This window comes from Natator depressus, chromosome 2, assembly GCF_965152275.1.
Source record: "Natator depressus isolate rNatDep1 chromosome 2, rNatDep2.hap1, whole genome shotgun sequence".
NCBI lineage: Eukaryota > Metazoa > Chordata > Testudines > Cheloniidae > Natator > Natator depressus.
This window is the reverse complement of record NC_134235.1, coordinates 232,522,048-232,666,226: the sequence shown is the minus strand read 5'-3', so window position 1 is coordinate 232,666,226 and position 144,179 is coordinate 232,522,048. Positions and strand designations below refer to the sequence as shown.

At 42.5% G+C, this 144,179-nt stretch overlaps 1 protein-coding gene and 2 long non-coding RNA genes across 4 annotated transcripts in view; 1 reads left to right on the top strand and 2 right to left on the bottom strand.

Annotated features, from left to right (window-relative positions):
- Positions 1-24,673: 24,673 nt before the first annotated feature.
- On the bottom strand, positions 24,674-89,043 carry LOC141981771 (uncharacterized). Its single transcript, XR_012637908.1, has 5 exons — positions 88,937-89,043; positions 60,075-60,203; positions 27,110-27,145; positions 26,606-26,743; positions 24,674-25,108 (listed from the first exon to the last, which is right to left on the bottom strand). It is a non-coding gene; the product is annotated as an uncharacterized LOC141981771 (long non-coding RNA).
- LOC141981772 (uncharacterized) lies at positions 46,486-93,701 on the top strand. Its single transcript, XR_012637909.1, has 3 exons — positions 46,486-46,595; positions 92,131-92,210; positions 93,488-93,701. It is a non-coding gene; the product is annotated as an uncharacterized LOC141981772 (long non-coding RNA).
- Positions 93,702-141,789: 48,088 nt separating this feature from the next.
- The window catches only part of BAMBI (BMP and activin membrane bound inhibitor), a 5,060-nt gene continuing 2,670 nt past the window's right edge, over positions 141,790-144,179 (bottom strand). Inside the window, exons 2-3 of one of the 2 annotated variants that reach the window (XM_074943416.1) lie at positions 143,031-143,306; positions 141,790-142,546 (exon numbers count right to left, since the gene is read on the bottom strand). In XM_074943416.1, the coding sequence (XP_074799517.1) occupies positions 142,128-142,546; positions 143,031-143,306 (695 nt within the window). In that variant the 3' untranslated portion in view covers positions 141,790-142,127. Of the gene's footprint in view, positions 142,547-143,018; positions 143,307-144,179 lie in introns of both variants that reach the window. The other variant, XM_074943415.1, reaches the window with a different exon arrangement.

The following is a 144,179-nucleotide window of genomic DNA, read 5'->3' as shown; positions in this document are numbered from 1 at the left end:
GGAAGGGGCTCGGTTCCTACTTCTTGACCACAAAAACCTAGACTATCTCTGCACAGCCAGACACCTCAATCAGCACCAGATCTGTAGCTCCCTCTTTTTTGCCCGATTCAACTTTGTGGTGGCCTTCAGCCTGGGGGCAAGAAATGGAAAAGTAAATGTGCTGTCCCTTAAGAATGAATGGCTGAACCTGGCACTGAACCTTTTTTCACAGTTCCCAAATCATCCAAATTTGTTAGTGTAACAGTAGATAGTTGTCTGATGCTTTCCATTCGGTCCCTGTTGCCTCAAGATCCATTTGCCACCAGATCTGTCAGACATTGGGTAATGCAGATACCCAGGTAAGCTTAGCATTCCAGCTGCAGGATAGGATCCTCTATCACAAGGAGTGCATTACATCCCAGAAGGGCAGCCTAGACTTAAGATTCTAAAACTGTGTCATGACACACCACTTGTGGGTCAGTGAATCTAAAATGCTGGGCTTGGTTTCATGGAATTTCTGACAGCCAAACCTATGCTCTGATGTCAAGAAATATGTAAATTCTTGTGACCTTTGTTCTTGATCCAAGACCCCATGTTCAAAGCTGCTCAGTCTCCTCCAGCCCTTGCCCATTACTCCCCAACCCCAGTCCATCACGTCTCTAGACTTCATTGTGAAGCTGCCCTGTTCTCATAGGTGCACAGTGCTGCTGCTCACAGTCGACCTCCTGAGCAAGATGGAGCATTTTGTTCCTAGCAGCATAATCTCTACTGCCCAGCAAACTAGGCCATCTTTTTTTTTGAAAATCTCTTCCAGTTGCACGGATTGCCAACTGCTATCGTGTCCAGCTGAGGTCCATGGTTAATTTGCCACTTTTGGCATAAGTGTTTCAAGCTCCTGGATGTGGAGCTCCTTACCTCATTGGTGTACCACTGAGAGACCAACAGGCAGATAGAATGTGTCAATCAGATCCTTGAACAGTATCTCTGTTGTTTCCTGACTTACCATCACGACAACTAGGTCCCAAGGCTACCATATGCAGAGTTTGCCTACAATAATTAAACCCATGCCTCCACCCAACAAAGCCCATTCTACACCAATTATGGCTTCCATCCATGCTTTCACCCAGCCCCGGGGTTCCCCAGTACCTGCAGCCACAGATCTGGTTACCCAACTGCACCAAGTACAACACGAACTCAAAGAACATTTGAGGCCTGCTAAAGGAGCTTATAAGTGCCAGGCCAACCAGGATCACCAGGCTGTACCCAACCTTTTAGTAGGGGACAAGTCTGGTTATCAACACGGAACCTCAAATCAATCCACCCATCAGCCAAGTAGGATCACCAATGCTTAGACCCATTCACAATCCTGGAACAAACTAACCCAGTGACATTTAAGTGCAGCTACCTGAGTCACTGAAGATTCATCCAGTATTCCATGCTTCCCTCTTTAAATTATACACAGAGAACCCACCCCCTATAACCATCTAAGGGCAAAAAGAATACCTTGTCCTGCAAATTCTCTAATCCAGCTGAGTTTGGGGTAAACTCCAGTACCTGGTGAAATGGGAAGGCAATAGTCCAGAAGCCCAAGCCTGGGAATCAGTGGAGAATATCCATGAGTTGGACCTGCAAAGGAAATTCCACCAAACTCATCCCAAGAAGCCAGGTCTGGGGGGCACTAGAAGGCACCCTTGAAGAGGGGGTATTGTCGGGAATGCTGGCCTGCAGCTGAGCCTGGGACTAACTAGTTCAGTCTCCCAGCAAAGCTCAGGTGTGCTATAGCAGAACAGCCTGATTGGCCGACCTACCTGATTGGTTGAAGGGAAGAAGTAGGCATGCTCTCAAGCCCAACAGTACCAGCAGGTCACCAGATGCTCAGTGCTTATGCCTGCAACTGCAGTTGCTCCTGTGTCTGCCTTGTTCCCAGCTTTGCTCCTGTCCACTCCATCCTTGCTCCCCAGTTTGGTTCCTGACTTTGACTCTGACCCTCAGCCCTGTTCCTGGCCTCTGATTCCAGCTCCAACCACTAGGCATGACAGCCCACCGTTCCAACCACTTTGCAAGACGGCCCATGCCTTGGTCCTAACAGTAGTGATTTATAGGCATCATGTCAAATATTGGTTTTAAGGAAAGGAGAGATTTAAAAGAAAATAAAGTGGTGGCTTTTCCAGTTTTGCCAGGAAGTTCTCCTCAATGGTAAGGTAAGCCTGGAGAAAGCATAAAAGAGCTTGTGGGGAACAGAAGGCAAGTTAAACCTGTATCAGTGCAGAGTGAACGTGGAAGCTGATGTCATGATAAGAAATGGGATTTGAAAGTTAGGGTGGAGCGAAATGATCCATGTTCTTAAAGATGAGGATAAGAATTTTGTGTAGGGTGCAATGGAGAAAAGGAAGGCAGTGGAGAGACACAAAGAGGATGGAAGTGGTCAAAACAACAGGCCAGAAAGAAAGCTCATGAGTAGCATTTTGAATGTGCATGAGGGAGCCACAGTTGGAGTCAGCAAAGCCAGAGACGGGGAGATTACAGTAATCAAGATAGCAGATAAAGGCCTGGGTAAGAGTTAAGCAAATAACATGTTGCAAGGAATTTATTCAATACATTTAATCTCCTTTTCTGTTTGTTAATTGTCTGAACAGCTTATAGTTTTCACATAGTTAATTCCTTATTCAAAGTTCATTGTGGAATTAATTCCATGAGTAATTCTTGGCCCGATAATCATTCACAAGCAGGTCATTGCAAGCAATTGATATTTGAAATTCAAGATGAGATGATTCATTTTGCTTTTACAGGTAGGTCACCCACAGTAACTGTGTCACACACAAAAAAGTGATCTTTATTGCCTGACACAAGTCATGTGACACAGACCTTGGTTACAAAAGGCTGTGCTTTATCACATGGTAGGGGTTGTACCCACTGACTCTAGTGGCTACTGTTACAGTATGGTGTCACTTCCCTGATTACATGAGTGTAACCCTTAGCATCAAGCAGCAGGTTGTGTGCATACTTGCATTTACGAATTCAAAATTAGATTTCAATGGGTATTCTTCCTTACAGGTCACTTATGTGAACATTCCTGCCAGTAAATTTGTTTGCTAGATTATCTATGGAACATGAACACAAAAAATGGCCATGAACAGAGCAAAATGACTTCAATTTTTTAGTTGAGTGAAGGCTCAGGGAACAAGTGTGCTGGCAGAAACACTTAGGGAATTACTGAAGGATTTTTAAAGTATTTGCTCAGCTCTACTCAAGAGGTGCGGACAGTTCACAACTGATTCAGATAAGGATCTACATTTTAGGTGCTAGTGCAAACTGCATTGAAAAGTTAACTATCCTTTCATTAAGTGAAACTCTGCCTATTACAGTACATACGCAAATCATAGTCAATGGACCCAATCTCATAGAAATGGGGGTATTAACATTAATCAAAGATAACACAACTTTAATGTATGGTAAAGTACAAAGAAAATCAAGCACCATACTCTGTTAGTGCGCGCTGTTTGCAGCTCCTGTCACCAATGCCGTGCTTTATTTTGAAGTGCCTCACACATGCCTCAACTATGAAATGCATCCTGCTTTCTGCACATGGAAACAAATCAAAAGAGCAGAGTTTCAAAGCCAGGGCATCAAGATGAACAATAAACTGACTGAACGAAGAACAATCTCCAGCATAAACAATAGGTTTTGTTTTAGAGGCAACTTTTATGATTGCTATTCTTTGAAGAAGTGCCTCATTTCAAGTCTCAAGAGCACCCTGAAATCCGGAAAGCAGCCCAAAAGCTGTTCCATTTCAGTGAACTACACGTCTTAACGTGACAACTTTATTGCATTTCCTATCCTGGTGGGGATCACTGGAGACTGGAAAATGCATGCTGTCTATGAGGGATCATTAGGAAAGCATTTGGAAGTTGCACAATATCCTCAGAGTTGTATCATTAATAGTTTCCTTTGTGGTCATTCTGAGGAAAAACAGGTTTTCTTAAGCAAATATAAAACTGTTTGAACAAATATCCCCTCCAGCAGTGGACAGGCAGACCCTTGGGAATTCTGAAAGCTCCTTTCTCCCTCCTCCCTCCCAAGAGGAGTTTTTCTAGATTTTTATAGGCAGCAGCATGACGTCTGGTGGTGGCAGAGCCCAGGGGTGGTTGCATGAAAACAAATAGAAACTAACTGGCACCACTGAAACAGATTTCCAGTCTTCCCAGTTACTGTCCTGTTATTAAGTCTGCTACCTCTGGGCTTATTCCGTATCTGCTAGCTAGTGTCCAGTCCTATCTACTCACACCTCTATGCTCCTCCAAGGGTGGTGAGCGAAAAACTTTTCATTGCTTTGTGGTGGTTGGTTGGTTGTTTTAGTCATCTCCTGTTATGCTCTGCATGCAAGGAGCCTGTCTACACTCTGGTTGAAGCCCAGCTAGAAATAACCGTAGGTTTAGCAAGATTTCCATAAGCAGTGTGGGAAAGGATTTTGTTTTCTCGAGATCCTTCTGTGCCAAACCATGCTATTCACACTCCCTTGGTAACCTGCTATATGATTTCCGAGAAGGGAGCGATCTGTATCCACATGGATCAGGGGAACCATCCTAGACCCATGCTATAAGCACAAAATAATAATAAAGAAATCCTCCATTGCTTCTCTTTCCCCTTGTGTTTCCATGTTGTCCACATAGACTGTAAGCTCCGAGAGACAGAGACCTGTCTTATTTTCTGTCTGAAAAGCTTAGTGCACTTTGGGGCATTGTATAAAAAAATACATAAATAACAATATATACTAATATTATTATTGGTAATAATGAGAATTGGTTTGCTCATATGGTTTCAGACACAGTATGGACAAAGCTTAACCAGCATGACTGCACAGTTTAGCAGTTATTAAAATAAAGTACTATTAATAGATTTTTAAGGCCAGAAAGGACCATTATAATGTCTAATCTGACCTCCTGCATAGCATGGGCCAGGGAATTTCATCCAGTATTCAACAGTGATGTTCCAGTGCATGTCAGAAGCAGTAAATATATATTTTAAACAAAAGGTGCACCAAAAGGAGCTCTGTAATCTGAAAGCTCCTATCCAAAGCTCATTAAAACCAATTGGAATCTGTCCATTGACTTCCATGGGCTTTGGAGCAGGCCACTGGGGAGACACATTTCTCACTATTTACCAGAGATCTTCTTAATTTGAAAGAGTTTTTAAAATTAAATCTCCATTGACTCTTTTGGGTGGTCCCTGCGCTGTCGAATTGGGACCTCATCGAAGCCACAGGGCCAGCTCAGAAACTCTGTGCCAGGTGCCTCCCTGCAACTAGAAGACTAACTTTACACTTACACCTGAAACCAAAACAGGCCTTTGCCTTTGACAGTTTATTCATGGTCAGAAACGCTTCCCGCCACAATGCTGCCTGGGTTTAGGGAGCTGAGTGAAGCTTTCTCCTGCCACAATATGTGAAAAATCTACCAGTGTAAAAGCTCCATAAATCCTTTGACACCATCACCCCCTGCCATAGTGTGAAAGGCACAAAAATATCCCCCTAACACTTACTAGTACAATCAACACAGGCAGCAAAACACACTTTGCTAGAGAATCCCAATACACTATAAAACCCACAATCAGTGGCATGGTCTGAATCTATCCCTGTGAGGAATCGCAGTCTTTCTTCAGGATGGAGGTACAGGCTTTACAGTCCACATTTACCTATGGGCAGTGGAAAAAATACCACTGACCAACAAATTACCTAAAGCATGAGGTAACAAAACCCCGACTTAAATATGTGCAGGTGGCAGACTGAAAGGTGCCAGCCTGTAAGCTTGTCATGACTTTTATTTCTGGCAAACTTCAAATATAGTTCTAATAATAACTATTGGCACGTAGTATGAGTCAAAAAGGGGAGGGAGGGATACTGATTAGTTAAAAATTGGATCAACCTGGCTACAGCATTCAGGGCTGTGAAAAATTTCGCTCCCTGAGCACCGTAGTTAGGTTGACCTGACTCCCGGGATAGACAAGGCTAATTCAGGAGAAGAATTCTCCACTTCTCGGGAGGATGGATTAACTACCTCAACGGGAAAACCCTTACGTACAGGAAGCATCTACACTACTGCGCTACAGCTGTGCTACCGTAGCAGCTGTAGTGTAGACGTGCGCTTCTTTCCAACAGCGGGTGAGCCAAAGGAGGCAGGGAACATTCTAAGGAGTGTGCATCCAGGTGCAAAGAAAAGGCTGCAATAATGGGGCACTGGAAATACATGGCAACATTGCTGAAAGGGATGGACAAAGTCCTGGCTGCTACATCCAGTAGTTCAGCCAGATTAAAAAGGCTATATTGATAACATGATTTCTGGAAGAAAGGGACCTTGCTGAACATTTTCCATGTAGAACTGCAGGGCTCCAGATATGGGATAAGACCCAGTATATTCCTCCCAGCACCCAGAGGCATTATGGGCCTGGCTTTGAGCCATTGCAATGCTCACTGACTTCAGTGTTCAGCACCTTTGAAACTCAGACCGTATGCTCCACTCAGGCACTGAACCTTTCTCTCCCCTCCACTGGTGATTTGAGCTGTACCTTGGCCATAAATGGATTGCAGCAAGGCTTTCCAAGCTTTCACCATGAATGAGAAAGTGGTTAAACTGTATTCGTACGACACACCAGGAACCACAAATCGTACAACAATTTCAGAAGAGCTTTTCCAGAAATGTTAGCAAGCAGCCACAGAATCCTTTGGGTTGGAGGAAACCCCGCTCTGCCCCTACACTCCATAATGTAGTGTGCACAAAGCAATGGCGTAGGAGTGATCTCACTATTCCTAAACCCTGGAGTTGAAAGCCAAGGAGAGCCAGTGTTCGGGGGCGGGGATAGCTCTGCCTCCTCTTCTAAAATCACAGGGATAACTCACCCTCCTTTCTCTGTCCTGGGACAGCAGCATCCCCCGACAGCTCCTCCTACTTAGCATTTGAAGTGAGAGCTCCACCACTTTTAGGATCTCCTTTAACCACCACCGAAACTGCCCTCATTAGATAGCTGTCTCGGTTGGCGTTGCCTAGCCAATGCTTAATTTGTAATGAAAGAGGTGCCGGGTTTCAAGCAATTAGGTGCTGGAGCTTAAGCAATTTTTTTACTTTCATAACTGACACAGCAAGCCCAGAGGTGCTGGGGCTATGAACTGCCAAGCCTAGAAGTGCTGGTGCTCAGCCCTGGCAAGCCCTGGTACAAATTAAACACTGTGCCTATCCCCATTAATGTCTGTACATACACACCCTCCTTAGCAGCTCAGTCCATTGTTTGCCTATTTCCCTAGTTATAGAATTCCTCTTAATATTTCACATACATTTCCCCAGCGACGACACTCCTGTCAGATTTTTATCGTTAATTACACAGACAGCACGCTGCAGTCCAGTAATTTCTATATGCTCTTTATGCTCATGTCCCAGAGACCTCTTTGGGGTTAATTTCTTTTATTACCTGAAAAAATATATATATAGTATATGACATAGCACAAATAAAGTGGCTGTGAATATGCCAGTACACGCCATTTACAATACAGCTTACCAGTAAACTCACTATCACCAGATTCCTGTTTGGACATTTGTGCAAAGTTTATCTGAACTTGCCCGCATTTCTCTCATCTAGGAATGTGGCTAGAACTATATGAGGAAGTATTTCTTGAAATGTCTGATCTCTTCTGCTTCTGAGCTGGAAATCCCATGCAGGGCACCTTTCCCACAGTATGTCGCTATTTGCCTTCCAGGCCTAGCAATACAAAAGGTTGTACAGAAATGGGAGGGTATCGAAGGGTGCGGGAACTGACTCATTTCTTAAAGGTTCGTTTACATTGTTTAACTGAAAATCAAACCCAAATCCAGATTTTAAGCAAAATTTCAGGTTAAACTTTATTTCCTGCCAACGTTGCATTGTCCTCACGTGGGGCCAGGCACAGTCGAGTCTGTGGTGGTCAGCCTAACATCCCCTGCAAGTGAAAGATAAAATATCATAATAATTATTGCAATGATTTGCTACACTGGAAGGAAGTGGTTTCAGCTGAAATGCATGGATGCTGCATAGTACTGCTCTGTCTGGGTCTTTACGTGCCCTCTTTCCCACATCATCCTTTATTTAAGCTACTTACAAATATGAATGCAATTTATTCTCGCAACACACTGGTGGGGTAGGGAACTGTGATCCTCATGTGGCTGGTGGGTGGCACAGAGCTAGTCAAAAAGGGAAAATGAAACCCAGGCAAAATTTTATATGAAATGTCCATATTTCATCAAAATTTCAAATTATTTCACCAGCCATGGGGGAGCTGAGGCACAGAGGGGGAAAATTTCAAAAGCAACTAAGCGACAAACCCAAATCCCATCTTCAAAAGTGACTTATATGTCTTGGGCGCCATTGAAAATTTTACGCCCAGAGATTGAGTAATTTGCACGAAGTCACAGAGGATATTTGTGGCAAGAATCAAAGCCAGGTCTTCTCAGTCCCAGTCTCCTTTCTTCACCAGAAGAGTCTACTTCCACAGGATGCATGCCTGTATAGTTTGCATGCAGCTTTGCCATTCAAAATATTCTGTATCTAATGAGATTGTTTTAAACCAGTGGTTGGTTAAAGCAGCAAAACAAGATACACAGTATTAATTCTAATTGTCATAAGATTGGATGCATATAACTCTCTATATGAACCAGAGGAAGCACTGTTTGAACTTTATGGTCCTTATATTCAGTAGTTTAACCTTCAAGTCACTCATTTACATCACTATGAATACAGACTAGATCTCCCCACCTATCTACAGCAAAACGAAGCTATATCTAATCCCAAATATTCCAGATGTAGACAAATATGAACTGGAACAAGAACAGTTCAGCATGGTGCAATATCAGTGGTACAAAAACAATAACATAAGAAGTGTTTTCCATTTTTACTGCTCAGGTTAAACAGGACACAGGGCTAATGTGGTGCCTTCTCATTTCAGCATTCCCAGGTGTGAGTTTATGAACTTGGAATGGAGACAAAATCAGTTCTACCTGGGTTTTGTTCAATTTAGCTATTTAAGGGTGAGCGTGTCAAAGGAACCTAGGGGAGTTAGGTACGCAAATGCCACTGAATTTCATTGGATTTGGGCACCGCACTTCTTTAAGCTACTTCAAAAATCCCAGTTTAAGCAGATAATTTTTTTCTAGTTGCTGTTATACCCATCCCATCTTTGAACATCTCTTACCTGGTATCTTTACATGGGAAATGTTTGGGACTTGAATGTTATAAACACACACTGATTAATGACCTACAATTATTTTTGTAACATCCATTTATCTACACTTGTATGCACTCCATGGATACGTCTACATTACAGGGGCTGTACCTCTGTATTGCTGTAGTGCAGATGCTTCCTACATTGACAGAAGAGGCTTTTCTGTTGATGTAGTTAATCCACCTCTCCAAGAGGCAGTAGCTAGGCAGATGGAAGAATTCTTCTGTCCAGCTAGCCACATCTACATTGGGAGTTAGGTTGACCTAACCATGGCTCTCAGAGCTCAACATTTTTCACAATCCTGAGGGTCGTAGTTAGACTGATCTAATTTTTAAGGTTAGACCAGCTCTATATATTAGTTAACAAACTTATCAGCACGAATTTAAGATACTGGGGGGGAGGGGGAACGCAATGTGCTAATGGAACAACAGATATTTTTTCAGCCTGCTTTCAGAGCGAAGTCTCTGAAATCTAAAATGTTAATGAACTCATTTGATTGTATCCATGCCAACAAAGAGATATAAACAGCTTTAATCATTGTTTCATATCGCTTTTGACCCCCTGCTTGCCTTCATTATTCTCCTTTTAGCCACATCAAGGCATAACACTCCAACTAAATCATTCAGCCAGTTTGTGAAGACCTGTCCATGTAACAAGATTATTTTTTTTAATCACCCCATGTTTTCTTTGCACTGCTGTTTAATAAACAGCAGGCAAGCTGGGTGTTAGTTTGAATGAAGCATCTAGGTAAGGAATTAGTGCACAATAGCTCTTACTTGGTACCATTGTTTCCAGCTGAATTTCTAAACCTGTTGCCTTAAACTAACTGATCCCCACAGTGATAATGAATAGGTTGCTAAGCGTTTGGTGATCTGCTATATTGTCAGTAACGTTACTGAAGAGTGAACAAAACACTAAAGTAAAGGAAAAAGGACGTGTTAACAGTTTGATTTGCACAGTAAGTGCCAGCTTGCTTAAGCTAATAATATCAGACAACAATTCTCTATAATCTAAAATGTCCCACTGTTCTCCTACAGAGTTCCAAGTACTTCATGATCAGTCAACCGTGCTGTAATGACACATACTCTTGTAGAGTTTAAATGTTTGAAATATTAAAGCTTTTCTCTAACGCATGCTAACAGTGGACTAGTCTGCTACCCATCCACTAATGAATTTGGCTGTCTCTTGATCAATATAACAAGGGCATAAGCCAACAACACTTAAAAAAATCAAAAATAAGAGTGTATGGAGTGTACCAAATGTGACACAAAACTACTTGTGCAAAAGGTCATTGAGGACTGAGGTAGGATTGCATGAAGAAAATATTGTATCCTCATCAAAAGTAGGTCATTTCTTTCCTCTCTTAATAGACTCAGGAAATTCCTTATACACACTAATCATTTCTGCTCTTGAATGAAAATTGCCAAAAGTTTATAAGAAACATATTCATTCCTCTTGTTACTGGTGTGGAAAAGACAACATCACTCACAGGACCCTGCGGAAATACCACTAGATCCAAATGAGTCTAATCTCTCTTTCATACCAACTTTTATCTCCCATTAGGAGTTAGAAGAGCACATCAAGTGAAGAATAAATGCCAGTGACCTCTGATTTTTATTACAATGGGTTCATATTTCCCCTCAGAAATTTACCTCATTAATCTTTTGAGCTGTTTTAGTGGATCCTTTAATTTATTTTCTAGCAGAGTCATAGTTTAGGATTCAGTTGTGACTTTTCCACCCCCATGGAGGAGGTTGTATGGAGCAGAACCAGCCCAGTGAGAGCTACAAGAGGCAATGATTCCGAATGTGCCATAGTGTCTCTCCGAGCTCAGGTGAGCATTGCTACTGAGCAAGCCTTTCAAAGAACAACTTAGTCCCTAAAGCCTAGAACCAGCTCTGCTGGCCGCCTGGTGTGCGTACTAGCCTCTCTGTCTGCCCCTTTTAAGATCCATGGGATGAAAAGTGTTGTATACAGTTAACATTACCAAGGAGATGTATTTCACACTCCTTGGGTATGTCTACATTACAAGCCTTACGGAAGCGCAGTTACCTCTACACGGTTGTAGCACTGTGGGTAAACAACTGCTACAGCGACAGAAGGGGCGTTTCTATTGCTGTAGTAAATCTACCCCCTCAAGATGTGGTAACTAGGTTGACAGAAGAATTCTGCGGTCGTCTTAATGGCGTCTACACCACGGTTTAGGTCAGCTTAACTCCATCTCGTAAGGGTGAGAATGTTTCATCTAAATTTGACCTTGTAAATTTTAGATGTAGATCAGGTCTTACTCAGGCAAAACCTCATTGAGGTCATTAGTAATAACAGCCATTACTACCAATAATTACTTGTACTGTGGTAGCACTTAGGAATCCCGGCCACAGACCAGGGCCACAGTGTGCTAGGTGTTCAGTAAACACAAAACAAAAAAATATTATAATTCATCATCATCATGAGACAGTTGGAGAGTGAATGGAACGTTTAGAGCCTTTTGCTATTTAGACTTTAAGCATTTTATTAAATCCTTTATTGGTTTGCTGTTAGAAAATTTCCCATTGAGGGTTCATTGAAAAAATGTTTTCCCTGCATATATAATTTGCAGTTGCAGCTGAACCAGAAATGTAGGCGCTAAAGCTCCATTGTTAAGATTTAATCTATTGCTGGAAAAATGCTTAATCGGGAGGTTGTTACATTTCTGATCAAGTATTTTAGCTAAAGAGTAAAATGCAACATGGGACTTTGTTGACTGGCTTTGCTGACTGGAAATGAAAGCCACAAGAACACTGAATACCTAACCAGAGTATAATGTGATTAGCAGAACCTAACATGCGTGCACAGACATTACTATCCTGCATTCCCCTTGGATGCTCTTAATGAAAAGTTCATCTTTTATGTATTTTGCATCGGAGCAGCAGAGAACATACACAGTCATCTCACAGGGCACAGTAATGCAGAATCTATGGGGATTTTTCATATTAAGGATCTGATGCTGAGAGGTGCTGAGCATCCACCATGGACTTCAGTAGAAATTATGGATGCTTAACATTACTCAGGATCAGATATGAATGGGAGATTTTCCTAACAAACAATTTTTGATCTGGACTACACTTTTTGAGGGGGAGGAGGGAAAATAGAGGAGGTATCGTTCCCTTTCCATTTTTGTGGAGGAAGCAGACCACTGATTAATCTTCCTTTTCTCCCCTTCACATGGCAGTGGGAAAGGAACTGGATCTCAGCCGTTCAGAATAGTTAAGGTCTCCAAGAACTGAAGAGGCTGCTATCTCCTAGTATCTTCCATTTAAAAAGAAGAAATGGAGCCTTCCCGGAGAAAGTCTCCCTCTGAAATGATACAGTTGTAACTAAGGATTTCAGTCCACAGGTCTCACAGAAACTCAGTTTCATCACGTACCAGCCAGCACAATACACCCAAGTTGTATAAATAGGAAACCCAAAGGCAGTGGGCATTTTTGGGACTTCTATTGGCTAATGGAACAGCCAGAGCCCTACCTTTTCAGCCTTTAAAAATAGCCTATTGCACAGTTTGGTGTAGCATGACCCTGTAATGGCCTGGCAACCATATTTAGAGCATGACTTAAAGTCTGTGGTGGCCAAAATGGGACTCTAATATGGTTTGATCATTCAGTATGTATGAGGCTAAACTATGTTAGAACAGTATTCAAGAAAACATGGTCTAGACTAAAGCCAACACTTTCAAACATGGGTGCCTAAAATCAAGTACCTAGGGGACCTAATTTTTAGAGGTTCCGAGCATTTGCAGCTCTCACTGACTTCTTTGAAAGTTGCAAGTGCTCAGCAACTCTGAAAATCAGGCCATTTTATTTAGGTCCCTCTGTATGGACCTTTTGCTTAAATTAGGGCATCCAAGTTTGGAAATTTTAGCCCACATTCCTTCAAATTCAAGCTAGAGCACAGTTGTTTTAATATATTTTGGCCCCATTGCACTGGACAGCAAACCAAATTAGAACTCCTTTTGTCCCCAACTTATTTAAGCTGTTCTTAATTGTGATTTTTAAACTGTTGTAAAGTCAGTATAGATTGGGCCAAACTGCTTATGACTGTTATTTCCTGGAACGGCTGTTGAGGCAGTGCACAGCCACCCCACCCTCAGTTCAAGGCATAAGCAAAGTTCATATGTATTGCAATATGGGTTTGAACTTGCATCCAGATCCAAGCTTTCTTACATTTTGTGTGGTTTGGATCTAGAGTTTTGGTTCAGGACTATCTCTACTGTAATGTTCATTCAAGAAAGCCTCATATTTCTTCAACAGAAATATTCATAACCATATGAGAAATTTCCTAGCCCAGTATGTTCATAACTTCATAGTTATAAACACCACAACAGTATTTCTGAGAACATTATTACAGGCATACAAGTCCCGATTAGAAGACACCATTCCAGAACAACGTGCTTAATGCTATTGATGTTTAAAAGCTGTGCCACTTTGAAATAATGTTGAGCTTTGATTTTACAACAGGGAAACTACCAGCTTTTGTCTAATCTCCATGCTGCCATCCCTCAGGGAGTGACCATATTTCAAACATGTCTGGCTTAATGAAATTCTTTTTATTTCCCTGTTTTGGTGTCAGATTTATTTTTATCCATCACACAAAAAACATTTCAGATTCATGGCAAGCTTCAGTTCTACCCCAGGCAAAGCAAGTGGAGTAGAACTGAGCCAAGGCAATCTGTAATACTACTGGAGTATTAGCTAGATTAAACATTAATAATGACTTCTTTCTGCTTTTGATCAGTGAAGTAGCAATGAAGGAAAGTCTAAGATGTTGACGTATGTTTTTATTATCTTGTGGTCAACTCATTTTTGAAGTCTTGGGAACTAACTCCACAAATACTTCCCAGGTCAAAGGCAGCAAGAGGGAAAGAGAGAGAGAGAGAGAGAGAGAGAGAATTATGTTATTTAATTTCAGCAGTTAGGAGGTTGTGTAGTTTATAAATAAAGATATAGTCAAAAGTTAAGCTTTCAAATTTTATCAAGAAACCAGTCAAATAAAAATTGCAATAATCATTCTTTAAAAAAAAAATTAAGCCCAATTTAAGTTTTGCTGATTTAGGGTTACAGACATTTAAAGGAGTTCAAATATCATTACCCCAACCAACTTTTCAGCACCAAAACTGAACAGAACCTTTCAGCTATATTTTATTTGAACCTCACTTTTCTTTTCCATTTTTAAGCATCTCTTCAGATTCTGGTTTTGCCAGGACTGGAAGCAAAGTCTCCTTAATAAAAAGTTGTGATAAAAAGTTCCTCTCCTTTCAATTCAAGAGACCACATGAAAGTATCAAAGAAATCTCACAAGAAAGCCATATCCTCACAAGATTACCAGTTCAGTTTTGCAGGACTTGAGGTATAGATAAACTTCAGAAAAGCATCTGAACTTTGTAGTGCTTATCTGGAACAAACCTGATATCTAAACCTTTTGAGATTTCTCAGTCATTAGTAATGGCTGCAATAGACATGTTTCTGGCCGCAAACTTATTTTTGACAGGTTTTTTTGTTTGTTTGTTTAGGGGTGGGGGTGGGGGTTGTTTTTTGCTAAACAGAAATTTTTTCAGTTTTAGTCAAAATTTTCCAATTTGCTGATAAAAATCTGAAAAAATTCCAGGTTCATGTGTTTGTTTGTTTGTTGTTTTGGTTCCCCTGAGAAATCTTTCATTTTGTTTTTTTAAAAAATGAAAAATTCCATGACGGTTTTTTGGGGGGGAAATTTCATGGAAACATATAGCAGTTTTAGAACAGTTCTAGTTAGAACTATGAAATGCAGAGGTTTAAATAAATGATAAATGGGAGGGGGGAAGAGGGGAAATGTATCCATTTTTTTTCCAAATCTCAAAGCAGACGAGACATAGAGGCAATACTAAATCCTTTCCTCTTTTGCACTGAAAAACAGAGTGATGTCTGAGAACGATCTGCTCCTAAGTGGTGTCTAGTAATGTGTCTGTAGACTGCAGGAACCACTGAACTACTCAAGTAGCACTAAACTACTACTGAACTGCTCTATTCGTACTTATATGGCAATTCAGTATTTCCTGTCAACCATAAACGTATTCCTAGAGACCAGTTAATAGCAGCTCTTTATACTGAGAAGCATGTCAGTTTCTGGGGGGAGGGAGGGGGGTTTCTTTCTTCAAAGTACAAAAAAATAAACTGAAAGAAAGAAAGAACAAACATTTATCAAAGAGTGTCATACTGCTTCAACATCTCCCCTGGTCAATAACATCCTTGGAACAAATCCTTGCAGAACAAAATCCCAGACATGGCCTATGACACAGATTGTTGACCGTGGATAATGAATGATCAGCATGTGAACAACTCAGAGTCGCTCTGGATAGACTTGACCCATGCATGGAGTTTCCACAAACTTTAATTTTTCCCCTTCCTATTTTTCACATTTATATAGTGTATAAAGACTACTTTATAACTATGTTTTATTTTCTATACCCTCAGGGCAGCACTTTATCCTGGTAGAGTTATGGGACAGCAAAATGTGAATAATTCATAAAAATATAAAGACCCTATTTAAAAAGAAACACAAGGCGGCTTTAATATCCTGGGACCCACAGGCTCAGGATTTTACAAAACAGTAATGAAAATTACAATACAATTGTGATACAGAGGCTTCCTGTTAGCATCAGTGACTTCCAGCTCATGCTTTTTAGATTACTGTGCAACCAGCCTTGAGTGCTGATAACACAACCGTTAGAGAGCACGCTCGCACTTGCACCACCACCAGTGGATGTAGAGCCTCTCTGGTGCCAGGGATTACTGAGCAAAGTAGCTATCATCATCATAACTCAAGGCTCCAAAACCACAGCCAAGACTTGGTGTTGTCACTTATCTCAAACAGTTCCTGAGGAGTGAAAGATGTTGACAGGGGCACTGCACCAGGCAATATTCAAGTGTTTGCCTAAGCTCGCCACTTTCATATTTGGGCTCATTCCTCAGCTTCCACTTGGTCATATTGTCACTGGTCTTTGCCACCCCAGCTCTCACGCAATTTACAGTACTCCAATATTTTGGTTCGAGGCTAGTGCCTGGAGAGAATTGTTCTGAAGGAACCAAGTCTTCAAGATCATCAGCATTTCCGACCATTTAGTTACTCTGTAGCCTTCCCCAGTGGTATTTGGGGCTAAGAGATTTTCATAGGTAAGGCTCTTTCTGGACTTCAGCTGTTTGGGTGGTACAATGTGTTCATGCAGTGGATGGCTTGGACCAGGCACCTGTTGTTGTCTTTCCCTGTTACTGAAGGCTCCCAGCCTCAATGACGGTGGTGTAATCCCAGCGAGGCAGTATTGAGACAGTGTGGTATCCGTTTCACAGTCCCTCTGAGGATCCTACAGGACTGACTGAGTTCAGTATCAAAAGTGTGTGCGTGGCTCGAGCATGACCATACCGGGGCACAGTACTCCGCAGATGAGTACCTCAGGGTAAGCCAGGTTCCTCGCAGTGTCTTGGAGCCAGAATCGCTAGTATGGATACCAGTGAGGGGAGTTCATTCTTCATTATTATTCTTTAATTTATATTCCAATAGTGCATGCAGGCTCCTGTCCATTCTGCTAGGTGCTCATCCCTGCCCTGAATATTTCACAATCTAAATCAGTGGTGCTGGAACTAGGGGTGCTGTCACACCCTTTGGCTGGAAGTAGGACTAACACACGCCAAATAAATGGTTCTACAAAGATTGTTCCAGCACCCCTGGTCTAAATAGATGAAAAGTGGGGAAAGAAAGGAGCTATATCTCCATTTTAACAGATGGGGAACTGAAGCACAAAGATGAGGTGGCTTGCCCAGGATTGCACAGAATATACCCGGTAGAGCCAGGAACTGAAGACAGATCTCCCAAATCGTAGTCTAAAGCCTGAACCTTGACACCACCCTTTCTCGATTCTTCACATGCTCTAAAACTATAATATTCTAACTTTCTCTCCATCGCCTCTCATGTAGCAGCAATTTCTGGAAGGGGCTTGTGGTGCGGAGGTTATCTCCCAGCTCTGCTTCCCCCTTTCCTCATTGGCAGGAGCTGATTCAGCATTTGAGAAGTGGCCTTTCCCTATGAATGGGAGTTGGTTCACATGGTAGGAATTAACCTCTCTGTGCACAGGAGCTTGGTTGAGGGAGGGGAAGAGAACTGTTCGGGGATGAGGGGAGGTTGGTCACCTGCCATTGAAACCACAGAAGCGCCCACTCTTCCAAAGTCACTTAGGGACTGACATGTTTTCTAATCTCAGTGTTAATGGTGCTCAGGGTTGGTGGCAGAGCAGTCAAAGGAATATGGGAAGTAGGACTGTGATGCCACTGGAAGCTAGCATCAAATTCTGGGTCACTTTCTACCGAAAGGCGTCAGGATCAGGTGGATTTGGGTTTGCATCTTCACTTTGTCTTCATTGGGTTTGAGGCCACGTCCTCCACTTTCTCCAAAGAGCTTCAAACCTCTCCCCCTTGAAGGAGAAAGCAACCTGAACTCAGGGTTAAGCTTGTGGAATTTTATTACCTTTCTGTGGCTTGCTCCACAGAAGAGGAAAATATAGCCCATACCAATTACGTTCCACAGGAACATGGGATTCATCCTTCTTGTCCATTCTGCCACCAATGGCACACAACCCTTTATCTAATGCCTTTTTATGATCCATTTTAGTGTTGGTAACTTTAACACCATCAATTTAAAAGCAGCCTAGATCTAAGTAGCAAAAGGACTTTAATCACTTTCCTTAAAATAAAGTGAAGAGTGCTGACAATTTATGCTGTCAATGAAATTAGAAGGATAGCCCACTCCTCCTCCAAGCAAAATGATGAACACAAACAGCCTTGTGAAAAGAGAATATGTGAGTCTACATTATTAAAAGAGAGCTACTGTGTGACCTTTATCTGAGCACAGTCCATTTACAGCAAGGGGAGACAGGAAGCTCTTCTTATACATCTGTCGTTCCACAGGTGCCAGCTCCAGTATTGTCATCACTCTGTTGTCTGCTGAATTACTGATAATTTCATGTAATTGCTGTGACCAAGTTCCCTATTTGCTTTTGATGTAAAGTGTTTTTGGCACACAGCCCTGTTATAAAATAGAAGAGGGAGGCAGAAGAGAGGCTCATGTGCAGGTACTGGATACCCCAAAGTCCTATATATGCAGTTCACAATCCATTCATGCTCTCACACTTTCACAAACAACAATACCAATTATATTCTGCATTTTATTTATGGTAAAAAAGATCTTTGCTACTGTAGGAAAATGGCAAAATTTATATTGACAAGCTGGCCATTCAATGTACCCATAGAAGGCATTGGTATAATAAAACAAACCGAATGCAGGCACTCATTACCTGGAATTGCATGGCTCATTATCACTGTGAAAAATTAATTTCATTTGCTTTTATCACATATCATCATGAGATTTGGGGACAGTGAGGACAGTTCCTTTAAGCAGTGCATACAGCATGCAGAAAAAGGCAATGGAATAAGGCCAGCACATTGTTAGTTGCATCCTAAGTAAACAAGGTTGATTTCAGTTGGTACCAAGTGTCTATGACAAGATAAGAGGCCAGGCTTTTAAGAAGAATTAAAAACTTTTGAGTGCGCAAGAAAGCAAGGGACCAGGCATAGCAGTGAAGATTCTATGCAAGGTTCCACCCGCAGCTGATTCACCTCATAATAATCACTGTTATTTCAGCAGCTGGCTTCTGTGGAATGGAGACAGGCAATCATGTGGAGATGATTTTGTCATGAGAACTAGGATAAAACCTTATTTTTCACTCGTGCCCAACACTAGGATTTTAATTCCAGTGCCCATCCCAGTTACTCATGCAGGAATACATTATAGTTATTCTTTCATAAAGGAAAAAGGAATAGCAAATATTCCATAGGTGGCATTTTCAAAAGCACTCAGCACAGGCCTAACATTGCTCCCATCCTGACTTCAATGGGAATAGATTTAGGATAGCACTGAATGCTTTTGAAAAATCCCACACCAACCATACAATGTAGCTAAGTAAATGTTGCTGGACAAACCTTAACAATTAGTATTTCCTCACACTTTCCACACACAGAGGATTAATTGTGGCTTACAGTTGCCAGCCAAGCACTATAAACCCTGATTCAGGAAAGTATCTCTGTTCAGGATAGCATTTACACAAATGTTTAACTATAGGCATGTGCTTAAGTGATGTTCTGAATAGGGATGAACTTAAGCATGTGCTTAAGTGATTTCCTCTACGGAGGCCATAATTTTGTATTAATGCTAGTTTTTGTATTTACATTTTCTCTTTTATTTAATCTGTGCAGTTTGGCCTGTAAATTCCTTGCACCATACTTTGGTTATTCAGCTCACACACTTTACAAACTTAAGATTTAAGTTCCTTTTGCCATGGTTCTTCATCCTGCACTGGCAAAGCAGTAAGCTTCTTTGAACCAACAACTACACATGTACATTTATTTAGCTGCCCCCTCAGGAGTCCACCTTTAGGAATCTATTTTTATTTAAAACTTGGCCTAGGAGCTGAAACTGGGGAATCCAAAAACTAATACACCCAAAATTAGAGGCCAGTAATGAAACTCTGGGCTTTGACATCTCTCCCTCATTTCCCCTATCTGTAACATGCAGATCGTAATAATTATTTACCACACATGGGTGCAGTGAACATGAATTAGTTAATGATTCCAATGCCTCCCAGTTGTAACTTCATTGCTTTCAGTAATGAAACTGGTCCAAAATCACTGAAGTACTTTGAAGTTGGAAAGTGCAATACCAATGTATAGCATTAAAGTACGACAGCTTGGGTCAGCCTTCCATGAACCCAAGGAAAAATAATTTACTTTTGAGACAGTACATGATTAGATTAGTGCTGTTCATAAAATTCTGATGGAATCATAGCATAAACAAACGTGTGAAACTTCCCAGCAGTGACCAAAGCACAACTCAGATTAATTATAGTCTCATATTTGTAGCAAACAGAAATAATAAAACTTTCAACACAACATGCTCATTTTATTCCTATTCACTTTTATGTTGGATAAAAATTAATTACATGGGGGAAAAAAGCTCAGGAACAACACAGCAATTTGCTCATAAGAGCAAGAGTCTATGGCTATGTCTACCCTTGCATCCATTACTGAGTACTGGATCATGTTCATGCTCCCCATATTCACACCCCAGGGTCCAGGCATAACGCTGTGTACATGCCTACCTGAATCCAGATTGTCGCTCTAGGTACATGTTATTAGTGGGACTGTTTCAGGGGTGTTACCCAGGTTTCTGTGCATCACAGGGAGACATGCTATGAATCACTTTGTTGTGTGTTCTTCGTAGCATTCCCTGCGTTTACACTTTGCCAATGGCACTTCCTGATCATGTTGCCCCTCACTTCTATTCCCTACAGAACTGGATCAAAGTAAGAGATCAATTGGATGATCAGTTCTTGCTCCTTTTTGTGGGAGAAATATTTATGCAGTGGATGAGTCGCTCGGTGAGAGAATGGATGGAATTTGGGCAGAGTTTGCTGTCATGTCTGAGATGACTGACCTTGACAGATGTGTAGAATGCCGGCATTGGCACAGTATGCTTTTTGGTTAACTGTCAATTCTGGAGAACCAGCACAGTGTGGCACAACCACATTGTCTTGGAAACCTGGGATAGTATCACGTTCCAGGGTGCAATCCACATCAGTGAGGGGTTGTGTCAACACCTGTCCTGTAACCTTGAGTAACTCACAGTGCTTTGTTATAGCTCCCAACATGGGCCACTTACAAATAGCCAAACAGCATGCAAATCACACCCTGAGCATATGTGTATGGCTGTAGCCCTGGTCCAGAAGTTCAGACCTCAGCAGCCCACAGCAACACACCAGTCACACTCTGGCTTCCACTAGCCTTCCACTAGGCTACTTACAGGTTGATCCCCAACAAACTTCCGGTCCCAAATTTTCCAAAAATGTGTGTTCTGCACTGTCCAGCCCTCTCCTGGACTTTTCAGATATTCAAGGTCCATTGCCCCTGTGAGGGGTCAATATCCAACAGTTTGCTACTTTAACTGGAGTTACCAAACAGTGGTAAACACAACACTGGGTTGGTTTAGATTAAAATTAAAACAAATGTGTTTAACTACAAAGAGACAGGTTTTAAATGACTACAAGTAAAAGGCATTAAAGTCAGAAATGGTTACAAGAAAAATAAAGATTAAATGCTTCCTAGTAGCTAAAACTTAACAAGCTAGATTTGGTTCAAGGTAAAATCCTTACCACAAGTTCCCAGCAACAGGACTGACCAAATTCAAATGGCTAGTTCCTTTGTCTTCTTAGGTAAAAGAGAGACACCGAGAGAGAGAGACTACCTGGGGTGTTTTAACCCCTTACTTTTATAGTTCAGCCACGCTTTGGAATGCATTTTCTTAAGGGTTACCCCTGGATAAAGTTCATTGCAGTTGTGAGGATGGAGACATGGAGTCTCGTGATACAAGATGTTCCATGTTTGCTAAAATGCAGATTGATCTGTTCCTGCCCCCCCTTAATTCCCAAAGAATGGCCACTTGACAGGCGATTGCCAATCAACTTTGATGGCCCCTGCCTAGAGGCATCAGTGTGTCCTTTGTCTTTGAGAAACCAGTTTACCCACTCCCCAGACTTGTCCGGTAAACACACTGTAGTCAATTTCATCATATGTTCATAAGTCTTAATTCACATTTTGTACATACATTACACAAGAATATAGATCATCAGTGTGCTATTAGTTTTTAAATTATACCTCAAGGCATATTTTGCACAAAGATTATTATAATAATGTGTAGGGTGTGAATATAGGGGTGCTTTCAGTCACACATGGAGAGCGGCAGTTCTGAAGCCGCTCTCCATGTGACTGAAAGCACCCCTGCATGGAGTTGTGTGAGGAACTGGCACCAACTCTTCAGGACAAGAACACCCAATTAAGGAACCAGTTCAGACATGGGTTGCTATTGCCTTGTGGAACCTGGCTATCCCAGACATCTATAGGTCCATTCCAAACAGTTTGGGGATGAAAGTCCTCCGTTGGGGTCATGGTTGCGAAGCGATTAACTTTGTGGTTTACCCACAGGTGGTTGGCATAAGAAAGTTCAAGAACGTATAGCTGATTTTCAAAGGATGACATTTCCAAACTGTGCAAGAGCCACTGATGGCACCTGCATACTTATCCACAAGGGGCAACTGAGTAAGTGACCTGAAGAGGTTAGTATTCCATCATTCTGCAAGACTTAGTGGACCACAGAGGCAGATTCATGAATACTAACATGGGGAACACTAGAAAGATTCATGATGCCCAGGTGCTAAGGAGACTGAGATTGTACTAGAAGGTGGGAGAAGGAGCTTTATTTCCCAGAAACAATGTAGCTCTGTACCATGTACCTGTGCCAACTGTTATTTTAGGGAACTCCATTTATCTGCTCCTGCCTTGGCTCATGAACCTGTATCCTGACATCAACCATGTTGCTGAAGACGGGCAAAATGGTCATGGAATGGTGCATTCGGTTTACCGAAGGCTCCTTAACGCTGCCTATGCACACCTCTGGATGCCAGTGTGGCAAACGCCATTCATATGATCATTGCCTGTTGCACCCTGCGCATTTGTGAGGGTAGAGGTGAGAGTTTTGAGTGGGCTCAGGACAAGACTAGTTCGCAAACTCTGTACAGGCAGATGGATCCCATGCACGTGTATGCTGGTCCTGGGTCCCAGCAGGCAAGGGAAATTAGAGATGCCATATACCAGGGATTTTCAAACTGGGGGTTGTGAGGTTATTATGTGGGGGTTGCAAGCTGTCAGCCTCTAGCTCCAAATCCTGCTTCGCCTCCAGCATTTATAATAGTATTTAATATAAATTCAAAACACAATTTTTATAAGGCGGGGGGTCGCATTCAGATGCTTGCTGTGTGAAAGGGATCATCAGTACAAAAGTTTGAGAATCATTGCCACATACGCACACACTCTGGTACAGCACGGAGGCAAAGAATGACCTCTGCCTTGCGTTTTTGCCAAGGGACATATTCACATCCCTTCTGTGAGACTGTTTGGCGTGTACATGAGGTAACATGCCCACATACTTAAGAGACTTCATAGCTTTTTAAGGGTTTTGTTCCTCTTTGATGTGCTGTAGCTGAAGTGCATTACCCCTTCCTGCATGTCACATTGTACATATTAAAGCCTATTCCAGGGCACCTATGCTGTGTTAAGAGTTTGGGGTTGAGTTTCTACTATGGAAGGTGGGGGCCATGTTATGCATTCAGTGTTTTTGTCCTTTTCACTAATCACACCTGAATGTAAGCCAGTTCATCAGTTGAGACTCGGTTTTGAAAAGTAATGGGGTGGGTCTAATGATAGCAACAGTTTCAGGCATTGTTACACATGAGTTGGTTTTTATTTTGCATCTCCTTACTCCCCTTTACAACTGTATGGGGAACCCAATTTGACACAACGGTTTCCGGTTTCGCTTTGGGTGGGTGAAGAACCCGTTTGTACTTTTCTGAATACTGGGTTGCAAAGTATTGTACTGAACAGCACAATTCACTGCTGGACTGAACCCATAACGTCAACCTTTTGAGACATGTTTAAGGTGTGGGATTTTCCCAGTGATGGAGAGAAATGACATCACCATGTGCCTGAATAACTATTTAATGCCTCAACAGCCTGGCACAGTTAACTCATCTTTAGAAACCCGTTACCACATGCAGTTAAATGTTTTTAAAATGTTTATGAGGGTTTCCTGTGTGGGTGGGTGTGTTGCAGCCACTGTGTTCAGTAACTTAAAATGGTCACTAGTGCCAAGTACATTTCACAGTTGTTAGAAACCACTAATTCCCCGGTCTGCTTGAAAATGCTAAAGGTTTTGGGGATGGATAGGGGGCAGGTTGTACAGGGTACTGGCAGATGCTGTGTGATTGCTGGTATGTTCCCTTTTTTGTTGTTGGCTTTGGTTTTTCATTTTCAACACATTCAACAAAGGCATTAAGACAGACATTGATCAACCCTATGCAAGGCACCTGCTATGTTGAAAAGCATCTATAACATACACTTCACTTTCCCCAACCCTGCTCTGTATCCCTGGGACTTCAGATATTTTTTAATTTTGTGGGAGACTCAGAAATATTTCCATAGTCATAGCACCAGAATTTTATACATCATTTGTTTACACAAGGTAGGAAGCTTGAGGTCCATTCCCAAATCAAAAAACACCCTCAGTTCATCATACTCATGAAGGAGGTGCCAGATACAACTGAACATTTAATACGTAACATTTAATAAAGATTTTAAGGAAGTATTCTCAAAACAGAACATATTTTTTTAAAATTAACGGCTCACAACCAAGAATAGCACCCACAGTTTAATCTTTGCACCTGTCTCCCATCAGAAGGGGTGAATGATAAGAGATAATGACTCACAGTGAAAATAAGGGACATCTCTTCTGAGGGGCTTTAGGGGCCAGTACATGGTGGCATTCGGGAATTCCTGCAGGCCCAGCATTGTTCTCCTGGGTGGTCATTGGAACAGGACCTACAGGCTCAGCAGCACCCTGGGTGGCAACCAGAGAAGGCACCAGCAATGGCAGCTGATGGGCTGGTTCTGGGGCCTCAGCAGCAGACAGATGCTGCAGTCTGTCAGCCACCAGTCCTCGAAGCCTCTCCATTAGGGAACGTTCCTGTTCCCTAGGGCGTGGCTCACCTCCATCTCCAGAGGTCTCTTCTCCTGCTGAAGACACTGCTCCTCCCTTGCTTTAAGGAACTCAAATTGCTCCTGGCTTCTCCTGTCCATCCCTATCCCCTTCTCTGTCTACCCCTGCACTCTCTGGGGTGCTGCTCCTGCCCTCTTGGGGGCATGGTTTCCCTCTCAGGAGTGCAAGGCCCTGCAAATTCAAAGACAAAAAGACAATTATATTTTTGGCCTTTGGAGCAAGCTGAGAAATTCCCCCCCACCACCCCCATAACTTTGCTGCTGAAGGCCACGATTTTGATACTTCTGAGCATTCCAGGAAAGTAACTGTCTCAACATCCTTGCTTCACATAAATATGCTGCCACCCCATGAGGCACGAGCAGAGTCACTTATTGGGGAGAAACATTTAGTAGTGTTTGTAACCATTGGAAATGTTCATTCTGTCTGAAGAGGTAGCAGAGAAGTGGGGAAATTCCTTTCCAGAGCTATATTACATGTGTACAATTTCTTCCTTTAAGGCTGGCCAACATCTGGAGAAAACAGCAATTTTCAAAGTACCAGAATGGAAAAGAGAAGTGGCTTTCCTGTCCTCCCAAGGAGATCCAGCAATCTACACCAGAGAGATGTTTTTGCTAATAGTCACACCTCCGCTGAGTGGAGGGTTTTGGTCAGCTATGCAGGTGGACCAAGCAGATTTCCACTGCTGGTGAACCTCAGGAACCAGCAGGAGTTTTTGCTTCAACAGAAGTCTGCTGAAATTATGCTTGCAGGATTGGGAGGAAATTTGAACGGAAATTGACAACATTCTCAGCTAGGATGCGGAGATTTCATGCAACAGGAGATGTGAACCACGAACCACACACACATACCCCAGCTGTAGCTGAAAATCCTGGCCCTGTGCCTGCCTAATGATGGTGAAATGGGCAGGGAAAGAAAGAGACACACTGCAACTTCATTAAGTTTCCTGAAGATCAAACTCAGCACCACAACCCCTCACCTCAGACAACTGGGAAGGGACATAGCACTGTTCTTCTACGACCATGGGCGTGGAACATCCCCTTTCTCCCCTCCCCCCCATCCCACTTTATGCAGCATGGCTCTCTGTAGGGAGAGGGCAGAGACCAGGAACAGAGACTTGGAGTCTGCAAACTTCCAAGGAAGAAAAGAGTGTTTTCACTAACTTTTCCTTGCACAACCAACCATACATTTTCTACAACTGTGTTCCTTCCCCCTAGGGAGACCTCAATACACACACACACCCCTCAGCCCTCGCTGCCTGACAGGTGGCTGAGAACTGCAGGCACAGGGGCATACTGATTATTACTTTTTAAAAGTATTTGAAAAATTAGCTTTAGAAGTCAAGGCACAGGCACTAATTGTGGTTCTTCAAAATCAATAAAATCACTGATTTATAACTCTGCCTTGCTTGAGGCCAATTTTGGGGTGGAGCAGGGCAGGAGCTGAATGGAGGGAAAAAGCTTGAGAAGTTTGGTAAGGAGATGGAGCATGATAATGGCATGGCTACAGCACTGCAGTTCACACACAGACACAGAGCAATGCATGACATGTTTTCCAGAGAGGAACAATAAGTGCACATTACTTCAAATGCCCTTGAAATTAAAATTGGGAATTTAGTACCAGTGCAAGAGAGATATTGGTGGGAAGCTAGGGGGAGCCACTCTAACTTACCAGCCGGGGGTTTTGGTTCCTGCACCATATCAAAGTCTTCCTCAGGTTCATTATCAAAGTCTTCTTCAACTTGTACTTCTGGGTAGACACACAATCACCTCTTCCTTGTTTCAAGCAATTAGAATACCCAGGACAGACCTGACATTAGAATAATGGTCTTGTGTCATTTTAGTGTAGATGTGGGATGCATAAATGTCCCACATTGGCGATCAAGTGGTATTATGGCGTCATGGCATTAACAGATACACTATTATATATGTTGTCCCTGGCAAAACTCAGAACTTTAGAAAGTAGGAAACCCTCCCTGCCCAAATTTCTTGTAGTGGGGAGGGACACCAAAGGAGTTTCACCCTATCCTGTTGACCTATTCCCTTCCCTCAAGACCAAGTGATGACAATTAAAGTCCCACTCACCATCATGTCATCAAATTGGATGGTACTTTATTCTCCCAGATAGTTCACCCACCACTAAGATGGAGAAGCGCTAACCCTTTTCCGTGTTTACCTTGTGACTGAAGATCCACTGAAATTTGCACCAAACCTAGTGAAGACAAAGACGGTGCTTAGAGGCTACCCTGAAATGACACCATGTTCTGTGTTCATTCATACATATCAGCAGTATAGTATTGTCTCTAACAGATTTATGGCTATTACCATTTTATATTCAAGCTCTAAACAACATGTCTATGAGTAAATTAAAAACAAACAAACAAGGCCACCGATTCAGCAAGGTACTTTAACACATGCCTAACTAAGCATATAAGTAGTTCAATTAATTTTAGTGGGACTTCTTACATGCTTAGGATGAGCTGCTCAGCCCTGCTCCAGCCCCTGTAAACCATGTAAAAAGGCCGTCACAGCATAAGGTGGATCAAAAACCCTAGTTCCACCGTGAGCAGATTCTTGTGGTGCAAGCACTGCAGAAGACAGCTGCAGGCTGGCCTTCCGAGGACTCCTTCACAAGCTCCTTAATAGGGGACATGCTGGGAGTGGGTGTTTTGGGGGCAAGGCAGCCTAAGGTTTTTAATAGATTTATGGGAAGAGATCAATAATATAAGACATTTCCAGATTTTTCTTGATGATTTGTCCTATTTCTTTGTAGCATTACTATTTGTTTATGTCTTAGGTATGTGAAATACAGAAGACAGGCCTCTTTTGTTTCCTTTGCTTTTTTATTGACAGCATCCACTGTATCTCGGGTGTTTTTAAGAACACAGTAAGACAACATATGTTACATGATACGACAATCTCTTTGGGGGGAAGGGGATTAGTTAACTGAAGTCAAGCAATATTTTTGAGGTAACAATTATGATATTATAAATAAACAAAAAAAAGACATGACTGGTCCCACATCAACTTTTAGTAACTCTTTACACATCTGCTGCTTTTCACTTTTATTATTCAGCAGTCCTTGATTTAAAGGATTGTTTTGTTCTTTTAACAAAAAAAAACAAAAAAGGGGGGGGGGCAGGGGGGTTTCAGGTTGTGGCTGCTAATGTATTATTCTAGACAGAATATATAGGCCCAAAGAGTCAAAGGTGTTAACATGGTCCTGTCACTATCCAACATTAAACAGTGTTAAACAAGGTTTGTGATATAGTATACAGAGAGCTCTCAGCCTGCTTAGCACCGTGACAAACATTAAACATCATTTTAACCTTTTATTAGAGATACAAAAAAGAAGGGGGAACAGTTAAAGCACTCTAAATGTAAAGTATGAAGTAAGGCTTTCATTTTAACAACATCTCTTGTTCCCTTTCCCTTTAGGCAGAAAGAGTCTTTAGAAAGGGGAAAAAAACCCACCCCTTGTCTGGCAGTCTTTTAGAAGGTATCAATGATGGTAACAGCTGTTCTTTTGGGGGAAAAGAGATGAAGTTAATTGAGATGGGCTGGAGCTGTTGTTAAAGTCTGATCCTGTTTCCTAAAAGACAAAACAACACACACAAGAGAGGAGAGAAAAGAACAGCAAAGACAGAAAATGCAGCTTCTGTCTCTGGTGTTGACTTTCACTTGCACTCTCGCTGCTGGAAAAACACAGGCACAGCACGTGATCTTATCAGCCACTCCGAGATCTGGCAAACTTATACCAGTGTTAGCCTGTTTAGGGTATTGCATTTAGCTGCCTCTTCTGGTCACAGAATTACAGCGGCGTTGTAAAATATGCAGTCTTGGCTGGCTAAGACAGATTCTTATTAGGCAGAAAGGAAAAGGAGCAAGATAAGAAATAACGTGGGGAAGGAAAAGGACACATCTGTGGAGGAGAGGGGAGAAAATCTCATCACTTTACATGTGACGTTTGGGATTTACCCAGAGCCAACGGAGGTGGCAGAGTCTTCTGGGCCCTCTCTCTGGCCCAGTTTGGCTAGGACTTCTCTCAGGATTAGGACAATGAAGACACACTGGTGTCACACTGAACCCCAGGCTCCCAGGAAGTGGTGGGGGTGTCAACCCTGATATGAAGCTCACTCTATTCCCTTCTTTCAGGCAGCAATTGTGCTCGCTTTCATCTGTCTGTATTTTTTTCCCCAAGTCTCTCTGGGTTTTTTTAGGGACCCCCAAAAGGGAGTGATCAGTGGAATAGCCCATTCCCTCATTATTTTGTTCTTTCATTAAGACTAATTTCCAAAACACCAATATTGGTCCATTGATTTCCAGTCCCAAACTTCTCTTGTTTACCAGGCACAGTCTTGACACAGGCCTTGAGATTTAGCAGTAGGCCTTCTATTTTAGACTAATTGAGTCTGTCTCCCTTTTGCACCTTTTCCCATCAACATTTGTTATGCAAGGCTATTGTGATGTTTTATGAACTTTCACTCACTTTTCACACTTGAGCTCACAATTAAGGTAAATTTGTAGGCCCAATTATCACAACTATCAAGTCACTAAAAATCGGAGATAGAAAATAATAAGTTCAGAAAAAATCTTGGAAAAGCCAGCTCACACAACAGAGACTTTGCAATTATTTAACCAAATAAATGTCATTTATCCAGAATTTACCAAGTTCTCAGCCAATCCATCCCCAAAATTGTTTGTGTTTATTAAAAGGAGAATGCACAAGAGTAGGAAAGGAAGACAAGGAATCTTTTCTATATAATAAATCTAATCCCACAGTATATTTATACCAGGTGATCTGTATGCCATGAGGGCATTGTTTTATAGGTAGTGGAGGTGTTTCCTGAGTTAAGGACTACAGGATTTAGCCCTGTAGGTGATGCTATATATAAAAACATGCACATCATATAAAATATTCATATTTGTAAAGATATAAACCAGTTAATACATGTATAACAGATCATCAAGTGTCCTCTTTCCAGTATATTAATTACTACTGGCTACTTTTAGCCAATAGGAGGACAGGATTTTCATAGCCCATGTTATAATGGGGGACAATCTTCTACATTTGGTTCTGGATCATTTATAGAGAATGAAAAGATGTGACAGGGATTTGGATAAAAACTGATCTGGATGTGTGGGTCTTTAAACGGGAAAGGGGATATACATCCTCAATTTGTGCAGTTCATAAAGAAAATTTTTATAAATTACCATACAGATGGCTCCAGTTAAGATCCACCATATTTTTGCTACTAGGGCGGCACTCTGCTGGAGGGGTTGTGAGGAAAGGGGAACATACTTGCACATATGGTAGTTGTGTCCAGGAATTAGATGGTTTTGGAAGGGAATTATTAAAGAACTTCATTTTATGACAAAATTTAGCTTCGTAGAGGTCCCTGACCTACTTTCTGAATGCTCCAAAACAGGATCTACATTTTTAACAGGATGACAAATTAATTTCTTTTGTATTTTATCTTTTTTAAGGTCTTTCTTTTTAGCAGCAACTTTGTATTGCACATTACTGAAAAAATGTGACTTCTCTTCCTATGGAATCTTGGTATAGTAAAATATGGACCATCCTTATAATGGAAAAACTTTCACACCAAGTATGTACACAAGAGAAGGGCCAAAAATAGGTATTTAGAAATGTGATCACTCTTTCTAGCATACTCAGAGGAGGAGGACTCCCCAGCCATCAAGCCAGGGTCTTTAGCCAGGTTCTTTGAATGTTAATCTGATCCTGAATAAGTAATAAGTAAAGTATGATGTAGTATTGTAACATTTTATTGCTACATTACCTTAATAAAAAAAGTTTCAAAGAATAAGTTAATTAAATAGTTCCAAAGGGCAGCCACAAAGGAAACAGCCAAAAATCCTGTGCAGCGTCACAGACCTGTCGCGATAAAAACCTGAGACGAACTGGGGAAAATAACTCCCTCAATTTCAGTACACTAAGGGACAATGACCAATCCGTACAGTAAAGTGTGTGAGTCACAGTATACATTAGTCTTACACCAATAAAATGGAAGTAGAATAATGCGTTTATATTTAAAAAACAGGAATTTTTGCATCTGTAATTAAGTTAGACTTATCTTCAATTTAATTTTCCTGTTCAACCTCCAGCAGCATTTTAACTGTAAACTGTCCTGAATAAATACACTGTCACAGGAAAATATGGTACTACTTTATGAATTAAGGGGTTATTTTTAAGAATGGGTATAAATGCTTCCATGTGTTGACATGTTCCTGCTAGTAGTTTACTATGTCCCACTGCTAACTCCAGTAGCTGAAGGGACTAGAAACAATTGGAAAAGAGAGCTCCATCTTTAACAAGGTATAGCACCAATTGAGTATCATACTGTTCTTTGTTTGCCTAGCCTGAGCAGGTGTTCTTTAGCAATTAACTTCAAGCATTTATAGCTGTGAAATGCAGGAATGACAGTATCAGACCAAAGCTGTCATCTTTCCAAAGAGCTCTAAAAGTTCAGACCACAAAATATTGGAACGGATCGGGTGCTGCTCATTGAAAATTTTCCAGTGATATTTGATAAAGCCAAGAAGCAGCTGGTGGAAAGAGGGAGGGAGGAAAAAGAAGAGGAGAAAATAGGAAGGTTAAAGGAGAATTTTGGGGGTGCAAGGCAGCGCTTCTTGCACCACAAAGATAGGTGAACTATCTCATCACAATGCAGCAATGGAATAAGGCAACCAATTATATTTAATGTATCCACGCTGCAATCACACTGATCAGAGACAAGAGTCCCATTGACTAAAATGAGAGCTCCCTGCCTGGTGCAAATGTACAGCATTTCTCCATATCACTGAGGCTGCAGCTTCAAGAACAAGGAATCCAGAGACAGCAAGAAGTCCAGGACTGTGCTTAACCCTTGCATGGGAGTATTACCACTCATCCCAAAAGTATTCTGAGCTTCAAACCTATGGGAGCTGCACAGCTGCACCCAAGAGACGATCTGATCCTAAGGAGATTACATCTTTTGTACCTGTAATTACACTCTCTAATCCCAATTGTCCGTAAAATCATGGTTGCCTTAAAAATCTTGAGGGTTTTTTAAAAAACAACATGAGACTTAATAAATTTGAGAGTGCTTTTTATTTGCCTTCTGGGTTTTGAGCTGTTAGGGTTCATGTAATCAAGTTTTTCTGTGAAGTCCTGAGGGCTATAAAGCTTACTTTTTAAAAAAAATGAAAGCTGAAATTTTGACACAATCACATGACTCCAGGAGCTGGGGCTTTAAGAAAAAACAGTAAATATCACAAGACTCATAAAAACAGAAAGTTGGAAACTGTAATCAGCACGTACAAAGCTCCATTTTTTAGAGCTGTTAAATTTCAGACAGAGGCTAAGATAAGTTGCTGTGGTTTACACTGATGTAGCAGGTCTACACCAGGGGTTTTCACCAGGGCAGCTTTATGGCTGCAGCTACACCGATGGCAACCCTTCCCACCACCACCCAGTATAGACAGGTCTCGCAGGATAGCTTTCAGAGTGAAAACCTGCACATAATCCCACTGATTTCTCACTACCCTTATAGCTCCTTTTCAAATACCTTGCAAAGCCTAGGAGCAAGCCTTGAGGCGTTTCTGAAACAGAAGAACCACCCCATCTCTGTAATGGGGAGGGAAGTCTTACAGAGGAGATGCAGAGTCCCAGCTGCAGATTGTACCATGGATCTAGACCTACATTAGAGAAGAAACCTGCCAGGAGATTTCCCCCCGCCACTTGCCTTTTAACACAGAAAGGGAACTAACAGTATATACTATAGAATTGAATTTGACCAGTGGAAACAAAAAGCAGCAACAGCAGTACGGCAAGAAATTTTAGAATTAACCTAATTGAGTCTTTGAATCTACCCCATTTCCTTTGACACACAGAGAGAAAGAAACTAACACCTAAGAAGCAGCATGACAGTTTTTAAGGCCATGAGGCCTCACACTTATACTACCAAATCCTCACCAGTGGCTGCCTTGTCCCCCTCCTCAATTACGATGCTCTGCTGCACTAAAACATCCCTATCAAAAATATGGAGGACCACCACTTCTCCTCTACCCTGTTCTCCCTCATTTCTTTTCCTTCCTCCCTGCTTCCCTCCCCAACTCATGTTTTTCATCATTATTCCCCTCTTCCTTTCTTAGTGTCCCCTTTTTATTTTGTTCCCTTGTTTCTGAATTTCTCTATGGTCTGGAAAAACTGAAGGCACACAGCCAGTTTTGCCTCCAGTATATATTGGTGGAGCCAAAAGCATGAAATATAAATTTGCTTTAAAAGAAAAGAAGATTTCATTTAGTATCATGACTGTCTGGCATTTGAAAATACTCTCTTGAGACATATCCTGGAGATTCTGCAGAAGGGTTATATTTTATTCATTTGAAACTGCTATATGGTATATTTAATAATACCTTTTAAATACTGTGCAAAAGTAACACACATTAGCTCCTTTTCTGTAACTTGGAACTGGCATACAAAAATAACCTTTGCTCCAAAACAACTGACAGTAAAGTTTAGAGCCAAAGCTAGCATATTTTCTAAGCTCCATGTTAATTTCCTTTTGCTCATGTCAGCTTCTGTTTCAATATAAAATGAGTTTCTAGGACTTGAGGGTTTTTTTTTAAAAAGTCATATATCCAAAATCTTATATAATTTTGCATCTGAAACAAGGGGACTACAAGAAAAAGAAAAGGAACGTGTTTTAGGACTAGTAGGCTGCAATACATTTAGAGGTTAGTGAGCTGTTTCCTTGAGTAACAGCATAACAGGTAATATTCATACAATGGAATCATGTTTGTCTCAAAAAGGCACAAATTCCAGAATACACCATAACCAAGTCGTCAGGGTGATGCAGCTGGGCACTAGTTTTAGGCTAGTTACAAATGGTAGCCACATATAAGCTGGTGGAGTAGGGTGACCAGACAGCAAATGTGAAAAATCAGGATGGGGGTGGATGGTAATAGGAGCCTATATAAGAAAAAGACCCAAAAATTGGGACTGTCCCTATAAAATCAGGACATCTGGTCACCCTGTGGTGGAGCACAACGTCCCCACCCCTGCCCGACCAAGTCTCTTCCCCTACTCAAGGTTTGACTCCTGAAGATTAGAGCGGTCCTGTACAACAACAAAATACTTTCACATACCAGAAAAGCTTCATAGCTTGACGTACAACACACATGTGATCACTGGAGCGTTACCTCTTCAAAGGGCAGGATTCATCCTGCAAGGGCAGGTTCAGCTGGGGGAAGTGGGGGCAGGTCAGGGCAGTCCTGAGGGCTGCCTTGTCTTGCACTCAGCTGCCCATAGGTCTTGAGGCAGCCAGAATGCAGGACTGCTCTGGCCACATACCCTCAGACTCCCCCTGCGGCAGGACTGGTGCAAGGGCTTCAGAAAGTATTTTGTGACATGAGCATTCTGGGAGGCACAGTGTGGGGCTGGGAAGATGTATTAGCCAAAATGAGTCACAGGACAACCATGAACCAGGCCAACATACATTGCCCATTCTGACGACCACAGAGCTGCTTTTGTCTAGTTCCCGATATTCCCTCTGAGAGCCTGACTGGGCCTTCAGGCCTGCCTCATTATTCCACCCTGTACGCCTCCGTAGGCAAGGATAAAATAAGCAGGGTCATTTCACACAACAGTATATTGGAGATGGAACAATCTGGGCCTAAGTAACTTGCCTAAGACGACCTAGGATATCTGTAGTAGAGCAGGAGCTGAAGCCAGGCCTTCCACCATCTAGGCTAACAGTTCTATCCCTTGGCCTATTCTTCCTTTCAAAATCTCACCCTTTCCCTGACAAACTACTGAGCCATTATATATTGTTTGGAATTAGAAGTGTTTCCCCCTCTACTGATTCCTTTTGTTCCCAAATGTTCTGTTTGCTTCACACTTCCAGCATCTTTATTTGTGATCCTCCAAGCTGATTTTCTATCTATGGCAATCATCTAAGTGTGGATTTAAAAGACTAAGCTATAAATCCCATCATGGAAATATAAACAAAATTATATTGTCGGCTTAGACAGACCACTTGGAGAGACCATTTCTTGCATTTAATAGTTAAAGTTAATAATCTGACAAGTTTAGTTCTTTTTCCTCTTCAAGAACAAAAGAATTCGCAAGTCATAACTCAAGCAGAGCCTGATCTAGGGCTCACAGAAGTTAATGAAAAGATTCCCATTGACTTCAGTGGGTGCTGGATCAAGCCCTAACTGCCATCCTATGAGTAATATGCTAACTGTTCACTTAACTATTTACCATTCACGGTATGTAATTGCTCATCTAAGACACATGACATTGTCAGTGAAGTCCTGCCAACAGTTTAACAGGGCGCTTTTACCAAGGAGTGTGTGTTCTTGCAGAATGGGAGAGATAAGGAAAAACGAGGGAATTCATTAAGTTGTTTTCTCATGTAAACAAAAAATGCTTTTTATAAACATAACCAAGGAAGCAGGCTGCACCATTAGAAAAACAAGCAGATTAAAATGCACTTGGCTGGAAATGTTTATCCTTCGCCCCTTTCCCCCCAGCCCCCCCCGAACAATGATGTACTGATAGTATCACACTGTATTCAATGTGTGCAATCTGAACAGTATGGGAGGGGGTTTGAAGATTTCTTTAGGGATATCTGGAAATATTCTCATCTAGGACTTTTCCAGAAAACAGCTGGCATTTGCTGCTTTCTTTTTTATTCCAAAGGGGAAAACATTGCTCTTTACAAGTATTTTGCTGAGCTGCAGGGTTAAAAGAACTCCAGAGAGCATGTGCCTCCATCACCGACAGGGAAATCATTCCTTTAAATCCAGTGGCTCCTTGGGAGCTGTTTGCTTTGTTTCCAAGCCAAATTAAATTAGAGAAAATTCCACATTTGGGGGAAAAAGGAGGAAACATTTCTCTGGCAAGTTTTTAGAAAGTGTCCGAAACTGTTCAGACATGGTGTTGCACACTGATCTTCAGATCAATTATCTGACTCACGGCAGTCTGTGAAAATATAAGAACATTATTGTTAGTAGCAAATATATTAGTCAGATAGGGTGACCAGACATCCCAATATTATTGGGACCATCCTAATATTAGGGGCTTTGTCTTATAGACACAACTATACCCCTCCCCCCTCAAAAAAAAAGTGTTCCGATTTTTCACACTTGCTATCTGGTCACCCTATGGCCAGAGTCCCCAGTCAAGCTCAGTATCCCTTTGTGCTACGGTATCTTTAAAATAACTATATTTCCTTAATCATATATATTTAGATTATGGAAATATCGATATTTAAGGTAAGTATACCTTTGTTACTATCTCATGTTTACAGATTTACATCACTATATTTTATTATAGTATTCTTGTGAGCAGGGCCGGCTCCAGGCACCAGCGTTCCAAGCAGGTGCTTAGGGCGTCAGTTCGAAAGGGGCGGCAGTTCCTCCGGCCGCGGCAGCAATTCGGCGGCAGCTTCTTCCAATTGCCGTCCACGGCGGCAGTTTTTTCCACTGGTTGGGGCAGCCAAAACTGTAAAGCCGGCCCTGCTTGTGAATATATTTCTCTTGTATAAGCTTCCTTGTTTATACAAAAATATTCTAGCAGCACAATTGGGCTCTGATCCTGATAGAGGGCCCTGGACCCTACAATAATGCACACATCCACAACCATATATACGCACGACTCTCTCTATCCATACATATATGCGCACACACACGCACACACTTTAGAAAGGTACCATCTCAGTTAATCTGAGCAGTTGCTTTTCCTTTGAAGCACTGATTTTAAAGGGATGTGGTATCAGTAATCTTGACAAACATTTCAGTTTACCCACTGACATCCAGCGACTGTGCATACAAGTTTGCTTTTACTAACCTCAGAAATACAAGCAGAACAGAATTACAGTAGGTATACAAACAATGAGGTCACAAGGTTAATGTCTGACTAATACTAATGACTTTTTTTCAACCACTCACAAAACACGGTATCAGAAAGAATTCACTAACAACAAAGTAAAGATAAACAATGAAATGATCACAACCAACTCCTTTATACACCAGTCTCTGAAGCTGTATAAAAGATTTAAATTACAAAATAAAAATATCCTAGTTTTATAATAGATGTAACTTTATTCCTTTCCTCTCCAATATATTTGCAATAAGCTGTTCCCAGGTGCCAATAAATATGTCAGAGAAACTTATTGGTTCATATATATTTGGAAGGAATAGAAACTGTTGCTTAAATAATAACTGTACGGAGAAAAAAATAATCTCCCGAAGAATCTATAAAACTGGGTTATTGAACTAATCAGGAAAAAAACCTCACACTCCCCACCCCAATTTGTATTACTTCTCTTGAGTTTAAAACAAAAACAAAACTTTCCTATAAGATCATGAATGCAGTTTCATTTGGACAAAAGTTAAGTTGCTTGCGTACAGTAATATTTCCAAACTGTAACAAAGCTAGTTTGGACCCTTTGGTTAACTTTCCAAGTGATATGAAATATAACAACTTTATTACTGCTAATAAAAATCTCCTGTCCAAAAAAAAAAAAACAACGTACTGAAAGGAGCCCTAGAGCTCAGTAAGCAAGTCCAAAATGTAGTGCGTGTGGTTTACAAAAGATACAAGTGCTGGCAGTAAATAGCTTCACATTTCTTCTCACAGATAAATGCAAACCCTTATCAGAAAGTTGTTATATGCCCAGAATTTTTTTTTTTTCAGTTTCAGAACAGTTTACTTTGGCAGCTCATTTAGTTTTGCATCTGTAATTAAATGATGATGTTGAGACAATGTGACTCTGGAGAGATCATAGGAAACCCAATCTTATCTATTTGCCTTTTATTTACATAGCTCTTCATATTTTGGCCTCCCTCATGCATTTTTCATTAAAGCAGGAAGGCAAGTTTAACCCACACCCTTATCCTTCAGTCCACTCAGGAAGTAGTACACAAATCCCAAATTCAGCACTTTCTATTGCTCCAACTCACCACCAGCTTTTTAATTATTCACCCCTACTGTGAAGAATGATAGCTACTTCTCCTAGCAGCACTACAGGCTGGGAATAGCAGTCAAACCTGGCAATAAGCAGGCAGACTTGGTTTCCACCCTCCCAGCTCTGCAGAATTGGATTTTAATAAGCGTCCAAATGGTCGTTGAAAGTAGTCTCTAATTCAGAGTTACATCAATGACTGTGTAATATGAATGTAGCTTCAAACATCATAATACTATGCACTTCTATAGCACCTCCCAGCTGAGGTACCCACAGTGTTTGTACACAATATCTAAGTCTCACACTCCTGTGAGATGCTGTTAACCCCCTTTTGCAGACCATGGAGACTGAGTGACTTGCCCAAGGTCCCATAATGAGCCAAGAAGCCGCGCTAGGAATAACATTGCTGCAGTGTGCTGAGGAGTGGAGGGGCACTTATTTCCCATCTTCCACTAAAGATTATCTGAGCTAGAGGGGAGGGGAGTGCTGGCTAGGTAGTAGCTGGCCCTGAGTCTTGCTCTCCCTAGGAAGACATCACCAGGTTGGGATGGTGGCAGTTGTAAGTGCCTATATACTGTGATGCTGGGCACAGTACAAACACTTAGCCAGAGAGATAACTTTTAGGCGATAGTCAGTCTCAGGGCCTGTTGGGGGAGAGAATTATGAGAAGAGACAGGACCCGGCTGGCTCCACAGCCTTGAACATTCCAGATTTAGCACCCAGTACTCTTGGCTGCTCATATGAGCCAAACGCCAAACCTTTTTGAGTTTTCCCATCACTAGGTGTAACATTTGGTTTTGCTATTTTGAAGACTTTTGCATGGCAAGGGTGGTCTGTAATTCATAGATTCTGAGGCCAGAAGGAACCAATTTTGATCATCTAGTCTGCCTTGTGTAACACAGGCCATAGAATTTCTCCAAAACTATTCCTACAGCAGATCTTTTAGAAAAACATCCAGTCTTATTTAAAAATTGCTATTGATGGAGAAACCCCCATGACCCTTGATAAATTGTTCGCATAGCTAATTACTCTCAATGTTAAAAAGTGGCAGAAAATCTTCAAAACTGTAAGTGTGAGTATTGAAGAGGAATTGACAATGAGCAGCTACAAAAGCAATGGGAAACAGATTCTACTATGCCCTAAATCGCTGCCGCAGAATCAACAAGATCCTTTGTAATATCATAAGTGGGCGGGGGGATGGGGAGAGGAAATGTCTGCCAATAAGACATTGATTTTTTTCTAAGTAAGCAAAGACATGTTTTTAAAAGAACCAAGGTTTGGTTTCCTACCGTTCTCAAGCCAACCAGAAGTGCATGTGAATGTTTGTTATATTCACAGTATAGCCGCCCTTTAAACTGTGTTTCTTGGCCAAAGTGATGTTTTCTCCTAGATTTCTCCTCCTGTGTTCCCGCTGCCTTAAAGTTATCATGGGGATTTGGAAATGTTTGTATTTTGTGGCCCAGAAGCATCTCAGGCACCACAAAATCCAAATCTAATGAGGAGAAACTGCTTCATAAAGAGAGAGAGAGAGAGAGAGAGAGAGAGAGAGTGTATGTGAGAGAGAGACTCAGTTAGCATTAACCATTGAATAAATAGGCCATCAGTCATAAAATACATTTAGTTTACACAACACAGAGATTAATCAAAACCCAAAAAGCCATAAAATGATAGAAACAGGCTTCAAACGATGGAGGTGAACTACTACAATTTACACTGATCATCTAGTGTAGTCTGCCTGCAGATCACCACTGGCGACAAGCCCAACTGGGGGCTAAGGGGAATTACAGCAGCACAGTCTCCTCACAACCATCTGCTACACCAGGAGATGGCACTGGCTAGAACACAAGGATGGCCTATGTGCTGAAATGTGCATCTCCCAATCAGCTCCTCCAGCAAGGCTCCCATGCTTCTCTTCCCTGGCAGAACCCAGGAGAAAGGCATGGGTAAAAATCCCTGGGAATAAATCTTTCCTGGAGTGCAGCTGCTCCGCAGAGCCAGCAGGCTGCACTAACCAAAATTTATCTCACGCCTAATATGAAAAATAATTGCAGAAAAGAAGCAAATTTCTGTGGTTTGTTCTTATCCAGTAAGTAGCTCCATACCCCATATGAGCAATGTGGCTTACCTTTGCTCTGGGATAGGCCACTATACATCTGAAACTTAGCTAGCAAGCATGTGTAAACTGGGGAATAGTCCCATTTTTGTGGCTTCTACACTACCCCGGTGAAGTGGGCTAGCGAAAGGATCTGAGTCCTCCCTCCCACTTCCTTTACCCAGTGGCCTCCCTGTCCTTGAGGACACCCCCCCTTCCACTCTCCTGTCCGGCAGAGCCCTCGTAACCCCAACAAGGCTGGGCCCAAGATTCCTGGGGGCTTGACCCCCAATCCTGCTATGGTCACCTAGGACAGGGGCTAGGGTGTCCCCACTCTGGGGTAATCTCTCTGCCCTGGGCACTTCTCTGACCCACTGATCGTTACATATAATTTGAAGCAAATGCAAGTTATTTAATCAACAATTAATTTTAAAAAGAATAAGGGAAAATGGGAAAGATTAAAGGAAACACATCAGCCCACTCTGTGGCAGGGAACATCACAAACAGTGTCTCTGGAATGTCAGGGCAGTTCACAGTCTGTTCCTTGTAAGTCCCAGGCCTTCTTCTCAGGCCCTGGCTGTGCTGCAGGGATGCTGTGGGTTGGACACTCGCTCTGGTGGTGACCACATGCTCTCAGGCTCTAGGTGGCAGGGCCCTTCTTCCCAGTGTTGCCCCCGCCCTGTCAGGGTTACATCCCCCTCCGAGTCTGGCCTGCAGAGCCTCCTGGCTGAGGCGTCTCCCTGTGCTGCCCAAGGTCCCCCCTCTCTCCCCCCAGGGCTCACCGCACCCAGCTCCAGACTGCTCCAGCCCCAGCTCCACCACTCTGTCTCAGCACTGCTGCTGCTGCTGCTCTGCCTCCAGCTCCCTGGGCTGCTTCTCTGGCCCCTCTGCCTCTGGTTGCTACAGCTCTGCTCCCAGCACAGGTCTGCTCTGCAGGCTGCTTCTGTGACTCTGCTCCCAGCACTGACCGGCTTCCTGGGCTGCTTTTCTGGCCCCTCTGGCTCTGGGCAAGTCTGCTCTCTCTGGGCTGTGCCTCTGGCTTTGGGGCTGCAGCTCTGCTCCCAGGACAGGGTCTGCTCTCTGGATCTGGCAAAGCTCTGCTCCCCAGCTCAGCTTCGGCCCCTGCTTTCTCCTTAGCTCGGCCCCACTCTGTCTGACCCAGGCAAATCCAGCTCACAAGGAGGACGGGACCTCCCTGGCCTCCTGACTCCCTGATTAGCCTGCCCACCCCATCATTCAGGCTGACCTGAAGCATTGGCCTCTCCCCATTGCTCCTAGGGACTGTCAGTCTCAGAGTCCTGATTCCCCATCGACCCTTCCCCCTTTTAGTACTGGGAGCTAGCAACTAAAACACCCCCACTGAATGTTAGTAAGGGGGCAACAGTCCACATGCACAGGATTAGGTTTTCTAAAAAAACCAAAGGGCATGTCTGCATTTTGCCATTGTTATCTAAGATGTGTCCGGTTTATTAATTTTGCTACAATAGTGAAGCCAATTGACTGAAATAAATTCAAACCAAAAAAGAATTAAATTAATTTTTAAATGTACATTAAACTAATAAGACTGAGAAACAGACACTGTCATATTGTCTCTGATTTAGAGCTGAGCCAATCCCCCGAAGAGCTGAGTGAAGCCAGGGGCTAGAGGTAATATAAGGGGAGCACCATCTCCCCCTTGGGTTGGCATTTCCAACTTTCCTTTGCTTTTAATTTTAAAAAAGTAGTTAAAATTGCCTCCAGTCAAAACAATTTTTTGTTTCCAGCAAGAAAACCAAAAAAAATTAATTTTGCATCAATCCAAAATGAATCTTTTTTGCTTTACTCAGTGAACCAAAAAACCCAAACAAGCAAATATACACACAGCATTTACCACAAGTATGCAAGAAAGTTTCAAAGTGAATTTGGTTCAGCCATGTTCATGGCCCTTTTACATCCTCTTCACTCATCCCACATGCTTGTGGAAATCAGCCGTTTAGCTCACACACTCAAGTATTCCCAACAGGAGTGGTATATGTTGCATGGGTTGGGATGCTCCTTGATGCAGCAAGAAGACTGCATTCCCACCATTCCTTGCCAGAGGCAATCAAATGAGACAGAGAAGGGTCTGACCACATCCTTCACAGCCCTACCCACGCAGAGCTCTCGTTTGATTGTGATGACAAGACAAAACTTCACATCCAGGCAGTAAGTCTCACAATAGTCTAATTTTTTAAAGAACAAGGCCTTGGGCCAAGCATATGTGGCCCAGAAAGACAAACAGTTAATATTTTCTAAAACTCTCTAGTTGCTACTGCACCTCTCTCTAAATTGATACCTCTCCCTGACAGTTTGAAAGACTGGTCTATTCTCTCAGCCCTCCTCCTGCCCCGTACAACTCCAGCAGTAGGGCTAAATTTGGCTCAGCTGGTCCGTCCCTTGGGTGAGGGAATCCATGAACTCACTCCACTCAACTGATACGCCACCAGCTGACAGACACAGAAGTGCACAAGCCAAGCTAAACTAACTTTCCATTGTTTGCCTGTACTTACATTGTATACTGTATACCTTAGAATAACATGAATTGCCTTTAAAATTCAAGACACGGTTCTGTTGCGTAGCAACGAACTAAAGCGCCTGATGTTGGTGGATATGTCCCATTAAAGCATATTTGTAAATATTCATAAGACATAGATTGTGTCTAGCCCTACCCAGATGGGCAAGATAGACCATAACAGCTCCTACCTCTTCCTAGGCTCTGACCTCCTCCTAGATAGGCTGTGGTGGGGAGGCAAAGCCTAGGGGCCCTCTGGTAATCCCCAACTGCTGGAATGGTTGCTTAGACAGTCCTGAGGTCACAATAAATTTCACCAGGTGACCGGATCCATCTGCATGGTGATCCACCTCTGTACCCCTGGTTGAGCTGTGATGTGTAAAGCTCTGGTGTGACCGACAACCTGGCCCACTCTGTATCTCTAGGTGTCTGTACCTACCTCACTACATTCCAGGCCATTTTCAAGTGACAGTGTCCAATGATTCTCAGGTGTGCTGAGAGCTTGCAAAAAACAAAACTTCCACCGATAAGTGTGTTTTGATGAGTATTCAAGGCAATGTGAGCTGCTGAAGAAGGTATAAGTTATTTGTTGCAAAGATTTAAACATTGCTGGTCGTGCAGCACTTTGAAAATGTGCTGACTGTGTTTTAATGAGCCTCTGAAGTTTTATAGTTAAAGATCATTAACATGTTGTACAACTGTGTGATAAAACTTTAAGTTTCCAACACTGACTAAGTCGATAGGAATGGATATTACAAGACATCAGAAACAAGAAGACCTCTCACTTACACAGTACCTTCCAAAAGAGGATCTCAAGGCTTTTTGCACACACTAATTAAGTCTCAAAGTTCCTCTGTGACACAGGCATTATCCCCATTTTACAGATGGTGAAATGGAAGCACAAAGAGGATAAAGGCCCAGAGCCTCAAAGTTATTTAGGTGCCTAACACCCATTGAAATCTACTGAAGTCTAAGTGACTTGCCCAAAGTCTGTGGTGGAGCATGGTACAGAGTTCTGATCTGACTCCTCAGACCTACATATTAACCACTCTGCTATCTTTCCTCTCTCTCCAGCATTCCTCACCCCTTTCTCCAAGCTGTTTACTGACTGTAGCGGGGTTGTATTGGAAAAACCCAGGAAGTGGGCGGGCACAAGCCCACCCACTGCTAAAGGCCCCTCCCCCAGCCTAGCGGGAGGGACCACCGGACCCAGAGACCAACTGATTGCGGGGGACAACTAATGAAAAACAGGGATCAGAGTGAAGGTCAAAGGTTCAAAATGAGGATACTGGATGGGGACACCGAGCAGAGAACCCTGGACAGCGCACACTGCTCCTCAAAGCTTTCGAGGGAGCCAGCGGACGCTGCCCAGTGGAACTCTGCCCAGATGCGTGAAACTAGGGAGGAACAGAAATAGGTCCCGCAGTCGCAGAGCACCCCCTCGTCCAACATCCTCCTCCTGGTATTGTAGATGGAGACGTTGGCCAGAGCCAGGAGGAGGTTGACGAGGAGGTCTCGCGACTTCGCGGGGCCACGGACAGGGTGTGCAAAAAAGAACAAGTGCGGGGAAAAGTGCCGCCAGAACCTCAACAAGAGATTCTGGAGGAGCCGGAATAGGGGCTGCAACCTGGCGCATTCGAGGTAGGCATGTGCCAGGTTCTCCCTCACGCCGCAAAAGGGGCAGGCCTCAGGTGTAGGGGTGAACCGCGCCAGGTGCACGCCCATGCTCACGGCTCCATGAAGGAGCCACCAACTAATGTCCCCAGCGGGCCGTGGGACCAAGGTGGAATAAAGGCTGGCCCACTGGGGCTCCTCACCCTCTTTAGGTAGAAGATAGTCCATTTGGTGTCGGGGCGGGACACGAGGGGGAGGAAATGCAATGTATGGAGCACGAGCGTGTACAGATGGTTTCTGGGCACGGTTTGAAACCGGACCGGCTGCAGGGAATGCAGCCGGCTCGAAGCGCGGGAGCGGGGAGGCTGGGGGGGCTCGCGGAACAGGGGCCCAAGAAAAATGTCCGGAGGGCCAGGGGTGAGGGGTGGGCGGGGAACGCCCTCTCGAAGGGCTCGCCGCAGGAAAGCGAGAGAATCGGGTGACAAGGCGGCCTTCACCTCCTGTGCCTAGGGGTCGGAAGGGTGGAAACTGTAGCGGGCTTGTCACCCACTCCAGCCTTAAAGGGCTTAAAACAACCCAGGAGAGGGCTGTGGCTGGGAGCAAGCAGTTCCCAGGCTGAGTGGGGGAAGTAGGCTCAGCTGTGACCATGCCCCAATCAGGGCTCAGCTGGCCCTTATAAGAGGGCAGTGGGCCAGGAATAGACAGTTTCCTCTAGCTGTGGAGGGAGATGGGCCTGGCTGCTGGGGAGTGTACCAGAGTACCTGAGGTGGAACAGGGCTGGGAGACAGCCAAGGGAGCTGGGGAGCTCCGGCCTGGAAAACCCCCAGGCTGCAGGCCTAGTGTAAGGGGGCAGCCCAAAGCTAGGCCAAGGGAGCAGGTCCAAACCCCCTTGCCTGGGATGATTGGCTTATACGCTGCAGTCCGCCCCAGTGTGCGGGGGCTCAATGGTGATGGGCAGTAGCCAAAAACTGAGGCAAGGTGGGGATAGGGGGTGAGGGTTCCCCAGGGAGGGGAGACCCAGAGACTGTAGGGGTACTGCCAGGGGCAGCATCCTGGGTAAAAGGGGTACCGGGGTCCGGGAGGGTCACAGGGGCCAGCGGCAAGCAGGCCACCGGCCTGCAGAGGGCACTCCAGAGTCTGGAAGAGCTAATTCCTTGGGAGACCAGGTGGAGGTGCTGCAGGGCTGAGTCTTGCACCATGACACTGACAAATGACAGATTTTTCTCCTTTTTAATTAACTCAGATTTTAGTAGCTCCGGAGCGTTCAAAGAATGTCTCATATTTTTATAATTGTTTTTACAAGATGCTTAAGCATACTACATAATTTACTTCATAAACATCACAGTATCACGATACAAACTTAGTTAAGCTTCAGTGATAAGTAACTACATTGTCAAGTAAATGCATTATTAAGAAAATGGCAACCATCTTGGTTCTTGGCTCCTGTACCTTAGAATTAGATTACTATAAATATATATGATCATACGCACTGCCAATACTGTACTTCAATGTTTGTTCATAAAATGTAATTTGAAATGCATGTAGGATGGTACAGGCTTTTGTAAAAGGAAGTTATTATCTGTGATAAAAGCAGTTGTTGACATTAGAAATACAGAGTTGAAGATCCAGACGGGAAATTTAATAAAAAGAAAACAAATGTAGAAGGGATAAGGGAGGTTAACAATATTGCAAAGCAAAGCCAGATGTAGCAGTAAATATCTGCCCACAGGCAAAACCTGGGCGACTACCTTTCAGACTGGCGATGCAGCTGGTTTGCTTATTACATTGGACATGGAAGATTGTCAGACAAAGGGGGAGCATACATTTCAGCTGAAGAACTGCAAGGTTCATTACATGTTTTGTTCTGATTGTATCATGTCAACTCAAAAGAGGGAAGGGCCATTCAAAGATGTAGCAGGCATGTTTTTCAGCTTGTGTGGCAGGATTCGTGTAATCCCTCCCCACAATTTACATGGCTTCCCCTACTCTCCCTTTTCAAAGGGCCTTTGAACCCAAGGTTTGTAAAGGCAGACTCCTACCACGCAGTAGTTTGTTGAAATGGTTTTAATTATATATCCTCCAATCCAGAATAAAATATACCTCTCCAGCACAAGAATAGCATTTAAGTGTATTTTATTTGGCTAAAATAAACACAGTTAGACGTAAAATGTTCTAAATAATAACAAAATATATACTAGAATGTTTTAATACTGGCAATAATATTGAATGGGCATAGAAAATGAATTACCCTCTCGTTCCTAGAGGGGACCTGCAGCAGGGACTCTGCAGCACCAGAGCAGCCAGCTGGCTGCAATCTGAGCCTTCCCCCAGCAGCGGTATCCGCTGTGCAGTTTGCCCAGCATTGGAGGCATGCAGGGGCCCTGCTTGGGGAGAAGGGCCGGAGCTGCTGAGAAGCAAGAGGCCCCTGGAGCTGAAGCTGCCTGATGCCCAGGTAAAGCCATTCACTTCCAGACCAGACGAGTGCCCTACCCACTAGATTATTGGCTATTACAGGGTGCGCGCTCACTCTCTCTGGTTTTGTTGCAAATAATTTTGAAAGGTCTTGTTTTCATTTTTCATTGGAACAAAAACAAATGTCAAACCCTCCAAATTTTTCGCAAAACAGAATTCTTGTTTTCTGGCCAGACTTAGTTCTAATCGAACACTTTTGGCTTCCTTAGGCATTTATTTTATTATAGGATCAGGATATACTAAAGTTAAGCCTATTAAGGTCTAAAATAATTATGCACAAAAGGAGAAGTCTACAGCGGTACTTCAGACATCCACTTTTTAGGATGATGGCATGTGAACCAGTAAACTGTGGGAATTGCTGCTCTAGAGCACAGTCCAGAGAGGGGTTGGCAGCTACCAGAAGTCCGGCTACTAAAATACCTGTGAAAATTACTGTACCACACCCAGGAGGAACAGGGTGTTGCACTGCAGGCACCACAGTGGCTAGGTGGGAAAGGCAGAGCATGGGCTGAGGTTGAAATGGCAGAGCACTCATTTTTCCAGTCCAGATTCTGTCGGCAAAATATAACCAAATGCTAGTAGGCTCCATGCACTAGGTGACTTAGGCTATATCTGTACTTCACACTGTATTAACAGCTTCTTCACTAAGCAAGGTTACATCTAATGCACAAAGGGCCTGATCCAGAGTTCACAGATTTTCAGTGGGAACCTTCCCTTTGATTCCAGAGGGTTTTGATAAGGCCCTAAATTCACTTTGTATGCTACGGTTTTTTTAATACTCTATGGGACAAATTCTGCTTTCAGATGAGATTTCTAAAGGGAGTTGCACATGTGTATCAGAGGTCAGAATTTGCCTTGCCTCTTTAACTCAGCCTTAAGCTTCGGTGCAGTTCTGCTCAGTGGCTAGAATATTATCCCTGCATTATGTTAGTGGCAAACCTGCACCTTTTCAAAGAACTTGTGCCTACATTTTTTTCCATTTGAAAAATCATAGCTTTGCACTGGTTTTGAGTTGCACCTCTAGGGACTGTCTCTTGCGCTGTGTTTCTACAAATCCTAGCAGAATGGTGAACTTAGTGTGGGCCTCTTGGTGTGCCATAATACAATATTTAATTATAATACTACTTGCATTGAAAATAGCGCACCTTTGAGAGTTAATGCATTATGGGTTTTTTCATGAAGACCTTAGCTTTGTCCTTTCTTGTTTTGTTGTTCTCCAAATAGAATGATCATTCTAACAGCAAATACATTGCCGCTCTTTGTCGGTAGACAGACAAAACAAGGAGAAACATTTTTGTATTTCAAGTCCTGTTCATTACAATAGAGCTTTTCACCAAAATCCATGGCTGAGGCCTTGACTACTCTAGAAAGTGTTTATTGATATAGCTATGCCAGCAAACCCTCCTAATAGAGATGCAGTTTATACCAGCACAAGAGTCTCTTGCTTAGATAGCTTATACCAGTTCTTTCAACAAAATAAGTTATACCAACGAAAGGGCTTTTTTGCAGGTATAACTGCAGCTACCATGGGATGTTTGCCACTATCACTATGTCACTTGGAGTGTGTTTTTTCACACTTCTAACTGACATAGCTATGTCAATAAACATTTTAAGTGTAGACCAGCCCTGACTAGGTCAATGGTGTTATACCACTGAACACTTGTTAGTCCTGACCAGACTCCCATTCAGTGAATAAAAAGCTTTATATATTCAAAGTAATTTACTAATTATATAATTACTCCTCTCACCATCTTTCTGAGATAGGTAAGAAAGAAACTGAACACAATACAATTCCTATTGAAGTCAACTGAAGTCTCCCACTGGGAGTTGCATTGAACCCTAAGTGATTTGCCAGTGCCACAGAAGTTGGTTTTTAGATTCCAGGAGTTCATTATTCCCATAACTGAATTCAGACGACACCCCACTTAATAAAGTTAGTATCCCACATATGCACACCCCAGGCTATAGCGTCGCTCACCATCGGATCATCCTTTTTTCCATTTTCCCTATTGCTCTGTGAGCATAGAGCATCAGACAGCATGTACGCAATCAGGAACTGCTTTGGAATCCTTCAGGACAAAAACCATTATATACATTCAATACAACCTCACCACATACCATGGGGGACATTAAAAGATTCAGATAACTATGATTTCAGATAATCAAGGACATTTTCAATGAAATTAAAGTTGGGGAATATAACCCTGTTTTGCATAATAGGAAGTTTTGGATAATCTAGGTTGTATTGTAGGATTTTTCAGCATTAAAAAAACACCAAGAGGATGTTACCAGCAACAGACAAGTTGATACACAGCACAATCTGATTTGCATTACTCTCCCCTAACTTTGTACATATTTGCATATAGTATTGCACAGTTATATCAGTACGTAGCAACAACGTGCTGAGCAACAAGGTTTTATGGTACTTTATTGTGGTTCTTGGAGTGTTTTTGTTAGTTAGCTGCCATTGCAGAGTTGGTAAACTTTTCATTCCAGCTTTTAGAGTAAACATTTTCTGCTTTATTTTTTAGTTTTCCAGTGACAAGTGTGTTAAAAGTGCAAAGTGCAGGGGGAGGGAAGTGGTATTTGGAATCCAAAGCTTCCATCTGCACTATATTATAACACTTCTTAGGTAAGCCTGCTTTATTCCAGCAAACTACTTACCATGTTCCTTTAATTATTGGAAAAGCAATAATAATGTGTGTTTGTCAATCAAAAGCCTGAAGCAGAAACAGCCTCAGCAGAAAGCTAAACTTCAACCTTTAAGAACAAAGATGTATAGAATGAATCCGGACCGTAGATGCAATATTGCCTAGAGGACAGAGCATAGGACTGGGACTTAGACCTAGATTCCATTTCCAGCTTGACCAATGGCCTGTTGGGTGATCTTCGGCAAGTCCCTTCCCTCCCCGTACCTCAGTTACCCCATCTGCAAAATGGGAATAATGACTTCTTTTGTAAAGTGCTTAGAGATCTGCTGATGAAAAGTGCTAGGTATCATTACTCACAGGTAACCAGTTCATCTCTGAAAGCTATGTAGCTTTTTAAAAAAAATTGTAAGGCAAAGTTACAATAAAGTATTGACACACTACATCATACATTACTTGTTCAGGATCAGGGTAATATTCAAAGAATCTAGCTAAAAATTCTGGCTTGCCAGGTGGGAAGCTCTCTTCTGCCAAGTACGCTAGAAAGAGTAACCACATTTGTAAATACCTAACCTCTTTTTGGTGCTTCTCTTGTGTACATACTTGGTGTGAAAGCTTCTCCATTACAAGAGCTGTCCATAGTTTAATATACTGCAACTCCATAGGATGAGGGGGGTCACTTATTCCAATAATATGCAATACAGAGTCTAGATGCTCACAATAAAAAAGAAATTAATTTGTCATTCTGTTTAAAATGTAGGTCCTTATTATAAGTAGGTAACTGAAACATCTTTGAAACCTATTTAATTGCTAAGGTTTTGTTGTTGTTTGTTTCTTTAATTAACCAATTTTTTTTTAAAAAGCCCACAAAAAAATCCATAGAAAGACATATGTCCCTGTCTACATGACAATATCCTGCCTCTGGTCGTTCATCTGTGAGCTGAGTTGAAGTGTACAGTGTTTAGGATAATTTCTCAGCAGATAAGTGTGGAGATTCATATCCAAGTGGCAATGGTAAAACTAACTAGTTGAATAAAATGTAATTTTCATGTATATTTTGAGAGGAACCTATGTGTTAGGAAGCACAGCAAGAAAGTAGGCTACACTGAACAGAGGCATTGGACCAACTTCAGGAGGGGAAGTCTTGTATAGCAATTATGTTGGTTAGTTTAGTATTTATTTGTCAGATAAGGTACTAATAGGAATAGAGGTTGGGGGGAAGAGAGAGCTAATATGAACTAAAAGGGGATATGCAGCGTGTTCACTTTTGGTATTATGTACAAATGCTAAATAAAGAGGATCAGAAAAGGGAAAGAGCAGAAGTGAAATGAAAATGCACGTGGAAGTGGCATTAACGCCAGTGAATCGGCATTCCTAGTGCAGGTATTTCCAGGGAATGGCTGGGAGAGATGTAGGTTACACAATCTAGCACTAAGCAGTTGCAATAAATGGTTTCCATCCTGCTTATTACCCAGATTTTTGAAGTGTGCGCGAGGAAGGTCAGGTGACTTGTCCAAGGTCACCCAGTGAGTTCTAATCTCTCAACACGATTAGACCCTTTCTAGCTCCCAGTCCTTTCAGCTGACAGTGATACTGTGCTTCAGAAGCAATATTCAAAATGTCTGAGCACCCTGAATGATGAGAGAGGCTGGAAAGTAAAGTGTGAAGAAGTTTGGGGTTCTGTTCCTTATTACAGGGGGTTGAGAAGTCTGACTTGCCTCTAAATCTTAAGGTTTTATTTATTTGTTTTGTTTAGAGACTAGATTTATCCACACCAAGCAAAAATGAGAGAGAAAAAGATGTTATATCTATAGAAAGTAATGAGGAGCAGCGGAACGGAGCAATGAGGCCTCCAGAAGACCATATGCCTCAATGGCTTTGGGGTATTTAGGTGGGCCTTGGCCTTTTCTTTATTATTGTTTGTATGTAGCTAGCACTGTGCAATGGCTTTCTAAATTTAGTCTGAGGTCCCAGAGTCTTTCTAGCTGCTAGAAACACTTTTGAATTCATGAGGATTTACCAGACAGAGAAAAATTAGTTGTTTTACAGTTGTACATTGCAGTGCCAACTGCGATTGGGAACCGTATAGACCTAGTGAGAGAGAGTGCCAGCTCTAACAAGCTTGCAGTCTAAATAGGCAGGACAGACAAAAGTGGGAACAGAAGCACAGAGAGGTGAAGTAACTTGCCTATGGTCACAACAGGTCAGTGGCCGTGCTGAAGAGAAGTCATGTCTCATGCATCCCGATTCAGTGCCCTATTCAAAAGACTACACTACTTAAAATGTACACAGTGGACAGTTGAGGCTATAATAAAAGAGGAGGGTTCCTCAGATAATGGCAGTCCACCAGGCTTACAAATATGCCTCCTTTGGCTGTGAAAACTAGCTCTTCCTCTCTGGATTTGTCAAACCCAGATCTATGCTCTTCATCACCAGCAATCTTACATCAGGACCTATTTTTTAACTTGTGGAGCTTCAGCTCAATCAGAATTCTGAGGTTTTCTCTTGTCTCTCAATCCAAAATATATTTAGCAAGGGAAATAAGAAATGGAGAAAACATGAAATAGTGACTCAGGTTCTAATCATTCCCCTTTATCTGCATATGAAGGGGACTCTGTGCATGAGTCTCCCCTCCTGCATAGAAAGTGTGGGATGGGGAACGTCAGCTGGCCCTGTAGTAGTGTTCCCATTCTTTCCCTGAAAACCTTGTGCTGGGTTCTCCCTGTGTGGAGTTGCACTGGGGTCAGTGGAGAAGTGGGCTGGGTGGGGGGCACACAGACACGTGCACACACTTTCTTTCCACTGGGCCAGCAGACATTCCCCTAGAAATATAGGGTTATCCCTTTAAAGGAGAGTCCTGGAAGCATCGGGCTCCCATTGGCCAGGAGGTGGAAGAGGGTATGGCTGCTAGCTGGTGAGAGTACACAGGGCTTCTGACAGATGGATCTGGTCTCCTGTGGATCCCTTGGGATTCATGCACTTTGAGTTGTGGCCTGTTTCACAGGGTGGCAAACACCACTAAGAGAGCCTTGTAGGTGACTGGCTGCATCTCAGGAGGGTTGATCAGCTTCTCAGAGATATCTGGAGTCTTCATCATGGTAGTGACAAAGCTCACATTTCAGGGCTGAATTTTTTTGGCCCAAAGGAAGTTACCAGCCACATCTAAGCCAAACAAACTAGGGGATTTATATTGTGGATACAGCCAGGGACACCAAATAAAGAAAAACAGATTTGTTTTGATTTGTGAAGGAACATGTAAAAAGTTTTGAATTATCCAGCACAAATTGCCTTACCTAATTCCATCAAAGCGCTGCCTAGTTTTGCTTTGGACTCCAAACACATATTATGAGAGCTGCTACTTCAGGAAGTGCCATCTCTACTTTGAGTGGAGGTATCAGTCATGTCAATGGTATCAGTGGGAGTAGGCTCAAGACCCCGTAGCTTGTGCATTTGGTGTATGTTTTAGGTAAATCTGCCCCAGTCTAAAGTATCCACGTTGGCTGCTGTAAATATTTACTTATAAAAGAAAGTCCTTGTTTGTTTCTGGTGCATTTTCTTAACATTCTGAAGGTTCACGAAGCAGGGGAAACAACCTACTAAAACAACTTAAGTTGCAGAAAATAAACTTGTTCCATTTTGTAGACAAGTGTTTACTGTACAAACTTTCAATGACTCAGACGTGAAATATGGTTCAGGTTTATTATGTTTTTGTTTCATTTTTTAACTCTGCTTTAGAGATCATAGGCCACATTTCAGGCTGACTTACATCCTGTCAAAGGGATTCATGGGGTGCACAATAAGATCTTGATCCTGTGAATGTTTAATTCATGCATGAGTGGGCCTGCATTAGATGGGCCCACTTGTGTGTGTTATCATTTTCAGGATCATGCCTTAAGGCACAGCATGGAATTTGGGTCCACAGGTTTATTTGGGATTGGAATTGTCACCATGACTTTGACACAAAATTGTATGATTTAAAGAATCACTGTCCAACTCATGCAGCATTTTTCAGTGTACAATAATGTAATTTAAGAAATCCCTAGGAAACTGTCACTCTCCCATCATTTCCTTTCCTGTCATTGCCAATCACCAGTAAACAGAAGCTGTCCCCTTTCTTGTTAGCCGGCTTCTCCAACACAACTTTTTTCTATTAAGTCACATTTCAATTTGTGCCAACAAAATCGCTTCTATGATAATGGCTTGTGTTGTCAAGACACTAGATCTTGGCATTAGTGACTGAATCAAGCAGAAGATGCCTATGTACTTACGGGTATCTGCAAACTACGTAATAAAAAATTAGCTTCATGCTAGTTTTGCTTCTTTACAGTGCATAAAGAGATGGAATTTGTTTTATAAAGTTTGTTCAGTTTGTTTGTTTCTTGCCTAGAAATATAAGGTATGAATTCTGGTCTTCCTTACTTTTGCTGGAGCACCTATGAGAAATCTCAAGGAAGTTTAATATGAGCTCTAACTCCTTAAATTAAGGTGTGCGGGTCTTAAACCTTTAACAAAGACTTCCCTTATTCTCAAGCATTGATTCGTCATTGAGGGTAAATAGCATGTTATTAAAAAACACCAAAACCAAAGAGTTTTCAATGGTCTGAAAGAAACCCCCCCTTTCCTTCTCAGTTGCTCAGCTTTCTTAGGGCTTGTCTACACTTGAAACACTACAGCGGCCCTGCTGAAGTGCTGCAGCTGTGCCACGGTAACATTTCAGCATAGACAGTACCTATGCCAGAAGGAGGGGTTCTCCCATCAGCATAGGTTATCTGCGTCCCTGAGAGACAGTACATAGCTGGGCAGAAGAATTGTTCCATCAACCTAGCACTGTCTACAGTGGGGACTAGGTCGGCTTAACTACATCACACAGGGGTGTGGATTCTTCATACCTCTCAGCAGAGTTTAAATTCTCAGAGATTATTTCCCAGAGACCCCCACATACAAACACCCATCTGGGGCTCCAATCTTCAGCTGCGGTGCAGGGGGTCTCAGGGCTTTAGCCTTGCAGGGGAGGGGCGTGGGGGCTTGGTGCTTCAGCCCCGTGGCGCTCGCTGGGGTTACCATGGTTTTGAAAAAATTTACTAGAGCTCCACTCCAGTGCGCTCCTGCTGAATTTAAGCCTTGTCCCTAAGTGATGTAGCTGAGTCAAACTAACTTTCTAGTGAGACCAGGCCTCAGACTATGTCTCCACTGGACAGGCTATGCCAGCATAACTATGCTGACATAGTGCCCTAGCTTAGACACAGCAGACACTGACAGGGGTGGTTCTGATGCTGTAGGAACACCACCTCCTCAAACAATCTTAATTATGCTGACAGAAGCACTCTTTTAATAACATAGTTGTATCTATACTGGGGTTTTTATCAGTATAGCTATGTCATTCAGGGGTGTGAAAGTCACCCCCAACTGACACAGGTATGCCAGTATAAATTTTAAATATAGGTCACGCCTTAGATTTGGTGGGGTCATTGTTTCACTAGTTCCTTAGTCACCATAGAGTCTTCCAACCTAGACAGGACCTGAATTTCTAATGTAAAAATAAACAAATAAAAGAAAACTTAGAAAACAAAAACAAAGAAAGGAAGAGAAGGGAAAGAAAAGAGAGAGAGAGAAAGCACAAGTTCAACATTTTTCCCCCTTTGCAGGTCACCTTTCAATAAGAAAGCTTGTATTACACACAAGTATGTTGGTGACTTATACTGTTGGGAATAGAAATACATGAGAACTACAAACCAGTTTCATAGGATCTTGGTAAAATGTTGTTTAATGTTTGCCTGTGTAGCAGTGGCTCTTGAAAGCAGATAGTATCTGATTTACAGTATGAATGATACAAGGGTCTGTCTTTTAAAAAACTGCAGGTGTACCCACTGTGCATATAAACCCTATTTTAACGCACAGGAAAAGGTATTCGTGAACACAAAATTGGCAGTTATGCTTATACTGGTGCACAGCAGTTTCAAGCCAATTTTGCAGATGCAGCTTTGGCATGATCTTGGCAAACATTATTGGATTATTGCATTACTCTTTCCTATATAGGTGTGTTAACATAATGTGTTAACAGAGTAGATATATAGGAAAGAGTAACACCTGTTGTGAATGACTCAGCACTAGCATATGTAAAAGTCACAATCCAAAAATATGTCCTGGGATAAATTTAAAAGCCATTTTCATAAATGAGAAAACATAAGATCTAATAGGTACTGTACTGTTGCAAACAAGACCTCTATGTCACCACTGTATAGACTCAAAGATTAAAGTCAGAAGGGACAATTATATCACCTAAAATGACCTCATGTATATCACAGGCCATTACATTTCACTGAGTTACCCCTGTAGTAAGCCCAATATATAATATAAATCAATTTCATACTATACTACTGTATACGTTTATATTATATAACTTCACTTTAAGGGCTACTGGCCTTTTTGTTTTGTTAACCTACACAGAGACATGTATTAGATTCATAGTTAATCATCTCATACTTCTAACACCAGAAAAAAATTGACTAATTTGCTGATGTACTAGGTAGTCTGATAATAACAAATACCGTTTGTTCTGTTTACATATTAACTTTGTAACCATGGGTGCAGGGGAATTTTCCAGCATATAACAAAGCTAATTTTGCATATAACTTAAATTTTGCAATCAGAAAGGAATATTTTAAAGAAACCTGCAAAATCCCAATACCGTATGGTAAGACTTTACAATATTTGGTATTACAACTTGGTATTATTTTAAAATCCAGGCAAATATTGAGATGCACTATCTACTACAAATCAAAGTCTGACAAAAGGAAAGTACCAAAAATACTACAAGAGACATATCATCTGGGGAAAATTTTCATCTGCCCAAATTAGTCCATGCTGAGTCTACATTTGTGATGGCTGCCATCTTGGCTGGCATACGGAGGACTGAACTGGGAACCTCCTCATCTAACAACATGAACATCTATAGGCTATCTAACTAGGGACTGTAATAACACAGACCCTCTATTGATCAGTACAGAGGAAGACCTCTAACACACTCACCAGTGGGTTACATATCTTCAAACCTCAAATTGCACACGCTCGGGCTTGTGTGAGCAACTTGGACATTCGAAAAATCTATCCCATAGATCTAATATGTACATTCTAATCCCACAACAATTCAGAGCATAAAAGATCAAATACATTTAATTAATGCTTTATTTTAATGGAATTCCAGCAGGAAGGAATGTTTTTTCCACAGGAACATGGCATGGAAATGTTTCAGGGGAGATGTCATTATCAAGAATACCAAATCAGTTATTTAAGTACATGTCTTTTTCTAACTAATGTTGAAAATCAACATAAAGTGGGATGGGGATTAATGCTGCCATTTTCATACATGGGTCTATGTTATACACAAATTTTGGATTTGGTGGAGGGATTGCGTTTTTTAAATATTTCAGCACCTTTCCAAAAACAGGTCGATCATCCAAAAATGCAGCTAAGCTTTCCACTTTACAGTCATGCACGATGAATAGTCTAATGCAATGATTCTTAACTGTGAAACTGGGATCCCAGGTGAGACAACAACTTCAAATGGGATGGCTGTATCTAGTGGTCCCCCACAGGACTCAGTCCTGGGTCCAGTACTATTCAATATTTTCTTTATTTGGAAAATGGAGAGGAGAATGTACTTTAAAATTGTGCAAATGACACCAAATTGCGAGGGGTTGCAAGTACTCTGGAGCACACGATTAAAATTCAAAATAACCTTGACAAATTAGAGAATTGGCCTGAAATCAACATGATGAAATTCAATAAAAGATAAGTGCAAAGTATTACACTCAGGAAGGAAAAAATCAAATGCACAACTACAAAGTGGGGAATAACTGGCTACGTGGTAGTACTGCTGAAAAGGAACTGTGGGGTATAATGGATCACAAACTGAAGATGAGTTAACAATGTGGTCCAGTTGTGAGAAAAAGTTAATATCATTGTGGGATGTATTAACAGGAGTGCTGTATGTAAGACGCAGGAGGTAATTGTCCCTTTCTACTTGGCACTGATGAGGCCTCAGCTGGAATTCTGTGGCCAGTTCTGGGCACCACGTTTTAGAAAAGATGAGTTTAAATTAGACAGTCTTGAGGAGACCAACAAAAACCATGAAACATGACCTATGAGGAAAAGTTTTTTAAAAATTGGCATGTTTAGTCTTGAGAAAAGATGTGGGGGGTTGGGATTTGATAACACTCTTCAAATATGTTAATGGCTGTTATAGAGTGGAGTGTGATCAATTGTTCCCCATAACAACTGGCAGTAGGAGAGAAGTAATTGGCTTAATCTGCAGCAAGGGAGATTTAGGTTAGATATAAGGGAAAACTTTTTAACTATAAGCAGAGGTGATGCATAACTGTTGATAGTGGGGGGCACAATTTAAAGGTTCTAGTGGTATGCAATGGGGTTCAGAGAAGGGCATAACAACCCTGCCAGAAATCGGGGAGGGGGGGTGTCACGTGACCCCATGTGCCAGTCCCTGCATTACCTCAGGGTAGGTAAGCTCTGCCATAGGCTTCCAAGGGAGGTTGTGGAATCCAGTGGTGGTTTTTAAGAACAGATTGGACAAACATCTGACAGGGATGGTCTAGGTCCTGTCACAACGCAGGGGGCTGGGCTTGATGACTCTGAGGTCCCTCAAGCCCTATATTTCTATGATTCTTCCAGAGGAGACCCAAAAAAGCCCAAGGAAGAAGGGTGTGGAAGGAATAAGACTTGTTTTCATTGTTACTAGGACTAAACCAGAACCTGGTAGTGTTCATTGATTAGTCCAAACTGAACTGTAAGAATCCAGTCCTATGATGAGTACTGCACAAGCTAATATCTATAGCAAAATGGAAGTCAATAGGGCTCTGTACAGATACAGGGGTCTGCTCCCATGTAGCTCAATGCATCACCAAATCTTAAATATTATACACACAAACTCACCAAGAATACACAATTCCCTATTCGCTGAGCCCCATGTGAAAATGCCTCAGCCAAAAAAGAAAAATTAACAGGCTGCCTTGTGCATTACTTTAAAATATACTTCCACCATTTTAAATATAATTTTTCAAGGAAGAGCCTCTGCCTGCTCTCTTCTTCTCATCCCAAGCTTGCATCTCATTTTTAAAAAACATTCTTCGATTGGAAGGCCAACATACTGTCTCTTCTTGGGGCTATGACAAAGTAAGAGATCTGAACAAAGTCTAACAGACAAAGGTTGAGAGGAGCTAAAAAAAATCTTTGAGCTGAGTCATGGTAGACTGGGTCAGTTATAAACATGTATAACCCGGAAGAAAGAAAAATGTCATTGGTTTACTAATTTAGCTGGATTAAATGGACTCATGCCTGATGATGATGGTTAATAACTATGGCTAAAATTTTTAAAAGCAATTTGTGATTTTGGGTGCCTCCTTAATTTTCCAGCATGAGACATTTTAGAGAGTCCTACTTTCAGAAAACAGGTGCTCCATCCTTCTGAAAAATCAGATCCTGTTTTGGTCTTTCAAGATGCGCACCAAATTCGTGCTACCCAAAATCACTGATCAGTTTTGAAAATCTTGGCTTAGCAGTCTTTTGGGGAATGAAGGATAAAGCAGCAGAAAGACATCAGATCAGATACACCCTTTGACCATTCACAGAATAGTCCACAAATGAACTTCTATCTGTGTCAGCTGGAGGTACCGGTAATTGAAGATTTTCACAAAATGCCTACAGCAAGCATTTGGCTGACTTTCCACAGAAAGTTCACCTCTTACACAAACATTTTGGACATCTCATTTACAGAAGTACAAATTCCACAAAGAGCACAGAAATAAATGTTACATCTTAAAGAACCAAGATTAAAAAAAACGGAACTCGTTAGCCAGAGTGGTGATTTCTCATCTGCTCACAAGTTGCTAAGAATATTTTAATCAAAAAGAAAAGAACCATCTCCCTGAGATTGCTGTCTCCTTGATAATCTTGAATGGGCGTTAAAAACTGTCTCTCAAATGCTCCCATGCTTTCAATCCAAGCAATAGTTTTGGCAGCTGTAAGCCCAGAGTGGGTCCATTTAAGATGATCAGAGGAAACAGGCTGACAGTGAGCTGATTAGAAAGCTCTTAGAGCCCCCGCCGCTGAAGAGGGAAAGGAGTATAACTTGCTTCATGTGCTGTCAGAGTGAGACCCCGGAGCGCTGTTAGTTTGACTTGATATCCTTGGTGAGCTCGTGTGTGTATATATATATATTAAAAAAGGCCATTTAAAAAGCACAAACAAAAACCACACGGCAGCCAGCCCCTTGCCAGCCTTCCTGTTCCTGTCAGCTTTTGCTTTGAAGGAATGTTTGAAGATAACAAGGGAGGAAATAATGAAACAACATGGCAAAGGCTAGCTGAATTTGAAGGGACAACTGCAAGCTGTTTCCTGACCTCAGCCTTATCTAAGGACGCCCAGAAAATAACCCTTGCTCAGTGTTCTATAAATAACTCATTATGATCAGGGTGAAGAATTTAATTTTATTTTCTCAGTCAAGTGCTGGGAAATGGGACAAACTCTCCACATGGATGAAGGCTAGTTTTATTTCTAGTTGCATGCATGGGATGATGGAGAGGAGTTCGGTACAGAGTCCTTTGAAATATTTTCACAGAGAAGCAGCATTTAAGCACATTTTAAAGTACTGAAGTATGAAAATACAGGTTTGAGGTGGGAAGGGAGCGTTAGAAGGCAAGAGTCCGAAAGCCTGGTAGAGAATTTTGAATGTACAAAGCAACAGGCATTAAAACAAATTCAGCTGCAAAATAAAAATAAATAGAGAGGGAAGTTACCTTGCTATAGCCTGAGCAGCTCTTACCAGCAGAAAAGCTTTGGGCCCAGGATTTTCTTTCCAAAATGGCAGAAGACAGCTGACCTTCACTCACAGGGAAAGTGAGAGGACAGAGGGGGACGGCTCAGATCTGGTGAGAAACAAAAAGATACTTCATAGATTTTAAGGCCAGAAGGCACCATTATAGTCATCTGGCTTGACTTCCTGCATAACACAGGCCAAAGATTTCTGCATCAACTTCTGTTTGAGCTAGAGCATCTCTTTTCTGGGCTGCTGCCCAGCGGTCCCTTTACATACAGTAGTTTAGATTCAGACCCTGAAGCTGACAAGAAACTTCATACATCACCATAGTTTGAACAAATATTGCTCTACAGGCTACAACCAAGAGTGACTGTAGAGCTGCTAAGGACATGAGTACAAGTCAGCCACTATAGAGGTTTTCCTTTCATTCAAAGGTCTGCTGAATGGCTGATTTCAGAATTACAATTCCCCACTATTTTTGTTGGTTCTGTGTTTTTATTAAACTTTTTTAACAACTTTCCATAAGTATGACCATAGATGGCAGTGAAACTTGGGCAAGAGTCCACTCTTAATAGGCATCTGCCTGCCTTAAAAGACCACCCCATGGTATCCTCAAATGTTCTGGGTACAATTCTGTTCCCCTTCATTTAGAAAACCACTCTGTGCAACAGTGGATTTTTTCTGGTCTCTTGAGTGGTCACTTAAGGCAGTTTCCACTCCAATTCATTGTTGCTATTTTTATAAAGCAAAATAATAAATAATAAAAATAATAATTAATAATACTACCAGTTCAGAAGCCTTTCACAAGCACAAAAAATCCAGTTAGGCACAACCCAGCTCAGCCTTACAATGGTATCTATAAAATCTGCCACATTAGATAAGATTTTTCTGTAGAGTGAAATAAGTGGGAGTAATACTCATAAAATCTTTGGTTGAGTTTTCTGGGGTCTGAGAGGCATCTGGGAGAATTATGGGTGGGATAGTGTATATGATAGCCAGGCTAAGAGCAGTCCTAATTTATAGCCCCATTCTTAACTATTAAACTTAGCCCGAAGCAGATACTGAAACAGAATTACATAAACAAGTAGAGAGCATTCCAGTTCCAGTTTAGCCATCTCAAAGCATGTGGCTAGGACAAATAAATGATTGTACATTAGCTGCTGTTCTTGAGGATTCATGATTTGGATATTGTATTTCTTTTTCTATAGTCTTTTTTTAAACAGGGGCAGTATGAGCAAGAATACCACTTACGAAGGTTGCCTTGGGGACATTCACTTTTTTGAAAGTCATTCTGTCTTCAGTTGTATGTACAATTTTAAATAGGATACTGCAGCTGTGCCATGAAGAGGCCACATTAGATAAGGCTTAACCATTTATATATCCAGGATAAACAAGACAAATGGAGAAGAAAGGAAGGCCTTGTGGTTGAGCTACTGGGACTTGGGAGATAAGGGTTCAGCTCTTCTACACACTTCCTGTGTGACCTTGCGAAAGTCACGTTTACAAAATGGAGATAATAATACTTCTGTACATCACAGCAGTGACTGAAGTTCTCTGATTCTACAATGAAGTGGGACATTTAATAGAAGAAGAGAGAGAGGGGGCCGAACAGGCCCTTCTCCCCAATTCAAAGCATCACAACTATGCCTTATATCAAAGGCTTACTTTTTTCTAGTTTGGCTGGTTTTACAAATATCACAGCTTTGTGGGTGAACTGTCCTTTGCTTGCTTTCTCATATATGTGAAATATTGTGTATCATATAGTCAGCCCAGTAGTCAGAGGTGACACTCCAACTGTTTTATTTTCCAGTCTGTCTGAAAATCATGTCCATAGTTATAGTCACTTTCTCCAACATGTGAGGAACAATGTTTTGTCAAGGAACTGTGTAGATTTAGGGTATGTCTGCACAGCACAAGCTGTGCATGGGCTAGCCTTTGTGTGACTCCAGCTAGTGCAAGAAACAATAGTAGTAAAGACAATGTAATGCAGGCTTCAGCATGAGTGGCATGAGGATGTACTCGTAGAAGTTACTCTGAAGATGTTGTTTTCCATTAGTTGCCACATATGATTAGTAAACAGGTTTTAATGCTACCATAACAGAGTTCTGTTGAAAGATCTTCCAGGTTTTAAACACAGATCCTGGAAGAAGTCAGGAAGAAGGAGAATGCTTCATCAATATAGATGGACACGTTTTTGTGGAGGGACCTGACCAGTTTCTCATAAACCATCTGGAATTTTCTCAGTATTTCCAATGAATTTATATGCCCTGTATTGACTTCCCATAAAATGCTGTGGGGTGTCTGATCTCAGGGTAAATTTCCTTATAAAAAGAGGATCCAATAACAGAAGTCAGGCGGAATGCTTCAGAATACAACACGTAGCTAGTCAGAGATTGGCCAAGCTTTGAGGTTCTGTGCCAGAGATTGTAGACTTGGTTTGATCAGTCATGTGGTTAAAACATAGAGCAGAGCTTCTCCATTTGGGTAGGTCAAATCAGATATGTAACACCGATTGTTTTATGTGACCGGTGAAAAAGTTCTGTAAAAATGACTAAGACAAAAAGGATGCATCCAATGAAGTGAGCTGTAGCTCACAAAAGCTTATGCTCAAATAAATTGGTTAGTCTCTAAGGTGCCACCAGTACTCCTTTTCTTTTTGCGAATACAGACTAACACAGCTGCTACTCTGAAATAAGACAAAAAGGAAGGATGCCATCTTAAGAGCCATTACATAACTAAAGCACCAGACTCCTTTGTTATATGCAACCAAAGTTCTTAAACCAGAAACCCATTTAATCTTGGTTTCTTGAGCCAGTTTAACTAGGGGAGTGCCACAGGGTTCTCTAATCACCACCAGGCACCTCCTTAGGGCTGCATCTCGGGAATAGCTCCACCCAAACTGACACCCCCTCCTGTCTCTTGTTTATGCGTGGCCTCTTTCACACTCCAGGAGTTGCAGTGCTTCCTCTTTGTGGCTTGGTCCTCTGGCCAGGTCATTGTACAGTCTTCCCCTTCTGGGGTAACAGAGTCTCACTGAACCAGCTGTCTGGGTGCCATTCCAGGCAGTCTTCCAACTCAGGAATGTGCCACTTTCCCAATGGCTGGTAAGGGAACCTGGGCCTGCCCACTATTCTGGATTCCAGCCCAGGGACCCTACAATCAGCAGCCAATGTCTGCATCATCTCAACCCTTGCTGCTGCTTCCCTGGGCTTCTTCCTAATCCACCCTCTGCAGGCTTTCTCCACCACCCCTCAGAGTAAACTCTCTCCCTCAAGATCAGGATCCCAGAGCTTGGGCTCCTCAGGGGTTTCCTCCCTCTCTCCTCACTAGGCCCAGAGATTGATTGCAGACCTCAACACTACAGCACCTTCTGTTCTCAGTTCCTGGCTTTATACAAGCCCCTGCCTACTGCCTCGTTGGGCTCTATCTTCAATTAGTGCTTGTCAGTCAAGCCTAAATCTTCCCCCTTGTGCAACCTCCCAGGTTAATTAGCCCTTTCTGAGCCATATTAACCCCTTCAGGGGTGATTTGGGGTGAACACCCCATCACAGGCAGTCTTAACAAATTCTGTAAAAGTGGAAAGGAATTTAAATATTTGATACTTCATTGGATCTTACCAGAGTCCCAACTTCCCAGTCAGCACATATGTCCAGACTTTCATACTTTAAAATATATGAGTGTAGCTGAAGGTATACCAGAGTTCTGGCCATGATGAGGTTGAAGCTAGCCCAAGTGATAACCACATGAGAGAGATGTGAGTGACACTAAATATAAATAAACGTCCAGGTATTTTTAACTCATGTCTATTGCCGTAATTCCTCCAAATGGAGGAATGATGGGCCCAGTTATACAAACTCTTACTTATTCAGTCCTATAAACTTAAATGAGAAATAGGCAGTACTTGCTTAAAGGTTTTCCCAGGTGGGGCCCAAAGATATTAAACCTTAAATCAGCCTGAAAAAGCCATGTAATCAAAGGGCCTGATTCTCTTCCCTCTTACAGACTGATGTCAATGGATCTCTTACAGATTCACACCAGTGTACGTGAGAAGAATTTCAGGCCACAGTTGTATAACTGTGCTACATGCTTCCCTGAATTATCCCAACAGGCAGAGAAAGAGAACCAACTATGTATCAGGCCTTGCTATTGTCTGAAATGTTGCTGTTTATTCATGAAATGTAAATAAAAACACTATAAAAATCTCCCCTGATGTCTGAATAAATGATTCAGCAATAATATTGAAGCAAGACACTGTACATTTTCAATCTACAGCTGAAAAAGGGTTGGATTTTTTTTCCTAAATGGCCCACAAGGCTACCCAGCTCTTAGAAACAAGAGGATAATACTGCAAAGTGAAACTTGTAGGAAGTAGGTGGAATATTGTTTGCTAAATGTTACTGGTTTGTGGAAATCAGAAGGCAAAATCTATTACAGGAAGCACTAAACTGGTGATGAGCAAAGCTCAAAAGGTTTGGTTTGAATACTTTACCCAACGTTATCTGAACAAGCCTCCCAGGTCCTGAGCCAGCAGTCTCTCAAATGCAGACACTTATGAGATTCACAGGACTTCCTGCTTCTGGCTGGGTTGGAAACACTGAAAGGGAACTTCTCTCATCATTTTTGGTACATCTACCTCTGCTCCTAGTAGAAACTAGGAAGCGCAATGGTCATCAACAACCCATAGGACCCACACTGTGGAGGAACTACACATCGTGTAATCGTCTGAAAGTCCCAATTATTTTTATATTAGTATATATTTTATTAATAATAATTTATTTGTATGATGGCAGCACCTAAGAGCCCTAGTCATGCACCAGGGTCTCAATGTGCTAGGTGCTGTACAAACAGAACAAAAAGACAGTCCCTGCCAAGAGAGCTTACAATTAATATAAAAGATGAGGGAATGGCTACCACCAATCTCTGAAGACTCGTCAGGTAGCAGAAGCTCGTAGGTGGCTATTAATGGCCTTCCCTGCAAAGAAGGAAACAATAAGTTGGGTTGGTCCTGGTGGTTAGTGGAAGGGGTGGGTGATGGAGCCCCTGTTCTGCATGGCAAGAGATGCCCATGGAGGTTTGGCTTAGCAGTGTCAAAGCTAGGCATGAATCTGAAGGGGCTGGTTTGCAAACCCAACCATAACAAGTGCCAGTGAGAAATGGACATGCAGAATTCACATAGGATTCTAAATACAGAACCAGGTCTCATCATCATTGATAAGAGACTTAGGGTATGTTTACACTCAAAATGCTAGAGTGGCACAGCTGCACCGGTGCTGCTGTGCCACTGTAGCACTTCAGTATAGACACAACCTACATCAAGGGCAGGGGTTCTCCCATTGGCATAGGTAATCAACTTCCCTGATAGGCGGTAGATAGGTTGATGGAAGAATATTTCCATCAACGTAGCACTGTCTACACTGAGGGTTAGGTTGGTTTAGCTACATCTTTCAGGGATGGATGTTTTTCACACTCCTGAGAGACGTAGCTATACCGATTAAGTTTCTACGTAGACCAGCCCTTAATTAGAAAAGTAGGAAATGTGTGTTCAATGGCACCCGCAACTTTCTTGTTTGCCTGATGTTACGACACCACCAGACAAAAAGTGGCTTGTGTTTTATGAGCCACTCTCATTTAAAACATCCAGAAACCTGAGAAACGGGCTGCTTCCAGGATGGTAAAAAAAGGAGAGGCAGAGTGGTAGACAGGAGACACTGTCTCGGACATGGAGTCTAAAGATTTTTTTTTAAAGAGGCATTGAATATACGTTTAGTAACAAGCAAAAGAAAATCATTCATTCACCAACTTTTTATGGTGAAAATTACTTCAAGATTTATTCCATGTCAGTGTGCAGAGCGTACTCCTGATATAAACTTTTACAGCAACACACACACACACACACACACACACACACACACAGAGGATCGAGAGGACATGCAGCTGGATGCATTCCAACAGTGGCACTAAATAACTTATGAAAATGATTAGCTATGTTTTAGCTGGAACTAAAACTAAATCTGGAGGTGAAAAGACAATCAACAAAGCCACAATGTTGAGACTCCTGAAATAGAAAACATCTGTCTCTAGAGGAAGCATTGGTTGGCCTTATACTTTGAGGTAGTGTGAAGAAGCAAATACTCCAGCTCAAATTCTCAGTAGAAGTTCAGAATTAATGAGCATAGGGAGAGATACTCATCTAAATAGGCAGGTTAGCAGTGGTGCATGCAGGAGGACTTCCCCATATCTTGTTTGAAACAATAATCGCCCCTTCTTCGGTGCTGGTCTTAAGTCCTCATCAAGTCAATATAGGATGCACTTTGTCCCACATGTCAACAATTATCATGCAAAGCATCATACACTGTGGCACAAATGTATGATTTTTATATTGTGCAGCACAAGCATAATATTGTGGGGTGCTCTGCTATACAAGTAAATGTTGGCTTGTATTTTTCGTACTGTTGTTCTTTATTTCTGTGTAGCATAGCTAATAACCATAAGTGCAGGAGAGTGGGAGAGAGGATGACCCAAGATGTGACAAGAATCATGCTTGCACTGTTGGAATGATGTAAACAAAGTCCTAGTATGCAGTATGGGAAAGTGTTTTTGGTATTTGGTTGCGGTGACTCTTAAGGGCTTGGGAGGAATCAATATGGTTCCAGCTAGACTGGCAAAGAAATCTGGTCAGCAATGAATGACTCTTTAGTACTGTATATTGTGACCAGCTGGAGAAACTGTTCAGCTGAAATTCACAAGGTTTGGATGGCTCTCAGTTAAGATTTAAACATTTCCAAGTCTAGTTAAAGTTCAAAAAATATAAAATACAGAAAAATCATAAAACATAGACAAAGCGACCAGGGGAATATGCTATAGAACACACAAACACAAAGCCTGAGCAGAAGGAATGAAGAAATTTGTGAGTGTTACTTTTGACTGTATATTTTATTGTCGAGACAGAATACCACTCAGGCACGCTACAAAAATCAAAGCTGAATGATACTACTAGCAAAGTCCTCTAAATTTTAAGAGAGTTTTGCAAGATACACAAACACAAGAATGACAAGCCTTGTACACACTGCAATCCTGGCCTAACTTAAGACTAAAAAGACAATTACCATATAAAGATACATGTCGCAAAAGAACTTCAAGATAACGAAGTGAAGTAGAGTATTGTAGGATCCCATGACTTCATTCATTTCTGAATTCAAGAACCAAATTCTGTCCATATAGTCATATAACTCAATGGGAGCTGTACATAATTATCTGAGGGCAGAAACTGTCCCATAATGCACAAGAAAATTGTGCTTTTTAAAGCCAGTAATTGTTTCCTATGGTTTCATAGAGCTGTGCCGATTAAGAAAAGCTTCTTATGTTATAATAGAGGGTCACGGAAACCATAGTAAAGGAGAAAAATGCAGGAAGATTACATGTTGTGAGAAGACTCAGAGGCAGTAAAGACGAACATTAAAAGAAAAACTGAATACAGATCTAGAATTTCTAAATTACCGTTGGCCCAAATGTCTGGCTTACCACTGAAATAGTGTAATTATAAAGCTGGCATAAAACAGGCCATGGATCTAGTTACTAATTTCTTAGTAGCAATAGCAGCAAAACAGTTTCTGCCAGTAGCGGGTCTCTTGACAAAAACCTTGTGTCTTACACATGATGTGACCTATAGGGAAAACTGTTTTTAATCAGGCAAATCTATAAATGGCATGCAGTTGTGGTTTCTCGTCTCAGATGTCAAAAGGAACTGAGAAGAAAGTGGGGGATGAAATCTTCAGTGTAATTTTTGTTTTAAAAACTTAACTTTGTCTTTAAAAACCCCTTGTATTTCGAATGCAATTTTTGAGTTACCTTTGTTAACTAGTTTAATTACAACCGTAGTATCTCAGAAATATGCATGGAAAGCTTCCCAGTAGACTTATGTTAGCCCCAATTATGTTTTAAGTCCAAATGAAGTTTTTTTTTTCATGGTGGTAAGCCAGTCACTAAGGACTTCATACTCCAAAATACTTAACACTCCAATTCACACCAGCAAAGTACATAAACACACATTTACCTTTAAGCACATGAATATGATCCCACTGAAGTCACAGGACAATTCTCCAAGTTAAGCGTATGCTTAAGTGCTTTGCTGGATCTGCCCACAGTGCTCACAACCATGGAGCATCAAGCCCTAAATAATCCTAAACTGAAGGTGTTTGTTCATGACTATCGCAGTGAATGCGCTAGCATCACTGAATTATCATCTAGGAATCCGGTAGCATGTGCCTATTGAGTAGAGCTGGTCAAAAAGTTTCGGTGCAAACCATTTTGGGATGTAAAACTGGATTTTTGACAAAACTAACTTTTTTGCCAGCTGTTCTGGCTTTCAACAGGGAAATTTGCATTTTTGATGAAAAACTGAAAACCCCAACATTGAAAAATTTTTGCTAAAACCCAAACATTTTTTGGCCAAAAATTTTCAATTTTTGGATGAAAAGTTGACATTTTCCACAGAATAAAACCCAATTCTCCAAGCAGCCCTGCTTCTGAACAATGTTCACTCCCTGAGGCAGCACATGATATTCTGATTTGAATGACCAGAACATATTCCTACTGATATGAAACTGGCCTTAACTTTATAGCACTTTCAAATCTTCAACCTCTGCTTAAGATTTTAAATGCAGAAAACATGTGCTTTGTTTCTTCATAAATATTCCATCTGTCTATCCTAGGTATATCTAAAGCACCTATCACCATGATATCTAAGGGCTGCTACAGTATTTAAATGTATGTTACATGTGGTTCATAGCCTGTCTGAAAGTCATCAAAAGTTGGGTGCAGAAGCAGGTCCCAGGGTAGCCAGTTTAGAGCCTTCAGGATGACTGTTGCAGTATAAAAATATTGTGAAATCTCACTTTTAAGTTCTTTTCAATATACAGCGACTATATATAGTAATGAAGTCCATTGTAAATAGGCATTTTAAAGCACACACCTCGCAGTACTGAGAGTATTTATGGGCTCCCAGATTTCCTGCTAATGGTTTCCTGAGTAAAATTGCTACTTGTCATTGCAAGGGGGGGAAAATGGTTGAGAGGGGACACACAAAGCTAGTAGCTAATTATTTTAAAAAACAAACAGAAACCTGCAAACTGAAGGAATACGTGGGTCTGTAAAAAAATTTATTAGCCACAAAGAGGTCAGAGTGACTTGTGCTTATAAAAACAGTTAAAAATACCATTCTGCTAGTCAGTGGAAAATGATGACCATTCCCTCCACTCAAGAGTGATCAAAGTGGAGAACGTTCTCTCCATAAGTGTAGGTGTAACAGTTGCACAGATTATCTTGCAACGTGGTGTGATTTTCACGAGCAAGTGCAGCATGAAAACATAGCTAGGTTGGGACCAAGTATGGTGTGTATGGAACCTCACAATAACCCTTCAACTAGACACAAAAAGGTTATACCTAATAGTTAGTTGATTGCTGGGTTGTTATTTTGATTCTCTTTTGTATCATTGATCCCTTCTGAATGGCTACAATCCCTTAGGGACACATTCTGCCATATTTGTTTGTGTTGAGTGGAAATTTACCGTTCACCTAGTCCCACTGGGTAAATTACTACTCACCATGAGTTTGGGTGCCAGTGGACTCATTAGGACTAGTTTGCCGAGTAAGGCATAATCTGGCACTGAATGGGTTTCTCCTGCATGACAATTTCCTCCCTCTTTTCTCCTTATGAGCTATTTTCTCAAGGCTGCAGTTTGTATAGGGCAGATATGTTTTCACCTCAGTTCCCTTCCTATTTTCCAGCCAAGTGTTTAATTCATGTGGTCAGAAAGACCAGAGCTGGTCAAAATATTTCAAACTAACAACTTTTTCAACAAAAAATTACATTTTTTCTAAAAAAAAAAAAAATGTTCATGCAAAACTGTTGAACTTTTTTCTGTTAAAAATTGTGTACCTTTTTAAAAAATATTTTATCAAAATTATTAAAAACATTTTCAATAAAAAAGTCCCAAAATGGATCCACTTTAGCAACTTCAATTTTATTTTTAAACATAAACAGATTTTCTAAAGCGTGGCATAATAGTGCTTATCGATTTATTTGCTGTTATCTTTGAAATACACCAGTAAAAATAATCAGGCTCTAGAAATATTCTCTGTCAGGGCTGGAGAGAGGAGGGAGTTAAGTCCACCAAAAATAATGTTTGTTTCCACAGGCCTCAGCCTTTTATAACTTACACTCAATCTTCCTACTCCAATTATTATGTACATAAATTATAAGGTGAGCTAAAATATTCAGCTTTTTTTTTTTTTAAGAACAAGATGCTGGAGTTAGCTTACACTGAAAAATAAATTGTATCAATTATAGCTTTCTACTGGGTCTTGTTATTTTGACTTTTTTGACTCACTTTGCACTCAGATATATAAATTAGCAGCAGTCTATACAATGCACAACTGTATTTGTTCATGAGGAATGCCTTGGTTCTTTTGACTTTTTCCTTTCCACTTCCTAATGGTTTACAAGTAGAAGTATAACTTGAAAAATTACCTAACTTATACTGTGTTTAATGAGTATATTAAACATACTTTAGCTACAAATCTTATCAGTTGATTACTTAACCTTTGTGGATAGGTTAAATATTTTCTGTGGTGTTCAAATAAATATGATATTTGGTTTCAGGAGAAAAAATAATGAAAAGGAAGTTGTTTTAAAACTGAAATCACTGCTTTTCTTTTCACTTATTTTATCTGCATTTTTTTTAAAATGATCAAAGAAAAAATTTGCATAGCACATCTAAAATGTTAAAAGACAAATTAAGTACGAAAATATTCATTCTGCTGTAAATTTTTCTGGGGTGGAGGTTGCATACCTTCTGAAATCGAATTTGAGAATTTACCATCTGATGCAACCACAGAAAGTAACCTACAGTAGGCAATGATGAAGACAAAGTTCCATCCTCCCTTATAACAAATTTAAAAAATGGAAAACAAGATTCATTATTTATCTAGATTTAAATAATAAGACACCTATACAAATACTCTAGTCACTCATTGCAACATAATATACCCAGCAGCAGGGAGGGTCTTTCTAGGCGGTGCCTCTGTGGCAGTCCCCACTGTAGAAAAGAGGCAGGGCATGGATGAAATGTAGTTGTGAATGAATATAGATGAAGTGACCATGTCCAGCCCCACCCTCCAATCTGGCTAGCACAAATGCTGCCCTCTGCAGTGGTTGCTGGCTGGCAGAATGGACCCACACATTCTTGTTCAGGGAATGATGCAGCAAAGCAAGCCTCACAGTGTACGATCTCCAGTCTGCCCTGTGGAATCCTGCCCTGGCCAGCAGGATCTCTGTTGCATCTCGCACACAGAGTCATATCTCTGCACCCCATCATCCCAATGGCCAGGGCAGATTTGGCCTTTTACTGTGTACTTCTTTTTTCCCCTCTAATAAAGAGTTTCTTATTTGACAGAAGGGCTCCCTGCCCCTGCCTCTAGATACACAATGCAAACTTCCAGCATTGCCAACTCTTGTGATTTTTATTAAGACTATTGATTTTTGGGGTGGTTTTTGACTAGGGTTGCCAAGTTTCTATTCACACAAAACCGAACACCCTTGCCCTGCCCCCACCCGCTCACTCCATCTCCTCCCCCACCCCGTCACTCACTCTCCACCGTCCTCACTCACTCGCTCATTTTCACCAGGCTGGCTCAGAGGGTTGAGGTGTGAGATGGTGAGGGCTCTGGCTGGGGGTGTGGGCTCTGGTGTGGAGCCGGGGATGAGGGATTTGGGGTTCAGGAGGGAGCTCTGGGCTGGGGGGTTTGGAGGGTGGGAGGGGGATCAGGGCTGGGGCAGGGGGTTGGGGCAGAGGAGAGGGTCAGGAGTACAGGCTTTGGGCAGCGCTTACCTCAGGCAGCTCCCAGAAGCAGCAGCATGTCCCCCCGATCCCAGGCACCACCCCTGCAGCTCCCATTGGCCTTGGTTCCTGGCCAATGGGAGCTGTGGAGCTGGAGCTTGGGGCGGGGGCAGTGCACGGAGCCCCCTGGCTGCCCCTAAGGCTAGGAGCTGGAAGGGGGATATGACGCTGCTTCGGGGAGCCACACAGAGCCATGGCAGGCAGGGAGCCTGCCTTAGCCCTGCTGTGCCACCAACCAGACTTTTAATGGCCTGGTCAGCAGAGCTGACCGGAGCTGCCAGGGTCCCTTTTTGACTGGGCGTTCCAGTCACAAACCAGATACCTGGCAACCCTATTTTTGACCCTTCTCATAGAAACATGATGAAAGGCTACCATCTAACAAATTTTCCCTTATTCAAAATGGTCAACATCTCCCATTACTGTCAATAGGCTGCCATTTCCCTACAGTCTATTGTCATGTGGAAGTGAGGATGCCCTTAATAAAGTTGGCTGCCATCCCCCACTGTTTTCAATTTGATTTAAGCCAGCCTATAGGCAAAATGGCTGCCACTGTATGGTTCAGGGAGCTGGACAGGACATAGGGAGTGTGAGGAGCAGAAGAGACAATGTGAAGGTGGATGGGGAGAGTGACGGGAACAGGAGGCATATTTAGAGTGACAGGGGATTGGGGTGCTGGGGAGGTGGGGGGGACAAGGAGGAGTGGGGGTCCAGAGCAGCAGGAGGGGAGTGCTGCCCAGTCTCGGTCAGAGAGAGTGGGTAGGGTGAGGTAGAGCAAGGTTCAAGGAAATGTTGCTTCTTGCAAAAGTTTAAACCAATTCCATATTGTGTTTGCTGTGACACCGCTGCTTCTATGGATGATTGCTATATGTTTAAAAGTTCTTTAGTATGTATAGTCATAACTCATCACCCTAAAAAGGAATATAAATTCTATGTGCGAGTGTGAAGCATGATGCATTAATTAGGTCAGTGGTTCTCAAACAATTTACCATCCAGCCCTTCTTTTAAAAAGAAATAAACTAGGAGGGGAGAGAGTCAAGCCGGTAACAGGAAATGGATGGCAGTTATCCTCACCTTATCATAGCAGTGAGGAAAGTGAAGTCTCCATCTCAGCAGTCAGGCAACGGGACATATTTTTGTATGCATCAAAGGCTGACTTTTCAACCTACAATTATCTCATACATACTTGCAGAGGAGTATAAGAGAGTTAAACAGTCAAAAAACTAAAAGCCACATGATCTTATGGTTTTAAAATCTCATTATTTCGTGATTTTAGGGGTGGGAGGAAGAGGACTGACTTATGATTTTTGGTTGATATCTGAGATTAACAATACTGAACTCCCTTTGACCACAGACAGAGGGTGAGAGTCCTCCATTTGCTGAGGGTCAGCATAGAGTCTTCAGTGACTTTTGAGTGGTGACTAGGACCTAAGCATGGGAGATGGGGGACTGTTTCACCCAGAAAGTGCTACTCATTTTGGCATGCTATACCTATTCATTTTGATATGAGATTATTCCTGAGAATACTTAAAGGGTCAGATCTTTACCCCTGCTCCACCCACTCCTTTATGCCAGGTAAAAGGGCTGGAGTGGTGCAAAGAGACTAAAAGCCCCAATTTCAGCTGGGGAGGATTGTCCCAGTGCAAACACCACAGAAGACAGCCAGGAGCCCCAAATGTAGGGTGCATACAGAGGCAGGGCTGGAGGGGCATGTCAGGGACAGGGCCACAAAAGGCCTCGCTACAAAGATCTTGGGCAGCACTGGACCCAAAGGAGGCCAGGGAGGCTGCTGTAACTGAGACTACATCTCATTATAAGTGCTACAGTGGCATAGCTGCAGCCAAACTGCTGTAGCATTTCTATTGTAGGTGTGACGGGCTGGATCACAAAAACCCCCTTGGGACTGCCACCTGATGTGTCAAGACTACTTCGGCCCCTGCTTTCCCTGCCAGCTTAGGACTCCAGCACCCTGTCTTGCTGAGCCGGACATGCCAGTCTACTCCAACTCAGACCCAGGGTCTGAACCAAGTCCCACAAACTGCAAGCTTACCTGAGAGCAGCTTACAGAAGTGTGCCTGTCTTTAACACTCAGATGCCCAACTCCCAATGGGGTCCAAACCCTAAATAAATCCGTTTTACCCTGCATAAAGCTTATACAGGGTAAACACATAAATTGTTCACCCTCTATAACACTGATAGAGAGGTATGCACAGCTGTTTGCCCCTTCTCCCCCAGGTATTAATACATACTCTGGCTTAATTAATAAGTGAAAAGTGATTTTATAAAATACAGAAAGTAGGATTTAAGTGGTTCCAAGTAGTAACCGACAGAACAAAGTGAATTACCAAGCAAAATAAAATAAAATACGCAACTCTAAGCCTAATACAGTAATAAAACTGAATACAGATAAAAACATCACCAGTTCCAGTAATCTTTCTTTTACAGACTAGTCTCCTTCTAGTCTGGGTCCAGCAATCACTCACACGCCCTGTAGTTACTGTTCTTTGTTCCAGTTTCTTTCAGGTATCTTTGGGGGTGGAGAGGCTCTCTCTTTAGCCAGCTGAAGACAAAATGGAGGGGCCTCTCAGGGGTTTAAATAGACTTTCTCTTGTGGGTGGAGACCCCCTCTCTCCTTTGCAAAGTCCAGCTACAAAGGGAGTTTTGGAGTCACCTGGGCAAGTGACATGTGCATGCATGACTGAGTTCCTTACCAGCCAAGCCACATTCCTGGGAAAACCCAGATGTTGATTGGCATCTCCATGTTCATTGTTGGCTTAAGGACTTCTTGATTGGGCACTTACTGAGAATAATCTTTTCTCAGGAAGCTGACCAACTGCTTCACTAAAACCTACTCAGAATCAAACAAGTATGCAGCCAATATTCATAACTTCAAATACAAAAATGATACATGCACACAAATAGGATGAATAGATTCAGTAGATCATAACCTTTACAGAGATATGTTACATGGCATATGTAGCATAAAACACATTCTAGTTATGTCAGGTATACATTCATAAGTATATTTCCATAAAGCCTTATGGGGGGCACCATCACAGTAGGCACTTCTGACATCAGCAGAAAGGGGTTTTCTAACACTATAGTTAATCCAGCTCTCCAAGAGGTGGTAGCTAGGTTGACAGAAAAATTCTTCCATTGGCCTACCTGCATCCACACTGGGTGTTAGTTCAACCTAACCACAGCACTCAGGGCTTGAAATTTTTTACAGGCTTGAACACCACAGCTAGGTCAATCTAATTTTTGAGTGTAGACCAGGCCTGAGAATAGACCAGAGGACTATTATATAGAGAGCTCTCCAGTCCTTAGCTCCCTCTGGGCTGTGAATTCTGTACCGTGTCTCAGAGGCACCACACAGAATCTCACTCAAAAGTGTCCAAGACATTAAGGGACAAATTTTCATCTCAACTCCCATTTAGGCACCAAAATAAGTGATCGGGTTTTCAAAAGAGCCAGGTGCATGTTGGATGCCAGATTCATTTGAAAATCTGTGATAAAAAGGTCACAACAGTAGCTACTGTGAGGCTGACCACTTCTGAAATCCAGCTTTTATTTAGGTATTTAAATGGGAGCTAACCTCCCAAACAACAGAGTAAAAGAGGCAGTTAGAGACAAAGACTTTTAAAAATTGGAAGTCAAATCCTACTGAGGAAAAGAGAAAGAGAGAAACTCTGGCAAGTCAAGTATAGAAGTATAATTAGGCAGGCCAAAAAAAAGAATTTAAAGAGCAACTGGCAAAAGACACAAAAATTAAACAGCAAAAATTTTAAGTACATCAGAAGCAGGAAACCAGCCAAACAATCAGGGAGGCCACTGGACAATCAAGGTGCTAAGGGAGCATTCAAGGATTACAAGGCTAAATGTATTTTCTGCATCAATCCTCACTACAGAGGAAGTGAGGGAGATTTCCACACCTGAGACATTGTTTTTAGGTCACAGATCCAAGAGAAGGTTTTTGAACAAATTGATAAATTAAACAGTAATATGTCACCAGGACCAGTTAGTATTTACCCATGTGTTCTGAAGGAACTCAAATATGAAATTACAGAACTACTAACTGTGGTATGTAACCTATCGCTTAAATCAGCCTCTGTCTAGATGACTGTCAGATAGCTAATGTAATGCCGATTTTTTTAAAAGGCTCCAGAGGCAATCCTGACAATTACAGTCTGGTAAGCCTGATTTTGATACCAGGCAAATTGCTTGAAACAAACATGTGGACAAAGGTGATCCAGTGATGCTATCCAGTGATATAGTGATCTAGACAGAGGCTGGACTTTCAGAAGTCCCTCACTTGGTCCCTCACCAAAGAGTCTTAAGCAAAGTAAGCAGTCATGGGATAAGGAAGGCTCTCTCATGGATCAGTAACTGGTTAAAGGATAAGGGGGGGAAGGGTAGGAATAAATGGCCAGTTTTCAGAATGCAGAGAGATAAATAGTGGGGCTCTCCAAGGATCTCTACTGGGACCAGTGCTGTTCAACATATTCATAAATGATCCCAAAAAAGGGATAACAATGAGGTGGCAACGTTTGCAGATGATACGATATTACTCAAGATAGTTAAGTCCAAAGCTGACTTCAAAGAGTTACAAAGGGCTCTCTCAAAACTGGGTGACCGGGCAAGAAAATGGCAGATGAAATTCAATATTGATAAATGCAAAGTAATGCACACTGGAAAACAGAATTTCAGCTATACATATAAAATGATGGGATCTAAATTAGCTGTTACTACTCAAGAAAGATCTTGGAGTCATTGTGAATAGTTTTCTGAAAACATCTGCTCAATGTGCATCGGCAATCAAAAAAACTAACAGAAAGTTAGGAACCATTAGAAAAGGGATAGATAATAAGGCAGAAAATATCATAATGCCACTCTATAAATCCATGGTATACCCACACCTTGAAATTCTGTTCAGTTCTGGTCACCCCATCTCAAAAAAGATATATTAGACTAGGACAAAGTACAGAGAAAGACAACAAATATGATTAGAGGTATGGGACAGCTTCCATACGAGGAGAGATTAAAAAGACTAGGACTGTTCAAGCTTAGAAAAGAGACGACTAAGGGGGGAAATATGTAGAAATCTATAAAAGTCATGAATGATGTGGAGAAAGTGAATAAGGAAGTGAAATGTTCTTTACCCCTTCGCATAACACAAAAACCAGGGGTCACCCAATGAAATTAATAGGCAGCAGGTTTAAAACAAACAAAAGGAAGTACTTCCTCATAACGCACGATCAACCTACAGAACTTGTTGACAGGAGAAGTTGTGAAGGCTAAAAGTATAACTGGGTTCAAAAAAGAATTACATAAGTTCATGGAGGCTAGGTCCATCTGTGGCTATTAGCCAAGATGGTTAGGGATGCAACTCTATGCTCTGGGTGTTCCTAAACCTCTGACTGTCAGAAGCTGGGACTGGATGACAGGGGATGGATTATTCAATAAATTGCCCTGTTCTGTTAATTCCCTTTGAAGCATGCGGCTCTGGCCACTGTAGGAAGACAGGATACTAAGCTAGATGGAGCATTTGTCTGAGTAGTATGGCCATTCTTATGAGCTAGTTTGAAAAGCTGGTGCTTATTTGAGACATTTAAGAGTATTTGACACATGCCAGCACAGCACAGAGGATTCTTAAAAGCAATTAAGGTCTGTACATACAATTGTATGGAAGCTATTCCATATATTATCTCATAACATAACAACTGCAAACAACCACTAAAGTACTTTTCTTTCAGAATTAAATTTAAATGAATGTTTAAGTATTAATATCTCGATTCAATTTTAAAAAGTCACATGGGCAGACAGAGATCTTTTCTGCAAGACAAAATAGGCACAGCGCATGAGTGATCAATGAGCAGGGGCTAGTAGATACAGCTGTTTGGAAAGCAGCCTTTGCATTCTGTGGGAAATTTCAACTTTTTGATATATGTTCTTGTTCTGAACTGGAACAAAAAGTTGAAATGTCAAAATTTCTCAGAATAGAAATTTTGAAAAAAAATTATTTGGAACCATTAAAATGTTGTGATAATGTAAAAACCTTTCATTGTGATTATATAGAAACAATATTATATATAATCATAATATTAAGGTTATTATAACATACAAGTCAAAGTGAAATAAAATGATAATGTTGAAACAAAACATTTTACGCTATCAAAATGAAATATGTTTATATCAAAAAGACAAGAAAGCTGAAATGACTCGTTTTGACACTTTTCTGTGGAAAATGTCTATAAAATCTTGCAAAACATTTACATTTTGACAAAACTGCAGTTTCCAACAGAAAACTGTTCTGTGAAAAATGTTTTGAACAGCCCTACTGGCGGTTTGGCTTCCACCAGAGAGATCGGGCCCCTTCACCCGACTCTAAGAGAAGTTCATGGAGCACTGCCTTCCCCAGGACAGTCAATGTGTCAGTCCAGCATGCTCCCAACTGGAGTTCGGAAGGAGCTGTATCAGAGTCTGGTTCACAGAGATGCTAAGCACTTGCAGCTCTCCTTGACTCCAATGTTATGGGTGCTGAGCACTTTTTGAAAATCAGTGCCTATGTATTCAACTGTGGATTCATGCATTTTTACAAATGACCAAGTGCGAAAAGACTCCATTTACATGGAGCAACCACATGGACAGTGACAGCTTCATCCAGAAACTATACGTAGATCTATATTGCAAGTAGAAGTTGTTTGTGGGGTAATTATTACCTTCTTGCCTGCTCTGTGCTTACATGTGACTGGGTGATGCCAGAAGATGGAGATGAAAAAAATCTCCTCTCTTCCCCCAGCATTTATTTTTTCAAATTTATTTTTACTTAGCACTCATAGCTCTCACTTCTGGAATCAGCAGTCACATACATCAATGTCACGTTCTGGGTTGCAATCCAGACAAGTAAGGAGTTGTGTCACCACCCATCCCTCAACCTTGGGTACTTCAGAATGCTTTGCTCTTGTAGCTCCCAGCCTGGGCCACTCACAGCCTACCAGCATGCAGGTCAGACCCTAAATGTCCGTGTATAGCTGCAGCCCTGGTCCAACAGCTCTCACCCCAGCAGTCTGCCGCAACACACCAGTCACACTCTGCCTTCCATCAGCCTTGGTTACTACTTGCAGAGTGACCCCAACATACTCTCAGTCCCGAATTTTCCCCAAAAGTGTGTTCTGCATTGTCCAACCCTCTCCTGGACAGTTCAAATAGTCAAGGTTAATTGCCCCTGTAAAGGGTCAATATTCAACAGTTTGCTACTTTAACTGAAGTTACCAAACAGTTCACTTTAAACACAGCACTGGGTTGGTTTTGGTTAAAAAATATAACAAAACAAAAGAAGATAGAACTTTAGGTAAACCCAAGTATAAGAAATAAAGTTAGAAATGGTTATAAGCAAATAAAAGTGAAAACACGTGTCTAGAAGTCTAAAACTTTATCTACCAAGTTTCGGTTCAAGGCTTTTTTTAAGATGGCCTTTCTCACCCAGAGTCTTCCAGCAACATGATAATTGACATTTTCTTTGGTCAGGATCTCTTCCAGAAGCCTGAGGGCACTGGTGCCTTTGTCTTCTTAGGTGAAAGAGAGATATTGGAGTTCTCTGCCCCTTTCTATTATGGTCTAGTGAACCTTTGAAGTGGATTCTTCTGAGGGTTACCTTTCGAAGTAAAGTTTATATAAGCAGTAAAGAAGGCAATATGGAATCTGGTGGTGAAGGAGGCTTCATGCTCTTTCTTCCCTCACTTGTGTTTGCTGAAATATAAATTTGCTTTGTCTCCTGACATTTCCTCCTGCTACTGTCCTGATGACCCTGTTTGCTACTTATATGTAAACTGAGGTAAATAGTAAATAGGCAGTAGAGCGTCAGGTGTGAATACAGGAGTGCTTTTGGTCACAATCAGACCCGCATTTATGTTCCTTTAGTTATAGAACAACATTAATCCCTTCAGTCACACAGCAGATATCCATCATTCCAAAATCTGTCTCCAGCAAGATTTCTCATGACTCCAGCTACAACACTAACTTTAAATTATTCATTTGGCATGAAAATCAGACATGGATGAAATGACAAAAGCAGAGAGGCACAAAGCCCCATGAATGAGAGCATGTGATAGGCTGGGCCTTTTTCTGAGAGTCACATTGGGGCAGCTTCAGAGTCTATTTGCCTTCCAGAGTCCTTTCCCCACTTGGGAACCGAACTCCATCCTCTCCGGTTCTCAGGTGTGTGGTGGGGAGTGGGGCAATCTTCCGCTTAAGGAAACGTTCAGTCTCTGAGTCTCTTATAAAAGTGTAGTTTGTTTATGGAGGGTCCAGCACAGGTGGACTCCAAGTCAGGGTTTATCTTCTTTAACCCCTGTCCCACAGTGATAATTTTGTCCCAGGTCTATTAAGTCCTTGTGGGTGGTGGAGGCTCGTCAACTTAGCTGTTTTTCTCTCAGCAACTCTGTAGCAAGTCAGCTTTCCTCCTTTCCTTCTGAGGCCAGCAGCTTTCCTCCTGGTTGCCACTCCTTCCTGTGTCAAGCTCTCCTTTTTAAGCTTGGCCCTCCAGCTGGTTATTTAGTACTGGTTTAACCCAGAGGAGCTCATTAGTCTTCTCCTGATTGTGATGGGGGCATGCCCCATCCCAGGGTATAATCACAACACGGTTTGTCACATACCACAGTAGGGCAACAATCATCTAATGTTTTAGGCCCAGATAAATGGCATTGACAATTAAATAAAATATTTAACCATAAAATGTAGGGAAGGTTGGGGACATTTTCATGCAATGACATGATGTTAATACCTAATTTCACATCATGTCAGTGCTCTTAGTCAGGTCCCGGGGACCAGCTCAAAAAACATCATGTAATTGACATCCTTGCCCTTCCAGCAGAAAGCTCACCAACTATATGAATATGGACAATGAACAGCCATCTCACTGAAACAGGTCAGAATTGAGGCACCTGGATGAACCTCTGATGCTACCACTGCCCATGCTAGTGTATCTATTCTGTAGATATGCAGACAGCATCATTTTCTAGTCGTGTCAGTAAACCCTAGCATAAGACAACAAACTCACAAAGAACATTAAACAAGTCGTGTGACATTCCAAAACAAAAAAACATGTAAGGTGGGTGCTGAGCACCAGGCAGTATAGGGATATGAACGACACTGGAGAAATTTCACACATTTTGGCATCAATAACAGTCTGAACATGGAGGGCATTTGGTGCAGTCACAAATATGTGCAACAATTCAGGAGTAAAGGAAAACAAGTTCATACAAATTGGGTAGTTGGATCATGTTAAATTCCATCATCACTGGGCCACATTACTGCAAGAGACTGTAAATTAAGAGTAATTCCAGTGAAATCAGTGGAATTAATCTGGAATTATATCAACGCAACTAAGAGGAGATTATGACCTGTATCTTATAAAGGTGAAGATACTGATCAATAACTAAAAGTAATTGTGACCAAAAGTGAAAATCAAGCTATGAAGAAACAAGACCCAAAACCCAAAAGCAGTGTATAATCAACAATATATAAGCATAACGAGGAAGAGACAGCACAAGAAAGTAGCACAGTAATACACAAACAGAGAAAGTGAATGGAAGAATCTTGGATTTTACACTGGGAAGGAAGGGATGGGAAAATGAAAAAGGCATTGACATCCTGAAAGAAAAAGAAGGATGAAGATGTCAAGGAGTCTCTTAAACAGAAATGTGAGCATAAGAAATGAAGAGATGCACAAGAATAGATTACGGGAAATTGTATAAATAAATAGCTGAATGGCACAAACAAAAGGAATTGACAGCAGCGTGAGCAGAGCCTTACTCTAGAGAGAGTTCTTTCATCATTAAAGATAAGAATAGGAAGCAAAACAACGTGACAGAAGTGAAAAAAAATCAGCCAGTTGGGAGTGCTGTCTGAAACCATGGTGTGTATTCATCCCATGTCTCACATACACCATTTCATTTATAAGACAGACAGCAATGAGGTGACTCAAAAAGTAGCTAAGATAGCTTGTTAATAGTGGACGTAGCTATTAGCAGTGGATGTCATCTCAGGTCAGATGCTGAAAACAAGAGACTACAGTCTAGTGACATGGTCTTATTAATTTTGCTTGACTCTTGCACGTTAACTTCATCTACACAGATGGACTTATGTTCTTACACTACTCTTGGCAGACATGTAGAAACATCAAGGAACAGGTTTGAATCCTTTTTAAGCAAGGTATCTTTTTATTTTAGGTTATATTAATATAATGATGTCCATTTAGAACAACAACATTTTTTAAAAACCTGCACACCGAGAGCAGAAAGAGGCTGATGTTCTAGCAGTGCATCTGAGAGAGAGCACGTTACACCAGTGGTCTGTAGTTTACACTCACTCACTGGGTGTAGGGCAAGATGTGGATGTTAACCTGTAAGCCTGGGGTCCTGGCTACCTTAGAGACTACCTCCTCATGGGATTTTTCACCTCACTGTAGGCAAGTCGAAGGGAATATCCCATACATGGTTGTGACAAATGTTATGGCTCTCCTGCAAGCTGATGTCGCTATCTGCCTGAATTTGGAGATAATACATGCTGTCTGGTGATATGTTTTACTATTGCTCTGCTCTTTGATCAGAGCTCTCTAGTTGACCTCCACTCATTAACTTACTTACACACACACACACACACACACACACACACACACACCATGGTCACATTATGGGGGTTCTAGTGACTCCCCTAGTCTGCACTTCTGTATCCAGAGTGATCAAAACAAAAATTTGCTCATGAACTGTTAAAAAGCCACTTCTGTATCTAGTATGACTAAAATGGACATATTCAAAAGAAAATATACAATTTTCATTTTTTTTTACAAAGGAGATTCATAAAGGGAATTTCTCCAGTAAACTCTGGCAATTAATTTGAAATGGTGCCTAGGACAGATAAACTTCAGAAGGCATATCTCACATTTTCCATAAATCTCTCACTGGTAATTGTAAAAACAGACCAAGATAAATTGGGCAGACACCTAATAAGTCCCATAATACTTCTGAGCGTCTCATAGTTATTCTCCTATAGAGAGATAGCTGCATATCCTCCTAATCAGCTTCAGCTTTGCATGTTCTTACATTTACCCAGGTCATAGCTATTAGTTCTTCTCATATCATTATTTGAAGTAGCTGCAATTCTTTTTTAGACTAAGATATGTACAGATCATCCCCTGCTCTCCTGTCAAATTTCCCCAGCGCTTCCAAACAACTACACATACAATTAAGAACTCCAGCTTTCTGACATGCAGAGGATCCCTCCCCATTCCAGGGAGGAAAGGTCACATTTTTTCTGTTGTGTAACCAAAAGTTATAGATTTGTTCATTCCTGAGGAACTGACATACAAATAGATTAAGCTGCCAGAACTAGCTTCCCCCTAATCATTCCACTGCCATATCTCACTGGTCCTGGCTCTCAGAGGTTACTTTATTATTTGTTTCTCCTTGCATTCTGTGACAGGGCCTGTCTCTGTGGTACTCCTCGTGGTGCAGTGTGGCACTGCTTATCCTGTCTCAGGGTCTCCAGTGGCCAATCCCCACCTCTGTCCAGTCCACTGGTGCTTCAGCCCTCCAGCTAAGACATGTATCAGTCCCACCCTTTCCACGGTATTCAAGTCCAAAAGTACAAGAAAACTAAGAACTCAAAACAGAGTCCTCCAATATGTCTTCAGAGAGACCCCACCCTTCTGCTAAGGGCCTGTCTTCAAATAGCCACTTCTTTGGTTGGTCTCCCTGCACCCGAGCATCCTATGCACCAGGAGACTAGGCCAGCCAGCAAGCTGTCTTCGAGTCTTGGCTATAACCAGGTATCTCTCGCTGAGAGAGAAGCAGAGCTCTCCTCTCCTTCCCAGTCAGTCCTGAACTGTGCTAGGCCTTCTCCTTTTAACTCCCCTCTCCACACTTGACATCTGCTGCAGCTGTAGCAGGGTGGGGCTAACTGGGGTCAAAGGCCCTCATTAACCTTCTCCTTGCCAGTGTAGGGCCTATATGCCCAATCATACACGCACAGTACACAGCACTATACAGATGCCCCCCACAAAAAAAGGCTCAGTCCCTCCCCCAAGAACTTACAGTCATGTGGTAACCTATCCAGCCAAATCACACACAATGAATAATTGCCTAGTTGTTCAAAGATAAGCGATTAATTTCCCATGACACCTAGGCCCTTGGCTGAGACACCTGATGCTTCACCTTCTAAGCCTGGAGTACACAAGGAGGAAAGAAAGTTGCATCTAATTTTCTCCAGGACAATATTTTGATTAGAAGAATTTCCTGGGTGAGAGAAATCATTTTATCATACACTCAGCAAGAATCATAGAATACCAGGGTTGGAAGGGACCTCAGGAGGTCATCTAGTCCAACCCCCTGCTCAAAGCAGGACCAATCCGCAATTTTTGCCCCAGATCCTAAATGGCCCCCTCAAGGACTGAACTCACAACCCTGGGTTTAAGTGGCCAATGCTCAAACCACTGAGCTATCCCTCCCTACAAATCTTTTGCATTTAAAATCAAATGTCCTGGTTCTCCTTTCAGTTAGAACAAATTTACAATAGTGAGACAGGGAATCACACGCCAAATTTTAAATTAAAAGGAGCATTCTTATCAGCCTCCTACATTGCAGTCACCAGAGCATAGAAAAGTGATATTTAGGCCACTGCCTTTATTGTGAGTACATTTCAGAAGCTGCCAGCCTTTCTCCATCCTCCTATAAAATCTACCAGGAGAAAAGTGCTATTTGACACTCATAGAAGAATTTTTCCCCCGTCGTCGGGCAGCGACGGGTGTAGTCAGATATTTCCTATGTATGCTGCAGTTACCATTTTTAATTTCCTAGAGGCAATGTACCCTTTTCCCTCATGCCCAAGTTGCCTGCATGGCCAGGTGATGGGTTGTTGCCATGCCACCTACCAGCCACTGATCTTTTTTGAGACCAAATATGTACTATGATTGATTATCTTTAATATGAAGATTAAACTAGCGATGCCATTTATCCACATGCCAGGCATGGACCATACAGCTTATCCATGCTCCCTTTTGTTGACATTAGCCTGACTTAGGCTGACCATATTCTCAAGAACTGCTCAGCTTCGCCTTAGCCAAGACTGGCACACAAGAAAATCACACTTTATTCACTATGCCTTGGGATCTCAGCTCTCTGAAACGGTAACTTTTTAATGTTTTCCCTAGGTTTCCTATTCTAACATTACAGAAACAACTGTATGAAAACAGGCAAGATCCGGAATCTTCCACAACCACTGGAACCTTTAGCAACCACAGTATCTATCTATCTAGGGGATTATATGACCTCATCAACGCAGCATGTGCCTGACCAAGAGTCTTGAGGTTATAGAGTCTTTCCACTGACTTCACTAGGCTTTGGATCTGAGTAGTGTACAATATTAGTGACTGTATCCTCAATACTCCAGAGGAGTAAAAAGCATTATTAAGTTTATACAATATGCACCTTTTTACCAGTATAGTTGCAGCCACACTAGGGACTTGTACTGCTTTAATTATATCTGGTTCTAAACTATATAGTTATTGTGGTACATAAACTGTGTGTAGACAAGCTCTTAAGCTGTAATGTTTTTGAGGCAGAGACTGTGTCTTCCTATTCCCAGGAACAGTGCCTGTGTCTGTGGGTGCTACCATAATACAGACAAGTAAAAATGGTCCTTTCCACTCTCTCACCCTTTTGGGAGGCTGGGAAGCTCTTGGGTGGGAGGCAAATACAGAAAGGAGACTTGGCACTAGGACCGCTCTTCCTCTGTCTCCCTTCCTTCGGCCTCCATTAGCCTCTCACAAAAGTCTCTGCTGGCACCTCTTTCTGCCCTGGCTCCCAGAATGGCTCTCTTCCACTGTAGCCAATAAAATGACTCTTGGCTCCAAAGACACGGTGGGTGAGGTAATAGCTTTGATTGGACCAACTGCTGTTGGTAAGAGAGACAATCTTTTGAGCTACATAGAGCTCTTCTTCAGATCTGGGAAACTTACTCAGTGTCACAGCTAAATATAAGTTTAACTACTTATGCTAAACAAACAATATGTTCCACCTGGTGACACTAGCTGTGGCACTTTGAGTTGGTCCAATCATTGATATTACCTCACCCGCCTTGTCTCTCTAATATCCTGGGACTGACACAGCTACAACAGTCTGGCCTCCAGACTATGGGTGGGAGGTAATGGAGCCTGGGGGAGGCTAAGCTCCACTAATGCTCCCCGCCACAGCCCCAGGGCTGGACCGCAGCAGGGTTCAGAGCTCCTCTGGCCGGCTGGGTCTCGGGGCTCCTTTGAGCTGCTCCAGGGGCCAGCAAGCCAGCCCGGGGTTTGGGGCCGCTCTGGCGGGCCAGCCAGCAAGAGCAGTCGGGGGAAGGAGTGGGAGTGGGGAGAAGGGGCGGGACCTCAGGCAGAAGAGGCAGAGCATGGGAGCTAGCCTCCCTGACGTAGGGGTGCATGCGCCACCCATGGTCCAGCCCCAAGGGCTTTGTCCTTTTTTTGTCAGAGTGGTTCACCATTTCCATTCAGATGGGTCTCTTCTCCAGCTCCTGCAGCTCTTTTTCAGGGTGGGGAGAAAGGAGGCTACAGGCCAAATTTGAAAATGCACAGATGCAACTTCACAGCCAAGAAATACAAGATTCTCCCACCCTATGGATAACAACATAGATAGCAATGGAATCCATGCATTGTCATAAAAGTGTGGGACGATGCTGTCACAGGTTCCCCCGGGTTGCCACCTGGAACTGGGGTACCACTGAGCCCTCTCACCCACCAGCATTGGCTCCCTCTCACACTGTGCTGCTGTGACAAGCTGCACAGCCCTCCAGTCTACACTTTCACCAGCATACATACAGGTAAGGACATACCCAGCTGCAGTTACATGCAGGCTCTCTGACCAGCTCCCGCATAGTGAGGCTACAGCTAAGACAACTCTCAGCTACCCAAGCTCACACCCACCTCTGGAGTATAAATCCAAAATCATACCATCTTGCGCTGCACAGGGAAGTGTACAGTGTAAGCCAGCGGTTCTCAAACTGTGGGTCAGGACCTCAAAGTGGGTCATGATCCCTTTTTATTGGGGTTGCCAGGGCTGGCTTAGACTTGCTGGGACCCGGGGCCAAATCCCAAGTCCAAGGGCTTCAGCCTGGTTGGTGGCATGGCTTCAGCCCTTGGCAGCATGGCTCAAGTTACAGCCCTGGCTTTGGCTTGGGGCTTGGTTCCCAGACCAGTCTGTGGAAAATACCAACATCCCAAGATGGAGTCAAGCGACATGTGGTATCATCACATGTCCTTGTAGAGTCATAGTAGCCGTTACTTGGATGCTATCTATAGTGTTCACAGGAAGGATCCCCAGGTGGGAGATAAGCTTCTGCTAAGACCTATTGTTTTTTCCTAATGGCCCATTGCCCTGCATGGGCCCTTCCCCACCCACTAGCTAGTCTGAAAGCATCCTATCTGGGCATTACTACATGTGAAATATGGATACATAGTCAATATTCATAACTTCAGATACAATAATGATACATACATACAAATAGGCTAATAATATTCAGCAAATCATAACTTTTCCAATGACATCTCACATGACTTATTTTGCTTACAATACAATTATGTCACAATCCTAGCATCATAATATCACTGTGAAGAATATGGGTTGCAGTGTCACAGATGCACTTCTTTGACCAAGTCTTTCCACAGTAGCCCCACACTTAAAACATAAACTGCATGCAGAGCAGAGAGAGGAGGAGAGATATACAGGCATCGTCTTGTGTAAGGTGTCCCAATATCACAGTGATGGGTATGGGATAAGAACCAAAATAGATTAGATTGCGTAAAACAGATGGACCCTTTCTGGGTACTGCTGTAATAGAAGGCCCAAGCATTCTCTTCCACACTGAAACACACTTGAAGCATTATTAGTTCCCACTAAGATTTCTGATCAGGAATCTGCAGGGTCAAATGATGCAGTGAAGGATGGCTAGTCCCCAATCCCAGCCCTTTATGCCCGCACCAAAACCTGCAGACCTTCTTCCTCAGGACACCACAGGATAGAGAGGCTTCCACAAGATTCTCATGAAGGGGAACAATACTGCAGATCTGCAGCTCCCCGTCTTCCGTGCCTTACAAGAGGAAGGCATTGGATTTCTGTCCCCTCCATTCACAGGAGTGAAGGGGACAATCCAGTCCCTAAATGCTAGAATTATAGGCAGCATCAATCCAATCCAAGAAGTTATTTATAACCCAAAACAAAATGACAAGGGGCATACATTGAAATGAAAGAAAGATTCAGAGCAGATGTCCAAAAGCTCTTTTCATGCAGAGCAATATAAATGTGCAGAACAGCCTAAAAGGCAGGACTGTGTTGTGTCTAGGGTGACCGGATGTCCCAATTTTATAGGGACAGTCCCAATTTTTGGGTCTTTTTCTTATATAGGCTCCGATTACCCCCCACTCCCTGTCCCGATTTTTCACATTTGCTGTCTGGTCACCCTAGTTGTGTCAAACCATCGGGATCACATAATGACCGGTGTGACAGCATCATGCAGGCAACGGAGTAAGGAACAAAAGAGAGGAATGAATCTTGCTTGCTAGATTAGAAGGGAGGCTATTTGGGATTGGACCTAAGTCTTATTTCTACGATCTGTACAGCACTCAGCACAGTTTCAACAAACCTACAACAGTAACAATCACTAGCACTATCAGTCCGGCATTGTAAATGTCTCTGTGAAGAGGCTGTCACTTCTGCCAGTTACACTGGTGAATCCACTACATTCAGTCGCTCCATCTGCTACATATGCTACATCCACTGGCTCTAACGTGTGCTCACATCACCCTTTGTTCGGGACCCCATTCCTCCATTGGCTGAAAATGCCACCTCTACCAATTACACCAAACATTCGTTTCGTTACAAAATGACACTATTGCACATACTTGCTATATGAGGTGGAGCAGTTCTCCTAGTTCAATACGCGCTCCTTATGCTTCCAGTGTCTACAAGGAATCCAAAACTCTCCTTACTGTTGCTGTTACTGTGAGACCAGTTCCACAATAAATGCATGTTTCCAGTGCTGGAAGAGATGCACTTTGCACTTTGCCAGCAAGAGTTTTTAAACACTGCATGCATATAATTGTATTTAATGGAATTAAAGAGGCAGATCCTCGGCTGTTGTAAATTGGAGTAGCTCCACTGACGTCAACAGAGCGCACGCCGATTTGCACCAGCTGAAGCTCTGGCCCAGAGGGTTTATCAACGGGCATCTGAACACCATCCCATAAACCCAATACAAAACATGAAAACTAAGAGACCAGTTCCTACTAATACAAAGAATAAGGAAGGGAAGGGGGTGGCAAACAGTAAAACAAGAAAGCAAGGAGGTAGCTAAAACAAGGTCGAGGATAAGTCTGCTGAAATAAATGGGACTTGCAGCACTTTCTATAGACAGCCAACAAGAGACAGTGATGAAACTTCTCTGAGACCAAGGTTCATAACTAAGGATTCTTGTCCAGTAAAATCCTGTTGTCAACCTAGCCCCACCGATGCCAGTCAGTGAGGACAGGCCTGCCCTGACTGACCAGAATTGTCTCAGGCAAGATAAAGGGTGAGAGGTGATTGCTCAAGAACATTGAGCACAGACAGACTTTATGTACAGCTCAGGTATCCAGCACAAGGATCACTGAATCTTTTGCAAGGTGTAAACATTTGGTCGTGTTGGTTGTATGGTTTTAGGGCCTATTCCAAAGCTCAGTATAGTCAACGGAGGTCTTTCAGATAAAATTAGACATAATTTACAAATGTCCATACAATAGAATTGGAATCTTTTCAGGAGATTTGGAGAAGTTCCATTAATCTTGTGTTTCTTTAATTTTCATACCACTCTGCACTTCCCCTGTTATTCAGCTAGATACAGAGAAAGCAAAATTTTTCTAAAAAGCTGTTTGCAATTTAGACAAGGGATTACTGGGAATCTCACAAAGAAACTTGTTCTTTCCCAACCAATTTCCAGACCAAAGAGGCTCAGATACCTTTATTCAAATTTGTTGGAAGATTCATCTAGTTTTGCAAATGTTCCCTTCCTCCTTCTAGTTGCGGGTTCTGTTCAAAACTAGGTAAACATGACTGTTTCAGCTGAATTTGGCAGTTATTTCAAAGCCAAAGTGAAACTCACCAGACGTGAGCAAACTCAAACTGAAAGAAATAAAGGGCTAATCCTCCTGGCAAAGCAAAACTACAGAGCTGCATCCAAACCCTTTGAGGTTCACCCATCACTAGTGATAATGCAATCCAGTTTGAAGAAAGATTCACAGGTTTGGGGGAGAAGGGATTTTAAAAATATATTACAATAAAGCAACTCTCCTCCATATACAGCTATGAATTTTTCAGATTCATATTGAATATTCATTACCCATAGGAAATGGTGTTTCCTGACTGGATAAAACCAATGGTAAGTACCAGATGTCTCAGAGAGGCCACAAGAAATCCCATAAAGGATAATTATGGTGCAAGCTATCCGTAGAGAAAGTTTCTTCCAAACCCCAGGTAGTTAATGGTTCACTTTTTCTCCAAGGCATGCAGGTTTATATCCCTTGTACATTTTTATTCTGTCTAATGTAACTGGATAGGGTCATTATTCATAGAAAACTCTAATCCTGTTTTGAATTCTTGGCCTCAATAATATCTTGTGACAGTGAGTTCCATGGGTTAAATATGAGTTTTGTAACAAAGTATTTCCTTTGTATCAGTTCTAAGTTTGTTGCTTTTCAAGTTCATTGAGTATCCCTTGCTCTAGTATTAAGAGAAAGGTTGAACAGGCGCTCTCCTGTCTTCTCTTTCTTCTCACGTGTAAATAGCAAGGTGAACAATGGGTAGCCTCTCAATTCTTCCTTGATCCCACACTCATGTTTAGAACCATCCACTACATTAATCATAATTCTCAGAATTACCATTTACTATTCCCAAATTACTGTTTCATAAATGAATATTTTACCTGAAGCAATTGTATACATATGAAAAATGAAACTGTTCTTTAGCTGATTGCATGTTACAACAGTTGTAAACATCAGTTACAAACACTTAACTGAAATACATGCTTTTGCTCACACGAAGAAGTCCCAATCCTCCAAAAAGACCCACTCAGGCAGACACTTGCACTTACATAGAGCCATCCTAAAGCCAATTGGACTCCATGTGGGTGAAAGGGTCTGCCCACATGGGTCTCTTTGCAGGATCAGGGACAAGGTCCAAGTAAGCATCTTGCTTTTCGTGGCAGGGGATAGTTGGGTAGGAAAATGTGGCCAAAATTGGCAACATCAGACAATTATCAAGCATGAGAAGGCTGGAGAGGATACATCTGTCTCAAGGCTTCTGCTTACTTTTAAAGTAGAGGGTTTCCTTTGATCTCCAGCTGGTGTTTTCCATAGTTCCTAGTAATTAATTAATAGATCTTTCCTGCTTATATCCCCATCAGTGGATTATCCCACTGATGCAGCTAAGGTATGTTTCTCAAACTCTCCTGCCATTCCTACTCTGTGCAGATCCTTCTTTTCTTGGAATAACAATTATTAAACTACTTCAGTGCCTTTTGCGGTTAATGATTGCCCTTATTTACCCTGATCCACCTTCTTGCTGAAGTTTGAACCTTAAACAGGGAATTCAGCATCTACACTTTCGTTCTCTAGTACAAATAGGGCTGTGAATGCCTTGTTACTGAATTACTGAAAATAGCAATTTAAGTTGCTTTCACATTTGTTGATCATTTATCAAGGTTTTTTTTAAAAAAATCTGATATCTAATAGAAAGTTATCATTTTGACCTGGATTTCATATAATTGATTTGGGCATCTTTCCTCCTTTATTTATTTTATTTATTTTTACCAGTTAGCAGTTTGCAGAGTGGAGGATTCCCATGGAAATTTTATATCAGCACTGACATCTATCTTATTATTGCTGAAGCAGGGGAATAATATTCATATTGCTATAAATTGTGCAATATTTTTGAATAAGTTATTCAGCTACTATTTATTGCATTATTTTCACAGCTTAAAGTGTTCCACGAGTAGCTTATGAATTTTGTTCCCAAATTATTTCATGATTTTTTCTAATAAAATATTTCATTTTTTTCACTGCAGCTCCAACTCACATAGAAAGAGTCTTATCCTGCCATAAGTGTCACCTGTATAACATTACTGACTCCACTGGGACTGCACAGGTATAACAGAGGGCACCGTATTATCCAGTATATCACAATAATATTGTTAAGTATTAAGGAAAAATAGCTATTTTTCAAAACTATGCCTGAGGCCTTGTCCACACACAGGGCTATTTTATTTATACTGGTATAGTTAAAGTGGTATGACCCCGCACTTCCCCAAGTGATGTGGACTAAGCTAAACCAGTATAAGCCACCTTTGTACCAATATAGCTATGTGTACACTAGGGATTGTGTGTTATTTCATTAAAATGAAAAAAACAGTTATATTAGTGCACATTTACAGTTCAAAGTACAGTTAACAATTTGAACAGAACAGAAGGTGGTACATTTGCTATTCTTCAACCTTTGAAGAAAATCCTATGTAATCAGACATTTTAAAAGCTGCTAATGGGGAAGATACACTTGGATACATTTTTGAGGATCTGGAGATGACTGGGAGTCTTGCTGTCAGCGGGATTTAAGGACAACGTGAATATGCTTTTCTCTTCGTTTGTTCATTTTGTTAATTGCACCCTTGTCGAGTGCTAACATGGGGCTTCACTCTGTAGAAATTTTATGGCAAGAGAAATAGATGCTCATGCACACCATACCCTCTTTAGAAGAATTTCAGCCAGGTGGCTGCATGTTGTTATTATTACTAAAGGAGGGCACAACTCCAGTAACCTTTTCTAGAACATAACCCTCCCCTCCTACTAGCTATAGAAAACTTGTAGCACTGACTTCCCTGGGACTCTAGGTGGGCAAAAGGGTCTGGCCACATGGATCAGACTGTTAGCACATCAAACAAATAGGTGACTACTTCACTTTTTCATTTATGCTGAAATAACTCATTTCTGCTAATGTAGAATCATAGAAATGTAGGACTGAAAGGGACCTCAATAGCACCGCGGCAGGACTAATTTTTATATAGACCATCCCTGGCAGGTGTTTGTCTAAACTCTTCTTAAAAACCTCCAATGATGGGGATTCCACAACCCCCTTAAGTAATTTGTTCCATTCTTAGCTACCCTTACAGTTAGGAAGTTTTTCCTAATGTCTAACCTAAATCTCCCTAAAATCTCTGCAATTTAAATGTATTACTTCTTGTTCTGTCCTCAGTTGTTAAAGAGAACAATTTTTCTCCCTCCTCCTTGTAACAACCGTTTATGTACTTGAAAACTGTTATGTCCCCTCTCGATCTTCTCTTCTCCAGACTAAACAAACCCAATTTTTTCAATCTTCCCTCATAGGTCATGTTTTCTAGACCTTTAATCATTTTTGTTGCTCTCCTCTAGACTTTCTCCAACTTATCCACATCTTTCCTGAAGCGTGGTTGCCCAGAACTGGACATAGTACTCCTGTTGAGGCCTTATCAGTGCTGAAGAGAATGGAAGAATTACTTCTGGTGTCTTGCCTACAACACTCCTGCTAATACGTCCCAGAATGATGTTTGCTTTTTCTGCAACAGTATTACACTGATGACTCATTTTTAGTTTGTGATATACTGTAACCCCCAGATCCTTTTCTGCAATACTCCTTCCTAAGGAGTCATTTCCCATTTTTTATTTGTACAATTAATTTTTCCTTTCTAACTGTAGTACTTCACATTTGTCCTTATTGAATTTCATCCTATTTACATTTTCTCCAGTTTATCAAGATAATTTTGAATTCTAATCCTGTCATCCAAAGTTCTTGCAACCTCTCCAAGCTTGGTATGGTCCAAAAATCTTATGGTGTATTCTTTATGTTATTATCCAAATAATAATAATAGAACCGGACCCAGGACAGATCTCTGCAGGACCCCCGTGGTATGCCCTTCCAACTTGACTGTTAACCACTGTTAACTACTCTCTGTGTATGGTTTTCCAAACACTTGTGCCCTCATGTTATACAGTAGAACCTCAGACTTATGGACACCAGAGTTACAAACTGACAAGTCAACTACACACTTCATTTGGAACCAGAAGTATGCAATCATGCAGCAGCAGAGACCAAAAACATAAAAGTAATACTGTGTTAAATGTAAACTACTAAAAAAAATAAAGGGAAAGCAGCATTTTTCTTCTTCACAGTAAAGTTTCAAAGCTGTATTAAGTCAATGTTCAGTTGTAAACTTTTGAAAGAACAACCATAACATTTTGTTTAGAATTACGAACATTTCAGAGTTATAAACAACCTCCATTCTCGAGGTGTTCATAACTCTAAGGTTCTACTGTAGTAAGTTTATCTAGGCTATATTCCCCTAGTTTGCTTTTGAGAAGGTCATGTGAGATAGTATCAAAAGCCTTACTGAAATCAAGATATATCACATCTACTGCTATCCCCTATCCACAAGACTTTCGTTACCCTGTCACATAAGGCTATTAGGTTGGTTTGACATGATTTGTTCCTGACAAATCAATGTTAACTGTTACTTGTCACCTTATTATCTTCTAGGTCCTTAAAATTCATTATTTGATTATTTAATCCATTATTTCTCTGGGTACCTGTAGTGAGGCGGTGTGGCTCCCTATCGCCCTGGAGAGGGACGAGGCCATCCGGGTGCCAGAGTGGGCGGAGCGAAGGAACTCTGAGCCCACCCCTCAGAGGGTCAGGAGGTGACCCAGAAGTATAAAAGCTCTCCCTCAGAACTCACTGGGGACCCAGCCGCCGGGGAGGCCAGACACCTCCAGCCTGGCCCGCAACTGGGAAGCCCCCAAGGCCCAAGGTGCACGCCAGGACTCGCCCCACTTGCCTCAAGGCCGCTACCTGGAGGAGTTGCCGGTCCTGCCCTGTGGCCGCTACCTGGAGGAGTTGCTGGGCCTGCCACTTGCCTGCTACCCTGAGGAACCCATGGTGCTGGATGCCCCGGAGGACACTGCCTGGACCCTGGTACCCCAAGATGGGGAATCAGGAAGTAGCCCAGGGGCAGCCGACCGTAGTTTGGCTGAGGCACTGCCAGAGCCTATGACAGTGTGTTGCGGCCAGGAGCCCCACTGACACAGCAGCGGGTCTTCTGCCACTGCTAAGGCCCCGGGCTGGGACGCAGTGGAATGGGAGGGCCTGCGTACCCCCTGCCACCCAACTCGTGGGTGGCAGTCTCCCCCTCTTCCAGGTCCGTTAGAGCAGTAGTTTCCAAACTGGGGTGCACACACTGCAGGGGGTGCGCGAGATGATTCCTGGGGGTGCACGGCAACAGGATCACCGCCGGATGGCACTCCGCCATTTTTGTTCTTCGGCGGCAGCTCTGCACATCTATGGCTGGTGTTCCCCTCCAGCGGCACGCCTGCGGCAGGTCTTCCGGTCTTCTTCCGTCAGCGGCACGCCTGCGGCAGGTCTTCCGGTCTTCTTCCGTCAGCGGCACGCCTGCGGCAGGTCTTCCGGTCTTCTTCCGTCAGCAGCACGCCTGCGGCAGGTCTTCCGGTCTTCACCCTGTGGGTGCGCTAGCCAAAAAAGTTTGGAGACCACTGCTTTAGAGGCCTGGGCCTGCTAACATTGGAGTGTTTCCTCAGCCCCTGCCTGAGGGCCGGAGCTACCGACTTGGTTGCCCCACCCTGACCCAGGGCCTGGGCCTATTTCTATATACTGTTTGCTACTGCTCAGCCCCTGCCGGAGGGCCTGAGCACCTGACTTATCGTTGCCCCGCCCTGACCTCGGTCCCATGCTTACGGTGCTTGTTTCAGTTGCCGCAAGGGCCGCCGAGGGAGACTCCCGCGGCCAGACTAATTTCCCCAAACATTATCTGTGTGTTGTGAGCCAGTGTGGCTCCCCACCGCCCTGGAGAGGCGCTTTACAGTACCAAAGTTAAGATGATTGGTCTATAATTCCCTGGGTGGTCTTTATTCCCCTTTTTGTGAATAGGTTCTATATTTGCCCTTTTCCAGTCCTCTGGGATCCCTCCCATCCTCCACATACATACATACTTCCTCCATACATCTACAGATGTACCAGCGATATCTGGAAACACTGGACTGAATTCTAGTGTCCTTCCCCAAAATAAATTGAGCAAATGATATCTGGTATAGTCATCAAGCTGAGAAGACATTTAATGACACTGTGATGTGACTAAATTGACCCAATGCCCCATCCTGCTTCCCGCTTGGCGCAGCTCCGGTCCCCCTGTGCAGTGGCCCCAGCTGAGGCTGCAGCCGCACTGCCTGCCCTCCCAGCACTCCGGGGCTGGAAGCACTAGTCTGGGACGGGAGGCGGCGGCCGCACTGGGGGAGGCTCTGGACTCTGGCAGGGGGGTGGGGCCTTGGGCAGAAGGGGCGGGGCTGGGTCTAGCCTCCCCCAGCTGGCAGTTCACACACACTGCCCCTGCCCGCCATGCAGACTTAAATTATACCTGGAAGCCCATGACCCCTATGAACCTTTCACACTCAGGGAATAGCTGGAACACAGGATGCCCTGGCCATGTCTCCCCAACCTGACACAGCCAATGGGGATCCTGCAGGGAGGCACCTGTCAGGTACGCCTGCTGCACAGCAGGTATTCCCCCAGGGAGCTTTTCTGAGCCTTGACTGGCAAGAGGTGGCCTCAGCCCAGAGGTGAATTCCTGCCCCCATTCTGTAGCCAGTGGTTGTTTTGTTGTTGTTAAACATGTGATCTGGAGAAGGGGATTAGTGAGGGAAGGCTAGGTCCAAGCTTCATTCTGAAGACACAGACTCCTGACCATTCCACTCACTGGTATCATTTGAACATTGCGCTAGCAGAGAGACCTACTGAAATCATGTGGTGGGTGTTTGAAGCTCAGTGGGACAGTGTAGGCCGCAGCATCCTTTCACATGCAAAACTTGCCCTTCTCTTCAGAAAAACAGTCAGCTCAAGGAATAGCAACGCAAAGCAAAGCTAACCAAAGCTGGCAACCACTCTCCGAATGCAAAGGGGTAGGAGCACAGAGGGAGGAATTAGCCCTTTGAGGAAAGCATCTATCAACAAAACAAAAATCCTTCTGCTGCTTGTGAGGCACTCCTGCTATCAGTACAAGTATCACCTACTGTAAGTGAGAAATGCAAACAGGTATTTCTCCTACTGGGCTGAATGCCATCAGTTCATTCATTTTCCTAGCGGTTTAAGATTACATCATTTGAGAACTTTGACACTATGTTATTACAAAGAAATGGAAGTTTGAAATGGGAATCCAGTTTGTGAGGGGGGGTGTTTATGTATTAAGAAGCTAGTTATGCCTATCTTCTTAGAAGCTTGCACTTAGGAAAACTGTATTCTGTGGTACAATAGGTTAAAGTACCACTGGACCAAACCCTGAATTCCTTATTCAGTTTCCTCTTGGTCCTCCTCCGACAAAACTCTTGTTATCTTCAATGAGAGTTTGCATGAGTAACTACTGGGTAAAAACTGACTAAAGACTTCAGGGTTTGGCTCAATAGTAATAATTTGTACCGTTAATCTTTCACCTCTAGAGACTTGGGCTTCTAATATAAAAGTCACAATGAATTGGATATCAACTGGATTCCTAAAATAACAGTACCATCATCTGTCCACAAGGCTCTGGGCTATGCTGGGGCAGAGCTCTCTCAGTCTCTCCTGTTGAAGCTGTTCCACTTTGTATAAATAATTAAATATTGATTGGAACAGGAACTTGTGTTTCCCACATCCCAGGTGAGCGTCTTAAACAGTAGGCTATATAGTCACTCTCACTCTTTCATTGGCCCAATAAATATGTAATGGTTAGTGCACCCTCTTGGGAGGTGGGAGACATGGGTTCAAATCCCTGCTCCAAATCAGATAGTGGGGAGATTTAAACCTGGGTATCCCACATCCTGGGTGAGTGTTCCAACCATGAGGCCAAAACATTAAAAGTGGGGTACTACCATCACCACACTTTTTTGCAAACACCAGAAGTGGGTGTGCAGCTGTGAATCCCAAGTAGAGCTAGGCCTCCCCCGACCCAAACTTAGATGCCTGAAACCCTGTCCTCAGCATTTCCCGTTGGCTAACTTAGGCAGCTTCCCTGTTCAGATTGCTGGCTTCTGTGGATTACATTTTTAGGCACCTAACTCTCCCCATGGATTGTGTAGGGAGCCTGGGCGCCTAACTTGAAGCTATGGATTCCATTGTGTGGTAGGATGCCTAAAGTTAGGCACTGGAAAAAATGATCCCTTTATCCCCTCTGTCGACCTAGCCTTTAGTACTATTTGGGCAGTAAATAAATAAGTAATAAAAATACAGTATAAAACATCAGACTCTGGAGCATCAAGAATGACAAAAGTATACTTACGTAATTTACCATTATGATCCAGTTTTTAAGACTTAGTAAACACCAAAATCCTCTGCAAAAAATAACTTTTATGTAGCTGCTCTTTGAAACTTTTGGAAACGCTTTACTAGGGAGAGCAATTACAAACTGAAGGTCACATCACAAAATCCTGGCCCTTTAACTAAACTAATTGACTTAGTGTTTTGACAACACATTTACTTTTTCTCCCTTTTTATTACATTTTCTATTTTAGTACTGTAACATTGACCTAACATCTAAAAAACCAAGTTCCCTTTTTTCCCCCCCTCACCGAATATTTGTTAGTCTTTCTCTACCAGGTTAATTACTGGCTGGAACAGCAGCATGGCCAAGAATGCTTACTGCTTTAGGCACCTACTAATTGGGTTGTTATTAGAGAGAGAAATGGAGAAAATTATTGCTTTTATAAGCCAAAGAGTGTAAAGGAAAAGAAAAGGATATAAATATAGAACAGTTATGCTAGGGAAATTATGGATCTTAAAGCTCTATTTTTCTAAAAGATCTCTTGGGACTTCTTGCATGTACTGAAAATAAAATAGACCAGAAATGTAATAGATTTTATTTTATTTTTATACCATTTGGGAAAAAAAATGTCCTAAGCCAAAAATCAGAAAGATTTATGATTTCTGCCCCAATCTTGCAACTGCCCCCACATGGCCAGACCCCATGGACAGCCATTTGCAGGAACAGGGCCTAAGTTTGTGTTGAAAATTAAACTTTATGTACAGACACACACACTTTACAGGTGGTGTTTCAAATTTATTATTTCTATACACAGGCTCCTGTGGATGTTTTGATTTCGTTAAGGAACAGCTGTGGGAAAGCCTTCATGCAGTTTACATTATTATTGCTATAACAGCATGATGCTGTAGTCTTAGGCCCCAGATCCAATCTTGAAACTTCTTGTATCTAGGCAGGCTGCCGTATCTGCATCCAGGGGCAGCGAGTTTTGACGGCAAGTGGTGCCTGTGCTCCACCAATATGAGAGCACGGGGGCCTGGCTCCACCAAAGTTCGGGACACAGTGTCTCCCCCAGCCCCGCATGCCTCCCCCAGAGCGTCTCCCCGGCCATGCCTGATGCCCCCGGGTGATTTAAAAGGGCCTAGGACCCCACTGCCACCACGGGCAGCGCAGTGGGGCTAAGGCAGCTTCCTGCCTGCCCGTTCCGTTTCCGGAAGCAGCCGGCATGTCCCTGCAGCCCCTGGGGGAGGGGGTGTCTCTGAGCGCTGCCACTGCCCCGAGCGCCGACTCTGCAAACCACGCCCAATGGGAGCTGCGGTGGCAGTGCCTGCGGGCAGCCGTGCGCAGAGACACTTCTGGCCCCCTGGCATAGGAAGTGCTGCAAGAGGTGGGTCTGGGTCATTTTTGGGAGCCACCCGAGGTAAGCACTGCACCCCAATCCCCTGCCCAAGCCCAGAGCCCATATCCCACACCCAAACTCCCTCCCGGAGCCTGTCCCCCTCACCCAAACTCCCTCCCAGAGCCCACCCCCTGCACCCCGTCCCAGACCCCAATCCCATGACCCAGCCCAGAGCCCACACACAAACTCCCTCCCAGAGCTCACATCCCGTACCCCACCTGCACCCCAACTCCATGACCCAGCCCAGAGTCCACACCCCACACCCAAACTCCCTCCCAGAGCCTCAGGCAGGTGTTGGGGTGCAAGGCAGGACTTGGACCCACTCTGGGCACCACCAAAAATTATACAAACCTGCCGCCCCTGTCTGCATGGGGTCCCATTGACTACAACAGGCTCAGAGAGTGCAGCAGTCTACAACAATTTGTTGCAAGTGAGGATCAGGGGCTTTGCTTGTAAGTTCTTTGGAGCAGGGTCTATCTTTTTGTTATGTTTGTGTACAGCACCGAGCACAATAAGGGCCCCAGGCCACATGCCAGTACAAACAATAACAACATGAAATACTCCATGTGAAGAATGTTCGAGTCTGCTACATGTTTATAGTAGCAATCTTCTCACTATGTGGTAGCTGTGCAAATATAGTGATGGTGAGATACAAATTGGTGCATTCTGTAAAACTGCCATAAAATTGTGGATAGGTCAACTGGTTCATATAACGAGAACCAAACTAAAACTTTATCCAGCAGTGGAAAGGCCCTGAACTCTCAAGGTTCAGAAGAGTTCAGTTAGCTGCATCCATACCACTTTGCACACTGATTCCCAGCCACTCCCAAAAGCTAAGTGGAGTTGACTCAGGTGGTGTCTGGAGGGAGGACGTAGGTGTTGCAGAAAGTGGTGCTAGCAATTCAATAAGTGGCACTTTTCCCTTTGCGTCTGTATTGAACCAGTGTTGCAGTGTAGTGCTCTGAAGCACTATGCTCCTGGAGACGCTGTCCTGTGACTGAGGCACAGGGTCGGGACTAAGAAGATCTGGGTTCAGTACCTTGGGCAAGCCACTTACAGCCAGATTTTCAGAAGTGGCCACTGCCTTGAGTTTTGTGCATCCAGCCTTACTGAGTATCCACAGCTCCCATAGTAATAACATAAAGTGCATGGAATCTGTGAGAGCTGTAGGGTACTCAGCACCTCTGAACCTCAGGCTCAAGGCACCCCAGAAACAACTTACCTATTTTTGATTATGTCGGCTTTCATCTTTCTGGGACTCACTATCCCCTCCTGCAAAGCGGTATTATCCTCACAACACTCCAGTGGTAGAGGTTATATTAATCAGTGCACACAAGGTGCTGAGCTCCTATGTCAATGGGTAGCATAGAACATGGAGAAATAATAAAAATAAATAATTGATCAAAGCGGTTGTCTTCAGCCACCTCAGGCTGGATGCTCTTGTGGAGTACTGTATTCACCAGAGATGAAATTCACATATACAAACGCACTATACACCCCATACACAGGAGTTTGTGGCCACTGGATCTGTGTAATCATAGGCACAGTGACAATGCCACTGGCCCTCCCCAGACTTCCCAAACCCTCTCCTCCTCCCCTGGATGACCTATCTGGGAGCCCAACATGGCTGTCTGCAGGGGGTGCCTGCTCATCCATCTGCCCCGACCTGTGTGCAGCAGACCTGAGCAGTTTTGCTGTCTTGAGGGCCGTCCAGGGCCCCTTCTATGAGGTGTGAATTTCAGCTCGAGTAAATTATTTCTAGAGGAATTACATAGAGTGAGAGTGAAAATACTGCACTCTGCATGATAGAAACTTCACAGGAACCCCTGGAGTCTTTAAATTAAAGCATTGCACTAAACTGCTTTTTGCTGCATCTCTCTCCCAGCTCTCCCATTCACCACTCTGGAAAAAGAAAATGCAGGACAGCTTTCCACAGGTTTACACAAGGAAGATTCTACTCTAATTAACAGTAATCTTGAACAGATTGCATTCTCCTTCAAGATTCAAAGCCTAGCAGGAGGCTGGGGCTGGGCAGAAAAGGAGATTATTAAAACTTTAATTGCATGAGTCTTTGACCCTTCCTAAATTCTTTACAATTTTCTCACAGCTCTAACCCAACCATCTGTATTTTAAAACCATGCCAGGAACATGAACTTTTTGTTTACACTTCAATATCTTTCAAAGAACAGCCTCTTCAAAAAATGATAGGAAACACCAAGAGGCGAAAATGAAAAATTCTTCCCAGGTAATTTTTCTTCCTTATACAAGTTAAATCTTTCCCAAAGGCACAGACAATGCTAGAGACATCGTCTTACAGAATAACAGAGTGATGGCCAGAATCTCCTCCCACTCACATTATCACAGAGCTGGAAAAAAGAAAAGGCATCAAAATTGCTGTTAAGTTTGTGAAAAAAATCTTGGTCTATTGTGAAAGGCAAGCGAGAATGGCAGCTACCGCAGCCCAATAATAATGCTCCAATATTTTACAGAACATAAGAAGGAAAGCTCTTTCTTTGCCATAGGAAGAATTAACATTGGGGTCCCGTGCTATTCGGGCCGGCAGTCAAGCTCAAGTAGTTCCAATGTATCTACATTTTAAAATCAGGGGTTGTTCAAATGTATAACTTACAATATATTTTCAATGCCCAAAGAAAGATTCAAGGGTCCAGATCCACAGCTGCTATAAATCAAAGTAGCTCCGTTCAATCCAGTTTACCCTCTCTGAGGATCTAGCTGCCAGTGTTTACAGGGACAATGCAGTTCAGGCAGATTTTAGGTAAGAACATAGCAGACAATAGAAATCAAACATGGGAAAACACCTGTTTGATCTACTGAAGGAAAGCGTAACTGGGGAGCTTGAAATCCCGCAGCTTGCTATATGAAGTAAAGCGTTATTTTCTTCTGTTCCTTTTTCCTTCCCTCCACCCCAGTTTCATTTTTCACTGAGAACATGCACTATGTTCCAACATTGTTCATCTTGCACTCCCTTCCCCCTTCCAATTAGCTCTTTTTCCCCTTGTTTGTTTTTTTGTTTGTTTGCTTGTTTCAAATTCAAACATATCTGCACCAGCAGCTGCTTGCACTATGGTGAAAGAAACCAACATGGAAGACAGTTTGTTTGTAGAATAAGCCCCTCCCACAATATGCAAAATGAGGCTGGAGGAGCAGAGATGAACATTCTATTTTCATACAGCTATATTAGTGTGACCAGATAGCAAGTGTGAAAAATCAGAACGGGGGTGGGGGGTAATTGGCACCTATATAAGACAAAGCCCCAAATATCGGGACTGTCCCTATTAAATCAGGACATCTGCTCACCCTAAGCTGTATAGACATAGCCATCCGCTTAATAGCAGATAGTTTGGACTAGGGTTTGAAGAAGAGGATATCTAGGGCTGCTCACAGCTATTTTTTTCTTGCTTATACTTTGCATTAAACTACAAAAGTGTATATTTAATCTTGATGTTTCCTGTTTTCCACTTCTCATAACATGGCACAGTGTGACAGACAGGCCTTGTCTACACACAGAAGTTGTACTGGTTTAACTTAAATTGGTAAATTTACAGACACAAGCTAAACCAACACTTGCCAAGTTTAGATCAACTTAAGAGTGTCCACATAAAAAGTTGTACTAGTTTAACTAAATCACTTTGGAATTACACTATTAGCTAAAATGATGCAGTTTTTATGTAGACCAGCCCTTACAGAGAGCAATATTTCTTATATGTTTAAACATTTATTCTTTAAATTCTCCTCTAACAGTGTGGGGCTGATGTGTGGATTCAGTCACACTCTCCCACTGAGCTACTGTACCTCTCAGCTCACATTCTTGTTGACCAGTTTGAAATTTTCTCTTACAGCAGAAATTTGTCAGAGGCTAAACCCAAAAATGCAGCAGAATACAAGACATCGTCCCCTCTCACATTCAGGTAATGTCCTGGATTAGTAGAGATAGAGATACAGATTCCTTTCTGATTGCCATGGCACCTGCATCAAGCATACCAATTACTACACCCTTTACTTTTTGTTTGTTTTTTAGTTCATAAGGGCTGTAAACAACCCTAGCCTCATATTCATGGTAAGAAAAGATTCCTTTGCAGACCATTTACCCTGCAATGATACTATAACACTATCCAGATAAGCTGATATATGTGTAAACACTAACAGCTGGATTTGTTAAGACTAATCAATAAAAAGGATCCCAAGGAGTGAAAATGGACACGACTGGGTTTGCCATAGAACTATGTTAGGATCCTGTCTAAATGCTTTTAATGCCTCCAGATTAATTAGTGGTAATTTAATCTGATCCTCACCTTCCTAGTGATCAAGCTTCTGTTAATTATCTCTACAATTCAAAAAAATAAAGAAATAAAATGGAATCCTTTCACACTGTTTTCCAGACACTGGTGGGTAAAATCTAAGTCTCAATTATCATGTGAAAAAAACACATCTGCCGTATGCAGCTCCAGATCAATCTAGCACACTCGGGCTAATAAATGCATTTGGTTAAGGACACGGGGGTGGGGGGGAAGGCCACATGTGTAAATTTACTATGTCATTCCTGGTATAGCTAGCCTTTTATTAATGAAGTCTATGTGGACCAGCAAATGTTAATTGCAGTAGATTACTACGGGGTCTGTCAAAAAAGTCAGAATTCTACATCAAGGTAATAATGGCATGGCTGGTAGAGCTCACAGTTCTTTTATGTTTGTAGGTTTTAGATCAATGGCAGTGAAACCTTTAAAGCTCAGATCCCTAAAGGCCAGTGAGATCACTAGGGTGCTAGCTTTAATGGGAACTCTATTACTGACTTTCCCAACTCCACTTCCAATTCTGCCCACTCACCCTCCTCCACCTCCCTCCTACCAGCACTGTGTTTCACTGGCCCCAGTGTCCAACCAACAGGGCCTTGTTCTGTAAATCTAAAAGTAATTCTAAGATGAAACATCAGGTATCTCTCTCAGACCCTGCCATGCTGCAGGTGGAACTATACAAGTTACATACATATTTAAATACCAGCTGACAACAAAAGCCACACCTAACAATGAAGAGTATGGAACAGTTTGAGAGGAAGCCTGGCCCTGTATTTAGGGCACTAGCCTAGGACTTAGAAGAGTTGGGTTAGGGCCATCCCTACCCATATGCAAAGTACGCAGCTGCATAGGGCACCAAATTTCCTGGTGCCCTGCGCAGCTGCGTGCTGCTCCAGCCCCTGCCCCGCCTCTTCCCCATGGTACCCGCCCCAGCTCTGCCCCCATTCCCCATAGGACTGCTGCATGGCCTGGCCTGCACTCACCGGCGGCAGGAAATGCAGCGACCTGGCCCCAGTCGCACTGCCGATGAGTGCTGGGGGGTGGTTCCCCCCTGTCTCCCAAGCCAGCCCTGCCCCCCGGAGGCCTGGGGCCCCACACACACATACACACACCCTTGGGGGGGCTGTGTAGGGCCCCAGAATAGCTAGGGACAGCCCTGGCTGGGTTCAATTCCAGCCTCTAATACAGGCTTCTGGTATGATCAAGTCATTTACTGCCTCTATTGTTCAGGTATCCAAAGGGGACAGCAGTGCTAACTCACAGCAGTGTTAGAGGGTAAATACATTAAAAACTGTAAGGTGCTCTGTTGAGCCATGTGAGTACTGAAGACAGATAGTTTCCCTATCTGGTGTGCAGGATGAATTTTTTAACAGCCATATTGTAGACTATAAGAACTCCCCTGCTCAGGAGGTGGTAACTTGTGTGAGTATGAGTATGTGTGATGTGGCCTTAGCTATCCAGGTTTTTATATCATTGCCCATCACGGTAGTATTGGAGCAACTAGAGTGGTTGGTGCACAGAGAGTACAAGAGCTACAATGCTACCACCACTTGAGTGAGATCTCTTTAAGCTCAAGTGGTAGAAGAACCATGATTCCAGTCCTGGCTCCTTAAGGGTGCATATCTGTGACTGTGTCAGCAGCACATGGATGTGTTACAGTAACATGGTTATACAGCATAGTTATATGACATAGTTTGTAGCCATGTTAGGTGTGAATCCCCAGTGGCCAGTGATGGGAAACTAGATAGGGAGGGCTCTGAGTTACTACAGAGAATTCTTTCCCAGGTGTCTGGCTGGTGGGTTCTGCTGAAATGCTCAGGGTCTAACTGATTGCCATATTTGGGCTCAGAAAGGAATTTTCCCCCAGCTCAGATTGGCTGAGACCCTGGGCGAGGGGGAGGGAGGATTGCATTTCTCTGCAGTATGGGGCACAGGTCACTTGCAAGCTTAAATGAACGTAAATGGTGGATTCTCTGTAACTTGAAGTCTTTAAATCATGATTTGAGGACTTCAGCAACTCAGCCAGAGGTTGTGGGTCTATTAGAGGAGTGGGTGTGTGAGATTCTGGGGCTTGCAACGTGCAGGAGGTCAGACTAGATGACCGTGATGGTCTCTTCTGGCCTTAAAGCCTATGAGTCTGTGGATACAATCTGCGTTCAGTTGTCTGAAATACAGTTACAAGTCCTAGCATTGCTAGGGTCTCAGAGTTCACTCCTGCCCAGGCCTAAATAGTCAAAGTTTGCTTCTTTCGCATCTGTTAAAGCTGCTATGAGCCAAGAGAAAAGGCAAAATAGCCTGCTAGCTACAACAGGCATAACAAAACACCACTTCCTTGCTCAGCTGACAGCAAGCAAGCAGGAGAGCTGTGAGCATAGTAAAACACAGCAGAAGCATTAGATCCTGAGAGAGACAGCAGAGAACAGGGCCAATCAGAGAGGGAGCCAGGAGGGCCATTTGGCCTGGGTCTCAAGTTCAAAGGGGGCCTCAAATTTAGTCACTTGTTAATTTTTTGGCATTTGATAAGTTTCGCAACTTGTTTTTATGCACATCCCTATCAGACTAAAATGTGACACACTCTCTCTGCTTAGAGCTGCAAATTTAAGCAAATAAGAGATATGATTGGGTAAAAGACAATTTTTTTGTTATCTGATATAGATTTTGTCATATTAAAGAGTTTAAAATGTTCATAAATATTAATAAAAATATATTGGTTCTCATGGCACAAGATTAGACCATGATGAACGTGTCCTCTCAGATCAGCTGATTAGATAAACAAACCACTACTAGTTGGTGCTGGATCAAGTGCATGTTGAAAGGTAGAAAATTGTTACATTTTAGTGTCTTTATTTTTTTACGTCTGGTTGACTAGGGAACTATTTATGTGTGAGAATTCCTCATTATTATCTTCATATGGTAGCTAAAAGAGGTGACTGGTTGGTTGGTTGAGCCCTAGCTTGGTAGCTTGGCCATCATCACAGGCTTTCATAGTCTATATGCCCAGATTCAAGGTGAAAATTTGTGAGGACAATCTTGTACAGTGAGTTTTGTGAGGACATGTTTGAAATTTTTGGACATTATCCCTCTGTCTGTATCAGTGTCTGTGTTTACTATATATATGTCATCCCTTTGTCTTCAGCTCAGCCTGTTATATTATACCTTGCGTGCTTGAGTTTTGATTCAGTGATAAGGATAATAACCTGTCTGACTGTTTCATTTTGTGTTCTTAATTAGTATTCCTTCGTTTTAAGTCTTTTCAGCATTCATGTACCATTCAGCATTTGTGTACATGTTTACAGTAGAAGATTTCAAGTGTAGATAAGCTACTTATTTACAGCAGAATATTTCAAGTGTGGATAGGCTACATATTGACCAGATAGATCATTATGAAGAGGAGACTTTAAAGTGGTGCAAGCAGGAGACGGCAAAAACAACTGAGTGAAGCAGCAGCTAAGAGCTCAAAGCCAATAACTTCATTTCTCTAACCACTGGAAAACACACCTTACCCAACAAACAAGCTACAGATAATGAAAACTCCACAACTTCAACAGGTGATATTTCAGTGCCAATACCCAAACATAAGGACATTAGTCAACAAGGAGATGTGCCAACAGTAACAGATGCAGCAGAAGATCCTGTGTATGATCAAGAAACTCAACAGCAACAGGAAGATATAGATCTTATGCAGCAAGAGCAATTCATGAGTACTACAGGTTTGACTGTGACTGACATTGGAATTATTGACAAGAGCAATGCTGCCCAAATGCAATCTTTTCTTCAAATTAGTTGTTTTGAAATTCCAAGTAACATTCCAAGAGATGCTGATAATCATGCTTTCCCTACTCGTCTGCTGACAAAAACTCTTCCAAATGGTGAGACCTGCACAAGAGACTGGTTATGTTGCAGTACGGAAAAACAATCTCTGTACTGTGCACCCTGCTTCATTTTGGACAAAAGTGCTGCAAATGCATGAGTTCTCTCTGATCAATCAGGATGAGTATCAGGATGAGCACCAACAGAGGTTGGAGGAAGTTGGAAGACCAAATACCATCACATGAGAGTTCAACATCACACAAAGAAAACTATGTTGCATGGAAATCAGCCAGTAGGGCAGCATCAGCTGAAAGTTCAGTTGAGAATTTACTTTTGACTGAACTCTCTACAGAAACTAATAACTGGAAAAAACTTCTTGAGCGTATCCTGAATGTCATCCTTTTTCTTTCTGAGCGGGGATTGGCTTTGTTTAGCTCGAGTCAATGTATTGGTGATTGTGCAAATGGAAACTTTCTAGGCATAGTTGAGCTCCTCAGCAAATATGACCCACTTTTATCAGAGCATGTTAAACATGTTTGAGAACCACAAGAGAGTCAAAAGCGCATGCAAGTCCATTATCTCTCCACATGCATACAAAACGAGTTTATTGAGCTATGTGGATCATTCGTACAAACAACAATTCTTGATAAGATTCGAAATGCCAAGTATTTTTCAATCATTGTTGATGCCACTCCAGATTGTTCTCACAAGGAACAGACTACTATGGTTATTTGATATGTTAAGATTGTAGACAGCTCAAAATTTTCTATTGAACAAAGGTTTATTTTGTTTGATAATTTCACGAGAAAAACTGGAAAAGAAATTGCTGCTTGAGTACTAGTAATTCTAGAAGGTTTTAAGTTAGATTTTCAAGTCTGCATTGGACAAGCCTATGACAGTGGATCTAATATGGCTGGGAAGTACAAAGGTGTACAAGCAGTTCTGCTTGAGCATAATTCAAACTGTATTTTCTCCAGCTGTAGACACCACACACTAAACCTTGTAGGTGCTGACTGTGCTGAATCATGCAAGGAGGCAATTACTTTGGAACTGTTCAGCAAATGTACAATCTCTTCAGTAGCAGTCCACAAAGGTGGGAAATTCTGAAGCAATATCTTCCTGTTTCACTGCATGGGATGTCCAAAAGTAGATGGTCTGCACAGATTGATGGTGTTCAACCAGTTGTGCAGCATTTGAATTCAGTGAGAAAGGCTTTAAATGAGCTTGAATCTCTCAGTCTCACTGCACAGGCTTGAACTGAACTTCAGTCTATTCAGAAGCACATGTCCAAATTTGAATGCATTCTGATGTCATCTTTTTGGATGAAGCTACTTACAATGATCCACCAAACTAATCTGGTAACTGAAGCATGCAATGCTACACTTGATGTTGAGAGGGATACACTGAAAGTCTTATCAATGACATTCAACAGGTTCATGAACAATGGGATGCAATCCTGACTGAGTCCAAATTAGTAGCACAGAATATTGGCATTTCATCTGAGTTCTCCACCAATTGCAACTTACCTACTGAATCCGATGCTGAGCAGCATTATAGGGTCAATGTCTTCCTTGTCATCGACTCTATTCAGTGAGGTCTTACACGTCAATTTGAGTCACTGCGACTCATTTGTACCCTTTTTGGGTTTCTTTGGCAGTTCAACACACTGAGTAATGAAGATCTATTTTCTGCAGCTGAACAATTTCAGCAACAGTACAACAAAGAAATCTCAAAAGATCTCAATGACGAGGTCATCTTCCTCAAACGAATATATTCCACAAACTTTAAATTGGATTGCAAGCCAAAGGAATTGCTTCAAGAAACACTCAAACTTGGACTCTCTGGCATGTTTCCTAATATCACAATTGCATTGCGTATTTTTGTCAGTCTGCCTGCATCAGTGGCTTCAGGTACCTTCAACGTGTTGAAGCAGGTAAAGAACTATCACCGTTCAACTATGTGACAAGAGCGTTTGAATGGGCTCGCCATGCTTAATATCAATTGTGACATTGCACGAAAGCTCAATTTTTCCTCAATAATTAGTGCATTTGCACAGAAAAAGGCTAGAAAGGAATTTGTTAAATAAATTTTCAAATTATGTCTCACTCTTTTTTTGGTGCCTTATTTTGTTTTCATGTGTCGTCATTTTTTATTTTTATTATGGCTAGGGCCTCAAAAGCTGGAAGTGGCGCAGGCCTCTCTGGACCTCTGAGAGGGCCTGGCAGAGAATGTAAACTGTGTCTTGTAAATCAGTGGGGCAAGTACAACCAAAGCACCAAATCAAGTCAGATGGATCTTAAAACATGTCCCATGCCCACTCTTGCCTTGTACCCGGAGGGTGAGAAGAAAGCTAATCAACACCAGATTTTTATTGCTGATTATCTGAAGTTAAAATATATTCCTACTCATCTATCCAGGCAGATATAGACACTGACAAGTATTATGGTTTGAATTTATTTGTAATTTTAAATTTGTTGAATGTATATAGAAATTATACTAGGCATGACCATCAGTTCCTGGCAAGCAGCCACTGTGGCTCTCAGGATATTAAAGTGAAGGTAGCCCTGTTTAAACAGAGTCCCTATTGCTGGAGTATCTTTTCTGCCACCAGCAATGGCCCTATATGACATGGAGTGCATCTACATGGCACCAGTCTCCAGGCTGGGTAGAGGTACATGCACTAGCTTTGATCGAGGTAGCCCACTAGAACTAGCAGTGTAACCGCAGGGCGTGGGTGGCAGTCCAGACGAGCTGACTGAATACAATCCTGTTCAGGACCTGAGGTGAGTATTTGGGCAGCTAGCCCATGTGCCCATGGCTCTGCTGCCATTTTCACTGCACTAGCTCAATAAAAGCTAGTGCACAAACCTCTGCAGGAAATTACAGCTCCAGCTGCAGTGTAGACCCCTCCTCACTGATCCCGCTTCACTGACTTTTAGCCAAGTGGCTATTCCAGGCATCCTCTCCATTAAAGTAGGCAGTTTTCTCATTCCTCACATAAAATAAGTTGACATAGTTCGTCCTGGCTTAACATCGCACACCATGCTAAAGGCCGTACAACTTATTCATCCTAAGGTAAGCCTTGAAACGAAGCTGTAGTTCACGAAAGCTTATGCTCAAATAAATTGGTTAGTCTCTAAGGTGCCACAAGTACTCCTTTTCTTTTTGCAGATACAGACTAACACGGCTGCTACTCTGAAACGGATACAAATAATAGTCCATGATTTACTTTGCTCTAAGCAGTCCAGGATTGGAGACTCTCCTCATGGATTTTAGTCTGTGTTCGGTAGCTCACTGACTGCTGTTTTAATGCAGAATCTTTTCCAAACCAGCTGCAATAATTACCCCCACTGAGCATGAGGAATCCGAGTTATAAATTCTCTGGCAATCTTGCAAGAATATGTCTCCTAGAGGACTTTAGAGCATTTCTTTCAGAAGTTAACCTTATTAAATCATTCTTAAGCTGCCCCCAAATAAAGAATGAACCTTTTAGAATAAGCCTTGCTTTTAAATGCTCCACTTTCCTGTAAAAGTCAGCAGTTCTTTGGAGCCTGCAAGTCTCTCAAAGCTGGTTTGGTTAAAAAATTGCTAATGTTCTCTCCTATAGAATTTGAAATGATGCAAGCATTTGACAGTAAAACTAGAACACGAGGAGCCATCTCAGGCCTCTAAGTGAATCAAAGATTCACGTAGCTAACTACAGGTTTCAGAGTAACAGCCGTGTTAGTCTGTATTCGCAAAAAGAAAAGGAGGACTTGTGGCACCTTAGAGGCTAACAAATTTATTTGAGCATAAGCTTTTGTGAGCTACAGCTCACTTCATCGGACGTATTTTGTGACCTGGGATGCTGGAAAAATTTGTACGGTGGTGGTACTGAGAGCCATTGAACCAAACTGTAAACCCGTATATGATGGAAACCACTTCAAGCCAGGAACTGTGGCAGCACCCCTAATTCCAGCACCTCTGGTTGTGACTCGATTTATGCAAAGAACTGCATGTATTGCAACAGCAGGTGCTACAATGAAGACTTTGTCAGCATTGAAGCTGCAATTTTCAGCAGTTTAGAACTCGGCTGCAAACGTTCACTTTGGGCTAAAATTGGTGCACACCAGCTCTAAGCAGTGCTTAAACTTGTCTGAAAAGTGTGAGGAGGGGTCTATCATCACCCCCACATCTGCCTGTTCCCCTCCCTAACATTAATTCTCCCCCCAGCCCCCAAATCAATCCTGTCGCCCCAGTTCCCATATCAATTCTGGCCCCATCTGTTCTACTGTCTGCTCCTGGGCCGCACCTCTGATCCTCCTGCAGCTCCTGGGGTTCCTTATTCCCCTTTCCCAGGTCTGGAGGGGGCTGCAGCAGGGTCCTCTCTCCCCTTCCCCCAGACTGTGTATTGCAGCCCTGATTGTCCGCTCTTCCTCAGGAGGCTGGTAAACGCGGAAAGCAGGCAGTCAGAGGGAGTTTTCCTCCAGGCCGTACTAACAATGTGCACTTCTCAGTGACAAGGCTCATTTTTTAGAAATCTGAATTCCCAGGGCTGAGAGCTGGTGCACTGTAAGTGCTGGTTTTAAGCTTGGGGTACTGGTAATGATTCATGGAGCCTTGCTAGGTTTCCAGATTAGATCCAGCCCAGCTCAGCAGTGACCAAAAACTATTGCCCATCTGATGATAGCAGTACAGTGGCCCATGTGAAATGAATTGGTGACCTTGGGGCAGTTCCAAGAGGACAGGTATCCGTGTGACACAATTCTTACCCTTCTTGGCAATCTCATCAAAAGGGCGTAAAGGAGCAGCCAAGAGAATGAGCTACCCTCTCACTCCCAGAGACAAGTCGCTCCAGGTCAGCATTGAGACACGTTGGCAGGAGAGAGGAGAAAGACTTGTACTATTGAAGCCTTGTTGTTTCTGTTCTGTGGGTAATAGAGAGTTTCTGTCTCTGAAGCTGTTGATCTAGGAGCTTTCACTAGAGGCAACATTTTCAATGGTATTTAGGTGCCAAAAGATGCAGGTCGGCACCGAGTGGGATTTTCAAAAGCACCGAGGAACCGAACTCTGAAATCTAAAATTAATGGGACTTTGGCATTTAGGCACTTTTGAAAATCCCATTACGCACCCAGCTGCATGCCTAAATTCCTTTGAAAATCTGGCCCTGCATGCTTAGGTACCACAGTGATGGAAATGGTGTGAGAATAGAATTTTGCCACCACAAAATGCTTTTAAAATGAACTAGAAAAGAAATGGGCTGTCCCTGGGTGAATTTCTTTGAAACTGTTTGGTTACATGCAACTGAGCTGCTTACATTTTCACAATATCAACAAAGAAAGTTAACCAATTTCTGATTATTTTGTCATGCTCCTATAAGTGAAAAATCTTTTGCTTTTACAAATGGAATGATGAACTATGAACCCGTTATAAGGGCTGATTGATTGACTTGGGTGAGGAGGGAAAATTCTTTATATTAAGCTATTCTCTTGGGCCCAATCCTACCATGAATTCCACATGGGCAGTTCTCCCCCTCAACTTCAATGGGGCTCTGTACAGGTGCTGGGGTGCCTCCTTCCTCATATGACATTCTCAAAAAAAATAATCAGTTTCCCTTATACTTTCTACATCAAATCAAACCCTTCAGTCATGTTCTGCAGATCCCGCTCAAAGCGATGGCACCAATTAGACCAGTGCTTCTTGAAACATAAAGCATTGTGGTTTGAGCACTCCCACAACAGCTTCTTTTCATAAGAGTTTTTACTATGGATCCATAATGTTTGAAGCCCACTGCCATTAACAGGCATTTACAGCATATGTGCTAACAACTCCAAATGAATAATTAAGAATAATGAGCAAAATCTGTAAGTCATAGTTTCTTTTTCTTTTAATACCATCATTAAAAGCAGGAAATTAAATCACACACAAAAAAATGAATTAAAATGAGATTAAGGCTTTGTCCTAAACCCACAAAAGCCAGGAAGAGGGTCACATCTGATACTCCATCTTTAACTTAGTATGTTGCACCAAACAACTATTACAAGGGATTTATAAACATTTACAGGTTTTGCACGTTCTTTGTGCTGCAATACTTGGGCATAAAAGGGTGGATCCAGTGCTGAGCTGGAGGGATGGATTAAATCCTGCTGCTGCAAGGAGATGTAAACTGTACCTGCCTTTGCCAGCAAGCCAAGCTGCGGTTCACCCTTGGGCAAAGACAGCTTTAATCTCCTTCAGGAGCTCCGGAGGATCTCAGCCAGCAGAGGCTGAAGCAGGAATGTGCTGTATCACCACATCCCCAGCTGTCCTGCCTACCTCACATCCCTGGCCAGTATCACCATCTTCAGGGGCTCTGCCAGCAATTTACAGGCCATTAAATGGAAGGGAGGACGTGAATCCCTGGCACTGCTGCAGTCCCCCTCCATGTAGAATTTCAACCAGTGTCTGAATCAATGTCAGCCTCTAGAGAGTCTAGCATGAGATCTCTGCATGTCTTCGTCCTTTGCTATTTTAATTGTAACTTTAAGCATGTCTGTACCATTTAATTAGAACTGATCATTTCTAAAACAAGCCACCAAATCCTATTCCTATGGAAACAACTTGGAAATCACTTGCACGGATTTCACCCCAACTTCACTACAGGAAGATGCCCACTGTATCCAGCCAGCTTGGCAGTTTTCACATTGCTGTGTTTAGAAACAGCATGGAACTTTCAATCTATTTAATTATAAACAGTTTCACACTATCAAGTTCATGGCAGGCTTGTGAACACCTTGCTGTTGTAGGTAACACCTTTAGTTTGATTTTAGCTGGGTGAGTTTTAGGGCTTGTCTACACTGACACTTTACAGCGCTGCAACTTTCTTGCTCAGGGGCGTGAAAAAACACCCTCCCTGAGCGCAGCAAGTTGCAGTGCTGTAAAGCACCAGTGTAGACAGGTGCTACGCCCCTTGTGGAGGTGGATTATTTTAGAGCGCTGGGCCTCTCCCAGCGCCTAGCCAAGAGATAAAGGTGTGACCCTGCATCAACACCGAGCACAAGGTTGAGTGCAGCTAGCACATGATAGCTATGTCTAACTTTGCTACGAAAAGTGGTTGAGTTTAAGATGAACCCTGTATGGGACTGATCCTGCAGTTCTTACTCAGGCTTAATGAGCAATGGGAATTTTGCTCGGGTAAAGATTGCAGGTGCTGTACAGAGGGGATCCACCCATGTAAGACAAATAAGCCCTGTCACTCTTTAAATAACTGCCTGACTGTCAGATTCAGAACCCCAAGAGAAATGGCAACTAAACATCTGTGTCTGGAGTGATGCTGAGTTTTTCAGTCTAATCACCCAAGTCCCAGTCCTGCTGAGTCTTGCTCAAATGAGAAAAATCTGCTATGTAAATTCATTCTCATGGTAAGAGTTCATAGGTCCTGATCCTGCAAATGACAGTGCACAGGCAGAATGATGCATCCATGGGGAGCCCCACTATATCAACGGGATGCCGCAGCAGGTGCACAATAGTCCCACAAGTGCTGTCAGTTGTGGGATCAGGACCATAGTCTGCTAGCCAATAACAGGGACATTTGAAAGGTTGGGTGGTTTGGTGACAACAAAGCGGGAATCATACTATTCCACTAGACAATGACATTTAACCCCACCCCCGATTATAACAACATTGTGATACCTTTCATTAAAATAAATAAAAGATTAATAATTAAGTACGTCACAATTTGAGGAAGAAAGGGTATGAGTCCAATGCTTAAAAATGTATTACTGCTTTGTGTGAAATAGAGAAAACAATAGACAAATCAAGCTAGCTAGTTATCTAGGACTTGTGAACTCTTCCATGATAGCTGGGAAAGGTTACTGCAACATGCCAAAAAGATCCCTTTGATGCCAGGGAGCCCAAAGGTCACCTAACCTGGACTGGAAAAAAAAAGATATTTTTAAATTAAAAAACATACACAAAGCAAAATGCCTTCTGCGTGACTTGAGCAGTTTCTAAGAGACATCTTAGAGCCGTGAGGGAGCTGAGCAATCTTTAATAACTAGAATTCTTCAGAGAGCTGCTCTTTGCTCTGGTTGCCTGCTGCCTCCTGGGGAGAGAAAATACTGAGGAAATGAAGACTGTGACCTTGAACTGTTATGGAGGAATCTGCAAGGGCCCAACCCTGCCACCCTGACATATGTGAGTAACTCTTCCTCACACGAGTAGGCCTCTGGAGTTAAAGATTACTCACAGAAGGACTGCAGGACTGGAGCCCAATGTTTCAATGAGTTTGCAGTAGAGAAGTAATACCGCAGGATGAGATTTCTGTACTGTACTTTATCACTTAAGATACACCGAGCTGGAAGATCTAACAAGGCAGAGTTTTCTTTCTTAAGTGCTAGAGATATAATTAATGTGCAGCATCTGTTTATTGCAGCAGGATTTCTTGAAAGCTTGCATTTCTATCCATTACATTTAATCTAGGCCTGACCTGGCTGTCCTCCGGGTTATTCTGATGCAGCAACTAACACTGCACCTTGACTAAGTTAAGTAGTGGAAGTTACTATGAAGAGCAAAGCTGTGGGAATAACAAAGGGTTTCACTGTGGCTGCTGTGAATAAAGGGGATGATTGTGCTGGAAGTTGTGAGGGATGCTTGGGGGCAGAGGGGGACTGTGGCGTGCTCCTTTGAAGGGAAGGTCCTAGCTCGTGCCAATGAGACATTGCTATTTCTGGACTGTCTCCTCATAGACTGAGGTTGCCACATCAGTGACAGCTAAAGGAGATTTTCTAAAATATACTCCCACTTGTACTAAGAATGAGGCTGAAAGCATTAATTCAAAACACAGTCTCCACTCTTTCTACCCACCAATCCTTTCCTGTCAAGCCGGTGCCTGCAAAGAACAAACTTTTGTATTTGGAAAACTGTGGCACACAAAGCAGCCTGTGCCCACTTTACCTTGAAACCTCCACAGGGGCACAGTCCTGCGAGGTGCTGACCATCATCAACTCTCATTGACATGAATGGGAGCTGAGGGCCCAGGGCATCTCAAATGTTCAGGCCCTTAAAAATCTATCTAAATGACTCGCCCACACCAAATCAGCCCCCGGGGTATTCTAAACGCAGCCATTTCCATTCATCTGGCTTTTTTTAAACTCATCTTGACTAAGATAATTAAAGAGGCAAAACCATTCTCAAAATGAAAATATCAACAATAAGTGAGCCTTACTACTATTCTAATTTGTGCCCCTAGATCATTCCAGACCCTCCAATTAACGCTAAGCTGCTGGGTGATTTCATTACATGAATAGCTGATTGCCCAGTAATTACAACCTTCCTTGGCCTGTTGGCTTTTTTTTTTTTAATGTCAGTTTCCCAAATACCACAGATGTTGGGAGTTTTTTTCCCTCCCACTCGGCTGTGGTCTGTACATTTCTAATCAAAAAGTTTACTGGGAAATAAAAAATAATGTTTTTGTGTAATTATATTCCTAATGACATGTAATTTTGTTCAGAATTAGTGGATGTGCCTGTAATTTCTCCTTTATTCCAGCATAGCTGTCTACAGCTGTCTGGGTGGCAGCAGTATGATACCATTACCTGTATGGCTCCCAGAGGCACATGTGTTCAACTGGGAAACCTCTGATGATCACTGTTTATGTGAGAGGAGTTAATATCACAGCCTCATGATGCCAGCTGGTGGAACTGTAATTAGACAAAGCTATTAATTCGTTCCCCAGGCCGCAATAACACATCCACTGGACACTTTCCAGACTGCTATGGGCTCAGGCTCAATACTGCAGGCCTCGCTCAGGTAAAACTCCATCAGTGCGCATTGGTGTGTGACTTCAGTGGAGGGCTGGCAGCGGACATTTTTCACTATGGTTGCATGCCCAATCTGCTCCTGAGAGCAGCCAAGCTGGACCCACGCTCATGTCATGCATCATCTCCCAGCCCCGATGATTCAGGAGGTGCCCTCAAAGGAGCAGAATCCCTGAAATCTGTACTGGGGAAGGAGCGGCTGGGCCAGAGCCAAACTGGTGCAGCTGTTCCTGGCTTCAGCTCCTGGTCACTGCTGCTAGTGTGGTGGGGGTAGGGATGGAGCCTTATGAAAGCTAGAGCTGCAGCTACATTGATGTGGCTCCCAGCTGGTGGGGTAGGGAATGGCAAAGGCCAGAGCTCCTGCAACAGATTTGGTACTCAAGGGGCCCACCTGTGCAGCCACCGCTTAACGCTGGCCCTGTGCGCATATGGTGTAAGTGGGAGGGGAATCAGGTCCTCTGCGTGCTCAGCTGGTGTGCGCCATAGAAGAGCAAAGAGCATATTCTCAAACAGGCTTACAAAGACAACAAAGTCTGGCTAACCATCCCAGAGCTTGTTCAAAAAGTGAACTCAGAAGGGTTACTTTAAAAACTCCCCAGCACTCATTATTAAGGTTTTAAAGGAGGGGGGAATCAAGACAACAGGCCTAGTTAATAATGTATTCAAGGCTGCATTTTAATGCCAGCTGACACAGCTACCACCTCCAGCAAGGTTAGTTTTCATCTTCAAATGCACTGTGCAATTTAGAGCCAAAACCCTGCAGTTTGGTTCCTGTTCAGTTTTTACTCAGGCAAAATTCCCATTGAGTCCAACTGAATACAAGTGAGGACCAAGTGAAACTGAGTAAGGAACTCAGGATTTGGCCTCTTGGCTGCAGTGGTAGTTGTAGGAGCTCAGCAACCCTCAGGATTTGGCCCACTGCTGATCTCAGTGGATGTTTTCTCTCAACCAGGATGTAAGTGCCCAGCCCTTAGAGATGCTGAACCATCCTTCAAGGAGCTCCTCACTCCTGCCTACTGCAGGTCTCCCAGGGAACTGTGAGGGCACAGCTCCTTGCAGCGAGCGCTCAGCATCCCACAGGATCAGGGCCAGGGTAAGCTCTGAGAAAGGACTTGGTGGTTTTATTTTAATGAACCAAGTAGATGGCACTTTTTTCCCAGCTCTGCCCCCACTCCCTGTCTGAGGCAGAGGCTGGTAGAGTAATTATTCCAGTGCAGATCAGAGCAGCAGCCGGGGAGCCAGGAGTCAGTCACTCTTTCTCTACTGAGACCCTCCCTATGGGAACAGAAACATTCAAGGCCTCTGCTTCCACTTATAAGGACCCAGCATTGATTTAGGCATTTATTTCAGAAACATGCACTGGCCTTCATCCCCCTGGCCTCCTCTCATGACACCTCTGTCAAACTGGGGCACCCTCCACCTCCTTGCAAGAGCTTGTCACCTCTCAGGACGTGACCGTCATAAAATCTAACAGAGCCTCCAGCTCGCTGACAAAGTCCCCATTCCATGTTATTACTACAATAGAGGCTGATTGAAAACTTGACAAACCAATGGGTCTTATGCTGTGTCCCAAAGCTCACCAATATCTGCATGGGAAGGTTGTTCATAGGGTTATCCAGATGTTACAGTGATAAGCATGGTATAAGAACCTAGATAGAATAGAATAGTTGCTGGTAGGAAGAGATTCCCAAAATCTGTGGGCAGTGGAGATCCTTGAACCACGAGGAGGAGGAGGAGTGGAACCCAGTCAAGCCTCAAAGCCATCCAGGGAAGGAGCCTTTCCTCCCTTTCATAACACTGGCTCCCTCCCCCTTCCTGCTCTCTACTGGTGACAACAGTGTCCACAACATACCCGGTAACATTGCCACTGGCCAGAGGCTTCTGTGGTCTCTCTCCCTCCACCCCTCTTGCTAGGAACTTGTACTGGTGAGGGGGTAGTAGGAGTGATCAGCTAGAGGTGAAATGTGGATATGCACACCTGTCATGATGAATTGGAGATAAATTTTCATTTTGGGACAACATCTAAGGCACGTTAATTTTAAACTTCCCAGATCTGTCAGATTGTGTCTCTTTTAAGCTATTAAATCATAATAGTAATTTGTATTACTCTGGTGCAAAGAAGACAGCTCCTGTACACTCAGATAAAAACATAACAGTTTGAACAATGGCTGAAGGCACGTTCAGTGCAAAGCAGAACTTCAGATTGAGGCCTAAACTAACATTTCATTTCATTGCTACAGTTCACTTCTATTGTCATCACTTTCATTCTCCTAATTAACTTGCATCTGTTTCATGTTTGAAGTTTACAACACTTGCCGACTTTGGCGGAAGTAGTTTACATCCAACATATGTTGATGTTTACTCCATAGTAGCTCTGAATTCTTTGACTTAACATTGTCTCATTAGATTATCCCACTAATGAAAAACTGCTGATACGGAGCTGAATCATTTAATAACACGAGAAACCAGACTCAGTCGGATATTGATAAGTAGATGTCCATAGTAAGGGCTACCATGGCCTGGTGTTCAAAGGTGCTGAGCACCTGCAGCTCCCTCTGACATCACTGGGTGCCATAGAGGCACAGCACGTCTGAAAAGCAAACCAGAAATGCTCCACCACGTGCATCTCAGATAAGTGACTTCAATCAAATCTCTGGGTATCCTCAAGATCTTATCATACTGCAAAGGGTGCTTTGCACTGAGGGCCAATTACCTCTGCACTGAGACTAGCCAAACTTCAAAGGGAGCATGAATTGGCATCCAAGGAGAGTCTTCTCAATAGACTATACCTTCACAGAACAGTCTTCTGTTTTGGCATTGGCTTAAATGAAAGTCAGACGCTTCACTGTCCTTACACCAAATTTTACATTGGCATAATCCATTGGTTTCATTGGAGCGACTCCCGGTTTTTACCAGTGTAAGTGAGAGGAGAATCAGGCTACATGTCTAAGAAGTTATGTGGAATAACTATCACAGATTGACCTTCTCAGATCTGAAATGTTTAGGGACAGGGTTGCCAACTTTCCCATTTTTCAAAACTGAACACTACAGACCTGTGATGGGTTCGGTCACAGAGACCCCCTTGGGACTGTCACCTGATGTGCTGAAACTACCTCTCAGCCCATTTTCCCTGCCAGCTTGGGACTCCAGAACCCTGCCTTGTTGAGCCAGACACACTAATCCGCCGCAACACAGACCCAGATCTGAACCATGCTTCCAAAGCTGCAGGCTTTAACCGAAAACCACACAGCAGGTTACCTATCTCCGGCACCTGGACACCCAGCTCCCAATGGGATCCAAATCCCAAATAAATCTGTTTTACTCTGTATAAAGCTTATACAGGGTAAATTCATAAATTGTTCACCCTCTATAACACTGATAGAAAGATATGCACAGCTGTTTGCTCCCCTGGGTATTAATCACTTACTTTGGGTTAATTAATAAACAAAAGTGATTTTATTAAGTACAAAAAGTAGGATTTAAGTGATTTCAAGTAATAACAGACAGAACAAAGTATGTTACCAAGCAAAATAAAACAAAACACGCAAGTCTAAGTCTAATACATTTAAGAAACTGAATACAGGTAAATCTCACCCTCAGAGATGTTCCAATAGCTTCTTTCACAGACTAGACTCCTTCTTAGTCTGGGCTCAATCCTTTCCCCTGGTACAGTTCTTGTTAGTTCCAGCTCAGGTGGTAACTAGGGGATTTCTCATGACTGGCAGACCCCTTTGTTCTGTTCCACCACCTTCTATAGCTTTGGCACAAGGCAGGAATCTTTTGTCTCTCTGGGTCCCCACCCCTCCTTCTAAATGGAAAAGCACCAGGTTTAAGATGGATTCCAGTACCAGGTGACATGATCACATGTCACTGTAAGACCTCATTCTCCATTCTTTCAGGGTTGGCCTGCACATACCCAGGAAGGTTTGTGATAAACAGAGCCTTTCACAACCAATTGTCCCAGTTAATGGGAGTCATCAAGATTCCAAGCCATCATTAATGGCCCACACTTTGCATAGTTACAATAGGACTTCATCGTAATACTTCATATTTCTAGCTTCAGATACAAGTATGATACATTCGTACAAACAGGATGAACACACTCAGCAGATTATAAACTTTGTAATGATAATTTACAATAGACTTTTTGCATAAAGCATATTCCAGTTACATTATATTTACTCTCATTAGCATATTTCCATAAAACATATGGAGTGCAACGTCACAAGACCCTCCGCCCCTTGTCGCTCACTACCCCTCCCCCAGGACTCACCTGTGGAGCCAGGCTGGGAGGAGCTGATGCGGAGCCTGCCTGCCTGCCCAATCAGAGCATGGCGGGGCAGAGGGAGGGTCGTTCCCCAGAGCCTGGGGCCAGAGAGAGCCACGGCCCTGGAAGGCTGAGAAGGCGGACCAGGCCATCATGGACAGTGAGCCTGGCCACCGTTCCTGCTCCTCAAATGCCACACGCTGTCAGGATCCCTCCCTTGGGTGGTGCCAGTACCTACCTCTCCACTGGAGCCAGGAGCCAGTTCCTCAGATTAAGCTTCTCTCCATCAGTTGAGCTCCTCCAGCAGCAGCTGCTCCTCCCACCCTCCCGGCAGTTGAGGCCAATTGTGGTTACTGCGGTAACCAGACTTTTGGTCCAGCAATACTGTCTGGGCACTGAACAGGTCCCCTTTCAACCAGACTTACGAGTTGAAAACCAGACACCTGGCAATCCTATTTAGGGAGAGAGCTAGGTACATATGTGTACTTTTCACTCAAATCCTTAATGGGATGTTCCCTAAATTTAATAAACATTTACATTTTCCTATGCCACTATTGTTCTCCTCACTGGGAGCTGTAATTAACATCAGTGGTAGTTTGTGTGGTTTGCTTTGTAATCTTTTGTGCTGCCGTATTGAAATTGCTGTAAAATTTGTGTTTGAACTCTGTCCTTGCGCTGTGTGGACTGTTCTACCTTGTAGCAAGGGTTAAGCTATAGACTGCTGTAGACCTTTTTAATATATAAATAGTGGATTGTACAGAATGGATTTACTAGAATGTATCCCGTATGTTACATATTACATATATTATATATTTTTCAACCAAAGAAAACAAAACCCAACCTAAGATTCACCTTAGGTCTCTACTGATGATCACCAAACACTTTAGTCAGCAGTTCTCATTGCTCCCAGGATTTTTCACTACATGACTGACGTTACGTCTACACTACCACAGCTACAGCAGCAGAGGTGTAGCGCAATAGTGCTATACATAGTTGCTTCCTACATCGATGGAAGGGGTTTTCCAGTCAAGGTAGTTAATCCACCTCTTTGAAAAATGGTTGCGAGGTCAATGGAAGAATTCTTCCATCAGCCTAGCTGCATCTACAGTGCGGGTTAGGCCAATCTAACTGTCACACAAAGGCACAAAATTTTTCACAGCCTCGAATGATCTAGCTAGGCCAACCTAAGGTTTAGATGTTTATTCGGCCTGAGAGGCAAATCCTGAATTCCTTACTCAGGCAAACTCCCACTGCAAAACTGCGGGCCAGACTATGCCCAGAGCCTGCTCTGAGGTGCAAGGTAGGTGAGTGAAAGGAACTTCCCCTTTTTCTCCCTGCTACATAGTAGCTGAGCTCAAGGGGTGTTTCTGCAAGTAGTATTTCTGTGTACAAAGATTCTCCTGCCGCCAATGTAAAGACATCACAAGGGTCAGTCCTCCCCTTCCTGTGTGTGGAGAACTCTTATTACTCATGTACAGTGAGGACTGAATCACCTCCAGAGTACAGAAACTAAGGAAACCTCAAACTCCCACATCCTTAGTAGTCTAAATGAATGTCATCCTATTGATACCAATGGAGTGATGTCAGTTTACACCAAATGAGGATCTGGCCCATTTTCTTTAGGGGGCTTGCATGTCTACAAGGCAAAATCTCCTCCCTAACCTCTTCTAGAGAAAGTACCATTTTACATGCATGCTGTTCATCCATTCTTTCTGACAGCAAGATCTACTCAAAAATCATCACTAGTCTGTGCTGCAGACTGCCCCAGCCAAGTAGACTACTAAATGCAATTATTTTTATACAAATCCACAGGCATCGCTGTAGTCAACAGCTGTAAAGAGGCTTTAGCGCTGCCTTACAATTAGCCTTTAAAGGGTCAAATTCATCCCTGGTATAAATTCATTGATGCCAGCGTCCTTACCGCAGGGAAGAAGCTGGCCCAGAGTGACTGTGCTTTGGTAATGCACTGCTTATAGTCTACATGTGGCTTGTGTTTGGCCTGTCTTTCAATGAAAAGAACATTGGAAAAAATCCACCTAGGCTTTTGCTGATCTCACCGGGATTTGTGTTTATCCTGTTGGTTTGTGTATCGTACTCCCTCTTCTGCTTGAGGTTTTCTTCGGGGACCTCGAGAGGTCTTCCGGTCCACTCCCCACACTGAGGCAGGATTAAGTACATCTAGAACACCCCTGACAGGTGATTGTCTAACCTGCTCTTAAAAGCTTCTGAGGATGAGGATTCCACAGCCTCCCTTGGTATTTAGTTCCAATGCTTAACTATCCGTTTAGTTGGAAAAAAATTTCTAATATCTATCCTGCTGCAAACTAAGCCGATTACTTCTTGTCTGACCCTCGGCAGACATAAAGGACAATTGATCACTGTTCTCTTTGTAACACCCCTTTACCTATGTTGTTATGTTTCCGGTCAGCCAGCCTTCTCTTCACTACTGTAAACATGCCTAGTTCTTTCAACTTTTCCTGATAGGTCAGGTTTTCTAAATCTCTTAGCATTTTTGTTGCTGCCTCTGGATTCTCTCCAATTTGTCCACATCTTTCTTAAAGTATGGTGCCCAAAACTGGCCTCACCATGCTGAGGAGAGTGGAACAATTACCTTCTGTGTTTTACATATGGCATTCATGTTAACACACACCCCAGAATGACATTTCCCTTTTTCGCCACAGCATCACACTGCTGACTTATATTCAATTTGTGATCCACTATAACCTCCAGAACCTCGTCTGCCTAGCCAGTCCCCCATTTTATGTGTAGAACTTTGATGACTGGACTCCTCACCAGTTTGGTAGTTCAGTTAAATCTGGTACTTCTCAGGAGGGAAGAATTCACTAGGGTCAACTCTATTTGCTTTTGGCCTAGTGAATAATCAGAATATGCAGCACAGAGAGAGAATTTTGTATTATTTTCCTATTATCCAATTCTCATTTTCTGGTATTCTCAATTTTCCTGGTCTCCCTCCTTTACAGTTTGTCTACATGGGGGACTTGACTGGAATAGCTATTCTACCTGTTTATTTTAGGTACTTTTTTGGCCCCCATCATCACAGCATCTGAGTGCCTCACAAACCCCTTGGACATAGGGAAGTGCTACAATCCTCATTTTACAGATGGAGAATTGAGGCACAGAAAGACTAAGACACAGACCCTCAAAGGTATTTCGGTGCTTAACTCTCCTTGACATCAGTGGAAGTTAATACCTTTGAGGATTTGGGCCTAAATGACTTGCCCAGGGTCACACAGGAAGCCTGGGGCAGAGCAGGGATAGGAATCCAGGTCTCGCAAGTCCTAGGCTAGCAGCCAGGGCTGACAAGAGGCAGAGGAAGGGATTGTATGGGGCCCCGAGCTCGGGGCAGGGCCCAAAACCTCTGTAACATCCATGTAAATAAAGTGAAATGGGAGGGGAGGAGAGTCCCAGCAAACATGATGTTCTGGGGACCAACATTTCTCTCAACAGGCCTGCTAGCACCCTATCCCCTGGATTGTCCTGCCTCTCCTATTGTGGTATAGCTCCCTGTGTGGACATTCTATTGCAGAATAAATCCCATCATTCCAGAATAATTTTTGTGCACTTCCAAAGCAGAGCAATTATTCTGAAATAAAATCACCTTCTTTCTGAAATAGTATGTCTGGAACTGAACTATCACAGAGCAGCCATCACAGAATAGCTTATACCACAAAAGCTATTCCAGTCAATTTCTCCATATAGACAAGCTCTTACTTCCCCTGTGTACCAGCCCATAACAATTATCTAGAAGTTAAGGAAAAAGCATTAGGCTTTAAGATTTCGGGTTCCATTTCAACAAAAGCTTTGCTATCCAGAGACAGTTAGGGGAGAGGATTAAACTTCCATCTGTTTGCCTTGGGGGGCAGAGCAGGGAAATCCGAGAGCGGTTTCAAGAGATACTTGCATGATAATATTGCACATTCATTAGGCAGTAAAGTCTCAGATAAGACAGTATCTACTTGGGAGTCATTCCAGTCACCAACTTAAATAGCTTTTAAAAAGAGCATTTTATACACAACAGACTGGAAAGACTCCTTCAAAGCCATTCCACTAGATTGCACGATTACTAATTATGTCTTTAGGGCATATGCCATCTATAGCTAAAAATCCTTATAAAAACTGGTGGGAAAATGCCCTGCTCTTTCACTGAAAATGAACCGAAAACCACAATATCAGGGTTTCATAAAATGCCAAGAGCAGTTAAATTATATTAAGGAATAATGGCTTTATTTCCTGTGGGCCCAAGGGTTCCTTCTGCTTCTGTGAGCTGTGTGGAGCAAAAACCAGCTGATCTAGAGAGGAATGCTGAAGAGGGAGTGCTGCCTCCCTCTTCCTGCCCCATGGAAGCCACTGCACACATGTGCCATAGCATTCGGGCTCTCCGGCGGGTGGAACCAGCCACTGTTCATGGTATTGTCCCCCTGTGATCCTATGAGGAATATCCCTATAAGCTAACGCTGAACCTATCGGCATTCACTTACTCAGGTTCCCCCAGTATGATGGGAACTCATTCTCTCCAAGGGGGATTTGAGGACTGGCAGCTGGTGTGAATGCCATGCAATCACGGCCCTTCCAGGCTGGGAGAGATGGGCTGTCTGGTACCAGTGTGGAAGCATAAGTCTCAACAAGGATGTCTCAATAGCCATTCAAGTTAGAGGCCAACCCCATTATAACCCACAAAGCGGGCAGTTTGGCCCTATTGTTTTATTCTTTGTTATTATTTTTGGTTATACAATCACATCCATCAATACCACCAAGATGATTTGTTTGTGATGTGCTTGTGCTCCAGGTAACAGTCCAATGGATTCAGCTTTCAAATTATAAGGCCATTCATTCATACATATCTTGAAGACAAGTCAAACACCTAGCCTATGGGCCAGATACAGCCTTATTTACACAATCAGTGTGGCAAGTTCAAATTCTACTAGGAACTACTTTTCATAGTGAAAAGATACATTGTTTAAGGCCCCAAAAAACAATTTTTAAAAGATTTTTTTAAACAAAGTGAAATTTAAAACAAATGAGCTACACTAACAACAATAAGCAACACCAGTGTGTGCAATTCAGAGGCTGGAAGTGTGCTGTCTTGCAGATGAGATGTAGCGTCCTGACCATGTGTGGCCATTAAAATATCCTATAGAACTTTTCACCCCAAATGAGACATTAACTTTAGAATCTTGGCCACCTTCCATCCCCAGGATTACATCCTGCCTACCTACATTCTCCCTGCAATTTCGGATGGAGAAGTTATTCTTAACTCTCTCTCTTTAAAATGGTCATGTAGTGTTAGAGGAGCAGAACAGTTGCCACATTTCTCTGGTAGGTGACTTGATACTTTCAGAGTAACTGGGAAGCAGTAGGAGTAGAAAGGTTATATTACCTCTGTATTTGGCACTGGTGCAACCATTGCTGGAATACTGTGTCCACTTCTGGTGACCACAACTGAAGAAGGTTGTTAAAAGACTGGAGAGGTTTCAAAGAAGTGTCATGAGCACAATTAAAGGATTGGAAACATATCTTACAGTGAAAGACTTAAGGAGATCAGTCTATTTAGCTTACCAAGAGAAGATTAAGGTGAGATTTATCACAGTGCATAAATACCTACATAGGGAACAGATATTTTATAATAGAGGTCTTGTCAATCTAGCAAACAATGGTATAACAAAGATCCAATGACTGAAAGTTGAAGCCAGACAAATTCAGACAAGAAATAAAGTGCAAATTATTAACAATGAGGATAATTAACCATTGGAACTATTTACCAAGAACTGTAGTGGTGTCTTCCTCACTGGAAATTTTAAAATCAAGATTAGATTTTTTTTCCCTAAAATATATGCTCTTGTTCAAACACAGATATTGGACTTGAAGCAAGAATTAATTCAGGGAAGTCCTATGGCCTGTGTTACACAGGAGGTCAAACTAGATGATCACAATGGTCCCTTACAATCTATGAATCTCTGTACACAGTCAGTCTCGTGCTTTGGGATTAAAGGTGCTATAAAAATGCAACTGATCGTTAATACACACTTGTCAAGGTTCCTCCCCCACCCTGAACTCTAGGGTACAGATGTGGGGACCTGCATGAAAGACCCCCTAAGCTTATTCTTACCAGCTTAGGTTAAAAGCTTCCCCAAGGTACAAACTTTTCCTTGTCCTTGAACAGTATGCTGCCACCACCAAGCGTTTTAAACAAAGAACAGGGAAAGAGCCCACTTGGAGACGTCTTCCCCAAAAAATATCCCCCCAAGCCCTATACCCCCTTTCCTGGGGAAGGCTTGATAATAATCCTCACCAACTGGTACAGCTGAACACAAACCCAAACCCTTGGATTTTAAGAACAGTGAAAAATCAATCAGGTTCTTAAAAGAAGAATTTTAATTAAAGAAAAGGTAAAAGAATCACCTCTGTAAAATAAGGATGGTAAATACCTTACAGGGTAATCAGATTCAAAACATAGAGAATCCCTCTAGGCAAAACCTTAAGTTACAAAAAGACTCAAAAACAGGAATATACATTCCCTCCAGCATAGCTTATTTTACAAGCCATTAAACAAAAGAAAATCTAACGCATTTTGTAGCTAGATTACTTACTAACTTTACAGGAGTTGTAAGGCTTGCATTTCTGATCTGCTCCTGGCAAAAGCATCACACAGACAGAGAAACCCTTTGTTCCCCCCGCCCACTCCAGATTTGAAAGTATCTTGTCCCCTCATTGGTCATTTTGGGTCAGGTGCCAGCGAGGTTACCTTAGCTTCTTAACCCTTTACAGGTGAAAGGATTTGGCCTCTGGCCAGGAGGGATTTTATAGCACTGTATACAGAAAGGTGGTTACCCTTCCCTTTATATTTATGATAACTCTCTAGTGGGAACAATACTAAAGGTGTCCCCTTCCATTTTCTGTTGCATCCAATCTCCATTTTTATGCAAGGTGTCAGGGGTATGAGGGAAAACATTTCACTTTTAGTACTGAGAAACAAATCCTGCCCCTTCCTCCTTGGTCACTGTGGATTTATCTACACAGCCCCTGGCAGCAAGCTTCCCAGCCAGAGCTGACAGACTTGGCCTTGCAGGGCTCATGCTAGCACTCTAAAAATAGCTGTGTGGACAGTGCTTTGAAGTTGGGCGTTGGGCATCAAAGCCCAAGCCGCAACTTCAGAGCACTGTCTACACAGCTACTTTTAGAGTACTAGTGCAAGCCCAAGTCTATAGTGCTGGGCTAGGAGGCTTGCTGCCACCGGCTGTGTAGACATACCCTGGGAGACCCAGGTGCACCAGAATCAGAGGGGACAGGATTTGGAAAGCCCGCTTAGGAAGTCTGCAGGGTCCACAGTTACCCTATATACTATGAAGCCTCACTCTGCAAGGACTTCCATCACTTTGGTTTGGAATGAAGTGGGGTGGCCTAGCGTAGGAAGTAGTGTGGGACCAGTGGATCCACAAACATACAAATCCAACAACCACTGCACCCTGTGTAGTGGGGATACAGTTATTGCATGGGGCTACTGCAGTCTCTGGCCTTCTCTCATGGCCACAGGGTGGGGGAGAACATGCTGAACTCCTCTCCACAAAGCCCAGCCACTTGACTGGTTCAGGGATGAAGTTGTGCATGGCCCTGAGTCATTTGGTTCCATTTCCTGCCACTAGAAGCTGATGACTCATTGTATTTATTCCCAGGGATTTTTTTAAATCTTTGTGTTTGGGGGAGAGTGGGCATAGACACACTCAGCAATAATTATTGCTATGTCTCTCCTGTTTCCTCCTTTTGCCAATTACTTACTTTTCCCACATTGCTGCAGGACAGCATTTTCATTTTCATAATTGTGCCTTCGCATTTTTTTCTCTTATTGTCCCCTCCAAAATAGCCATTACCTTTTCTTTGCTTTAGCTGAGAAGAAACGAAAGCAGGACTGAGGGGCCCTTGCTGCTGTAGCGTGGCCTCTGGGAAATGTTTATTGAACTTCTCTCAAGAGATGGGCTAGTCTGATTTGGGAAACTTTGGCTGCTTCCAAACATGGACGTGCCCATCCCCCACGACAAGCACAGTATCGCCCTGACTCAGCCTGCTCCCCTCAAAGAGAAGAAACATCTCCTCCAGCCTCAGTCATGGAAGGAACAGTATTAGGGGTGGTGCTTCTGAGAATGAGGTTTGGGAAATTGACACCCTTAGAATCTGACCTACATGCAAATACATGAAACATTCTGAAGGCTACTATACATCTGGCTCCTCTCATCCTTCTTTCTATGGAAAATACACTCACAGCTGTGTTTCTTTTTATACACTCGCAGCTGTGTGTGAATCTATTGCTCATGATTAGAGCTGGCCTCATAGTCCTAGAGATAGAAAATCCTCTCTTTAACTAAAGAGCAGGTTCAGCCTCAGCAGAAGCAGTGCAAACTTCCCCACATTGCTCCACGACTGTGCCTTCACTAGAAATGAGGGTGCAGTTCAGCCTTCTTCCTCATTTGATACTTTGACCTGTCTGCTAAGACTGACAGCTAGGATGTCATTTGCAGTGGTGGTAATTTTTGTGATCAGAACACTTGCCTACTGGAAACTGATCCAAGATATACACCAGATACACACATACATAACCTACTCTACAAGCTAAGGATATCTTTGGACCTAGATGTGAAAGGTTCTCTCTTCAATTATCAAATCCACTGAGACTTGCAGTCCCCTGGTGTTATTTTTTAAATATATTTTTGGAAAAACGCCATGGTGACAGGTGTCTTAGATATGCAATATAGACATGAGTCACATGGAAACACACCATTCACTGAAAGGACATTATACATGCAGCATGTAAGCCCAACTCAGCAGAGTCTTCCTACTAAATTCTAGTCTATCCCTGGGTCTGACGAGTAACTGGAGGAATCTATCTATCTTAGGCACTTATATGGCACCCAGTACTGTAATATCTGAGTGCCTCAGTCTTTCCTGTGTTTAACCTCAGAACACTCCGGTGAGAGAGGGAAGTGCTTTTATCCTCCTTTTACAAACAGGGAACTGAGGTACAGAGAAGCCCAAGATCACACAGGAAGTGTGTGTGTGTATCTTGTTATCTGAATGGCAGTGGAATGTATGTGGTGCCTATAGATAAGATAAACATTTCTGTACAGCCCTGGAATGGTCTCAGGCAGTCAGAGAACAGGAATTCTCTACAACACCTGTCCCAGCTGCAGAGTGGTTTTTATGGAAGGCACAGCAAGCAAATCCCTACATTGTAACTGAGTGCTGGTGTCAGTAAACGTTCAGTATGGAGATCCTTGAACTCTGACTTGCTGTTCAAACCTCACCAATCATATGTTCACAACTAACATGGCTGGGTTACATAAAAACATAAGAATGGCCCTACTGAGTCAGACCAAAGGTCCATCTAGCCCAGTATCCTGTCTTCTGACAGGGACCAATGCCAGGTGCTTCACAGGGAATGAACAGAACAGGCAATCATCAGGTGATCCATCCCGTCACCCATTCCCAGCTTCTGCCAAACAGAGGCCAAGGACACCATCCCTGCCCATCCTGGCTAATAGCCATTGATGGACCTATCCTCCATGAATTTAGATAGTTCTTTTTTGAACCCTGTTTTAGTCTTGGCCTTCATAACATTCTCCAGCAAAGAGTTCCACAGGTTGACTGTGAGTTGTCTAATTCGGTTCTGGGGTGATGGCCTATGATCCGCTGTCACTTCATCTCTCTGTGGCTCTATTTCCCCTCCCACCCTTTCCCTGCATTGTCCATTTAGACTGTAAGCTCTTTGAAGTGGAGACTGTCTCTTCAAATGCATATGTACAGCTCCTAGCAAAATAGGGCCCAAATCTGAGTTGGGGTCTGTAGACACTATTGTAATGAAAGTAATAATAAATTAATAATAATAGAAGAGATATCAATTGGGTTGTGTTTTTGGACCAAGTGCTGTACTTTTCCTAACGCTCTCACCATAATCCTCCTCTCACTAACTCTTTCCCATCAAACCTATATAGTCTGACATCAAAACAGTGTCTTAATCCATTGTGTGGCTATCGTACATTTAGATGTGGAAGGTGAATTATTTGAGAATTATTTCACTTATGATGTTGTATGTATTGCTATACTTTATTTTGTACAGCACCCTGACACTTGGGATACTACTATGATCATTTTTATGCATAACCACTTTATAATCAGATGTAGATCAATCAATTATTTAGTTAGTTATTTAATTAATTATTTCAGTTGCTTTCTTTAAAAAATAAGATTTAATGGGCACTGAGCTCCTTTTTGGGTCTGATCCTGCCATCTCTACTAAGGCAAATCTCCCTGTGGCAGAACAGCACTATCATGTCCTAATGAATAATGCTCCAATTTATTGTCCAATTACTGCTATTCAGTTGTGTCAGCTTTGAGGAAGTTAATGAAAAAGAAAGAACTTAATTCAGTTATTGTTGAAAATTCTATGCTATCTCCAGGTCCAACCCTGTAACCCTTACTCCTGGGAGCACATCCCTTAAAATCGGTGATTCCTTCAGAAGGGAAATCAATGGGATAATATGTGTAAAGACTGGGACCTGTGGCTGGACCCATTTACTTTCCTGCACAAATGGACAGGAATCATGCATCTTTGCTTCTGCTCACTGTGTTCCATTTCTCTATTTTGGGCAAGGGGTTCTGTTAAATGAAACTGGGATAAAGCTTGCTGCAAACCCCAGAGTGTAATTATGAATGGCTCAAGTTAAGGTATTTGAAGCCTAGATCCACACTTGCCCAAATATCAGGTGGCTCAGCTATCTCATTTGCTGATGAATAGTTCCCTCGGTATTTCATTACCCATCCAATTCTATTTAAAATTCTCACATTAGTCATGCCGATCAAATATTAATTGGTAGATGAGGAGTCTTCTGTATCTGAACTGATCCATTATCTTGAAAACACATTACAATTGTTCAGTAAGCATGGGCTAATTTCAGTTATGTCATGTTCACTGTCATTTAAAAATAGAAAATGCTGTTGAATATTTAAAACACGCATTGAAAAATCACTGGGTCGTTAGAGCGTGCCTGTGAAGACACTGATTGGGGGACTCACTGATTTCTAATGCAGACCATGTGTGAGGAGGAGGTTTTCTGGGGATGTGCTAGTTCCTAAGAATTTTAGGTCTATACAGGGATTCAGACTGAAGGCTGAGCTGAATTTTTTTCTGATAACTATTCACATAAAACTCCACCTAAACCTCCCTATGTAAATAGAAAATAGACACCTATATTATACCAGCAAAGACTGGATTACATTGGTTGCTGGAAGTGCATCATTATGTTCCAGTTATAAACTACTGTATGGTGCCTGCTACAAAATGCCCCCCAAGTACAAGAGTCCCTGAAACTACCAAATATCACTAGCAGCATTTGTGTTTCACTCTTCATTGTCAGGTGCAGTGAGGAAGAGATTGGAAGAGTTCTCCTTCCAGCAACTGAGCCTCACCTGAAGCAGCTAAGAAGACCGGGCCTTCGTTGCTCCAGCAGGAGGAAAGATGCATCGCTTGGTATAAGATGTAGTGTGGTTTGATGGAAAGGAATAGATTATAAACTTAAGTTCAGCTTCTGAATAAGTAAATGGCGGCAGGCTTTCCTCAAAGTAAGCTGGTGCCCCAGCAATGTTTCAAGAACGTAACTATTAATCAAACATAAGCATTAGTATGGAGTTGATAAAGTAAGGGAGATAACAATTCCTAAAACCCTGCAATTCATACATCCTCCAACCAAAAGTTATTACCACACCACCCTTAACTCTGCCTTCCCCAAGACATAGCAACCTAGAAAGCATGTCAGTTACAAGAAGAAAGTTTTTTTTAAACTTAAAACACCCTTTCCTCCTATTGCAATAAATACTAATTTAACAAAAATTAACATTGAAAAAAGTGAGAACCTAAGGCTATGTCTACACTACAGCTTATGTCGGCATAACTTATGTCACTTAGGAGGGTGAATAAATCACCCCCCTGAGCAACATAACTTACAGAGATACAAGCACCGACACAAGAGCTTCGCCCGCCACCATACCTTCTGCCGCTTGCGGGGGCTGGGGTAGTTAAGCCGACAGGAGAGCTCTCTCCCGTTAGCTTAGACCAGCTACATTAGAGAGCTTACAGCGATGCAGCTGCATCCGTGCGGTAACTCTATAGTATAGCCATGCCCTAAATCGCCAAAAGGAAAAAGATGGATGAAGAGAAACAAGACACAGAAAAAAGAATCACAAAATTGAAATCAATCTTCACACGGGTCGCCTTAATTCTGGCATTTCCTAACTTTTGAGCACTTAACTGTGCAATTTTACTAATTTTTAACATAGTTTTCTGTGTGTGATATAATAAAAGGCTGTAGGTAATTAAAGCTTTCTTCAAAGGGGAGCAGTGCAGAGGAATCCTGCTCAGCCGAGAGATTGCTATAATATTTTCTTCCCTTCAATCATTTCCACTTTAACCTATTCAAACTCATTTCTTCAGGACCCTCCTTCTGCAGAAAGCATGCTCATTTGGTCAGGGGGAAAGGCAGGTGGTAATGCACTATATCAGGACTGTGAATCAGTCACTTTTAAAGCCATAGCCTTGGATTTGGGCTCAGTGACAGGGGAGGCTATAGGGAGAAGTCTAGGTGTACTTTTCCTGGACACATTGTTTTAATTTTTGGATGTTAAATAGATTTGGCCAGGGAAAACCCTAAAACTGGTCCTGTGAATATAGTCAACCTTCCTTTTACCTGTGGAAGTTTTCACTCCTAGCTAACATCAGTGGCTGTCGGTTTCACAGAATTGACACACAAACATTGTCTAATGCTCTTGCCCCAATACTGCAAACACTCTAGCATGTTTTTAACTTGACGCACACACAAATAGTCCCTCAGGCCCTGATCCAGTAAAGCCAGTAAGCTGGTGCTTAATATTAAGTGCAAGAATAGTTCCATTGACTTCAATTACAGAACTTTACTCTTGGGACCATGTGTGAGAGTAAAGTTACGCACATGCCTAAACAGCTGTGGGGTCAGGGTCGGGGTGGGTTAAGCCACAGAAACAGCATATAACACTCTGCTTGTGAAATCGACTTCAGTTAATAAAAATCCTAGGGACCCTGCTGAAGCTAATTCATTGTTGATAGCCATGAAAAATGAGTTAATAAATCTTCTGCCACTGATGAAAGAGGAGGACTTCACAGCCAGCACTAAACAAATTGAGCATTTCAAAGCAACCTTTTCAATACAAGTCCCCATTTGCATACAAACCACCCCACCACCCATTGTTAAACAAGATGGCTGAGCCTACTTCCCTTTATTGTTTATCCCTTGCTGCTGTCACAACCAAGTTCCATGAAGAGATTTACTGCACAAATATTTTCCTTGCAAGTGACAGGAAGGGAATTTACTTCTGCAATCTGCAGGCTGTTAAGGTGAAACAATCCGCAAAACTAACACTAAGAAAAGAGACTAACAAACACAATGAACACATTAGTTATCCAAACTGTGATTACACCGCTACTAATGGTGCCTGGGGGAATCCCTACTCTTTGTCAATGATACAAGCTGGAGGTGCCTTAATGAAGCAGCTTTTAAAATTCTTTGATTGCTTTAGTTTTAAACATGGAAGCGTAGTTTTGAAAAAGACAGGCATCCATTCCCCATTCTGTTTATTTGAAAACCATAACAGAAAACTGTTTGATCTAATGTGATTCAGGCTATTATTAAAGACCATATCATTTAAAATACTGTTTGGAGTCATTATTTTTGAAATGTAATTGACGGACAAGTGGAAAGAATTATTCAATCTCACTACCTTATATCAGATTGCATGGACTCCTGTTGTCTTTACAGCAGAAAATAGTAACCCAATGAAAGACAAAATTATTTTAACTTTGCTGGGTTTTGTGGTTTTATAAATCCCAACCTTAAATTCATACCTGATTTTATTCAAATAAAAGGCACTATCAAGATTGTTTACTTCTTTCTTACCTGTAGGCAGGAAAGAGTGAGCTATAAACTATTAATTGTTTCTCTTTCCCTTTGAACTTAGTGGAGAGGGCTGCCTAAAAATTGATGGCATGATATGACCCAGTGTAATCTGAGTTGGACATTGTAAACTGTGGTGTAAGAGTCATACGGAAAAAAGAAAAAGGGTTGAAGGGGTTTTTTGTTTTGTTTTTTAGATGGCAATTTGGAACCAGTGTTGATAAGGGCCTAAATTTGCAAAAGCAACTAGTGATTTTGAGTGCCCAATCTGGAATGCCATTAAGGGGCGTAGATTTCTGAGGATGGGCGTTCAGCATTTTCTGAAAATCATGCCCCTTTACGATATCACAAATTGGGCACCGAAAATAATAGCTTTTGAAAATTCAGCCAAAGTGTAGTTGAAGAACAAATCATCTTCTCAAGGTTGGCTGGACAATGCAACCATTGCAATGCTTCATTAATTTGTAGGCAGTGTGGCTCCCACTCTTGCTTCCTTTATTTGAGATTTGTTTTACTTTAGGATTCGCCCACAGGGATTATAAAGGCTGCAGACAAAGGTCAGAGGTGAAACAAAGAAAAGAACATTGTTTGTTTATTTTGAGAGAGCCTGAATTCATATTACTGGAGACATCAGACTGAAAATAACCTTACTCTGGTCCCCCATTTTGTCAACTTTGTTTTTTTATGGAAATATAATAAAGCAATTGATCCAAAATACCAGTGCATTAGCTAAATCCTAAACCCAAGGTGAGAATAGCATCACTTCTATAGTGGGAGCAGACACGAACAAAAACCACATACATCCATGGGAATTGGGAAATCATCTTTAAAAATGTAATAATGATAGGCCTGCTTACTTAGACACATTTTGTGCTTCTCTTTCCCTGTCTTTTATTACTAAGGTTTTGTTGTTGGGTTTTTGATTGTTTTTTAACAACAGATCTTTGTTACTCAGGAGATTATCTTTTTTTCCTCCCTTAGGCTAGAGGGCCAAATTTTGCCTTTATTTAAATGTTGTGGAACACTGAATTGGACTTTGATCTTCCTATCTTACACATATAACTTGGCAATACATTTAACTTACATGTTCCCTATTATCTTAACAGCTACAGCAACTGCAAAGGAAGATGAAGATGCATCTGTAAGCAAGTAATCAAAGAATTGCACGCACCTTCCCCTTGTCTGTGTTTGTGCACATGCAGTATGGGACACCATCTATTTCTGTAAAGTTTCTCTGGATTTGTACAGGACCATATCATGCAATAACAAAAACTTGATTTCCAAAGACCTGGGTCATGACAAAGAAAGAGAGGCCCTCCTGGAATGGCACCGGGGCCCAGAGTCTGACCTCAGTTACACTCGCATTAATCTGGGGTAAAGCTATTGACTTTGGTGGCTTTACTCCAACTGTACACTGGAGTAAGAAGGAGCAGAATCAGACCTCAGAGACACACCCAGCGCTGGCTACCCAGCCTCAGCACTTTGCTACTAGAAGTGGCTGGTTCCTTTCAAGCTCTCTGCTCAGCCTGTAATCACCCAATATTGAAACCAGATTTACAGGCTCTTTGGAAGAGAGGTCTGTGATTTCCAAACCAGACACATTTGGTATTTCTGAAAAAGGTCAAACCCCCTCTGGAGTGAAGGGTTTTTAATAGAATCAGTTCAGCAGGAGCTAAGAAGAGACATACAAACCCGACTGCTCAGGAGGTAGAGACTGGCAGAGGCGTGTGAAAAGCTACAACCATTATTCGTTTGAGGAAGAAATCAGGGAGAGAGGGAAGTACAGGGGAAGCTCATTTACATCTCGGACATTTGATTTCATTTATTCCACTTTGAGGGACGTTGCAGTTAGAATAAAGGGGGGGGGGGGGTGCAGTTAATGCACTCCAGAGCTTAAAGTGGTCTCAGAGAAAAAGGTGGGGTTTATCACTGCACTGCAATGAAAATTTAACCTTCATAGCAAAATGTTAAAAGCCCAAGCTGCTTAAAAATATCTCCTTATCAGCAACCATCCTCAGTCAGAGGGCTCCATTTTTTGGCCCGGAAACATTTCCCTACCTGCTTAGATGAAAAGCTATGTTCTGTGTTTGCATAGGACCGAGCATGACTGGACTCCTAGGCATTTTGGTAATATAAATAAGGCTGTTGGAAAACTTATTTCATTCATATTTTGGAGGTGTGCAGGTACTACAAGAAGCAGCACAGCGGAAATGCCTGTTCGTTATAAACAACACCTGCCTCAGTTAGCAAACACTGAGTACAGGCCTATTGTGTTGTCAGGCGATGATGGGAGGCTCAATTCTCTTCACCCCATTTTAAGTCTCAGACCCTCTCTGCAGAGGCAGTTTTTGTAAATTCATTAGCACCAGCACAGCTCCAGCAGGGTAGCAAAGGTGGGAGTACTAGTATGGACTAGCCCAGTGGCTCTCAACCTTTCCAGACTACTGTATCCCTTTTGAAAGTCTGATTTGCCTTGTGAACCCCCAAGTTTCCCCTCACTTAAAAACTTACAAAATCAGCCACAAAAATCCAAGTGTCACAGCACACTATCACTGAACAATTGCTGACTTTCTCATTTTTACCATATCATTATAGATCAATTGGAATATAAGTATTGTACTTACATTACATATAGTAGATAGAGCAGTATAAACAAGTCATTGTCTATATGAAATTTTAGTTTGTACTGACTTTGCTAGTGCTTTTTATGTGGCCTGTTGTAAAAGTAGGCAAATATCTAGATGAGTTGATGTAGCCCCTGGAAGACCTCTGAGTACCCCCCAGGGGTACATATACACCTGCTTGAGAACCACTGAACTAAGCCACCCAGAATTAGAAGCATGATGTGGGCACAATTCTGGAAGCCATCTGTCCTAGTAGGCCTAGCATTATTATCCCTGGCACAGTTTCCCCTGCAGGAGAGAGAAGGCTTTATGATTTTGCTGTGTTTCACTTGTGACACTTAAAAATCTCACTCAATATTCAGAAATCTTTTATTCCAGATCTCACATGTTTATCCCAAGCAGTTTACACACAGAGTGCAGGAGACAAGGAAAAAGAAGGAATCAAGTCCTATATATCATCTAACACATGAAGATAGGCACTGCTTGTTCCTGGTTTCTTCAGATCTTTGACTGCAAAGTTTTCAGTGAAAACATCAGACCAGGCCAGTCACTAGTGTAGCACTGCTAATTTGCATAAGAGAGCAGAGCTAATTTGACTTCACAGTATGGGTTTGCCTAACCAGAGCTAAGGTGTGTGGCAGAAAAGAAACAAAGGAAAGAGTAAAGAGACCTGTGTTTCACTGTGAATGGATTTGGAGGTGAGGGGGAGGGCTGGTGTATGGTGTAGCCTTGACACTTATGAACTGTGACAGTGACCAAACCCAAGTTCAATTACATGAACAGGACAGCATCTTAGAACAGCTTGGGAATGCAGGTGCACTGCACTGCACCTCAGCTGCTAACCAGAGAACTGCTTGCACACTGTAGTGGGCAGGAGTCAAAAGATAGATCTACAATGCAGCTGAGAGCATGCTTCCCAGACAAGCATGAGTTCAAACAGCAGCATAGCTGTGGGGCAGCTGTACTTAGGCATGAAGTCCAAGCTAACTACATACTCAGACTGCTAGTCTAAGCTCCCACTTGTGCTACACCCTCCTGCACTGCTATTTTCAGGGCAATCAGAGCTAGCCTGTGTGTCTGCCTGAGCCAGGAAGCATGCTCCTAGCTTGCAGTTACCCACAGTGAGCCTGCGGTTGCAAACTGCTCCAAGTGACGGCAGGGCAAAGCAAGCACTCCTGTTCCCCTCACAGCTTCAAAAGCAGCATCTCCACTGCAAGGGGGAACAATAGAGCATCCCAGCCTCATTTGCCTGGTGTAAGTAGGTCCTTAGGTATTCAAAGCAGCAGCAAATGATTCAGATCACGAGATGCTTAAAATGACTATGCAACTTGCTGAGAAAGAAAGGGAATGCTTCCCCAGGGGGTTGGGAGGAAACCCTGGCAAGGTTTAAATACCAGTCCCTGAACCTGATTTAATCCCACATCTGTCACTGTGATTAGATTTATGCTTAGACTGAACTAGGCACCACTTCCATGCCTTATTTCAATTCAATAGTGGTTCCCCTACACAAAAATATACTATTGCTAGAAATGACTGGTGTATTTGCGTGAACAGTGACCAACCCTGACAAGCATTTAATACAAATTATAGCACAGAACAGAGGGGCAAGCAATAGGAGACCCAAGAACATTTTTAAAGATCAGCTGGAAGGGAAGATAAGTCAGATCCTTACCTCAGCTACACCTATACAGTCATATGGACTCCAGTGGCAAAAAACAGTGTAACTAAAGGGCAAGACAGACAGGGTATGACTACACTGCAGTTAAAAACCCATGGCTGGCCCATGTGAGCAGACTTGGGCTGGAGGTGGGGCTTGAGAACTGTACCAGGTGAGAGGGTTCCTCAGCTTGCCCCAACAGCTATACTGCCATTAAACAGCCCCTTAAAACAGATCTCCTAAGGACTCTGCTGTAAAGGTAGCATAGACTGGAGGACTACACACAGGTAAGAACTCTGGGCATTTGACTCTACATTCAGCTATGCCACTGACTCACTGTTTTGACCTTGGGCAAGTCATTTCATGTGTACTTCAGTTTCCCAATCAGTACAAAGGGGATAATACTTACCTACTTCAAAAGGGGGTTATGAGGATTAGTCAATCTTTAATAGTGATTTGATCATGTAAAGTGCTAGGTAAGCACTACACTGTAGCCAACTTTTTCAGGTAGTTCTTCAGTTCATATTGCTCATTACTCAGAGATCCCATTTATGAGAACACTATTCTGGGTTTTGTTTTCCCCAAGATCATGGTACCTGCTTTTCCAGAAAGTCCACTTTAATTACAGCGAACAGAATAATAAATATGGCCTCAATTGCTCCAGGGTCTTTAACTAACCCTGAATCTATTAAATAAGGCCAACTAATGGTTTTGAAGGAGGAATAACCAAATGCACAAATATAGAATGGGAAGAAAGCAGTCTAGGCAGAAATACCACAGAAGGAGCTGGGGCTTATCATAAACTGGAGAATGAAAAAATGTGTTCAACACACAAAAGATGAGGCAGATGTTATATTCAGATGTTTTAATAGGAGCACCACATTTAGAAAGGTCAATGTGGCTTTTCTACTCCACTCTTCTTGCCAATGAACTGAAGTCCTGTATGACACAGGGTAACACTAAATTAATTAAATGGAGCAAGTTGTGAGGAGAAAGTGTTTTTTTGTTTTGTTTTTTTAAAGTAATTTTATGAAAGTTAAGAACTGTAAGGAAAGTTTGAGAGGACTGGCCATACTGAGCCAAGACTCAAAAGATTTACTTGGCCCCTGTGTAGGTAGATGAATACAAAATATTTATGTAAATTAAATACAATAAATAAAGATGAAGAGGGACAGTTAGTCAAGAACAGAGCAAAGTAATCAGCCTTAGCTGCAACAGGGAAAATTAAGGTTATGAGGGGGAAAACCCCCCAAAGAAAAAAAAAAAAATCAATCTTTTCAAACAGTTAGGCAATGGAATAACCTGACAAGGGAAAATGTGGACTCACCACTATATGACATTCAGAGATATTCCTGAAAGAGGATTTCAGCACTAACAGTCACTTCTGCCACTCTGCAGGAGGATGGACTTTACAGGAGAACAGATTTCAAGACTTCCTGCAATTCTATTCTGAATGTTAATGTCATCTCATAATAGCTTTTTAAAAAAGAAACTATTGTCTTCTACAAAAAAATCACAAGGAAGTTTCAGACAAAATATATATATATTTAAAGATTCTTTACAATAAGTCAGGAAACATAGGAGCTTTTATACAGTTTATTATTTAGATCAATTCTCAGCTCCCTACAGCTCAGAAATCCCTGGTGACAGTGTGTACAACTTCTAATTTTTGCTTTCATAATTTTAAAGCAAACAATACATTGAGTGTATTTTACTCTGTGCAAATAAGACAACTTTTGGAATCCTTCAGAGGAAATATCCAAGATTCTGTTTGCAGAGATCCTTTGTTTCTCAAAAGATGATTAATGAAAGTTTGCTTAAGATAAAGTGCTCCTGTCCAGCAGAACCCAAAGGCCTTTGAGAGTTTTCCTAGTAAGTTTAGCTCAGATTTAAAAAAAAAGTTGGTCATACAAATTCCAGCTTTCCATGCCCGCTGTACATTCCCCAGTGGACTAATGAAAGAATTTTATCATTGCTGAGGTCTGTCTGTCTCATTTTATCACAGCTCATGCAGCAGTTCTCATGACCAGTTACTGGCACCATGCATTCCAAGTCTAACTTTGCCACCTGTCCTTTCTTCGAATGATGTCCATGAAAACTGTAGTGCAAACGGGAGAGCATTTGCTGTCGTTGATCTTGCAGTCTTTTGTTTTCACTCCTGAGCATCCGCAAAGCTAGCATGATAAGCAGCACTAAGATCAGCCCACCAGCTATGGGAACAGCAATTACAGCTGCTCTGAACCACAATTCTTTTGAAGAGGTCAACTCCTGAACCTTTGTGATGAGATTTCTGCTGTTGTCATGCTGATATCTGCTCCCCTGTCCTGCAAAAAGTTAAACAAAGATGTCAAGTTTATTTCAGTCTCAGCTAAACAATTGTTTCAAATTTAACAATTCCTTAAACCACACATTAAAAGCTGCTGCTGGTAATCATTTAACATCACACTGGAAAGTATCTACAAATAGTACCTCTACAAATTGATCTGAACCATTTCAAAAACAAGTTAAGATAATATATTTTTATTACATTGGCAGTTGATCTAATATGAATGAGTACCACTGTACAATTGCCTCTTAGAAATGTTGAGAAGCAGGCATGACAGGCAGACATCTAATGCTAATGCAGACATAAAAGCTACTCAGCTTTTAGAGATACATCTCTGCATCCCACCACATGCTTCTCCCTCTGGTATCTCTAATTACATTAACAACAAAATCAATAGCAGACATACAAGGTCTTGGCTGTCACAAGCCTATAGATCAGAGAAGACATTTAGTTGAAACTGCTTTCTCTACCTGAGGTCTCACCCTTGGGAGGAGAGAGAACATCATGCAGTCCTCTATAATTGCACATATCTTCATGACAGCATTCCAATGTGGGCATGGTGGTGCCAGAGTGGTTTTGTGCCTGTTTAGCTTGGCAGATGTCAGCTGCGTTTGCAATAGAGTCCAAGCAGCCATGAGTAAGTGGGGAATTCGTGTTCTGAGGGTCAAGCAGTCTGGAGAAGCAGGCATTAAGCTCAGATTTGCACATATAGCCAGTTGCAACACAGTGCGCAGCATCACAGTAGCATCTAATTTCACCTAAAAAAAAGTCAAGTATTTTATTCCTAGTTAGTACAGAAACTCACTTGCTACATCACAAATTAACAGTGGGCGATTACAAAATGAACAAACTCAAGGGTACAAACTTCTGGTCATTGTAGATTGTAAACCCTGCAGAGCAGGGCTTGTCTGTTTTTGTATAGTACCTACCACCCTGGGACCCTAATCCCAGTGGTGCCTTTGGGCACTAGCCCAATACCAATATTTACTACTAAAATACACTTAATTAAAGCAGGGTATATATTAAAGCAGCAATAACTGAAATGTCACACTTCAAACTTCTCATTAAGACTAGGGTTTTTTGCGTCATACTGCTCGATAAGAAATACATAACCACATCTGCATAATAGCTAGGTATTTTTACTACTTACTAAACATGAGCATTCTACAGGTGATCAAATCCATCCTTATTTAAGAGGCACGATCTCCTCACCCCCACAAGCTAGTTTGAAATAGCATTGCTACAGTGTTTTAGAATTTAAATCATTACTGTTGATGGTTGATCATTCAAAGGTTTTTTGATTTTGGCACATTTAATTGGAACTGCAGAACTGTTTGCTATCTCTCAGGGCTATGCCAAGGTTTAAGAGCTTTAGCTAACACCTTATAAAGCTATCAGCTAGAACCATTAGAATCTAGAAATGGCAAGTCAGGAAGATTTTTACTATATGAAATTGGGCATCTATTGTGCTCTCTTCAGAAAAGGAACTTTTTCTATGAAGAGCTTTTCATGCAACAGGGCTTTTTAAAGTCAGTTTTATAAAACAGGAACTGTGCAGTTTACAATTAGTGGTTTGTTTGCCAAAGTCAATTTTTCAACCCAAATGGAAAATCATAAGGGGTACGCTTCTG